This window comes from Rhinolophus hipposideros (genome assembly GCF_964194185.1).
Source record: "Rhinolophus hipposideros genome assembly, chromosome: 20".
Taxonomy (NCBI): domain Eukaryota; kingdom Metazoa; phylum Chordata; class Mammalia; order Chiroptera; family Rhinolophidae; genus Rhinolophus; species Rhinolophus hipposideros.
This window is the reverse complement of record NC_138066.1, coordinates 10472068-10592603: the sequence shown is the minus strand read 5'-3', so window position 1 is coordinate 10592603 and position 120536 is coordinate 10472068. Positions and strand designations below refer to the sequence as shown.

At 51.0% G+C, this 120536-nt stretch overlaps 13 protein-coding genes across 30 annotated transcripts; 10 read left to right on the top strand and 3 right to left on the bottom strand.

Annotated features, from left to right (window-relative positions):
* Positions 1 to 4725: 4725 nt before the first annotated feature.
* Positions 4726 to 12324, top strand: TNK1 (tyrosine kinase non receptor 1). 3 transcript variants are annotated; one of them, XM_081029716.1, is made up of 13 exons: positions 4726 to 5062; positions 6538 to 6702; positions 6848 to 6918; positions 7040 to 7231; positions 7365 to 7520; positions 7640 to 7923; positions 8175 to 8448; positions 9667 to 9761; positions 10104 to 10262; positions 10509 to 10591; positions 10955 to 11253; positions 11344 to 11439; positions 11524 to 12324. In XM_081029716.1, exons 2-13 carry the CDS (start codon positions 6540 to 6542, stop codon positions 11635 to 11637), a joined length of 1986 nt encoding a protein of 661 aa, XP_080885842.1. In that variant the 5' UTR covers positions 4726 to 5062; positions 6538 to 6539; the 3' UTR covers positions 11638 to 12324. The 3 variants fall into 3 exon arrangements, with proteins under 3 accessions (XP_080885842.1, XP_080885841.1, XP_080885843.1); XM_081029717.1 differs by having other exon boundaries at positions 5003 to 5062; positions 6491 to 6702; positions 11524 to 12318; XM_081029715.1 differs by having other exon boundaries at positions 11344 to 11780.
* On the bottom strand, positions 12274 to 17473 carry PLSCR3 (phospholipid scramblase 3). Of its 5 annotated transcripts, none has more exons than XM_081029739.1 (8): positions 17153 to 17473; positions 16592 to 16769; positions 16087 to 16322; positions 15950 to 15992; positions 15626 to 15846; positions 15205 to 15366; positions 13207 to 13368; positions 12274 to 13002 (listed from the first exon to the last, which is right to left on the bottom strand). In XM_081029739.1, exons 1-8 carry the CDS (start codon positions 17414 to 17416, stop codon positions 12946 to 12948), a joined length of 1323 nt encoding a protein of 440 aa, XP_080885865.1. In that variant the 5' UTR covers positions 17417 to 17473; the 3' UTR covers positions 12274 to 12945. The 5 variants fall into 5 exon arrangements, with proteins under 5 accessions (XP_080885865.1, XP_080885866.1, XP_080885869.1 ...); XM_081029740.1 differs by lacking the exon at positions 17153 to 17473 and adding an exon at positions 16982 to 17042 and having other exon boundaries at positions 16592 to 16773; XM_081029743.1 differs by lacking the exon at positions 17153 to 17473 and adding an exon at positions 16982 to 17042 and having other exon boundaries at positions 15689 to 15846; positions 16592 to 16773.
* Positions 17474 to 25051: 7578 nt separating this feature from the next.
* Positions 25052 to 26186, bottom strand: TMEM256 (transmembrane protein 256). Its single transcript, XM_081029767.1, has 4 exons — positions 26000 to 26186; positions 25677 to 25708; positions 25364 to 25444; positions 25052 to 25263 (listed from the first exon to the last, which is right to left on the bottom strand). Exons 1-4 carry the CDS (start codon positions 26082 to 26084, stop codon positions 25120 to 25122), a joined length of 342 nt encoding a protein of 113 aa, XP_080885893.1. The 5' UTR covers positions 26085 to 26186; the 3' UTR covers positions 25052 to 25119.
* Positions 26187 to 27408: 1222 nt separating this feature from the next.
* On the top strand, positions 27409 to 41763 carry NLGN2 (neuroligin 2). 4 transcript variants are annotated; one of them, XM_081029712.1, is made up of 8 exons: positions 27409 to 27576; positions 29978 to 30677; positions 34022 to 34072; positions 36201 to 36350; positions 36501 to 36710; positions 36818 to 37010; positions 37372 to 37968; positions 38805 to 41763. In XM_081029712.1, the coding sequence occupies exons 2-8, from the start codon at positions 30221 to 30223 to the stop codon at positions 39676 to 39678; spliced, it is 2532 nt and encodes an 843-aa protein (XP_080885838.1). In that variant the 5' UTR covers positions 27409 to 27576; positions 29978 to 30220; the 3' UTR covers positions 39679 to 41763. The 4 variants fall into 4 exon arrangements, with proteins under 4 accessions (XP_080885838.1, XP_080885837.1, XP_080885836.1 ...); XM_081029713.1 differs by lacking the exon at positions 27409 to 27576 and having other exon boundaries at positions 30206 to 30677; positions 36525 to 36710; XM_081029711.1 differs by lacking the exons at positions 27409 to 27576; positions 34022 to 34072 and having other exon boundaries at positions 30075 to 30677; positions 36525 to 36710.
* A 384-nt stretch (positions 41764 to 42147) lies between these two features.
* On the top strand, positions 42148 to 43497 carry SPEM1 (spermatid maturation 1; the record flags this gene model as incomplete). The annotated part of the gene is made up of 3 exons (XM_081030166.1): positions 42148 to 42401; positions 42499 to 42559; positions 42755 to 43497. The coding sequence occupies exons 1-3, from the start codon at positions 42258 to 42260 to the stop codon at positions 43495 to 43497; spliced, it is 948 nt and encodes a 315-aa protein (XP_080886292.1). The 5' UTR covers positions 42148 to 42257.
* A 2006-nt stretch (positions 43498 to 45503) lies between these two features.
* On the top strand, positions 45504 to 47258 carry SPEM2 (SPEM family member 2; the record flags this gene model as incomplete). The annotated part of the gene is made up of 3 exons (XM_081029753.1): positions 45504 to 45644; positions 45810 to 45867; positions 46018 to 47258. The coding sequence occupies exons 1-3, from the start codon at positions 45507 to 45509 to the stop codon at positions 47256 to 47258; spliced, it is 1437 nt and encodes a 478-aa protein (XP_080885879.1). The 5' UTR covers positions 45504 to 45506.
* A 777-nt stretch (positions 47259 to 48035) lies between these two features.
* SPEM3 (SPEM family member 3) lies at positions 48036 to 51599 on the top strand (the record flags this gene model as incomplete). Its single annotated transcript, XM_081030165.1, has 3 exons — positions 48036 to 48173; positions 48327 to 48384; positions 48490 to 51599. The coding sequence occupies 3 exons, from the start codon at positions 48036 to 48038 to the stop codon at positions 51597 to 51599; spliced, it is 3306 nt and encodes a 1101-aa protein (XP_080886291.1).
* Positions 51600 to 53164: 1565 nt separating this feature from the next.
* TMEM102 (transmembrane protein 102) lies at positions 53165 to 55780 on the top strand. Of its 4 annotated transcripts, none has more exons than XM_081029725.1 (3): positions 53165 to 53401; positions 53724 to 53953; positions 54046 to 55780. In XM_081029725.1, exons 2-3 carry the CDS (start codon positions 53740 to 53742, stop codon positions 55368 to 55370), a joined length of 1539 nt encoding a protein of 512 aa, XP_080885851.1. In that variant the 5' UTR covers positions 53165 to 53401; positions 53724 to 53739; the 3' UTR covers positions 55371 to 55780. The 4 variants fall into 4 exon arrangements, with proteins under 4 accessions (XP_080885851.1, XP_080885853.1, XP_080885852.1 ...); XM_081029727.1 differs by having other exon boundaries at positions 54217 to 55496; XM_081029726.1 differs by having other exon boundaries at positions 53168 to 53401; positions 53603 to 53953.
* A 1541-nt stretch (positions 55781 to 57321) lies between these two features.
* FGF11 (fibroblast growth factor 11) lies at positions 57322 to 62548 on the top strand. The gene is made up of 5 exons (XM_081029761.1): positions 57322 to 57620; positions 59243 to 59353; positions 59550 to 59653; positions 60224 to 60422; positions 60706 to 62548. The coding sequence occupies exons 1-5, from the start codon at positions 57428 to 57430 to the stop codon at positions 60774 to 60776; spliced, it is 678 nt and encodes a 225-aa protein (XP_080885887.1). The 5' UTR covers positions 57322 to 57427; the 3' UTR covers positions 60777 to 62548.
* A 75-nt stretch (positions 62549 to 62623) lies between these two features.
* Positions 62624 to 71964, top strand: CHRNB1 (cholinergic receptor nicotinic beta 1 subunit). Of its 2 annotated transcripts, none has more exons than XM_081029730.1 (11): positions 62624 to 62796; positions 62882 to 63021; positions 63615 to 63659; positions 64652 to 64761; positions 64857 to 64965; positions 65348 to 65495; positions 65817 to 66026; positions 68291 to 68514; positions 69019 to 69200; positions 69544 to 69691; positions 69980 to 71964. In XM_081029730.1, exons 1-11 carry the CDS (start codon positions 62742 to 62744, stop codon positions 70118 to 70120), a joined length of 1512 nt encoding a protein of 503 aa, XP_080885856.1. In that variant the 5' UTR covers positions 62624 to 62741; the 3' UTR covers positions 70121 to 71964. The 2 variants fall into 2 exon arrangements, with proteins under 2 accessions (XP_080885856.1, XP_080885855.1); XM_081029729.1 differs by having other exon boundaries at positions 64842 to 64965; positions 69980 to 71725.
* Positions 71877 to 88147, bottom strand: ZBTB4 (zinc finger and BTB domain containing 4). Of its 5 annotated transcripts, none has more exons than XM_081029708.1 (4): positions 88100 to 88147; positions 78450 to 78519; positions 76938 to 78004; positions 71877 to 76119 (listed from the first exon to the last, which is right to left on the bottom strand). In XM_081029708.1, exons 3-4 carry the CDS (start codon positions 77993 to 77995, stop codon positions 74175 to 74177), a joined length of 3003 nt encoding a protein of 1000 aa, XP_080885834.1. In that variant the 5' UTR covers positions 77996 to 78004; positions 78450 to 78519; positions 88100 to 88147; the 3' UTR covers positions 71877 to 74174. The 5 variants fall into 5 exon arrangements, with proteins under 5 accessions (XP_080885834.1, XP_080885832.1, XP_080885833.1 ...); XM_081029706.1 differs by lacking the exon at positions 88100 to 88147 and adding an exon at positions 86135 to 86280; XM_081029707.1 differs by lacking the exon at positions 88100 to 88147 and adding an exon at positions 85561 to 85609.
* SLC35G6 (solute carrier family 35 member G6) lies at positions 87874 to 89045 on the top strand (the record flags this gene model as incomplete). Its single annotated transcript, XM_081029748.1, is given in 4 exon segments — positions 87874 to 87894; positions 87898 to 88254; positions 88256 to 88449; positions 88451 to 89045. Coding segments are annotated over 4 exon segments (1029 nt in total). The 3' UTR covers positions 88908 to 89045.
* A 1512-nt stretch (positions 89046 to 90557) lies between these two features.
* POLR2A (RNA polymerase II subunit A) lies at positions 90558 to 113894 on the top strand. The gene is made up of 29 exons (XM_081029696.1): positions 90558 to 90787; positions 98564 to 98696; positions 98838 to 98974; positions 99068 to 99241; positions 99360 to 99641; positions 99981 to 100142; positions 100287 to 100507; positions 100685 to 100817; positions 101328 to 101452; positions 101538 to 101748; positions 102267 to 102476; positions 102562 to 102730; positions 102909 to 103003; positions 103162 to 103365; positions 103528 to 103750; positions 104242 to 104425; positions 104835 to 105006; positions 105100 to 105205; positions 105301 to 105506; positions 108501 to 108725; positions 108881 to 109127; positions 109468 to 109568; positions 110436 to 110540; positions 110631 to 110813; positions 111074 to 111277; positions 111463 to 111649; positions 111775 to 111888; positions 112053 to 112202; positions 112305 to 113894. Exons 1-29 carry the CDS (start codon positions 90695 to 90697, stop codon positions 113459 to 113461), a joined length of 5913 nt encoding a protein of 1970 aa, XP_080885822.1. The 5' UTR covers positions 90558 to 90694; the 3' UTR covers positions 113462 to 113894.
* Positions 113895 to 120536: the final 6642 nt, after the last annotated feature.

Below are 120536 nucleotides of genomic sequence, written 5' to 3'. Positions count from 1 at the left end.
GGATTTATGTATCCTTCCCTTGAACCGGGGCTTCATGACTGGCTAACCAATTGCATGTGGCAAAAGTGACACTGGGCCACTTTCTGGTCTCAGTTCTTAAGAAACTGTCACATTCTGCCCTCTGCCTCTTGGGGTGCTCACTTTGGAACCCAGTTACCATGCTATGAGTATCCTCAGTCTACATAAAGAGTACAAATGCAGGGGTTCAGCCAAAATCCAGCATCCACTGCTAGACGTAGGAGTGACAATACAGCCCCTAGCTGACACATCATCTCCACACTTTCAGTTTTTCCAACTAAGACCCTAGACATAGTGGAGCAGAGCGAAACCATCCCCACAATGTCCTGTTGGAATTCCATATTGTCAAAATCCTGGAACATAATAAAATGGTTTTCTTCTGCTACGAGGTATTATTACTCAACAATAGATAACTAAAACAGTGGGGCAGAAAAAGGAGCCTAGGACTTGGCACCAAAGACCGTCAACATGTGGAGTCTCTCCAGAGGGCTGCTTGAGTCTCTTCATGCCCTGGTGGCTGGCTTCCCCTAGAGTGAGTGATCTAAGAGAGGAAGGCAGAAGCCCCACTGTCTTTTATGACCTAGCTCGGAAGTCACACACCATCCTTTTCATAATATCTCACTGATTACACAGATCAGTGCTATTCATTATGAAAAGGCACTATACAACAGTGTGAATATCAGGAGGGGAGGTTCATTAGCAGCCATTTTGGAGACTGGCTACCACACACATAGTCAGCTAATTCTCCAATAGCCCCATAAGGTAGATACTCCTAATAGGCTTACCTTGAAGATGAGGAAACAGAGGCACAGAAATATGAAGTAACTTGCTCAGATTCACGGGATGGTAAGTGGTAAAGCTGGGATTCAAATTCAAGCAGTCAGGCTCCAGAGGTGAGGTGTAAACTCACCGTGTTACAAAGGCCCTCAGCTCCATTGTAAGTCTGAAGAAATATGGTAGATATGAGTGCTTCCACTTGGAAAAGCAAACCAACAGATACATACAAGGTATGGGCTCGTAACTCTGAAAACTAGCAAGGCAAATGCAAATTGAGAAAGGATGGGACCTCAGCGTCCTGGGAGATGGAGATGGGGTGATGGAACAGGAGGGTCTTACCCAAGAGTCTGGGAAGAGCCCACCATGTGGGGTCAGGGAGTACCAAATGAGGAGGGAGGCAGAAATTTGTTCACCAGGAGAATGCTTGTGGATTAGGTTTGGAAACTCCTATCCCCATCACTCCCAGAAAAGGAGCTCTTGATGTCAAAAAACTTTTGCTTCACTCTACCCAGGTTAATGACTCTGTCTCATCCATTTGTTCCACAAAAGTTACTGAGCACTTATCACACAAGCCAGGCACTAGATTGGGCATGGGGAAAACAGCAATGCCCAGGCAGAATGAAGTCCTTTTCTATCTTGAGCTTGGAGTCTAGCAGAGGAGACTGACAAGTCACTGGCCAATTCTACCAGAGCAATGAGTGCAATGATGGGAAAGCACAGGGATCTTAAAGTGGAGGGGATGAGACTGGACCAGTTAGGGATAGGCTTCTGGCACTTAGCAAGGCCAGATTGGGATAAGGGTGGGAAGACTCTTCCAAGCAGAGGGAAGGGAATAGCCATATAGCCATGCAAAGGCTCAGGAGAGAGAGAGAGAGAGAGAGAAAGAGATATATATATATATATATATATAGAGAGAGAGAGAGAGAGAGAGAGAGAGAGAGAGAAAAGAAGGAAGGAAGCTAGAACTCAGAAGTGTTTTTCTCTGTTGAGAGGTTGACATAAGTGAGGTAGAAGGAAAAGAGCCCCGAGATCTCAGAGATCAGAGCAGAAAAGGAGATGCTAAAGGGGCACTAATGTGGTTACCCAAAGGAGCAGAGAGGTTTCCGCACAGGGATGGCCCCCCTCAGCCAAACCCAAGGCAGGGGCGGGGGAGGCCACCTAGGTGCCTGCTCTGCTTATCCTCCTGGTTCTCTGCCATGTGGGAAAAGACTTGGCCCCAGAGGTGTGAATGTGCTCATCCTTCTCGGATGCAGAGCCTGCAGGGCAGGGCAGAGGTTGGAGACAGTCAGATAGAGGGGGCAGTGCCTGATCTGGCCCCCAGGTTTAAGTGTTAGCAGGAGAACCCTTCTCAGCCTGGAGGAGGTGCTCCCTGAGGGTGGTCAGGCAGGGCTCCTCCATACCCCATTTTCCCTTATGGGCCAAGGGGATGAGAGGAGCTTAACTCCAAAAGTAAGAAATGAATACGGAGAAGGGGAGGAATAAAGAGGCCTCTGATTCCCTGGGTTTTTTTTCCAAGCCAAAGACAAAGGTGGGGGCTGAGCCTCTACTTCTGGCTTCCTGCTGGAACACAGAGGACCTAGGGCAGGAGTCCAATCAATAATGCTCCATCATCAGCCTCCTCTCCAGCTCGTAGCCAAGGCCTACGCAGGGCCAGGCTGTCTCCCCTGAACCAATGGTAAGAATCTCTTCCATGAGCTCCCTTCTTTTTTCTCACTTTTTCCTACAGCAGGCTGGTTCTGTCACGCCCCTGTTTGAAGCTCTTCAGTGGTTCCCAGAGCCATTGGGTAAGGCCCAAGCTCCTGACCGGGTTCTGCAAGGTCCTATAGAATGAATTCCACCAGGGCAGGTATAGTGTCTGCTTGTTTACCAGGGTCCTCAGAACCTGGCACAGTGAAATGTTGCTGAAAGGATAAATTGAAGCCTAGTCTGGCTACTGCCAACGTCTCTGGCTGGATGTCTCTGGCTGCGTCTGCCCGTATGTGCTACACTCCCCATGTGCTCTACACTCGTGTTCAAGACCTCTGGTGCACCTAGATCTGTGAGGACACTAGACATTCAGAGGAAAATCAGATTTAACATGCTCTTCCCTGAAGAAACTTATGGAGTTATCATGGTTTTCATCAAGAAATTGGGCAACACCAAGATGAATCTCAAAAATGTGTGGAGTGAAAGAAGGTAAATGTAAATAATACACACTGTGTGTGACTCCATGCATAAGAAAGTCAAGAGCAGTCCAAATGATCTATGGGTTTTAGAAATCAGAATAGTAGTTGTCTCTGGGGAATGGGATTGTTTGTAAATGGGCACAAGGTAACTTTTGGGGATTGTACAGATGTCCTGGATCATTATGTGCATTAATAGATGTGTACATTTCTTGAACTACTTTGAGCTGTACAGTTAAATCTGTGCATGTTACTGGATGTAAGTTATACCTCAACAACACACTGTCAGTATAGAAAGAAATGTTCATATGACTATAACAATGACAAAAAAAACACAAACCCCTCAGTGTATGGATTAAAAAGCACACAACCAAGGAGAGAATTATGGAACTGGAAGATAGAACTGAAGAGATTACCTGGATTGCATCATGGAGACACAAAGAATGGAAAATATGGAAGAGAAGTTAAGACACGGAGAACAGAATGAAAAGGTCTAGCATACTTCTAATCAGAGTCCCCAATGAAGAAAACACAAAGAATGGAGGAAAAAGAATATTTGAAGAGATACTGGCTAAAAATTTTCCAAAACTGATGAAAGATGCGAACTCATAGATACAGGAAATAAAACATACTGAACAGAATAAAGAGAAAGGAATCTATATCTAGATACTTTGTAGTAGAACTACAAAACACAAAGGATGATATCCCAAAAGCATGTCACCTACAAAGACAGATCACCTACCAAGAAATGACAATTAGACTAAGCATATTTCAAAATATGCAGTGCACATATTATATGCTTACACTGTCCCAGGTACTAAGAATGCAATATGAACAAGATAGACTCAGCCCCCATCCTGCAGAGCCCATAGTATACCAGACACAACAGATGCAGAGAGAGCAATTACTGTGTGATGAACAGTCTTGGTTGGAGGGCAAAAGAACTGCCAAGAAAATCATACAGGTAGAACTGTGAGCTATTAAGATTTTCCCAGCAATGCTGGAAGATCCCATGTGTTTACCAAGGTGGGGTGGGCTTTTCTCTCCAAGGGACTCTGGGAATAGCAACGGCTATGTTCACATATACTTACTTAGGACAGAAGGAGACAGAGCAGATGTTCTAAGACTGGTGGCTTCTTCCCTAGGACCCCTGAGGGGAAGGGAGAGGGCATGCTCCTCCTCAAAGCCTTCATCAAGGTCCTGGACTGTGTCCCTACAGCCATAGGCCAAGTAGCAGCATACAGGGCCCTGCGGTCAGCAGCGGTTACACTGAGAGAGGAGGGTTATGCCAGTATAAGGCCATAAAGTGCCAGTGCTGGGGAGGGGTGCCCTGAAGCATGGAGTGCTGCCTTTGATCACCAAGATCAGGTACCAAGCTGGGATGGGGCTGAGGAGCAACGCAGAAGCTCTGATCCTCACCTCTAATACACATACCCAAGACCTCTCACATGTTCCACGCTGGGGAGCTCCCCAAAAGGTCCTGGAAGTTCAGAGCTGAAAAAGGACAATGGCTTCAGTCTTGGTCTCTGTTTAGGCTGGGGGCTGACTTTCTGCACCACCAACACCTCTCTGCCCTTGTTCCATTCCAAAGCACCCTGCAGTGCAGGCCTTCCTCCATTAGAATGTTAGGAAGCTGTCTCTCTACTACATAGGGGACAGGGACTATGTCCTGTTCAGCCTTATCTTCCCAGAGCCTGGGCAGGTTAGCTCTATCAGGTAATTATTCATTTAGGGGTGGGGTTCTGGTGAGAGGGGTGAAAAATTTGGCAGGAGGGAGTGTGGGGAACAGAACACAGTAGCGGAAGTCTGGGTAGGGGTGAAAAGTTCTTTGGAGAAGCCTGGAAAGACGGTGAGAAAGTGGAGAAAGGGTGTGGAGGAAGGCGAGCAAAGGACAGGGGAAGGGAAGTTGCTCAGGGTCTGAGGGAGGGGCCCACCAACCGCCCTCGCAGCCCTCACCTAGTCCCATTAGGGAACTGGGGGCGAGGCGCTGGCCAGCCCCGGCCAACTGCCAGGTCCCGCCCCCTGCGGCCTCGGGTCCCACCCTTCTTGGGATTTAGTCCTGGCAGTCCTGGCGTCCCTGTAGCTGCCGCTTCCGCCTTCGCCAGGTGAGGGTCCTGGGAAGCAGGGAAGCCCGGGGCTGGGGTTGGCGGACCTGGCGGAGCAGCGGTCGCTTGGGTGCGTCCGCGGTGCTGAGCCTACCCACCTCCCTTCTCCTCTCCGGCCCTTCCTTCGCCGTTCCTTCCCTTCCGCGGCCGCATTTCCTCCTGCCCCCGCTCTCTGGCTTTCCTCTTGTCATCTTGCAAGCGGTCGGGTCTCCCAGGGTCGTGGACTTTCTCCTCCCCGCCTCCTGCTCGTGCCTAATTCCTAACCCACCTCCGGGTTCCCCTCTGGGCCCAGCCTGGGGTCCTCTGTTTCCTCGAGGTTAACTAAGTGGGAGGGGCGGGGGAAGCAATACAGATGTGTGTAAGGAAGAATTTGTGCAGGCAGCCAACACCCACAGCACCTAGAGCCTTGTTTTTTAAAGGTTGGTGGAGTTAGCTTAAAGCTTAGGTTGACCGAGTGACTCAGGTGAGTAGGCAGGGCTCTGTACTGGCGCCTGAGCTCAGGTGGTTGTGGAAGGGACTGTGCACCTGGCAGCCTAGGCTTTGAAGGCAGTACCTGAACTTAGATCACAAATGCCGGATATGATTTCAAATGTTGTTGCTTTATGTGTAGAGGGGGCAATGACCTGAATGACTGGTCTGAGGGGGCAGTATGCCTGCAGAACTCAGGTATAAGTGGACACCGTACCTTATGTCTTGTGTGTTGTGTGTGTTTATGTGGACCTTGGTGTCTCAGATGTGTGGGGTGGTGTATCTCGAAGACAGTGAATTGCCGTCTCAAGTACATGTATGAGAGGCTGGTATGTGGCAGTAAACCTGGGTGTTTTATGGCAGCATACTGGAACATCTCAGATGTGAGAAGACCTGTATGTGGGTGTCTCAGGCATCTTTTGCAGCGTATCTGGAGGTCTTATTGGGTGTGTGTGTGTTTCCGTATCTGGGTGTGGGAGGCAGTGTGCCTTCACGTGTGTGCACACACGTGTATGTGTACCTGCATGGCTGAGGTGTGGTGTGGTTAGAATATCTGGGCATCTCTGGTGTGTATATGGCAGGTCAACATGTCTCCTGTGTATATAGGTATCTCAGGTGTTTATGAGTGAGTGTGCAGTGTCTGCAGTGCAGACCACAGGTCTGAAAGGTAGTGTCTCTGGGTGTCCTTGTCCTAGGGGTACAGGGGCACTGTGCCATAGTATCTCAACATACCGGTAGTTCACAGTGCTCAAATCTCAGGTGTGAGGAGGGCAGGTTTCTCAGTGGTGAGGCGGTAGAGGGTCTCAGTCTCAGGTATGAAGAGTATTCTTCCTGGGGTTTGTGTGTGTGAGTGGCAGGATACCTGACTGACTCTGATGTGTCCCTCCTTCTTTACCTGAGTGTTTCTGATGGGTTGAGGGTGGAGCTGGTGACCATGTCTCTGGTGTCTGAATGTCTCAGGTGCCTACCCTGGGAGAGTGTGCCATCCCTAGGAGTTCCTTTCCCAGATATGCTCCCAGAGGCAGGCTCCCTGTGGCTGCTGAGGCTGCTCCGGGACATCCAGCTGGCCCAGTTTTACCGACCCATCCTTGAGGAGCTGAATGTTACTCGGCCGGAGCATTTCGACTTTGTAAGACCTGAGGACCTGGACAGCATTGGCATGGGCCGGCCTGGTGAGGGATCCTTGCCCTGAGGCCCTACCTTGTCTTTCCTTCCCTAACCTGCACCCACCCACCCCCTTCCACTAGCCCTCTTCTTGCTTGTAAATCCCTTGCATCACACCCCTACTAGCCCAGCCCTTATTCTGTTTTCCCCCAGCCCAGCGCAGACTGGCTGAAGCTCTGAAGAGGCACTGTTCCAGGCACAAGCCTAAGAACTGGGTCTACAAGGTCTGTGTTTTGGGGTGGGGGTAGAGGCTTAAAGAGCCAGCTTAGGCTTGGAAGTGGGGTGGGCTGAGTGGCAGGGAGGGATATACAGGGCTCTGCACACCTGATTTCCCATCTGTTTCAGATCCTTGGGGGGTTTGCCCCTGAGCAGAAGGAGACCACACCACCCTCAGACAGCCCTCCATCCCTCCGTGAGCCAGAGGGGGGACTCAAGTGTCTGATTCCAGATGGTGCTGTGTGCAGAGGGGAGCTGCTGGGCTCTGGCTGCTTTGGTGTGGTGCACCGAGGGGTGTGGACACTGCCCAGCGGCCAGAGTGTGAGTATGGAGGGAGCCTACTTCATTCTGGGTACCTGGGTCGGCTGACCGCTCTGTTCTGCTGCCCTCTCTGCTCTGGCCCTGGCGTAGCTGTCCCCTAGGGTGCCTGATTGTGGCTCCCCCCCAACCCCAGGTCCCAGTGGCTGTCAAGTCCCTCCGGGTGGCTCCTGAAGGCCCCGTGGGCACGGAGCTGGGGGACTTCCTGCGAGAGGTGTCCGTCATGATGAACTTGGAGCACCCACACTTGCTTCGTCTGCACGGACTCGTACTGGGCCAGCCTCTGCAGATGGTGAGCAAACCCGCACTCTGGTTCCCAGGAAAGCCGTGGGGCTTAAGTGCGACAGGAGAGTGGGAGGCCAGCGTCCTGTGGGGCCAGACAACAGCTCACGCAGCGCTGTTCTCCCGCAGGTGATGGAGCTGGCGCCGCTGGGCTCCCTGCACGCGCGCCTGACAGCTCCGGCCCCAACACCCCCTCTGCCCGTGGCCTTGCTCTGCCTCTTCCTGAAGCAGTTGGCGGGGGCCATGGCGTACCTCGGGTCCCGCGGGCTAGTGCACCGGGACCTCGCTACGCGCAACCTATTGCTAGTGTCCCCGCGCATGATCAAGGTCGCCGACTTCGGGCTGGTGCGGCCACTGGGCGGTGCCCGAGGCCGCTACGTCATGGGCGGGCCCCGCCCCATCCCCTATGCCTGGTGAGGGGCGGCCGGTGGGGGTTGGTCTCGGATCCGCTGGAGGGGGCAGATCCGGAGGGCAGTACTTAGCCAAGGGGGAGTGCGGAGGGAACTGGTCTTAAGAGGGAGGCTGGGCCCAAAGGAGTCGGCCGGTCTGGAAGGGCTTGGAAAGGAGGACTTTTGAGGACGATGGGAGCACAGGGGCCACGCTCAGTGGTCGGTGGAAGCTCCGAGGGGCACAGATCCAGCCCCCTTCAGCATCACTTCCGCAGGTGTGCTCCAGAAAGCCTGCGCCAGGGGACGTTCTCTTCTGCCTCAGACGTGTGGATGTTTGGGGTGACGCTGTGGGAGATGTTCTCTAGGGGCGAGGAGCCCTGGGCGGGCGTCCCGCCATACCTCATCCTGCAGCGGCTAGAGAAGGACCAGGCCCGGCTGCCTAGGCCTCCTCTCTGCTCCAGGGCCCTCTACACCCTCGCCTTGCGCTGCTGGGCTCCCCACCCTGCTGACCGCCCTAGCTTCTCCTACCTGGAAGGGCTGCTCCAAGAGGTGGGAACCCTTGTCTCCCCAGGTATACTCAGTCCCCCTTCCCTCCATTCTCTCTCCCGGGTTCCATGCACAAGACTAACAAATACTTCTAGGCTGGGTGGGGTCTGTGACCACTCTGAACAGAACAGGTTCAGTCCATAACTTATGGCGCTAAGAACCCTGGCGAGGCAGCTTGGGGCTACATAGATGCAGGCTGAAGGGCTGGGGCTAGGGCTGGGCCAGAGAAGGGGGAGCACAAAGCAGAGAGCTGTAAGTTGCAGTGGGTGTTTTGACAGGCAGAGGAAAGGTTCAGTGTGGGAGGGGGAAGTACAAGCAACTAAGGCAGTGGAAGTGTGCAGGGGCTGCCCCAGGGAGGGATATATAAGGCATGATTAATAACCAGAGCTAACATATAGAGCACTTGGTCTGTTAAGATACTGTACTAAGTGCCTTATGTGCGTCCTTATGCATGTTCACTCATTAAATCCTCACAACAAGCTAATGAGGTCATTGTTATCCCAATTTTACAGATGGGGCGGTTAAGGCACTGACAGTTTTAAGTGACTTGCCTGAAGTCACACATAAGTGGAGGAATTGGGATCTGAACCAGTCAATCTGACTTCAGAGCTATTCCCTAAATCACTATAATCTACTGTTAAAGGAGTTTAGTCTTTACTCTGAGGGCACCTGGGAGCCATGGAAAAGTTTTGATTAGGGAAGTTACAAGCCAACTGTACATATTGTATCATTCTGGCTTGGTGCGGGAATGGATTAGGGGGATGATACTGAAGACCGGAAGACCAGGTAGGCGACAGTGGCTGTGAAGCAGAAGTGAGATGAAGAGGTCTGGATGAGGGTTGAGACAGTGGGGCTGGAGAGAATGGAAAATTTCCAGAGGTGCGTGGTAGGCAGATGTGATAGGCCTGAGTGTGGAGTAAAAGCAACATACAGGATGACGCGCCCCTTGCTCTCTCTAGGTAGAGACAGCACCCCTCCCCGTTGTTGCTTCCTCACCTCTGGGCTATGTCCAGCTTGGCATGGAATCTATGTCTGCCTCCCCCATTGGACTACACTTGGGGGACAGGGGCAGTCCCATCCTGGGCCCAAGACAGAGGACACACTTGATAAGGGTTTGATTGGTGGGTGCATAAACAGAGAAGAGTGCTTTCTTCCCTGCTCCCATGGTATTCTTCTGACTCAGGCCACAAGCCCAGCCATACTTTCTTCCTGTCTCTATAGGCCTGGCCTCCTGAGGGGCGTTGTGTGAGGGATGTCACAGAGCCAGGTGCCTTGAAAATGGAGCCTGGTGATCTCATCACTATCATCGAGAGCAGGTGAGAGCCTCATGTCTCCTACACATCCCCAGTAGGAGGACTCCCTCCCAACCTTCCTGACCCGGTCCGTTTGCTGCTTTTCCCCAGCTCCTTGAACCCTGATCCTCTGCTTCATTTCCTCCTCTCCTCACCTGCCCCTGAGAGTTCCACCATAGTCCTGGCCTCCCCACTGGAACCTCCATGGGCCCACAGAGCCCTTTTGTAGTAGAGAGAAAAAGACTTTCCTTTCTCCAGGCTGATACAGCTCCATGGCACACAGCTTGTGAGCTGAATGCAGCAGGAGGCCAGCCCCCACTCCCGTCTTGCTCACATTTCGTTCACCAGTGCCTCTTCCCACCCCAGCTCCACAACCTGGAAGGGCCAGAATGGTCGCACATTCAAAGTGGGCACCTTCCCAGCCTCCGCAGTGACACTGGAAGATTTGAGGGCCTCGCCAACCACCCGTCCCACCCACAGAGGCTCGCCTGCCAAGGGAGAACCACGCCGGGGAAGCATAGATGGGTGAGGATCTGAAAGAGTCAGGGACAGAGCTGGGCTGGGGGAACCAACTACGTTCAACAACTGTTCTGGAAGGGAAGCTTGAGGAGGGGCCAGGGTGAAGCTGGCAGGGAGGCTAGACTTGCCTTCCAGCTGGAGCTTCCACTCTGGGTCTCAGTCTGCCCCAGAGCCCCAGAGATTCTTTGGGAGGGGACACTGATATGTGGGGTGGGGCTGGGGTGGAGATTGAAATGGTTCACTCGCCAACAGGGGCAGAGCAAAGGCAAAGCTTCGGGAGCTGCCTCCAGCACGGGGTCAGAGAAGGAACGCTGTTCCCCTGCAGAGGATAAAAGGTGGGTGTGGTTGAGGGCAGGGCTCTGAGGGTCTATGAGGAGATCAAGAACAACCCTCCATTTATGCTCCTTGCTCTAACTCTATGCCTTTGCTCATGATTTCCCCACAGATGATTTCCTTGCCCCATGTCATTCTGCCTGTTGATATCCCAGCTGTACTTCCCCGTGAACATTGTCTCCCCACTGCAGACCCTGCACTCTCAGTTCTTTGGGTCCTCATTGCCTAGGCCTTGGTGTCTGTTCTGCACGCCTGTCTTATTGTCCCACAAGGACAACCTGAGAGCAGCACAGATAGAGAACAGGAAGAACACAGGGTCCAGCATCTAGGCTTCCTCTCAAGTTGTTTCTTTCTCAATCGTGCAGGCATTTCCAAGAGTCTGGAATCCATTCTATCCCTGGGCCCCCACCCCACAGGCGGTGGTTCAAGCCCCCCAGAACTTCGACATGCCAGACCTGTGCCCCAGGGACCTCCAGGCCAGCGACCCTGCCCTTCCTTTGCCTCCAGCTCTTCTCAGCCCAGCCAGTCAACCAGAGAGTGGCCTCCTGGGCCCAAAAGAGAACCCCAGCAAAATCACCCCATGGGAACGCCTGGAGCCAGCAAAGCCACCATCCCCTCCGGAGGCCTCTTGTCTGACTCTGAGTTTCAGAGGAGGGTTATGGAGGTGAGGTCTCCCTGAAGTGGCTTGGTGTCCAGAGGGGCTATAGGCTGGGAGGCTGGGGTAGGAACCTAAGTGAGGCTTTGTCCCCTGCAGGTAGAGCTAAGAGTGCACGGAGTCACCCACCAGGAGTGCCAGGTGGCACTAAGAGCCACTGGGGGAGATGTGTTTTCTGCCATACGGAACCTCAAGGTAAAGCCAGACCCTTTTCTTGGGTTCCTACCTCTCCAGCCCCTGCTCTCCGGGAGTCAGCTGCCCGCCTTTCTGCTTCCACAGGTGGACCAGCTCTTCTACTTGAGTAGCCGGTCCAGAACTGACTGCCGGCGCATCTTGGAACATTACCAGTGGGACCTCTCAGCAGCCAGTCGCTATGTCCTGACCAGGCCCTAAGCTTTGCTCCTTTGGGCATGGACACCAGCATGCACCAAGGGCCTGACCATGTGGGACCAAGCAGAACCAGAGCAAGGTCCTGACAGGCAGACTTTCCCACCTGAGGAGAGCCAGCTATTGGCAAGTACAGGAAGAGCCCAAGGTCAGGCACAGATGAGTATTTCCTCCTACTCTGCCCCTTGGCCTCTGAGGGCTCCAGCTCGCTTGGCTGGGTCATAGAAGGATATAGTCCACTCTGCCCACTTTTCCAACCAAGAGGAGGACTTGGAGGAACAGAGTTGCTATACCTCATACCCAATGGAAGCTTCTACTTCTACAGAAAATGATCAACTGGCCATACAGGAACAGACATCCTGAACTGCCATCAGCTACCACACTGGGCTTTGTGGGAGCAGCCGTCTTGGATGATGGAAGCAGCCAAATTGGATTGGGGCACATGGACCAAACTGCCTTGGCTTGGGCCGGGGCCATCGTGGGTGATGAAAGTTGCTCTCTGGGAGGCAAGGACACTTGATCCTGGCAGTATGGATTATTACACAGGCCAGCCCCCACCCAGCCCACCTGTCATATTTCCCTTTGTTTTTTCCCACACCAACTCTTTCTTCTACCCTCTTCCATTACATACATCTTCCAATGTGCAAAAAGTTACAAAGTTTATATGAATATAACATACAAAGATGCAGCCTCCTTCGTAGGGACAGGGAAGGGAGGGGCGGTTAAGTAAGGCACAGGAAGCTGCAGCAAGCACCGGCTGTGGGCAGGGCCCGAGGGGGAAAGAAAGTTGGCACTGGGGTCTAGGCCCTAGAGCTGTTGGTGGGAAAGTGGGGATCCCTCCAAGTGCCATGGTCTGAGGCTGAACTAATTGGCCAAGCTGATGCAGGGAAGGGTGGCCATATCTACCATCTTTGGTGCTGCTTACCCTTCCCCACTCCAGCTCTATTGTAAAACCCCAGAGTCCTGGATTCCAAAAGCCTCATTCAGAGCAGAGGCCCTGGAACAGGGTGGGAGGAAGTGAGTAGGGAAAGTTTGAAAGCCAATATGCCTGTGTGCTAAGGGACTGCTGGAGGCAGTGGTGCAAGGTAGCAGGGGAAGGGCTCTCATACATACCCTTTTGTGTGGCCGCAGGTGAAGGAGAACAGGGGAATAGGGAAGGGATGGGGCACCATAGCCCCTAGCCTCTCAGGCACCTGTCTGTCCCCTGCATTGTACATGGGGGAAAGGGGCTGCCTCTGAGGAGGGGCCAGGCCAGGGCAGGTGACCATCTTGAATTCTGGTTGAGGTGATAGTCTCCGCACCCTGAGGCAGTCTCTAACTGGTGATGGCAGAGGGCCCAGCACCTCCTCGCTTCTCGAAGAACATGTAGTCCTGAGGGGAGGGCACTGTCAACAGGAGATCTGGCTGGGCCAGACTGGAACTGCAACCCCCCATAAAGTCTGTCCTTAACCCTCTCCTAGCAGAAAGAACTGCAACCCCCCCCCCCCCAATAAAGTCTGTCCCTAACCCTCTCCTAACAGGAGGCCAGGAAGTGCATAAAGCCTCCAGTGAGATCAAGAGAGACAGCCAACTCACAATGAGGAATGTGGCTCCCAGCAGTACAGCCTTCACCTTCACGTCCAGATCCACTGGGAACTGCAAGCCGAAGTCATCTGCGTCTGTGAGGGTTTCTCGGAGCAGCCCTCCCCACTGCTTGCTGATGCGTCCCACACTGCGGGACTCATCAGGAGTCTTCACCTGTCAGGAGGGAGAGTGGAAGAAAGGATCCAACTAGGAGGGGTGCAACTGCTCTCGCCTGTCTCCTAACTCATGCATCACCATGCATGAACCATGCAGGCTTTACACTTACCGTGTTTCCCCGAAAATAAGACCTCGCCGGACCATCAGCTCTAATGCGTCTTTTGGAGCAAAAAATATGAGACCCGGTTTTATGTTATATAAAACCTGGTCTTATATTAAAACGAGACCGGGTCTTATCTTAATTTTTGCTCCATCAGCATTAGAGCTGATGGTCCGTCTGGGTCTTATTTTTGGGGAAACACAGTAATGAATCTTCCCAACAGCCTTGGGTTTCCATGTGACTGACATCTGGGGAAACTCAGTCACCTTAGGTCACACTGAGTATATAGCAAAAATGAGACTTAGATCTGTTGCTCTTGAAGGGCCATACACGACAGCTGAATATCAATGGTGGGAAAAATAGAAGCATGATGTCATCCAATCTCCTTAGTGTATGGCTCGTTGCTAGGTTTGTTTTGGTTACCAAAGTCCTTGTCACCCACATTTGGTGTAGCTTGTGCCCTGCACAAAGTAGCTTGGCCAAGAGGGCAAAGGAGGCTGCTAAAATCCTGGCTGTGCTCCACCAGCCAACCAGGCTCCTAGAAGACTGCCCAAAGGGGTGCCCCTTCTCTGCAAAGTAGGGATGGCCCTGTCCAGAACTGCATGGAAGCCTCAGCTAGAGGGGAGCCTTTACTGGGGGGAGAGAGCAGCAATAAGTAGCCTCTGAGGACCATGATTTCCACTGACCTCTCTGGGCCCAGCAGCAACAGGCCCTGCCAATGTAGGTGGTAATTCACAGTGATTCCCTGGTTCTTTTTCTATGCTCATTCTCTAGTAGGTAGAACTAACATGATTTCCTTCTCTGCCCTTCCCATCCCTTTCCCCCACTGTCCTACAGTTCTGGGGCATTTCCTGCAAACTAGTCTGAAGTTGGGCAGGGCCTCTCCCAGTCAGCTCTCCCAGTCCCAAAAGTACAGCCCCAAATATGGACCATTCATAATTATGTAAAAGGGAGACTAGCCCCATGAAAACCCCAAAGTCTACACATTCCCATCCAGAAGTCACCAAGTTATCTCTTTCTCGACCAGTTCCCATCACAGAACCTCCCCCCAGCTACTAAGGTGGCTCAATTTTTAAAAGTAACCTTAGGTAGGAGACCTCATCAGATATCTTGGCAAGTCTACTGGATTATACCCATTATTTCTCCCTTATCTGCACAGGTAATTATCCCTTAATAGAATTCAAAGTGACTGTCTTCTAGAAACAAAGGTGTTTCCCAGGCCTCCTTGAAATTGTCACCACTTGGGTTCTCCAGGCTCCAGTTTGGTGATAGGAATGCATGGTGAAAAAGATATCACCTGGATTCCAGGTTGGAGGGGCCATTTGGACTTCTAGGTTGGCAGGGCAAGCCACAGGATATTAACAAGTCAAGTTCGTGCTTGCTCCAAGTCCTAAACTCACAAACTCATGCACAGCAGCCATAGATCCAGCCCATGGCAGATGAAATAATCCTTCACCCTAAATCCAGCCTGGCCTTAGATTTTTACCTCCTCAGCATCATTTGCAGGTAAAAATTAGCATTGGTCCTCAAAATGAAACTCTCTTTGTCATTCTTTTATAAGGCCACGGAGCCATCCTATTTCTGAATGGAGGAACACTGGAAATGTGGTAGGGGTCACAGTGGATTTGGATTGATGAGCTCTGGGTTTTGACCTTAGTGTTCGCCATCCTGCCTCATGGAAGTTGCCATTTTGATTAATGAAGGTCCCGGGAATCTCTCCTTATTCCTGATACCTCAAAGTTGGTGTCTGTGCCACAGCCACAGGTCCAGCAGGGCCCCACCACTCGCAGGACCGTATGGCGATCAGCGTCCTGGATGGAGAACTTAGGGAGGAAAGGATGCCAGGTCTGTAGCACATGGCCAATGGTGGTGCCGGGTGGAGCTTGTACTTCCATCTGGAGTGGGAAGCAGATAGGGTCACTGCTGAGCCAAGGCACCCTGACCCAAGCTCTCACCGCCACAGCTCTATCGCCTGTCCCGGCTCACAAGACCTCCCATCCCTTTCACTAGACCACCTGTTATCCCCCTCATTAGACCTCCAGTGCCACCTGTTCACTCCCACCCTTCATGGGGGGGGCTGCTCTGCTCCATCATTGGTCCTCCCCATTATAGCCTGCCCCTTACCAGAACTTTGACCCATCCCTCCCCGCCCACCTCCTGGAGGCCACAGGGGCAGCAGCTGCAGCCACAGTGGAGGGGACGGAGCAGGCGCAGCACCTCTCGATCCCCGGGGTCCACCAGGCGGACACGCAGTGGCCGGCGGGCGCCACAGCACAGACGGGCACAGCAGTTGCTCTCCTCAGCTGCCTGACCCAAGGGCTGTCCGGCCCCAGAGCGCAGTTCATACCGGTTACTTGTCTCCCAGCCTAGGAGCACTGCCAAGGGGTGACACGCTGAGGCTCAGGTACCAGTACTTGCCCAAGAGACCACTATGTCTGCCCCCCTCACGAGGCCCAACCTATTGGTCCTTCCACTCACTTTCCACTCGCTCAGACTTCTGGTGAATCAAGATCTGATCAATCTGGAAAGAGAGTAGGGGCCACGCCCACCTCAGCTGGCCGGCTTGCAAGCTCTGGTCCCCTTCCCGTCACTCCTCCCTCTCCCTTCCCATTCACCTGCACCAGGAATTCCAGGCCAGAAGGCACCCCAGGCAGTGGCAAAAAAGGGGCAGCAGGGCCCGGGACACCGGGGCCGGGTGAGGGGAAGAGAGTGAAGCCGGGCGCAGGGGCAGGCACGTGGGCAGGCACTGGCGCCTGCCCCGGCCCAGGATGCTGCGCGGGGTCCGGGTACCCAGCGGTCACAGGGTAAGGAGGTGGGGGAGAAGGGGCGTAGCCTTTGGGGGGCAAGTAACCTGTGGAGGGACAGGGAGGTAGATTAGAAAGGGTTTCACGTCCTCATCCCTTTACCTCTTAGCCCACAGGCAACCGCGAGGCTGTGGGGAAAATGTGATGGGAAGAGATTGAGAAAGATGGGGCGGGGGAGCAGGGCGGCGGCTGCCTGGGAGGAAAGGAGGGGCCCCACCCAGCCAGTCCGAGCACATTCCCGGAGGATGCATTAGACACCCAGCTCCCAAGTCCGTGGGGGGGGATAACGGAGACCCTCGGCCTTGCTCCCACTTACCTGCCATGGGAAAGGGGCGAGGGTTCGCGGGATGTCGGTGTCCGGGAAGCTTAGTTCTAAAAGTGGAGGCAAGCTCGGAGACAGCCAGACAGACACAGAGACAGACACAAAGACGGACAGGCAAACGCGGAGAGGCAGCTGCGCCCGGCGCCGGCCCAGGGTCTCTTGGGCGGCGCCTCTGACTCGGGGAGAAACCGAAAGTGTCAGCGGGCGGGGCGAAGTACCTGGGACCCTGGATTCCCTCAGGGGCCCCAGAACCGCCCCCTCCCTTTGTTCTCCCATTTTCCGCGTAAGCGGCTGTTGGCAGACGGCAGGACAGATGGGCCCGCAGTCAGACCGACGGCCCGACCTCGAGGGAGGTCTCCTGACCCCTCTGCGACCCCCGCTCACCTGAAGCCCTTAGAATAGTTGGGGTGCCCAGCACTCTCGAAGGCTCACAAGAGCTAGTGGAGGCGGGCCCAGGATCCGGCCCCGCCCCTCTACCGTCCAGGCCCCGCCCCTCCTGGCCTGGGCAGCGCGCCTGCGCAGAAAGGATGCTGGCTCTCCCTCTTGGCCACAGACCTTGGGCTGCCGGCTCCTTAGCGTGGTCCACGTCCCCGCCTCTTCCGTTCGGCTGCAGAAGGCTTGAGAGGAAGTTCGCCCGGGGAGGGCAGCCGGCTGAGATCTAGCCCTGCGACCCCCCAGATCTGCAGGCGAAGAGTACTTAGTGTCGCTTGGTGGGTAGCGAGGGTAGCTGGTGTGGCGCAGGACCCCAGGCTCCTCTTCCCAAGGGCGGTTCGGGCCTCGCTTCCGAGGCGAGGCGGAACACCCTTCACACGCGCTCATTGGCCTGTAGGACGAGCGCCTGGCTCCCTTTCTACCTCCCTTGGGCTACCTCGCTCTTTTCTTGACGCAACAGTGACCTATACAGGTAGTACTTCCTTCAGGCGCGCCCAGCCTGGACAGGCTGCCAAATAGTGACATTAGTGAGTATGCGTGAGGTTAGGTTCAAGGGGACCAGAGGAGGCAGCCCGGTCAACAGGAAAGCGTTCCCCAAAAGGAGTCTCTTCTGAGTCCTGAGCAGAGGCCCCAGGTGTGAGGAAGTCCTCCTGCGCTTTGGGGGCTTATAGGCTGAGTGGCAAGAAATGAGTTTAGAAAGGGAGGCCAGTTCACGTTCACAGAAGGCCTATGGGAGCTAGGACTTGGCCCCAAGGGCAGCACGGAGCCCATTGGAAGATTTTAAGAGGAAGGGAGAAGGTCAAACTTGTGTTCTAGAAAAACCATTAATACCTTATGACCCAGAAATTCCACTCTTAGGTATCTATCCAGAGAAATCCAACTCTAATTTGAAAAAATTTATGCATCCCTATGTTTATTGCAGCGCTAATCACAATAGCCAAGACATGGAAACAACCAAAATGCTAATTTGTACATTACTGGATTAAGAAACTGGGGTACATTTACACAATGAAGTATTACTCGGCCATAAAGAAGAATGAAATCTTACTATTTGCAACGTATGGATGGACCTAGAGAATATTATGCAAAGTGAAATAAGTCAGACGGAGAAAGAGAAATACCATATTATCTCACTTAAATGTGGAATCTAAAGAATAGAATAAATGTACAAATTAATCAGAAATGGTCTAAGAGATAGAGAAAAAACAGCGTTGCTAGATGGGAGGGGGGTGGGGTGAGGTGAGGGCATTAAAAAGCACAAATTGGTAACCACAAGTTTGCCACGGGCATACGAAAGACAGTTTGGGGAATATAATCAATAATGTTGCAAAGATTTTGTAGGGTATCCGATGGACACTTGTCTTTTTAGGGAGACCACTTCATGGACGGTGTAGGTGCCTGACCACTGCAGTGTACACCTGAAACTGAATAATAATGTCAACTATAATATATATGTATATAGTCACAGGATGTGGAGTAGAGCATAAGGAATAGAGTCAGTGGAACTGTAAAGCTATATACAATTTCAGAAGGGAAGTAGATTGGGGGAGGGGGTTATCACTTTATAAGGGGTATAAATGTCTATTATGGGGTGGCCGGTTAGCTCAGTTGGTGCTCTTAACAAGGTTGCCTGTTCGATCCCCACGTGGACCACTATGAGCTGCGCCCTCCACAACTAGATTGAAACAACTACTTGACTTGGAGCTGGTGGGTCCTAGAAAAACCCACTTAAAGTAAATAAAAGGTTTTTTTTTAATGTCTCTATTACATTGTTTTGTACACCTGAAACTAATAAAAAAAGAAATAAAGAAAAACAATAAAAACTGCAATGTGGAAAAGAATGGTGGAGGCACCCAGGCTGGGTTGTTGGCAGTGGGCTGGGGGAGAGGATGGCTGTGGTAGTGCAGAGAGACAGAAGTGGCAGATTTTGGAGATACATAGACAATACAGAACGTTTTGAGGGGAATTACATGGCAGTGAGGAGTCTGGGATGACCCCAGGTGCCTCTCTGGTGACCAGGCAGATGGCAGTGAAACCCACCAAGGTGAACATGGGTAGAAGCTGATTTGGGGGGCTCCTTTACCCCATGTCCATGTTCCTCTGGGCTGGTCAGCTGCTCCCACAGCTTCAGTCATGATCTGCCTCAGACCAAGTGTTGACCTCTCTCCTGGTATCCCTAAGTGCCTCAGATTCTACACGGCCTAAACCATGGACCAGCCTCCACCAAAACACATATACAGAAATTCAGTTATTCAACAAAGATTTAGTGAGCACTACTGTATATCAGTATTTAAGGTGATAGGAATATATACCAGTTAAGTAAAATTCCTGATCTCCTGGAGTTTATATTCTAGTGGAGAAGAGATAGATAATGCAAATAAAATACACCAGAAGTTAGATGGTCACAAGTGCTATGAAGAATAAAAAGCACAGACAGTGGTGGGCAGGAGTTGCAATTTTAAAGAGGGTGGACTAGGAAGACATCACTAAGAAGGTGATAGTTAAGCAAATCCCTAAAGGAGGTCAAGGATTGAGCCATGCAGACTTCTAACTGAAGAGTGTTTCAAGCAGAGGGAACAAGGGCAAGGGCCTTGAGGCAGAAGTATGCCTTACTTGTTCAATGAACAAAAAGGAGGCCAGTGTGGCTGGAATAGAATGAACAAGGGGGAGGTAAGAGATGTCACAGGCCAGATCACATATGGCCTTGTAGACCATTGGATTATACTGTGAGTGATATGGGAAGTGTTGAAGGGTTTGCACAGAGAAGAGACATGATGAGAGTTACATACTGAAAGAGTGGTCCTGAACTTTCGCCACAAGTTAGAATCAGCTGGGGTGCTTTAAAAAATACCTCTGCCTGGGCCCCACTTCATAGCAACTAATTTAGAATATGTGCAGACATAAGAACTTTTTGAGAATTCCCCAGTCGATTGTAACATGCAGCTAAGGCTTAGGACTATGTGTTAGAAGGTTCTCTGTCTCTCTCTGCCTTATCCAGAGTAGACTGTAGGTAGGCAAAGGCAGAAGGAAGTTTTTGCAAAAACTAGGTAAGATTTGATAGTGGTTTGGACCAAGAGCCAGAATGGTAGGAACAGAGGTGGTGAGAAATGGTCAGATTTCAGTTATGTATTTGAGCCAACAGGACTTGATGATGGCTTGGGTATAGGATGTGAGGAAAAGAGAAGTTAAAGTTGACTCAGTATTGGCCCAGGAAACTCTTCACAGTACAGGCTCCAACCTGACTCTATTTGGTCTTTTCCTGGGGCCCACTCCATTCTGAGCTCCAGACACTCCTGTCTTCCCTCTTGATTTGTTACCAGTATGATCTTTTCCCTTTTTTCCTGGTGAACTATGTATGCTGAAAACCCAGCAGGTGGATAGAAGTCTTACCAGTCCCCAATGGCAAAACAAGCCCACCTCAGTATCTACTTGTAACACTAAACACATTGTATCAAATTGTTTTAAAGGGTCTAAGTGGTGTGATAGTGAAGTTCGAGAATTTGTTGCAATGATGTTGCTAACCTTTTTTGATATCAGAGGGATTATTCCTTATGAATTTGTACCAGCTGGATAGTTAACCAAGTTTACTATTGGAGGTGCTGAAAAGGCTGCATGAAATAGACCACCTGAATTTTTTGCCAATAATTCATGGCTCTCGCATCACGACAATGCGCCAGTTCACATGGCACTGTCTGTGAGGGAGTTTTTAGCCAGTAAACCAATAACTATATTGGAATACCCTCCCTACTCATCTGATCTGGCCCTCAATGACTTCTTTCTTTACCTGAAGATAAAGGAAATATTGAAAGGAAGACATTTTGATGACATTCAGGGCATCAAGGGTAATACGATGATAGCTCTGATGGCCATTCCAGAAAAAGAGTTCCAAAATTGCTTTGAAAGGTGGACTAGGCGCTGCGTTGGTGCATGGCTTCCCAAGGGGAGCGCTTCTATGGTGACCTAGTGATATTCAGCAGTGAGGTATGTAGCACTTTTTCTAGGATGAGTTTGTGAACTTAATTGTCTGACCTTGTATGTTCCCTGCTGAAATCTGACTTTCTTGGTATGTACAAGTAGGAAAGAACTTAGCTCTGGGAATTGGACAGAAAAGAGTTTGAATCACAGCTTATTCAGGTCCTAGCTGTATGATAAAGAACAAGTTACTGCACCTCTCTTCGCTTCACGTTCCACTAACTTGCAGGACTGTTGAGAAGACTGGATGCAATGTGCAGTAATAATCGGGACAGATTATCAAGCAGGCCTATTTATCTTGGTTCCCTGAGAGCCCAGCCCACTGGCAGGACCAAAGCTAAGGTATTAGGGATCACATTATGCCCAGGTCTCCTCCACCTGGAGGTTCCCCACATCCCAGATATTGCCTGAGATGAAGGATGGAAATGTATCAAGAGCCCTGGACTGGGAGGTAGGAGCCTGAAGATCCAGTGCTGGCTCTGCCACCGGCATTCTGGGCCACTCTGAAGGTCCCACCTGAGGCCTTATTTTACTCATCTTTAAAATGAAGAAATATTGTGATCCTCTAATACACCTCAAATCATGTCTCCTCCCTGGATATAGATGCTTCAATGGCTCAGAAGACAGTCCAACCTCTCAGCACAAGGCCCTCTACTTGCTATGCGCATCTGTCACTGCTGACCCTCTCATGAGCTTTAAGCCTGCGACGAGGAGTTCTTTGAGGTTTCAAATGCACTGGGCTCTCTCTTGTTCTCTTTCTCTCTTTAAAGCTCTTGCCTTGGTCTGGAACACGCCCCTTTCCTCATCATCTAACTCAGGGGTGTCCAAACTGCGGCCCATGGGCCAACTGCGGCCTGCAATCCATTTTTAATTGGCCCGCAGCAAATTCCAGAAATATATTTAGTTTACTTCAATAAACCAGGTGAGGCAATACGTACTTCACCTCGAGTGAGTGGCCCGGCTGTTTGTGTATTTTACCGCATATGGCCCTTGGTAAAAAAAGTTGAAAAACGTTTGGACACCCCTGAAGTCCTTCAGGTCTCCACTTAACACTCTGCTACACTGCAGCTGTTACAGGAGTCTGGAGAAGGGACTGGGCTGGGAGATAGAAATCCTGGATTTAAAAGTATGGATGGAGATCATAATTAAAGATATGGGGCTGAATGAGATTACTTAAAAATCCTCATTTAGAGAAATGGTCTGTACTTTTTGAATGCACTCCTTCAGAAAAATTAAGTATGTACCTCCAGTGTACTACAGATACACACTTTATAAAACATACAGAAAAATAGAAATTAAAAAGGATAAAATTAAAATATATATACATAAGAGTTCCAAATTTTTTTCATTAAAATTTGGAAACGATTGATTTAAACTGCATAGAGAAGCTAGCCAGTCACAGAAATAGGGAAAATCAGGAGAGCTGTGTCATAAAAGTAACGGGATGTGCTTCAGGACAGTGTGGCCAACTGTGTCAAATGCTGAGGAAAATGAGATTGAAAATCATCCATTGGATCTGGTGACCAGGTCATAGTGATGCACGAGGTTGTTCCAAGAGCGTTTACGGGGAAGAGATGGGCCAGAAGACTGACCAAAGTGGGTTACAGAGTAAACCTGAGTCCAGACCTCCCCCCCGAGCTGTGATACGTCCGTCCCTGAGCTTCCCAACTACCTGTTTGGTGCCTCCACTTAGATGTCTGCGAGACATTCCAGAAGCAACATGTCCAAAACTGACTTTCAGATCAGCCTCTCCCAAATCCACTCTTCCTTCAGTTTTTCTCATCTGAGTAACAGCACCTCCATCCAATCAAGTGTGTAAACCAGAAATCTCCCTTTCAGTCTAATCCACTAGCAAGACCTATCTGCACTATCTTTAAAATATATTCTGAATTAGACCTTTTCACTACCTCTTCCACTCTACGCCAAGTCACCACAATCATCTCACACCTGCTCCTCTTCTGTGGCCTTCTGGCTGGTCTCCCTGTTGCCATCCTTGCCTTCCTCCAATTGGTTAAACATATAAATCTTTTAAACATGAATCAGACCCTACCACTCTCAGCTTAAAAACCTCTCAATGACTTATTGTCATACTACAAACAAATTCTGAGTGCCTGTCTACAAGGCCCGTACCGACCCTCCGGAACTTCCTAATTACCCAGTCCATATTGGTCATACTGGTTTTGCTTTCACTAACTCAGCCAACTTTCTCCCGCCTCAAGGATTTTGAACTGCTCCTTTTTGGCCTGTTTTGTCAGCTATTCTTTCTGCCTAGAATATGCTTCCTCCCCACTTTGTGCAGGGTTAGCTCCAGCTTCAAATGGACCTTCTGTGCAAGGCCTTCGTATCTAAAGGGACACACCTTCCACTGCCCCACTGTTCCACTTCCTCCCTGTTCTTTTCTTTCAAGCACAGCACAACTCACAATAATGTATTTGTGTTTAGTTGTTGAAGGTCTATGTCCACTACTAGACGGAAAACTCCATGAGGGAAAGGAGGGTGTCTATCTGGTTCACAGTTGAATTTCCTTGTAATGTCTCATACATGATCAATACTTAATTAACACTGATCAATACATAGGTAATATTGCCCCTTAAATATCTTCCAGTTCTCTACATGCTGTGGGTGCTACTCCAGCCTGCCTTGCCACTTTTTCTCACTCCTTTTCTGCCTAACTCACACTGAACCCACACTGAAGACTTGCTTAGCCCCCTAGTCCTCAGCTCCCCACCTCTGTATCTTTGTTCACTGTTTCCTTCACACTACAGTTATTTTAAGGATCATCTCAAACATTGTGAAGCATTTTCTGACCCCTAATACATGGTGTTCTGCCTCTGCTTTGAACCCCCAAATATTATGTAATTACAGCAGTCCCCTCATATCCGAGAGGAATATGTTCCAAGACTCCCAGGGTATGCCTGAAACCACAGATAATACTGAACCCTATATACACTACGTTTGTTTTTTTCTCCTATACATACATATCCTTGGTGAAGTCTTCACATAGGCTCAATGCTTTCTGGCATGACAGGTTGTTGTCTATTGGAAGACGTTTTCTGTTCATTTCTGCCACCCACAAATTGAATGCCTTTTCCACCTTAACTTATCATGTACTGTGGCTGTAATTGTTGTAGTTTGAGGTGCGACAGCAAAACGAGCACAAATTTCTTCCTTCTTCGCAATTTCATGGATAGAAGTTTCGTTTTTACCCTAGATCTTAGCAACTTCAGATTATCTTTTTCTTTCATTAAGTCAAGAACTCCCACTTTCTTGCTTAAAGGAAGCACTTTATGGCTCATCTTGGCATATCCAAATTGCTAGTATCACTACTCTTGCACTTTGTTGGGACCATTATTAAATAAAATAGGAGTACTTGAACACAAGCACTGGGATACCACAACAGTCAATCTGATAACTGACTGAGATGGTTAGGTGACTAATGGGCTGATAATGCTGGACAAAGGGATGATTCATATCCTGGTGGGACAGAGTGGGACAGGGAGATTTCACCACGCTACTCAGAACAGTGCACCATTTAAATCTTATGAATTATTTTCTGGAATTTTCTATTTAGTATTTCTGGACCACAGTTGACTGTGGGTTAACTGAAACTGTGCAAAATGAAATTGTGGAAAGTAAAACCACAAATAAGGGAAGAACTACTGTAATGGCACTTCTCCTGTTCTCCCTTGCCTTAACTCTGACTTCTAGAGTACTCAACAAGTTTGTGGAATGACAGGGCTGAAAACCACTACCCTACAGTAATCTTCAAAGTCCAGTGAGCATCAGAACCATAAGATGAGCTTATCAGAATACACATTTCCAAGCCCCAAAGAGGGTTTCAGTGAAAATCTGCATTATTTCAAGCATTCTTTATGACTCTGATGTCAACCAGTTTAAGAACCTCATAACAAGTTAACTTGAAGTGAACAGAATTCCCAGACCCAAAGCTCACTGATTCAGTCTTAGGAAAGGGAGGTAGTTCAGAGGTTGACAATCCCTACCCTTCCTCCTCCAAGAGGTTAGATAAACAAAGACTCCAAAGTTATTTGCCTTTCTCTTTTAATCTCCTCCCTGCTCCACCTCTTTAAAAAGTACCCAGAAATTAAACACCAGGAAGCTCAAAAAGCCAAGGCAAGCCAGCCCAAGAGTAGAAGGCTTCCTCCCACAGGGGCCAAAGTCTGGACGCTGGGGTCTCCACTCAGAGCCTGGTAGTAAAAGCTGGTGCAGAATAAGGTGGTTCCAGTGGCTAGCAGTAACCCGGCCTGAAGAAGATACAAGGAAGAATACAAGCTGATTAGAGAAGGACAGACTGAGAAGGAGTGGGTGGGGTTTGGTCAGGGTTAGGAAAGAGGTAAAGATTACCCAGAGGGGCTTTCTGCAATGTGGCACCCCCAACAGGGCCAGGCTGTGTAAGAAGTGGTGTTTGTTGGCCTTGTCAAAAAGCTGTAAGAAAATGAGAAATGGGGGTACTTCCTAAGGGACGCAGGACCCTGGACAAAAGTTCGTCCCCCAAATGAAGTCCCAGCTTGCCTCTCCCTCAGGCACCCAACCTCAGGCTTGCAGCCCCTGCTGCTGCAAAGATCCGCGCTCCGCCTGTCCCCTACTTCCCTCAGGGACCCCAGACTTTGTGCGCTCATAGACCAGGAAGTCGGGGAGCTCCAGCGCACTACTTCACCTCTTTCCCGTAGGCATCCGGAAACCTGGCGCCTGTGGAAAGGAGAGGAAAAGGTTACCAGTCCTAACGCCCCAACTCCCGAGAGGACCCAGGTGGACACTGGAGAGAGAAAGGCCGTTCCCAGAAGGCTTCTTTGACTAGTGGAAGCACGCATGGGCAATTCTGGGAACCAACTGGACCGGGCTGACAGACTTTAAAAGGGTTAGTGCTTCACGGACTGTCTGGTCGATGGGAGCCCGAGCACTTCCCATAGACTCCGCCCCTGCACCAGACCCCAAAGGTCGCCCCAAGCACAAGCCCAGCTCCATCCCCAGCCCACTGACCGTGGGCTCCGTAGGAGGCCAAGCCTAAGGCCCCGGCTCCAGACAAAGCACCCAAGCGGCGGAAAGCAGCCCCTGCCCCGGCCATGGCACTGGATGGTCACGCGCCGGGCGAACACCGCCCAGGCCACCCAAGAGGCCAGCCAATCCTGAGCTCCCATGCAAATAAGGTGCACAGGTGCCCAATGCGGGCGGTGTTCATTTTAGCGTCACCCAAGTACTTGAGCCTTTGTAAAACCTCTGTTGAGTGGCGAAGACGTCTGGCGGGCGGAGAAACCAGAACCAATTAGGAGCGGAGGAGCGGAGCAGTGGGGGCGGGGTCGGTGGGGCGGTACTAAAGGATTTGCGTCACGGATTGGCCCACTTTCCAAGTAGATCGTCTCTTCTAACATCCCCCCTCCCACCTCCGGCCAATTTCCAAAGATCCCTGTCCCTACGCAAAGTTCCGCCCCTTTCCCCACAGGCTCCTCCTTTTCAGCTTTAAATCAGACCCACTCTCAAAAAGAGGCGGCCCCACAGATACCCAAGCCCCACCCATCGTCATTAAACCCCGCCCGCTGTCCCTATGGCTCCCCCTCCAGCTCCGAAGGCCCCGCCTTCTTCTTGTGATGCCCCGCCCCCTACAGTTCACCACCCCCCCCTTCTCCCCTCCACCTACAGCGAGAGACCCGAGGGTGGGAGATCTGGGGGGCGATTTCTCCACCCTGCCCCAGTCCACTCCTCCATCCGTGGGTCTGTCCACTCCCGCCCTCTTCCACCGTCTCCAATCCCCCCACATTCTGGAGAGCGGGCGGGCAAGCGGGTGCGAGCGAGGGGTGTGCGCCTCTCTCTCTCTCTGCAGGGGGCGGGGGAGGCGGCCGCGCGGTGACGCGCGGGGCTGCTGCGGCTGCTCCGCCAGCGGATCATCACTCTCGGGCTGGGATGGACGCGGGGCGGGAGGGCCCTGACGCGCGGAGCCAGGAGTACGGGCCTTCAGTCTGATGAGCGTCCCCTGAAGCTTACCCCTTACCCCTGCTTTCCCTCCTAGGAGCCGTGCCGGCTCCCGCCCTCCTCTGACTTCCCGGACCTCCCACTCCTGCCCGCCCTCGGGATCGACTAGATCCCTCCCCCTCCCCGAGGATTCCGGCTGGATCCCTGCCCCTGCACCGCGGATCCTGCGCTCCCAGGCTCCGGGCTCCTGGGGATTGCCGTGGACTCCTCCTCCCGTACCCGATCTTTTAGGATCCTCCGCTTGTATCGCCTTCTGGTCCCTCGAAGCCGGCCCAGGGAGCCAGTGGACCCCCAATCCAGTCCTGTCCCGTTACCCCCTCCTGGCTCCGCCGTCCCCACTGCGGGGTTCCCTGTTCTCGGGTTCCTCCTGACCCCATCCCCTACCTCTCCTATCCCCGGGGATCGACTAGATCCCGGCCCCGCCCCCTGGGGCTGGGGCGATCCCCCTCCCCCGCCAGGCGAGGCGCTGCGGGCGGGGGCTGGGCCTGCGGGACCGCGGGGGCTCAGAGGCCGCCGCCCCCTTCCCGAAGCCCGTCCGCCCCCTACTCGGAGCCCTGGATGGAGGCACCACGGCCCCAGGGCTGAGCCAGGTAGGAGCTAAGCTGGGCCGGGTGGAGGGGACTGCGTGGCGGTCCACTGGGGTCTCCCACTCCCCACCTCTTTCCCTGCGCCTGGTTTCCCCCACCCTGCTCTGTGTCTGCGTGTCTCCGCCTAGGGATGCTCTCGCCGTGTCTCTGTGTCTCGGTCTCTTTGTCTCTGCCTCTCTCCAGCCCATGAATGATCCTTTGAATGGGTCCACAGACCCCGTGTGTTCCCATCTCCCCCTCCCCCTCCTTCTCCCCTTCCCGGCCAAGCCATTTTCCCCACTGCAGGAAGAGGGGGGGCCTGCGGCCTGAGCCCCCGTCCCTCAACTCTCCCCGGCTGGGGGAGTCAGGCCTGGGCAGGAATGGAGAGAGCAAGGAATGGATAGGGAGGAGGGGAGAGCAAGATGTGGTAGACAGAGATGGAGAGAGCAGGGGAGAGAAAATGGGGGAGACAGAGATAGGGAAAGAGGAAAGAGGAGAGGGAGAAAGAGAAAGAGAGGAGGCTTGAGGGAGAAATTTGGGGAAGGGATTTGAAGGAGAAAGATGAGAAACACTAAGGAGGGAGACATAGAAGAGAGATGAAAAAAAGACTGAGGGCGAGAGACTGAAGGCAAGAGCTGGAGCAGGCTGGAAGAGGTTAGGAAAGACGCTCTGAAGGAGCACTATGGAAAGAAGGGAGATGGGGGGGGGGACAGTGGGAAGGAAGAAGAGAAGCTGGCAGGGAGAAAGCCAGGGGCCCAAAGTACCTTAAGGGAGGGGGATGACAGAATGTTAGTGGGAGGGGGAGGGGTGGTAAGGCCATGGAAGCAGAGAGCCCAGCCTGGCATGGACAGAGGAGATCCTGAGAGAGTCAACCCAAGCCCCCTCTAGGTGATGGGGCTACAGGAGCTTAAGAGGACCTGAAAGGGGGGAGGGCATGACTGGGTGTGTGTGGTGAGGATTCCTGTGTCCTCATCTCTGGAATAAATTGACACCTGCAGAGAGCCACCCGCGGGCTGGCGCCTGGCTCTGAAAACCCCGAGTCAGCAAACAGCTCTGGCGGCTGGGGTGGGGGGGGATGCTGAAATGACCTGGGTGTCTGCCCCTTCAGTCCAATCTCTTCCCTTGTCCTGTCCCTGCTACCCTGAGCACCAGGCATCAGAAGAGCAACTATGAGGGGCTGGCAAGGGGAAGGGGAGGTAAATAGCTGGGATGGGATGAGAAGAAAACCAAGGTTTGCCCCCAGGACATGGGTCAAAATGCTATGCATGGAAGAAGAGGTGTCTGTGTTCCAAAACTGTACAAGACTGTGGGAGAGGGGCAGTCAGTGTGTGCATCTGATGCCCTCCAAACCCGCCTCAGCACCCCTTCTCCCCAGCCAGAGGCCTGGTCACTAGGACTAGGTTCTGATTGGCCAACAAGGGGCAAGAGGCGGGTCTTTCAGGGTTCTCTTTGCCCCCAATCTCCTGCTCCTTTAAACATATGTACTTCTTCATCTATACTAAGGTTGGGAGAAATTCTAGCATTCTGACTCTTGCCTCTGCCCTCATGCCCTGAATGGACCCCATAATCAAGCCAGCCCCTTCCCCTCTTCCTCCAGAACCCCTCTCCAGGGTTAAAGCTGCAGCCCGTTGCCGAGGTAACATTGCGGGGCAGCATCCTGTCGCCCAGCAACCAGCTACAAGATCACGAATCTGTCCCCGGATTTGCCCCCCAGCATCCCCTCCCTACTCTAGCCCCTGACTCAAGGCACTTTAACTTCTGGGGAAAGAAATGGAGAGAGCCTGGAGGGAAGGGGTACCTGTGCTGCACAAATCCTTAGGGAATGAATGGGATATTGAAGGGAGGAGGAGGTGCTGGGTTTGTGCAGTCCCAAGAAAGGCCTGAGTCTGGCCTGGTGTGGGGGTTCAATGCCATGAAATTACAGCTCAGGAGTAATTAACACGTATAAACAAACCCTTCACTTCCTGCTAATTAATGACTTGGTATTTTTATTTTCTCTTCCTTGTCTATCTCATCCCTCCCAGGGAGGTGGGAACTAGGACTCCTGAGTCCCTGAGGAGAACCTGCCTGGGAGGGATAAAGCTGCTGGAAGGGGTGGGCTGGGCCTGGGGAGCTGGCCGTTCTTCTTCTCTGGCTGTGTTCTGGACTTTTACCACATCTTGACCCCATCCCCAGCCTCAGACTTTTCTATCTGGGTCCCTGCTGACAAAGGGGGTGGCTGGGGTGGGGGAAGGTGCCAGGGGGCCTGAGGGTGGAAGAATGGGGGCAACTGGTCTGAATTCCAAGTCACTAACTACTTGTCTCTTCTGTTTCCCCATTCCTTTCTGTCTGCCCCATCCAATTTCCCTTCCCTTCTTCCACCTCTCTTCTGTATTTTTCTGTCTGTCCGTCTGTATCTTGCATACCCTGTCCTTCTTCTCCGCAGGTCCAGCCTGCCTTCACCTTCTCCCACCTCCATCCCCTTCCCCACCCCTTGCCCCCTCCATGGAGAGGAACAGACCCCTTCTCTGTCCAGTCTAACCCAGGTCCCTCCCCAACCCCCTCCTCCCTCCTTTCCCCACCCCCTCCTCCCTCCTGGGGCGAGGGGGGCCTCCCTCCCTCTCCCCCCCTTCTCTCTCTCTCCGAGGGGGGGGGTCCCGGGGAGGGAGGGGGGGTACCCCCGATCAGCATGTGGCTCCTGGTGCTGTGTCTGGTGGGGCTGGTGGGGGCTCAACGGGGGGGAGGGGGTCCAGGCGGCGGCGCCCCCGGCAGCCTGGGCCTGGGCCTGGGCAGCCTCGGGGAGGAACGCTTCCCAGTGGTGAACACGGCCTACGGGCGAGTGCGCGGTGTGCGGCGCGAGCTCAACAACGAGATCCTGGGCCCCGTCGTGCAGTTCTTGGGCGTGCCCTACGCCACGCCACCCCTGGGCGCCCGCCGCTTCCAGCCACCCGAGGCCCCTGCCTCGTGGCCCGGCGTGCGCAACGCCACCACCCTGCCGCCCGCCTGCCCGCAGAATCTGCACGGGGCACTGCCCGCCATCATGCTGCCTGTGTGGTTCACCGACAACTTGGAGGCAGCCGCCACTTATGTGCAGAACCAGAGCGAAGACTGCCTGTACCTCAACCTCTACGTGCCCACTGAGGACGGTAAGGGCGTGGGCACCAGACTGGGCACCCCGTGGACACAGCCCACAAACGTACATGCAAACTTTCAGGTACTGGCATAGTCCAGGCTGAGAGCTAGGCTTTGTGGAGACAGTGAGCAGACAGTATGTCCCTGCCCGCTCTACATGCCATCTGGGAATGGTGCGGGTGCCTACCAGGCAGTCCCAGGAACAAGCCCCACAGACAGCCATCCCAGCAGTTCTTTGTGCCCACAGAGAGGTCAGCAGACACTAGGCTAGACTTACCCACCCTGTCCCCACAGAGGCACAGAGTGACTACTGAGGGTGATCGGGTGATGGAGACATCATCACCTGCCTAGGCACCCCTCCAGCTGTGCCCCACATCCCACCCCCAGGCCTGGACTTGTCTCTGGCAGAATTTAGAAACATCTGTACCTGATAGACAGAATAGACTCCTACTTTCCCCTAGGCCAGCACTGCAGACTTCCATCTATCACATCACCTCCAGAGCCCCTTGCCTGAGCTAAGTGCCTCTTCTCCAGGATGCTATGTTCACTGACGCCTACACAACCCTGAAGGATCAGGGAAATTCCTTGCCAAGGGCCCCTCCATTCACAGCACAGCCCACCCACCCATCTGAACACCTTCCCTGGGGCTCTACCACTGGCGTCTTATCAATGAACTCGCAGTTCACTACAACCCTGCTCATAACCCCCAGCACACTCCCCCTGGACAGTTCTCCACCTGCTAACCTGCAGCATATTAAGATTAACCAGAGTATCTTTCAGAGTACCTTCTAGTTGTCTACAACAGAGGTCATCAGCAGGACACCAGCCACCCCAACAGACCATCTTCACAGCCCCCACTTTATCCTTCTATCACCCCATGTCACTATTCCAAAACACCCCGACACGTCCACAGAAACGATCCACTCCTACCACACCCGCACAGGACATTTTCCAACAACGTTACACATTACACACAGGCCTGGTACCCAGGAACCCCTCTATGTACATCCTATACACCCAACACCCCTACATCATGTACTCAAGTCTCTCAACAGATCAGGAATCTCAACTAATCAACATTCAGGTCATGTACCCAACCAACCTACAAACTGGCAATGTATGTGTTCCAACACCCCACACATCACAGTTCCCAACACCCTCACACAGCATACACCTCAACACTTCTCTAAAAAGTGTGTACCCCATCACCCACACCTGTGGCACCCCATGTCCCTGGGTATAGTTCATGTGCCCTAGTAACACCCATAGGTAGAGAGACCTTACCCCAAACCCTGCACCCTGGACGATGTACTCCACCAGGCCACTCACACCACAGTCCCTGTACCCAAAGTTCTCTCATGCCAATCACAGAACACTTTATGCACCTCGTACCCACCCATGTCCTTGCCAATACCTCCCTTATGGATTATCCACCATATATTGCTCATACCAGCCATGTTTCCTAACATCCTAACTACCCCTCCCCATGCCTTAGAGCAACCCATACACACAACACACGGAAGTATCATCCACTCCAATCCTACCCACATTCCAAGCATCCTGATAGACCATTTACCCCAACACCCTCTGCATAAGCACTATCCACTCCACATTCCCCTGTCCCCTTGTGGACCACTTATCCCACCCAGCAGCCTCCCTCCTGTGAATTCTTTACCCCATTGCCTCCACAACAGACTGTCCATCTCAACATTGTCCATTCGTGGACTCTCTACCCCCCACATCTTCATACAGGCTGTCCAACCCAATGTCCCCCTTAGTGGGCTATCTCAACACCTCCGCATGTAAAACATCCACCCAGCACTTCCCACCAATGGACTATTTACCCCAACACCTCCACATACATTGTCCACCCCGCCCCCACACCACCCGTGCCCACACTTTCTATATTTTTAACCATCACTTACTGCAGACCTGCTTGGGGCGTGACACATTCAGGTGATCTCACTGAATCTTCACACCAGCTCTGGGAGGAGGAGGTTGACTCAGGCACACACACACACACACACACACACACACACACACACACACACACACTTAATATTCTCATGAGCATGCATGCCCTGCTGACTTCATCCCCATCCCTATCCTGTCACAGAGAAGAACAAGTCCTGATCCTAATGGGTCCCCATGGGGCCGTAATTACCAGTTGGCAGAAACTTTCAAGTGGTTGGCTTGGGCCTTGCTGACCCATCCTTCCCCCTGATGTTGAGGAGAAACCAGTCAGCCTGGGGGAACCCCAGGCTTCTGGGTTCCAGCTCTTCCCTGACTAGTCCCCCAATCTGAAAAAAACCTGAAGCCAAACTCTGGGCCCAGTCTGAGACTTTTCCTTGATTGACCGTGGGCACACTTTGTGTCAGGCTGGTTCAGGGCACTGTGATTCCTGTTCCCTATTTGTGAATTGAACCCCCAATTGGGGAGGGGGACTTTTTGGCATTAGAACAGGGATTGGTGAGGGGCTGGTGCCCCTGGTGGGAAATTTACCATTTGGAGGGAGGAGAGCAGCCTGGGTAAGGGATGAGGTTGGGGGGTGCAGAGGGAAGAGGTGGAGTGGAGGGCAAGACCTGATGACCCCTTTCCCTGCTTCGCCCCACATTGGGGAGATGGGGTGAGAAGCCAGGCCTGTGAGTGTGGATGGAAGAGAAATGCTGGCAGCTGGGAAGCTGGGTAGGTGGGCAGGCAGCCTGAGCTGACCTACCCATAGCCCTCAGTGGAGAGCTGAGGACTTCCAGGGGCTGTGAGATTTGGGAGCAGGCTGCCCCCACCCCCAACCCCAACCTACCCTCTGCCCTCCAGATTGGTCCAGAGGGAAGCAGAATCATTTCTGCTGCAGCCCCTTCTCTCTACAGCTTGGAAGAACAGGGAGGTGCTTGGCTGGCCCTGTAGAGGGCCTGTGTGAGTGGTGGCCCCAGGTGGCACAGCTGGCCTTGGTCTCCCAGCTCCCTTGCGAGATTCCCCTTCCCTCCCACCCTCCCTCTAACACCTTTCATTTCCAGCAATTAGCCAATACATCGACAAGCCAAATCCTTTCCAGCAGAGTCAATATGTCTTAAGACAGGCCTCAGCCCACTCAGCCACCCCACCCCCCCAAAACCAGCCTTTTCTTTGGGGCATGACTTTTTCCGGGGAGGGGAACAAAATTGGGTTGTAGAAACGTTTTTCTCTTTTCTTGGTTTCTTTTTCTTGCAAACAAATTTTGCTTTTTTTGGCTTATTTTTTCTGCCCCCCACCCTCCCCTTTTCTGCTTTCTCTCCTCCCCTCCCCATCCACCACCTCCCCCAACCCCCATCTTTCCCCACAAAATTGTCCTTTTTTCTCTGTTTTGTGTTCCCGGTCTTAGGTCCGCTCACAAAAAAACGTGACGAGGCGACGCTCAATCCGCCAGACACAGGTAGATTTAAAAATCCCGCTGCTGCATGTGGTTGCTGATAAGAGGACATTCACGTTCACGGCCCTGCCCCTAACTAAATACCCCCACAGCCCTCAAGGCCCTCAGTCGTTCTCCCAACTAAAAATGAAAAAGAAAAGAAAAGAAAAATTTGTAATAATTGGAAAAAAGAATTATGAAAACTTCAAATGAAATTTGAACAATGTTGGACCCACTAGAAAACCTGCAAGAAAAGCTAAACATGGCGAAAATAAAGTGAAAAAAGAAATTGGAATGTCAGGAAAAAAAAAACAACCAAAGAATTGGATAAAATGTTTAGAGTTTGACAGAAATTTGGACTGTTTCGAAACTTGAGAAATGTAACATTTGAAAAAACTATTTTAATTTGGAGCAAAACAACATTTGAAAAAAATAAGCTGGCAAATTGATGACACAATTGAAACATCAGAAACTTGCTACAATTTCCAAAAGCCTGTCAGATGCAGAAAACGAAAACATTTGAAGCAAATTAAAGAATTTGGAAATTTTTGAAAACCGGGCCCAATATCTTGAAGTTTCACCACAAAATTTTGAAAAAAAAAAATGCAAAGAACTTTTTTCTTTTTTTCTTTTTTTCCAAAAACGGATCTTTTTTTTTCTCTTTTTTTGTTTTTCTTTTTTTCTTTTCTTGTTGAATCTGCCCCGAGAGCTTCTTGCTTTTTGGTTGTTGTTTTTTTCTTTCTTTCTTCTTTCTTGATCCTGTTTTTTGTTGTCGGTTTTGAATTCTTGTTGCCCAAGCCCCCCTTCCTGCTCCTTCCCTTTCTGACTCCCCTCCCCCCACACTGGGAGTGGAGGTGTTGGGTGGGGAGGAGGGGGGGAACTGAGGACTTTTAGGACAGGACCTTGGAGGGAAGGAGACTCCAGCCTGAACTGCTGGAAGGCCACTGGAAGTTCAGGAACAAAGGGAAGAACAGGATTTGGGGAAGACACAGAGGGGGAACTGTCTACCTAGGAGCTCCAGGCCAAAGTCAGGTGAAGGGAAGTGGCAGAGGCGGTCCTCAGAGACTAGAGGCAGGAAGCTGTCTGTGGGGGGTGGACAGGGTGTCTTAGTGACCTTTTGGTTGACCTTCTGGCTGGAAGAAAGTTTCTAGCAGGTTGAGGGAGGTGGACAGAGGTGCTAGGGACCAGCTGTGGAGGCCCAGGCCTGGTTCTCGTTTGCTGAATCCTCAGGCTAGTCAGAGATTGCAGGTGTTAAGAAAGAGAGGGGCCTGTGGGCCAAGGGTGACCCCAGTCCTGGTGGTATGGTGAATCATGGAGGGGCTGCAGGGCAGGGTACTCACTATAGCCTTGGGGCCTGTGGCAAGCCCTCTCAGACTCCACCCTCTTCTGGAATTAGTCACCCTCTGTCCAGTCTGGAGTGCCTACTACATGTGGCAGTGATTATGGGATCCTTTTGGGACATGACAAGAGAAGGGTCTGGGGTAGAACCCAGGGCTCAGATCAGTTTGAGGGGTCTGAGAGCTACACCTTGGCTTCATTAAGCAGGATCTTTCCTACCTTGCCTCCTTCTGCCACAGTAATTAGGCTGGGGGTTGCCATGGCGACAGGGGAGGTGACCTAGAAAGGAATTAGGGCGGGGAGGAGACCAAGCCCCTAGGGACCCTAAGGCCTGTCACCCTCTCACCCACAGACCAGGCTACCACATGGAGCTGAGGTCCAAGGTCTAAGTCTGAGGAAAGACCAGGATCATCCCAGTATCTTTAGCTCTAGTTCCAGCCTTGGGAGCTTGCTCTTCATAGGACCAGGAAGGAGATTGGCTATGTGTGTGTGGGGATGGGGTTCCCTGCATCCAGCAGATGCCCCCAGGAGGGCTACCCCAACCCCTGCCTCTGTTAGGCTTCTTGGAAGGTCTGCCTGGCATTTGGAGAAGTGCTGTAGGGCAGACTGGCAGGAGGTAGGGAGGGACCTGACAGGGCTAGCTGGGGAGGGAGGGAGGGGAATCCGGTCTTGCCCCCCAGGGACGGGATTAACATGTCCCCTGAGCTCTGGGCTGGTCTTCAGCAGGCCTTGGAGCTGGGTGGTGCTGCCTCTGGTCTCACTGTGTCCTTGTTCCCCAACCCCTGGCCCACCCACCCATCCCCTCCCCACGCAGATATCCGGGACTCTGGGAAGAAGCCTGTGATGCTGTTTCTGCATGGCGGCTCCTACATGGAGGGCACCGGGAACATGTTCGATGGCTCTGTCCTGGCCGCCTACGGCAACGTCATTGTAGCCACACTCAACTACCGGCTTGGGGTGCTCGGTGAGGGGGGACAGCCAATCCTAGGGGCCGGAGTCTGGGAGAGGGGCCTGGTGGGAGAGGCTCCTTTAAGCCCAGCAGCTGCAGAGTGGCTTCTGGGCTGAACTGAGCTGCCCAAGTAGGAGACAAGGGCACTGTAACACCCACAGGTAGCCCCCTTTCTTCCTCTACCTCCAGGTTTTCTCAGCACCGGAGACCAGGCTGCAAAAGGCAACTATGGACTCCTGGACCAGATCCAGGCCCTGCGCTGGCTCAGTGAAAACATTGCCCACTTTGGGGGTGACCCCGAGCGCATCACCATCTTTGGGTCCGGGGCAGGGGCCTCCTGTGTCAACCTTCTGATCCTCTCCCACCATTCAGAAGGTACCAGTAACCTCTTCAGCCTGCTCATCCCATACCCCTGAACCTACCAGGTACCCCTTCTCTTTTGGGCTGATACTGCCCAGCCTGAAACCTACCTGTCACACCAGGGCTATTCCAGAAGGCCATCGCCCAGAGTGGCACTGCCATTTCCAGCTGGTCTGTCAACTACCAGCCGCTCAAGTACACGCGACTGCTGGCAGCTAAGGTGGGCTGTGACCGGGAGGACAGTGCTGAAGCTGTGGAGTGTCTACGCCGGAAGCCTTCCCGGGAGCTAGTGGACCAGGATGTGCAGCCTGCCCGGTATGGTTATGGGGGTGGGAGAGGATTGGGTCCAGGTCTTCACTCTTTGCTGATTCCAAGGAGGTTGAGGGTTAGAGGTGCCAAAAGGCATTTTGTTTGGCAAGGAAAGTTGGACTTCAGGCCCCTCTATTGTCCATGCCTGCTCTCAGAAACCTTCCCTAAGTGGAGGTGTCCAAACAGAGCAAGTATGCACAAGGTGCCAGGAAGTGCTTCAGGGACTCCCAACACATCAAGTGCCCTGAAAGACTCATAGATGAGATTTTAACTAGGAAGAAGGGTCTTTTGGGCAGAGGGCTCAGCAGGTGATGAACTGAGAGGAAGCCAGTGAGCAGGTGATGAGACCTTAACCCCTTCTTCCTAGCTACCACATCGCCTTTGGGCCCGTGGTGGACGGTGATGTCGTCCCCGATGACCCTGAGATCCTCATGCAGCAAGGAGAATTCCTCAATTACGACATGCTCATTGGTGTCAACCAAGGAGAGGGCCTCAAGTTTGTGGAGGACTCAGCAGAGAGCGAGGATGGCGTGTCTGCCAGCGCCTTCGACTTCACAGTCTCCAACTTTGTGGACAACCTGTATGGCTACCCAGAGGGCAAGGATGTGCTGAGGGAGACCATCAAGTTTATGTACACAGACTGGGCCGACCGGGACAATGGCGAGATGCGGCGTAAGACCTTGCTGGCGCTCTTTACTGACCACCAGTGGGTGGCACCAGCCGTGGCCACCGCCAAGCTGCACGCCGATTACCAGTCCCCTGTCTACTTTTACACCTTCTACCACCACTGCCAGGCTGAGGGCCGGCCCGAGTGGGCAGATGCAGCACACGGGGATGAGCTCCCCTATGTCTTTGGTGTGCCCATGGTGGGTGCCACCGACCTCTTCCCCTGCAACTTCTCTAAGAATGACGTCATGCTCAGCGCCGTGGTCATGACCTACTGGACCAACTTCGCCAAGACTGGGTGAGGGCCAGAGGGGCTGGGTGGGGCACCCTGCAGGTCAAGACACACACATCTTCCATCCTCAGATCCTTTTTTTTCCTCTCACAAGGCCATCATCCCTCCACTAAAGCACTCTTGCCTCCTTGACACAGACACCTGCCGGATCGCTTCTCTGTGCCAGGCACTGAGTTGCATGTTAGAGATTCAGCAGTTAGACAGAGAAGTGCCTGTCCTTTCTGGGGGTGGGCTCATTTGGTGGCTTTGGCTCCATGTCTGTCTCTCCCTTCCCTCCCTTGCCTACCCACCCTCTCTCTTCTCCCAGTGCTCTGCCCTCTGTCTGACTGCTCCCATCTGTGTTTGAGCATGTGTAAGGGTTTGTGTCTGTCTGTCTCTTTATTGCCATTTCTATGTCTCTCTCTTGAAATCCATTCATATCTCTCCTTTTCCCTTTGTTCTCTTTGATCTGTTTGCTTGTTTGCTTGCTAATTTCAGCCTGGCTGTCTCTCGTGTGTCTTTTCTCCCTATTTCTATATGTTTCTATCTCACTCAGTCTCAGCCTTTGCCTCTCACTGGCTATCTCTTTGTCTGTCTCTGCCTGTCTCTGTCCCTCTGTCCTCATCTCTGGCTGTCTCTGGAAGTCTGTTTTCATCCCTCTTTGTATCTCTGTCCCTGTCTCTGGCAGTTTCTCTGTCTCTTCATATACATTTCTGCCTCTCTGCCTCTTTTTCTCTGACTTTCCTTCTGTCTCCTTGGCTCTCTGCATCTCTGTCTGTCTCCTTCCCCTTTCTCACCCACGCTCCCACACTTGTTGGAGCCTCACCCTCACTCCTCCTTTCCCTGCCCTCCTATGCCCACAGCGACCCCAACCAGCCGGTGCCACAGGACACCAAGTTCATCCACACCAAGCCCAACCGCTTCGAGGAGGTGGTGTGGAGCAAGTTCAACAGCAAGGAGAAGCAGTACCTGCACATTGGCTTGAAGCCACGCGTGCGTGACAACTACCGCGCCAACAAGGTGGCTTTCTGGCTGGAGCTTGTGCCCCATCTGCACAACCTGCACACAGAGGTCTTCACTACCACCACACGCCTGCCACCCTACGCCACACGCTGGCCACCTCGCCCACCCCCTGGCGCCCCTGGAACACGCCGGCCCCCGCCACCTGCCACCCTGCCACCGGAACCCGAACCTGAGCCAGGCCCCCGGGCCTATGACCGCTTCCCCGGGGACTCCCGGGACTATTCCACAGAGCTGAGCGTCACTGTGGCTGTGGGCGCCTCCCTCCTCTTCCTCAACATCCTTGCCTTTGCCGCTCTCTACTACAAGCGGGACCGGCGGCAGGAGCTGCGGTGCAGGAGGCTCAGCCCGCCAGGGGGCTCAGGCTCCGGTGTGCCTGGTGGGGGCCCCCTGCTCCCAGCCACCAGCCGAGAGCTGCCACCAGAAGAAGAGCTGGTGTCACTGCAGCTGAAGCGAGGTGGTGGTGTCGGGGCGGACCCTGCTGAGGCCCTGCGCCCTGCCTGCCCACCCGACTACACCCTGGCCCTGCGCCGGGCACCGGACGATGTGCCTCTCTTGGCCCCCGGGGCCCTGACCCTGCTGCCCAGTGGCCTGGGGCCACCACCGCCCCCACCACCCCCCTCCCTCCATCCCTTTGGGCCCTTCCCCGCTCCTCCCCCCACTGCTACCAGCCACAACAACACGCTACCCCACCCCCACTCCACTACCCGGGTATAGGGAGCGGCTTTGGGGGGACTCTCCAGCCCTCCCGCCCACAGGAAGTGCCACTCGGAAGGCAGGGAGGAGGACTTGGCAACAGGCTTTTCTCCTGTGGAGTTGTCACATGTGGAGAAGCATTAGGTGGAAATGGGTTTCCTCACAGGGATGCGTGTTTTTCCCATGCAGAGAGGCCCATTCTCTTCTCTGGACCTGGGCCTTTGAACAACTGTGGGGCATTTTGTCCCCTCCATTGGGACACCAGTCTTCGGTGTTTGGAAGCGTGGAAGGATTTTCCCACGCAGAGGTGTGCTTTCTCACAAGGGGGTGTGTTTTCCCATGTGCAGGGTGAGGTGTTTTTTTTGCCGCCCTGGACACATGTTGGCCCCCTCAAAGAATTTCTGCGGGGATTTGTATCCCAGAGTCATGTTCCCTCATGCCTTCTCCCATCTCCTCCCTCCCCCCTACCCCATGGAGACCCTGGAAATGGTGTGTTCACATATCGTGACCCTTGGCCACCAGATAACCCAGGGTGGTACCTGGGAAGTATTGAGGAAATCACAGCCTCCCGCCCCCCATCCCACTGCCCCGTTTGCCCCAGCAAAGCATGTTTAGCACCCCTGACACAGGTCAGGTGAAGCACGTTCTCCTGTGGAAGGCCTCGCCTTCCACAAATGGCAGACACAGAATCCCTGCCAAGGAGACGGGGGAGATCCATGCATCCCTGTGCTGCCGGGGCACTTGTTTTCCCGTGGGTTCAGGATACATTTCTCAGAGTGGAAACATGTTCTTGCATGTGGATGTGTGTTTTCCCATGCAGATTGCCCCTTTCTCTCCAGCACTTCTCTGCATCCCCCAGGCCTCAGGCCCAGCACCTAATTTCTCCCCACACAGCGGGTGGGAAGAGACTTCAAACTGACAGAAGCTGAGGAGGATGTATAAACCCTGAGGGAAGAGCTCTGCTCCTCCCTCCCCCAGAGATGCTGAGTTGGGGGTCAGAGGTGTGGGACCTGCCACCCATAGAGGCCATGCATGTTTGACCAAAGCCCTCACTGGGGTCTGAGGACAGCCTTTCCCTCAGTCCTCAGACCATTGCTCATCCGTGCCAAACTGGGTAGGTGGGTTTACAGGGTGAAGACCCCCAAAATGTGCCAGTCCTGGGCCAGAACAGGTAAATGTGGAGGCAGGTAGGCTACAGGGGAGAGGGAGGTGGCAGCTAAAGGCGTTCTACCTATGTGTCTCTTCTATCTTCACCATGTCTCACCCTTCCCTCTGTCTTAGTTTCCCTATCCCCCATTTCTGTCTCCCTCTTTGAAGCCATCCCATGTCTCAGTGTCAGACCAGTTTCTCCCCTCAACTGCCTGCTCCCTTTGTTTGACCTGTCCCCTCTTCCCTCAACCACCAAAGCTTAAGGAAAGGAGTGGTGGAAGGGAAGAGAGAAGGGGAGAAAGGGGCAGGTTGAGGAGAGAATAAGGTCAGATATGCTGAGGAGCAGATGGAGGGGGCAGTGGGGGATGGGGCTTGGGTAAACACCAGCAGGAAAAAATTGAAAGGACATGTAAGGTGACTGCTGAAAGGGGACCCGAGGAGAAAGAATTTGAGTCTATGGGTAAAAGAACCATGTCAGGAAGGGTTTTAAGGGACACCAGTGGAAGATAATCCTTATCTGCTGGCATTTTGTGGGTTGTTAGTGCCAAATTTGAGTAGGGGGTGGGGTGCTGTCTTCCATTGACACCCAGATCCAGAATCCCTGGTCTTGGCTCCCCAGAACTTTGCCTTTTGACTGTCCCTTCTCCCACCTCCACCCATGGAAACTTCATTCTTTTCCCACCCCTTCCCCTGCCTGATCTAGTTCCTTTCCAAACAGCCATGCCCTCTAAATGCTAGGGACCTGGGCTCTGAACCCTGTAGACAGATGCCCCCCAAATTGGGGCATGGGAGAAGGGCTGGGGGGCCCCATGATTCAGCCACGGACTCCAATGCCCAGCCCTTCTCCCCAGAACAATTCCCTGACAATCCCACGTCCCCATCCTTCGCGGCTCTGTACACATTTTTAAACCTGGCAAAAGATGAAGAGAATATTGTAAATATAAAAGTTTAACTGTTGATTGTGCCTGTTGTGATGTTAGGAGGTGGGGCAGGGGCTCTGAAGAAACAAGCCTTGGGGAAGTGACTGCTGGTGAAGGAGGAGGGGGTCCGCACCCAAAACTCTTTCCAGTGAATAGAGGTCCTAGAGAAAGGAAGAATGGGTGCTGGGTAAGGTTGCCATGATAATGGGGCTTTTTAGGAAGTTAAGATCAGGACCCATACCTGTGTAGAGCATAGAGCCTGGTGTAGGAAAGGATCAAAGGGGCTGATGGATGCAGACACCAGACAGACCCGAGGGCCTAGGGGCTGATCCAGGTGGCTGGCTACAGGAGAAGCATGCAAGGTGAAGGTCTGGGCCCAGGACTCTCCCTCTTGGCACATTGTGAGGGAGAGCCCCAGCGTCATTGTGACCCGCTTACCCCTAGGAGCCTTTGGGAGAGGCAGGCAGGCTGGTGGGTACTGTGGCACAGTGGGCTGGGGGCCTAAGGGCCCCGGTGGCCCTAGGGACCCCCATGGCCATGGTTGAGTGGCCACGGTCTAGGTGGGCCTCGTATCATAGCCCCAACACCAACAACTGCCAGGACCTGGGCAACTCCATCCTGTTGTTGCTGGGCCTCATCATCTGCATTAACATTGGCATCAATATGGTGACGCTGGTCAGGGCAGGCCTGGGTGGGAGGGTGCTGGCAGGATGGCTGGGGGGGCAGGCCTGGTATCGAGGGCTGGCCTGGGGTCACTGTGTCCTTCCTCCAGCTCTGGCACAAACTCCGTGGCTTTTTACACCGCATGTTCTGCTGTTTTGTCTATGAGAAAGGTAAGTGGAGCCTGCGCGTTGGGACATAGGAAGAGCAGATACCAGCGTTCTAGCCCTAACCCTAAACTGGCCCTGTCCCCTTTGGATCTCCCTTCTCTCCCCCTAGCTCTCCAGCTTCTCTCCCCGCACCCTGACTCTCCATCCCCTGTAGGAGCCAGTCTCCTCCCCAGCTTCTCACCTCTCCTTGATCCACAGAAGCTTCTAAGTCATCCTCACCTGGGAGGAAGACGCAGCCCCGGAAGCAGAACTCCCCTGCAGTCCACCTTCGATGCACCATGGACCCTGTGAAAATGACTGTGACCCCCCCACCCACTCGCCGTCATCGTCACCGCCATCGACGCTCATCAGCACACCGTGCCCACTACCCAGTAGCGTGGGCCCCTGACGCTGATGACAAGGGGAGGCTCCCTCATCAGCACCCAGCAAACTGCTCCCACAACTGGGATCACTCCACAGACTGGGAAGGCTTTCAATCCAACCAGGGCTTCTGGGCTCCCTGGGCCCAGGATGCTGTTGTGCCACCTCCCCAGACCATCCGCTTCCAGCAGACCAGAGAGGGAAGGCCCCTCAGAAGAGAAATGCTGTCAGAGCTGGGCCTAGAGGCTTATGTGTACCCTGTGAACCCTCCGCCCCCTAGCCCACAGGTCCTGAGCCACAAGAACAGTGGAGGGGGCATGGGGGCTGAAGGAGAGCAGCAGCAGTGCTCACCAGCTCCCCCAGCTCTGCCGCTCTTCCGGGGCCCAGCAAACGTCCCAGATATCCCCCGGCGTCGCTCCTCAGGCCGCATAGTGTACGATGCCCGTGATGTGAGGCGGCGGCTCCGGGAGCTGACCCAGGAGGTGGAGGCCCTGTCCCACTGTTACCCCGTGGTCTCGGGATCCAACACTGCTCAGGGGGCAGGCAGGAACTGGGTATACCGTCCCCTGACAGAGAGGTGACTGGGAGAATAAAAGAAAAAGAGAGGAGGTGGTTTGTGGTAGTGTGTGTGTGGGGGGGTGCCACACAGCACCCAGAAGCCCTGGTTGCCCAGGGAATGATCTCCCTGGCAACAGAGAGCCAGGGAGAGAGAGCCCTGAGGGTCCTCATCAACCTCTTAGCCTCACCCTCACTATCAACCCTGTCTTCAGCCCATTCCCAGGCCCTTCTAGGTTCCAGGGTTCCCATCAGCCTCTACCCTGTTTCCTTTAGTGCCCAGAGAAGCCCCCCCCTCCGCCACCAAACCTGTCCCAGATCAGTAGGCAGACCTGCACTAGAGGGGATACCCTCATCCCCATGGCTCTAGCCCCTCAGAGATCTGATTCCTGCCAGAACCCAGGTTTAGCCTGCAGCTACAGGTGAAGTGTTGGGGGGACCACTGAGAGTGAAGCTAGCTAGGTGCTGACAGTTTCCCAGTCAGAACCTGAAGTTCCTGTACACTAGCAGGTTTGGAGCAGAGGACGAAATATTAGGGACACTCCCTCAATGATCTCAAGGGCTGCCTCATCATAACATCACAGCCCTTTGTGACTTCACTCCTCTGATTCATACCTCTATGTCACAAATGAGAAGACTCGGGCTCAGAGGCCAAGTGACTTATTCACGGTCACATGGACACCAAAGATCAATTTCGCAGCTTTAGATGCTCCATCCCTTTGCTTCCACAGGTAGATTCCCATTGCCACTGAGTCAGCCTGGTCCATCAGCCTCCCATCTTCCTCAATTTGCCATGTAAACTCATCAGAATATTCTATCCACTGGAGAGCAGGGAAACCCAGGCCCTACCCTTACTCCTCGACAGTTGGGATCACACACAAGTAATCACACACATAACTAGAAAATAAAAGGCCATGAGAGTGCACCCAGGCTGAAGGAGCTGGACCTCACCTTCATACCAGATGGGTTCCTGAAATGTGAGCAGATAGGGCTTTTATTAAATGCTTCTCTGTTCATTTTCGTTTAGATAACATCATTGTTCTTTTGAAGCCGATTCCATTCAGTGAGTATGTATTGAACACCTACTATGTATTTGGAGCCTTGATGGGAAATGCCCCTTGGCTGTTCCTCTATTTCTGCTGAGTTGTTCATTATGCAAACAAATGACTTGTCCCCAGAGTACCCCTTTCACAAGAACCCAATAATGAACCTGATTTAAATAGAAGATTCCTATTGTCGTATCAACATCACATCTATTTTGTACTTTTTGAATTTCATGTAGTTTTCATGTAGTTTTTCAACTTGGAGGCATGACTCAGTGGGAGGGGAGTTGGTTAAGGAGAGAAACCACGGTTAGGAGTGCTCCCTGCCAGAGGCAGCAACCCCAGCAAGGTGGAAGTCAGTCTAACTCTGAAGCAAAGGCGCTATTGGGCTCAGTGACCACCAACACCTAGCGCTGAAATCCCTGACCAGGAAGTGGATAGGGTAGGTGCTAGAAGTGTTACGACAGGGAAATGGACAGGACAGGAAGGGAATGGTACAGCGAAGCATCTCAGAGAGGACTCTTGCTGTTACCCATCCTTCTAGTCACCCTAGATGCTAGCCCCAAGTAGGCATAGATGGGGAGTACCAACAGGCTACATAAGCTACCACAATGTCTCAAAAGAACAATGAAATAAAGGAAATCTTTTATTCATGAGTCAATCCCTATGAAGACTGTCTTACTACTGTAGCTACCATATATACAAACCAGGGATCAGGTGTCCAGTTAAGCAAGCTCTCATAGAGACAAAGGGACAGGCTGAACTCGGGGATATCTGGAGACTGGGCCAAGGGCAGAGATGGCCTAATAAAGGGCCAATTGAATGGATAAAAGAGCTGCCACCTCTGCTCTGTGACTCCTGCCAATGTGCTTCATTATGACCCGGCTCCTTCACCAGTTGGCAGGTGTCCTCAGGTTCTGGCATGAGTGCAGTGTGGGTCGGGGCCGGTGGGGGGGGCGGGGAGGCCCAGGTGGCCCTAGGACCCCCCCACCATGGAAAACCAGCTCTGGTATAACACCCTGGGGTGCTGCAATCAATACCAAGGAAGTCCTCAGAATGCTGAGGACTTCCTACTCCTGCTACTGGGCCTCATCATTCTTACCAACATTGGGATCAATGTGGCAACTGTGGTCAGTGATGGCTGTGGACCATCCCTAAGGGTGAAGAGGGCTTAGGGCGGGAGCCAGTTGCAGCCTGCACTTTCACCTGCAAGAGCAGTCTTGGCTGGGAGGGGCATGGGGATTGAGGGTGGAGAGCCTGGCCTTCACTCCCACCCCACTCCACTCCACCTCCAGATGTGGCATGGGCTCCGGAATGCCTTAGACAAGATGATCAATTGGATTAATCAGAAAAGTAAGTATGGCAGCTAGAGAGGTAGGGGACGCCCCCCACCCCCATCCCCACCCTGCTACCATCACAGCCCCAGAAACCCAGGCCCCAGCATTCCCAACCCTAAACTCTTCTGACAATTGCCCTGACCTCATGGATTCTTGCCTCCCCCAGAGGAAATCCTGCAGACTTGTGAAAGTTCCCCCAAAGATGTCAGGGCCCAAGATGTCCACATTCACTGCACCCTGGACCCTGTAGAAGTGAAGATGGCCCCACCCACTTGCTGCTACTCTTCCTCCCACCACCATCTTCGCAACCGCCATCGCCCCTGCAGCCACCAGAAGAGTCGGAAGAACCACAGACAATTCCCCAAAAACTGCTTACCCTTCCATAGCCCACATCACACCCACAAGATGTCACGGCCGCGGCCAATGCCCTCTTATGATCAGGAGGACCTGCACTCCTTCCTGAAGGAAGAGGATTATGACCTGTCTTTCCCACATCCCAAGTGCCCACGGGGGCGCTGGGGAAGGTTCTATCAACGAAAGGGGCTGCCCTCCAACATGAGGCTGTGGGGCCGACAGGGTGGGATCCTGGCCAGCCTGCCACCACCCTCTCTCTATCTTTCACCGGAGCTGCGCTGCATGCCCAAGCGTGTGGAAGCCAAATCAGAACTGAGGCTGCAGTCCTATGGGCCCCACTGCTCACAATCCCGCACCTGGGGCAATATGGAGGCTGAGCAGTGGACTTCGTCTCCACCGCCACCCCACCGGCTGCCCCCTAACCCGTCCTGGGTCCCTGGGGGGCAAAGCTCTTATCCCTCAGGGGGCCAGCTACTGTATGACTCCTGCGATCAGCAGCGGCGTGGTCTGGAAGGCTCTGAGCTTCCATCTGCCCTGGTACCCCGGGGTTCCCGGCCCGAGGCCCAGGAGCACTACTCCCCCCAGTCCCACCGACGGAGCCTCCCCAGCCAGGCTTATAGCCTGCCCAACCGCAGCCCCCACCCATCCACAGGACACTTGAATTACACTTCCCGAGATGCCCGTGAGGTACGGCGCCACATGGCCGAATGGTCTGAGGCACTGCCCATTCGGCACCCTCTGACCACATCTACCTCCCTCACCGTGTTGGGTGGGGCCTCATACCAACAGGCCCTGGCTCCCAGCTCAGCCTTACTCCCCCACTCCTCCCAGCCCCTGCCCGAAGTCCAGGCTACTGAACCCCACACACCCTCACCCACCTTCATGCCACTCAGCCGGAGCCCGGGGGGCAATGCCAACTACCAGGTATACGACAGTCTGGAGCTGAAGCGGCAGGTGCAGGAGAACAGAGCACGGGCCAACTCACTGCCACCACCTTCCATCTCAACCTCGAGGCCCTCGCTGCACAGGAGCCGGACTGGGAAACTTAACTGACCAGAGGCAAATGTGGGTGGTGGGGCAGGGCATGGGGAGAGGAATAAAGAGCAACAGAGTCCAAGAAACACTGTGGTTGTCTGTGGGTGGGAAGTGCGACTGCTTCTGCCAGACTGAGTCCCTGCCCTTGGCTTCATTAAATGAGAAGCCAGTGTCCCCTTGGTGTGTTGCTTCCCTTAGTTTAGTGGCTATAGTCCTGCCTGCAGGCCCCTCCTGGTCCTTCTCCAAGGCACTATGTAGATCTTGCAGCTGCAGACTCCAAACCACTGGTCTCTGGGCACCTTTTCTGTGTGAGGTTCTCCCTGTCCCCAAAGGGACCTCAGAGGCTCAAACCCACACAAGAAGCTGAGGTTAGATTCTACACCCGGAGGTTCCACATCTGGGCAGATTCAGGCCCACAACCCAGCGAAGGGCATGAACAAGGCCAAGGCTCTGGATTCCAGGCCTTTCCCAGGGCTCTGAGGCCATGGTCTTCCCAGTCTCAGAAATGGTCAAGAGGCTGGGATACATGAGTGTTTGAATGAATGAGTCAGCAGGCAATAGGTAAGAGGGGAGGTGCGCTGACTTCTGGACCCTGTTAGACTATCCAGGCTCGGGTTACTTGAACCCAGTTACTAGGGAATGCAACCTTGGGCCTTCCTTTTCCTCTTCCTCCCTCATTGTGACCCTCTACCCCAGACCCATTATGACCCATTCTCCCCCTCCCCCACAGAAGAGTTTGGCTCCTAGTGAGTATGTGGGGGTCAGGGGGCTCAGGTAGCCCTGGGATCCCCGGTCATGGGTGAGCAAGCCCACCACGGAGCTCCAGTGTGCTCTGGCACCAACCCCAGGAAGTGCCAGGACCTAGGAGACTCAATTCTTCTGATTCTGGGCACCTTCATCTTGTTCAACGTGGGGATCAATGTGGTGACTCTGGTCAGGGCGGGGTCTGAGCAGCAGGGTTGGGGGAGCCCTGGAGTTTGAGGTGGGAGGGGATAAGGTGGGAGGGCTGCTGGGATTTGTCCAGACAAAGGTTGGACTTCAGGGTTCACCCTACTTCTGGACTCTCCCCTCCCATGCTTCCCTCAGCTCTGGAGGAATCTGAAGAGCTCTTTACGGATTCTTTTCCATCATTTTTTCCCCAAAGGTGAGTGGGCCCCAGCATGGACTCAAGGGGATATGGGCCTGCCCCCTTTCTTCTACCTGACCCCTCAGTAACCCAGGCTTTGTCCCATCCCATCTTTCCTTGCAGACAAGCAACCCAGCTGTATAGGCAGCCATCCCATGTGTATGCGCTGCTCTGTGGATCCCAAGAACCTGTGCTCAAAAGTCTCTCCTCGCTTCCATCGTCGCCCAAGCTTCCTGCTCAGGCACCCTAACCACCTTGACTCTTGGATACCAGACACGAATGATGAGAGGGCTTCTAGGTGCTGTTGGATGCCACCTCAGTGTGGACATGCTGAGGGTCCCGTGGAGACTTCATGGGGACTGTGGAAGGAGGGAATGATGGGAACTGGAGAGACCCCTCAGGTTACAGCCTCAAAGGCCCAAGTCACCTTTCTCTCCAGGCAAGAGACATCTTCCCATTTCCCCAGGATGAACAAGTTGGATATGGTTCCGCTCCACGTGCTCCAAGGGAACAAGACTAAGACCCCAGTCTATGACTCAGACCAGACCCGGACTCACTCCCCAACCTGCTCCCCTGAGCACATCTCCACCCAGGCACAGATCCATTCCACAGTCCTCACCCCTGACCACACCCCCATTGAAGTCCATGGCCCTGAGCACACCACAGCTGATACCCTGGCCCAGACCCCAGCCCAGGCCCCCTCGCATACCTTAGACCACTCCCAGAGGGACACCCAAGCCAGCAACCTGGCCTGTGCTCATCTAACCTATACCCATGCCCACACCTTGGTCCCTCCCCCAACTTCTGCCCCAACCCCTCCCCTAACTTCTGCCCCTGCTACTACTCCTGCCCCAGCCTCTACACCAGCCCCTGCTCCAATCTCTTCTCCAACCCCTGCGCCAGCACTGGCCATGGCCCTGACTAGGACACCAGTTCCTGCTCCTATCTCTACCCCTACCCCTACCCACATCTTAACTCCTATGCCCTCTAACCTGACTGCCTTCAGCCAAGGCCTTTCCACTGGCCATGTAGTCTATGATGCCCGCAGAGTAAAGCAGAATTTATTCCATATGTACCCCACCCAGAATGCTGAGTATTCCAGAAAGGACTTGGGTACCCTCTCTAGGCCCCAAGAAGGACAAGGCCTCGTGAGCTCTGGTACAGCTGAACAAACACCAAAGCAACTTAGTGGGGACACTGTGAAGCCCTCCACAGGATCCATACTGGGTCACCTGGAGTTGGGGAATATGGAATGGAAGATCTCAAATGATGCCAAAGACAAGTTCTTACAGCCCAAGACCTTTCCTTACTGCAGCTTCCATCCATGCAGTTCTGAGAGGAGAAACACAGATGCCCAGGCTCCAGTCTACCCCAAATTCCTACTCTACTCCAAGGATGATTCACTTTCTCAACGTTGCTTTCATTCTCCAACTGGCGCCCAGAGCTCACTGTGCACCACTCCTCCACCATGCACTTTTTCTCTGCCTCTTGCTTCTCCCAGACCTTTTGTTTGTCATCAACCCACCAACTACCAGAAGCCCTCCACCTCAATACAAACCCCAACCTCCAAGTCAACTTTCCAGTTCCCCACCCCTCCCCAGTTCCCCACCATTTCCCAACCCCCAATCCAACCCCAATCCCCTGAACTTCATGAGAGTATAGGCCTTACTCAAGACTCTGGCCTCCAAAGGACGCCAGGCCCTTTAAAAGACTCTAGAATTTCCAAGAACCCAGGCCTTACCCAAGATCCAGGCCTCCACAAGAACCCAGAACTTGCACAAGATCCAGGCCCGCACAAGCTCCCAGGCCTTACCCAACACTCTTATCTCTGCAAGGGTCCAGGGCCTTCCCAAGACTCTGGCCTTCCCAAGAATCCAATCATTACCCAAGATTCTGGCTCCCAAAAGAGCCTTGGTTCTCCTCAAGATGCAGGTATTTTTAGGAGCCCATGTCTCATCCAACCCTCTGGCCTCCATAAGAACACACCATTTCCCCAAACTTCTGATATTCAGAGGAGCTCAGGCTATACACAAGACTCTGGAGTCTATAGGAATCCAAAAGGAAACCAAGAGACTGTACTCCACAAAAGTCAAGGGCTTTCCCAAACAACTGGCCTCCGTAACAGCCCAGGCCCTTCTCAAGATTCTGGAGGTTACAAGAGTAGAGGTAATGCCCAAGATCTGGGAGTCTCTAGGAGTCTAGGCCTTACCCAACATTCTGGCCTGCAGAATAGTTCCTTCCTTGCCCAAGACTCTGGAGTCAACAAGACCTCAGGCCTTACACAGGAATCTGGTCTCCACAAGACCCCAGGCCTTGCCCAAACCTCTAGCCTCCATAAGTGCTCAGACTTTAGCCAAGACTCAGGAGATTACAGGAATCCAGGCCTGACTCAAGATTCTGACCTCCATAAGAACCCAGGCCCTATCCAAGCCAATGAAGTAAAAAAGAGATGTGGCTTTACCCAAGATGTTAGAATTTACAGAAGCCCAGAACCTACCCAAGGCCCTATCTTCGACAAGTACCCAGGAATTAATCAAGATCCTGGTCCCCATAAGGGCCCAGCCCTTATCCAAGACTCTGGCCTCCCCAAGACTCATGGCCTTACCAAGGGATCAGGCCTCCACAAGGACTCATGCCTCATTCCAAATCCTGACTTCCACAAGAACCCAGGCCTTGCTCTAGGTATTGACTCTGTCCAAGTCTTGGGCCCATCTCAGACCCCGAAGTCAACACTGCCCCTGATGAAGTCATTTGTATCTGAGGAAGCTTCTCAGAAGGAGGACGCAGAGCAGCATGGACCATGGACTTCAGTCCCACTCAGTCAGAACTCCTGCCCTTCCAAGGCCCAGGTGATCTACAATGACCCACAAACCTTCTCAGAAGTACCTGTACTAATTGAGCTACAACCATCCTCTCGGCGAGCAGGCAGCCAAGACTGGGTGCACCGCTCTGTGGATACAGTTCCTCCAGTCTGCCAGAATTATCGCCAGATGTCTATGTTTCCGAAAATCAACTGGAAGACCCCCTGTCTTGGGCCAGGTACCAGGATAGGGCATGTAGTTCTTGATGCCCGCCATAGACAGTTTGGATTGGGCAGGGACAAGTGTGAAGCTCTATCTCCCAGGCGCCTTCGCCAAGAGGCACCCAACAACTCAGGGGAGACCACCGAGTGGGGATATGAGTGTGTGATGAGGCCCTCAGAAAAAGAGGGGACAAAGGTACATCAGGAATAAAGAAGCAAGAGAAATGTTCTGTGGTTGTTTGAGGACATCCATCCCAGCCCCATTCCTGACGCTGGCCAACCACAGGGTCTGATGAGAATTGGAACTATACTTTCCCCGCTTCTCCTCCAGAGCTGCAGAGTTAAACCCATTATCCCCAAGGGCTTAGAGCTGAGTTTTCCAATACAGTAGCCTCTAGCCAAACATGGCTATTAGAATGTAAATTAATTAAAATTAAAAATTCTGTTCCTCCGTCTCATCTACACTTCAAGTGCTCAATAGTCATGGGTGGTTAGTAGCTACTATACTGGATGGCACAGATTTAGAACATTTTAATCATTACAGAAAATCCTATTGGACAGCAATGCTTTAGAGTTTAGAGGAACTTTCCTTTCCCTTGTCACCCATACCCAGCATGTTAAAAATTCCCAGAGCCCAGAGTACTTAGTTCTTTTTAGGGTGGCTCGTAGGCCACCCTCTGGGGAGGAGGTAAGATGTAGGGATGTGTGATGCCCGATTACTCCAGACTCTGAGAGAGCCCTGTCTTCAGTTTTCCTGATCCGATCTCTTGGGTCACAACCAAATGTATGGAAACCTGTCCCTTCCCCCCCAAGTTCTGGGATGTGATTTAGGACTCTGAGTTGCTGAGGGAGAAGAGCTCTCTTTGTCAGTGACTAGGACCTCCTGAGATCTGGGCTGCCCAAATTGAGCTCTGGATTCTGAGATCTCCCTCCTTTACAAGACTCTAATTTTTCTAGGTGTCTTTGCTTAATTCTCTTGACCATGGACTTAGGCCTATCTCACTCTGGAGATAGTCCCTGGGGAAAAGGAAATGTAAGAAGTCCTGGTCTAGCAATGGATTGGTCTGATCTGTGAGCCTGTCCCTGGTTTCCTATCTTTATGTCCTATTATTCTGGCTCCTTGTGTCATCCTGGACTTAAACTGTGTCCCTGATAGCACTGGTTCCCGAAAACAATTTCCTTCCCCTGACTATTTCCCTTTGTCCTGTCCCAGCTCAGCTGGGAGTTTCCTCTGGACTTGATTTTCAGTTTTAATAACTCTTCTGTGCATGCACAGGAACTGTGAGATTCCAAAATGTTTTCCCTGCCACCACGCATGTGTGTCTGAGTTAGGCATTACTAATATGTCCTTTCCCTGAGTTATATGTCCTTTGTGTGTTCTTGCCTAACACTATCACCACGGATTCCAAGGGGAAATCACCCAGCTGTAGAGCCCCTTTCTAACACCTCTCTGGCCCAGCTGACCTTGGACAAGTCATGTACAACCTTTCTAGGCTGCAGTCTCATCTCCAAAATGAAGTTATAATTGCATGGACGGATCCTCCTAGATCTAAATGACCAGGGCTTCTCTACTCACACATGGCATGTAGAGGCCCCTATTTCTCCCCAGGCCCTCGGGTATGTCCCCCATTATTGTTTGCTATTCAGATCCATCCTATTACCCCTCTGCTCCAATCCCAAGCAATGTTTACATGGGCCTGACCAGAAACTACAACTTCAATCAGGCACTACTTCAGCGGAACAGGAAAGGATGTGTGGGAGGGGCCTCAACTCCCTGGTAGCGCAAAAGACAAATTCCAACTGCCAGGATAGCGTGAGATCTCACCCGAGCGAAAGTAGTGATGACGGAGGCGGGGCCGGCCCGGAACCACCCGGACAATCTTTAGAAAAGGGCGTGGCCTGCGGGGAGCCGGAAGAGGTTACCTGTTGAATCATTCTATCCATTCTCTTCCCAACCCTTGAAGCTACCCCTCAGAGAGAAGCCGCAGACCTTAAGCCTCTTCCAAAAAAGAGGTAAGGGGAGGTAGACAAAAGGCAGTGGAGGAGACTGGCTATTGTATTCTGTAGAAGGAGCACAACGGCTACTTTTTACCTGCTGAGTCAGATGAACCTGTCCATGGGGGCGGAGACCAGCTTATGAGAAAGGGCAAGGACGGTCCAGGAGGTATTTATTTGTTGGTTTTCAAGACTAAATTTAGAGCTCTCTGTCTGCAGACCCATTAGCGGATTTGTCTGGGGTACTTTCGGCATCGGGAAGAGAAAAGAACCGAGGCGACTTTTCGGCAGCAAAGGAAAGGCCCGTCAAGGCCTCCCCCTTCCGTGTTTTCCCTAACAGAAAACGATAGAGCCACATGGCTTCCGCAGTCTGGGGAAGTGCCCCTTGGTGGGGCCCGCCGCCACCAGCCCCAGCCCGCCCGCTCACGGATATCGACTTCTGCTCTGGGGCGCAGCTGCAGGAACTAACCCAGCTTATCCAGGAGCTGGGTGTGCAGGAGAGCTGGAGTGACGGGCCCAACCCAGGACCAGACCTCCTTCGGGCCAAGAACTTTGTTTTCTCTTTGCTTGGTAAGTAACCCTCCCTGCCTTCAGAAACTCTCAGCTCTCAGCCCCGCCCTGGCTTTGGGTCATTGCCTTCGTGATCCCTTCTCTTCCCGTAGGTCTTGTTCACCGCCGGGACCCCCGCTTTCCTCCCCAAGCAGAGCTCTTGCTGCTTCGCGGCGGGATTCGCGAGGGCTCCCTGGATCTGGGACCTGCACCCCTAGGTCCCTACGCTAGGGGACCTCACTACGACGCCGGCTTCACACTCTTGGTGCCCGTGTTTTCTGTAGACTGCACTGGGCAGGAGCTGCAACTGGACATGGACTCCTGTTACGCCTGGCTCTGCCTCCCAGAGCTGATGCACGGAATCTCTGTCCGAGAGGCTTGGCAGGATTGCCTAGGACCACCAGTCCCAGGAGGACGTGATTCCATCCACCGAACGGAAAGCGAAGAAAGCCCCAAGGACCAGCAAAGCTCCGTGCACCCGCCACACAGTTACGTCACTGAGCCTGAGCCTCTTGTGTCTTCTTTGGAAAAGTCACCTAGTAACGGTTCGGGGCCTGAGTCGCCTCTGCAAGACGTAACCGATCGTGGCTTCCCCGCACCGCTGAAAAAAATTAATGGTGACGTCACCAAAGCAGTGGTGGATAGTCCAGTCCCACAGACGTCGGAGGCTCTGGAGGCGTGGCCCACATTGTGCCCCGCCAAGGTGGCTGCGTGGTTCTTTGCTGTGCTGGCCGAGGTCGCGGAGTCCCTGTACCCGGTCCCGGGTGCCCCGCGCTTGGTCCACGCAGCCCGCCACGCGGGGTTCACCACCATTCTCCTGGCTACGCCAGGGCCTCCACGCCACCTCCTACTTTTCGACCTGATCCCCGTGGTGTCTGTGGCTGGCTGGCCGGATAGGGCTCGGAGTCACTCGTGGGCCGGCCCGCTGGCCTCCGAGCCCTCCTCCTTCTACCTGGTGCCCAGCGGCCGCATAGATCGGCGGGGCGCTTCTGGCTGGCAGCTGTGCTTCGCCCGCCAGGAGCTGGCGCTCAAGGCGCGCATACCCGCTCCGCTACTGCAAGCGCACGCAGCTGCCCAGGCGCTGCTGCGCCCGCTGGTGGCGGGGACCCGGGCCGCGGCGCCCTACCTCCTGCGGACGTTGCTCTACTGGGCTTGCGAGCGACTGCCTGCCCTCTATCTGGCGCGGCCCGAGAATGCGGGCGCCTGCTGTCTCGGGCTGCTGGATGAGCTGAGCCGTGTGCTGGAGGCTGGGACGCTGCCCCACTATTTTCTGAGCGGCCAAAAGCTCTGTGCGGGGGACGGTCCAGCAGCAGCGCTGCTCTTAGCGTTGGCTCGGCTTCGTGGGGACCCTGTCCGGGCCTTGTGCGCCGCGGTGGAGGAGGCTAAGGCCGCACGCAAGGGGGGCGGCTTGGCTGGCGTGGGAGGTGGGGCCCATTAAAGACTAGTCCTACCAGGGTGGAAAGTGCTTCTGTTAGCTAGCAGAATGTGGAGCGGACTGCGCGCCCCTGGCTTGGGAGACTAAGAATCCTGGACCCAAAGGTACCCTTCTAGAAGGCCTCCTGGCCCGTCATCCTACCCTTCTCCCGCCTCAACCCTGTTACAGGTCATCCTATTCTGGCTTCTCCACTCTCCAAATCTGTGACCAGTATCCCTCGCATCCTGGTGCAGCCTTTGGCAACAATTTTCCTCCCATTCTTACGTGTTTTTTTTCAGGAATCAATAGGGATGGACGAGGGCGTATATTTACTGACAAAACATGGAAAGGAGACATATGGAGACCAGAGACAGACCAATTAGGCTCACACAAAAGCAGAAATATTAAAGAGGCTGGGTTTCACCCCAGGCTAGATCTCGGGTCCCCCACTCTAATCACTTCAGTTATTTCCCCCACTGTCTTCATTTAGTTCTGTCCTCCATCCCAGGCAGTAGGGTCCCTTTTACCCCTCTTGGGGTGTCTGCCATTCCATCTATCTTAAGCCTAGCTCCCCCCCCATCCAGGATTTCACTCAGTGGTCACCACCTTGTCCCTTCTCTGAACCCCGAGACGTGCGGCTTTGCCTCGGTTCCGCCTGCCTCTATGACTGTCCCCACTCCCTGCCTCCAAGGAACCCCGGGGTTCTGCTCGCCCATCTTCACCCCCCTCTTTCCCTGCGTCTCCGCCCCCTGCCCCGCCTCCCGGCCTGCTCTCCAAAAAGGGGGAGTTGCGGTAGTCGCCGCCGCCTCAGCTTCCCACAATCGCTGCCGCTGCCGCCGCCGTGCTTGATCCAGCAACCAGGCCCATTGCTCTGACTTTGCCGGACCAGGGCTCTCTGCGAGACACCCTCACTCTTCTTTTGGGGTCCGGGGCGCCGAGCCGGGCGTGGGGGGAAGCTCCGTTTGCGGGGGACAGGGAAGGAGGAGCCTGGAACCGGAGCCAGCGCCACCCGTTGCCGGATCAACAAGACAGGACAGATTGAGGGGTGTCGGCAAGAGAGAGGGGTGCTATAGGCAGTCGCCCGGAGGATGAGGAAGCCCTGTCGCAGAGAGCTCTGATACGCTCTGACTTGTAGGGGGCCTATTCACATTTGAAGATTGGTGACAACGTGGGTGCACTCTTTTCTTAAGGGCCTTGTTAGATTGGAGGGCGTGGGATCTAAACAGTACCAGCTGTCCCTGAGGAAATTAAGGGACAGCCAGAAAAACACCTGGATGCTCCTTATTTGGAGGTGACAGAGGGCCCTCCAGACAACCACCTGGTGTATCCACTAGGAAGGCTGGGTTTGGAGGTGACTTCAAAAGGAGTAGAGGGTAACAAGGTGAGGAAAGAGACTCAGCAGCTGGAACCCTGTGCCACTAGAAATAGGGATGACTTGGTGAAAAAATGTATTGTCCAGAGACAGTCTGGGAACCCCCTTCTCACTGAGTGGAGACAGCCTGGATATTCTGAGACACAATTTTGGGGGTATTAGAGTGAAAAAACGTGGGAGACCCTCTTCACTTAGAGGGTGGCAAAGACACCAAGACTGGGTTCTTCCCTGACATTGTCAAGGCCCCGGTGGGAGTGGGTGGTGAGCTAATACCCTCAAAGCTAAGGACCCACCCTCTTTAGATTACAGGAGTGCATACAGGAGCCCCAAAAGAGGCTGGAAAGGTGCCTGGGGATATTGGAACCATATTTTGGAAATTTTGGGGGTCTTGGCTTTGGGATAGGGGAAGTGGGGACAGAAAGAACGGGAAAGAACGGGAAGGCAGAGCTTTCTGTAGGGAGTGAAAGTCGAGGGTGGGATTGACTGAGAGGTACATAGGCTGTTGGTTCCAGTGGAGCTAGCAAGGGGGCCCAAGGGTGGAGGCTGGCGGCTGGGAGTGGGGGTGGTCTGAGGCTTGTCCTCAGATCCTGTGGGTGGGGCGCTGTCTTGGGAAAGCGTCAAGACCATGCCGTGGTGAGCGGGCTTCTCTGGGGGAGCACAGTGTGCTCCGAGCGCCTGCCGGTTTGGGGGTGTCTCCTCCCGGGGCGCCATGGCGGCGCTGGCCAGCAGCCTGATCCGACAGAAGCGGGAGGTCCGCGAGCCTGGGGGCAGCCGGCCCGTGTCCGCGCAGCGGCGCGTGTGTCCCCGAGGCACCAAGTCCCTTTGCCAGAAACAGCTCCTTATCCTGCTATCCAAGGTGCGACTGTGTGGGGGACGGCCCGCGCGGCCGGACCGCGGCCTGGGTGAGTGGCTGGGGCGGGGTCTCCGGGACTGGGGTCTCCGCCTGGGAGGTTGAGGTGAGGGGCTCTGAAGAGTGGGGCCCGACTCAAGGGGGCTCCCGGAAAGTGAAAGGAGATGGGCCAGGGCAACAAAGTCTCTGCCAGTCTATGCCTCAGTTTCCCTTACGTTTTGCCCATAACCTCGAGTCTCCTTGATTTCGAATGCAAAGGGAAGGCTTGAGGGCTAAGTCTGGGGCCCCAAGCCTCGCAGCTCCGGTTCGCGCCCCCCACCCACCACAGGGTCCCCACCCCCATCGTCCTTTGCCTACGTGCGGGCTCTCGCGATTCTTTCGATCCCGAGCCGAGGGGCCTGGGGGTTCCGGACGCTTGGGTCACCCCGAGGGTTTCTGCGGCTACGGCAGCTCCGACCCCGCCCCGGTTCTCCCGCTCCTCCACGCCTTGACTCGGTTACTCCTAGCGGAGCTTGCCTGGCTCTGCGCCAACCCCCCCAGCTCTCCCGCGGGTGTCCTTGCAGCTACCTCTCCAGCCCGCCCCTCTTGTGCGCCCTCCTCCCGTGACCTGAGCTTCAAGTGGGGAGCTCGGCACCCCCTCCGTTACCCTCCACGCGACTCCGAAATCAGGTCCCACGAGCTCAGGGGACCCTCTGCTGCGAGGAACTCAGACAGTGCAAGGCTGGTGGGAGACCTGCACTGAGACTGGGGGGTCGTACCACCTACAACGGGGTACAGGGAAGTCGGCCGAGAGCAAGCCACCGGGAAGGGGAGTTGTGAAGGTTTGCGTGTAGTCCCCGTCCAGGTACGACAGGCAGAGAGTCCCTCTGGCCCAGCTCCCAACTTCCCTAGCGGTAGCCCCCTTGCGCCCTCCGCCCCCCGCAGCGGGCCTGCCACAGTGGTATGGCCCACAGCCCACCCTTTGAGTGGAACCGGGCCCCCACGTGACTCAGCCTGCCCGCCATCTCCCCCGCCCCTCCCCCCATTTCCTTGATTTGGTACCGAATGTCCCCCACCCCAGGAGGTTACCTGCCAGAAGGGGAGAGGCTGAACCTCAGGAAGGGCTGGGCCCCCGAGCCAGCAGACTGACAGACAGACTGACAGATGGGTCAGTGTCAGACAGGCCGGCGCTGGGCCAAGGCGAGGCCCGCGCCAAGCGAGCCGCAGCCGCAGCAGCAGGTGCTGAGTCAGCGTCAGGCCCAGTCCTACCCCCACTCTTGAGGGGACGCCCCTACCCTCTGGTCACCTTGCTGCCCCCCACATTCACAAACACACTGCCCTTTCAGCAGCCCTGCCTGTTCTCCCTCTGTCCTCTGCCTTTTCATGTATCCTCTTCCTCTTCCCCTTCTCTCCCCTCCCCCACTTCTGGTTGAGCTGTAGAGTAGGAATTAATCCATTTAAATAAATTTAAATAAATTAGAAAGCTGGTGGTTAGAGGAAGCAGAAGGGACCCACACCCCAGTTTCCTCAGGAGTCAAAAAGAGGTGAGAGAATTTGCTTGGAAGGTCAGAGAGGTGGGGCCCAGGGACTCTATTCCTTCCCTCCACTCTCTTTCCTCTGATCCCACCAAGTGTAGGACTGTTTCTGGGAACAGAGATGTCATTTTCAAAGATTAATCTCTCTCTCTCTCTCCAGAGCCTCAGCTCAAAGGCATCGTCACAAAACTGTTCTGCCGCCAGGGTTTCTACCTCCAGGCGAATCCCGATGGGAGCATTCAGGGCACCCCAGAGGACACCAACTCTTTCAGTGAGAGGGGAAGCCAGCAGCTGGGTGGGAAGGGGGAGAGTGGGGTTAGATGACAATCCTATTCTTGCTTCAGGTTCTGTTATTTTCAGTCTGGCTTTTTGACTTCCAAGGGAGGAAGTGGAGCTGGGATCGGGGGAGCTCAGATGGGTGTTCAAGGCCTAGGGTACTGATACTCACTCCCTCTCTCCACCCCCAGCCCACTTCAATCTGATCCCCGTGGGGCTCCGTGTGGTCACCATCCAGAGTGCCAAGCTGGGTCACTACATGGCCATGAATGCTGAGGGGCTGCTCTACAGCTCGGTGAGATAATGAGGCAGACTGGCCTCGGCTTTGGGGACTGCCCAGCTACAACTTTCTCAACAACAGATATTTTGCAGCTCAGGACTCCTCCTCTAGCTCTTGCTGTTGTCCTGTCATTACAGCCCACTCCAGAGCACCTCCTCTAGCATCCCTCTAATCCTTACTCTTCACACAGCCTTCCAGACGCCCCCAGGCTCTTTGAATGTCCAACTCTTTTCATCCTTTTAGGGTTCCCATTTCTCATCCTACCTCCTCCAGAGTTGTTATTGCTCACTTCCCTAGAGTCATTTAGGATAGGGGAAGATGGTGAGAGGTTGGGAATAGAATGGAGAGAAGGTATCTTCTTACTCTAGGACCCCCAAATGTCTGGTTCCTAACTCCCAGGGGCCTACAAGACTCTTCCTTTTCCGCCTTTTCTCCCAATTCCTGCATGGACTCAGAAGTTGGCCCTCCAGCCTGAAATGTATGGATTATGTCCTGGCTTGTTCTTCTCAGGGCTCCCTTCTGTCCAGTGATATGTCTATTTGTTTCTCTCTCTGTGTTTGCCTTTCTGGGTCTTTGTCTCCTCAGCCACATTTCACAGCTGAGTGTCGCTTTAAGGAGTGCGTCTTTGAGAATTACTATGTCCTGTATGCCTCTGCACTCTACCGTCAGCGCCGTTCTGGCCGGGCCTGGTACCTAGGCTTGGACAAGGAGGGCCGAGTCATGAAAGGAAATAGAGTCAAGAAGACCAAGGCAGCCGCCCACTTTGTGCCCAAGCTTCTGGAGGGTGAGTATAGACTGAAGAAAATGGGGGCCACGTGGGAGGGTACTGATCTTGACATAGACAGTTAGTGACACACAGCTCAGGGGCTACAAGTGTAAAGAGTACACCTGTTATGAGAGGTCAAGCCAGGAAGGTTTTGGCCTTTGGGGGTTTGGGGAGCTCTCCTACTGTGGGTTGGGGTTCCCAGAGGATGAGTGTAGAGAAGGGAGCCCTTTCAGTGCTCTGATTCTCCCTAGGTCTCTCTCTACCTAACTCTCCTTCCTGCTCCTCTCTTTCCCCTTCACAGTGGCCATGTACCGGGAGCCTTCTCTCCACAGTGTCCCTGAGACCTCCCCTTCCAGTCCCCCTGCCCCCTGAAATGTAGAGTTTGGACTGGAGGCTCCTGCACTTGCATTGAGCCAGCTACCGCCACAGCCTGTCTCCCAGCCCTGCTCCTGGCCCTGCTCTCACCCCAGCTGCCATACTCATGCACTGAGCAGCCAGGTCTCACCAGGTGCTCTATCCTGAGGGACGCTAGGAACTGCTAAGACCCTTAGATCCTCGGACTCAGGAGGGAGGTCAAAGAGGTGGATGTTTGAAAATGGTCCTGGCTGATCACTTCTTTCCTTCTACACTCACACACCTCCAAAGTCTTTTCCTGAGGTGGCTCTGGGGGGTTCCCAAACTGACAGAAGCAGGACACAAATACTCCCCACCTTAGGGTCAACCAGTTCCTAGAGCCCTATGCCTTTTTCATTGCCACTGAGCCATAGATTTATAGGTCCACTGGAGCTCAGGATTAGTTTCCTTCTTTCCTTACTCCACCTTCTGCCTTGTTCTAGACAGGTTCTGGAACACCAGGCACCCCAGCCAGGGCCTTTTCTGCACTAAGGCTCTGTGCTGGAATGCAGGCATGCTGCCAGGCCCTGTTCTGGATCCATCAGGCTTCTTTGACCCAGATGGACCCCTGGTTTCCAAGTAGAGAAAGGCTGGATTTGAGCCCTGTCTAGCTCTTGGCCTTGGCCTGAACTGGGACCAGTCTCTGATCACCACATACTAACTTTTTTATCCCAGAGACACCCAATTCTAGAGCATGGTGTTCTAGACACATATGGAGCCATACTTCCTTCTGAATCTCAGCTCTAGGACATACAAGCAGACCACGACTGTCAGATCCTCCCTCCAGGGAAGGAACTGGGCCCTGTATAGCCATATTATTGCTCTAGAGTAAATTCTAGACCCATTCTCCCACTTTCTCTAGTGATACCTATTAAGGATGTGCTCTGGAAAGGACCCAGCTATGATTCATAAAGAACTAAGTTCTGGATGAATCAAGAACTACTTGTTTTTCTCAGATAATTTTCTAAAAATCTTATTCTTTCTATAGAATGCTAACCTTATTTTTACATGTAGTTTCTAGCTCCTGCAACTCAGCTGGGGTCCTGCCAGTGACACAGTCTGAAGAAGGGCACAGGAGTTTTAGAAGGAATCCTTGGCTCATAATGGGGAAGCTGGGATGGGGAAGCGACCAAAAGAATGGCATGATTGGACCTGTGCTTGGGTTGGGGGGACGTGAACACTTAGCTACCTCAGCAGGAATTCCTTTCAGGTCCCCTTTAAAGCTGAGGTCTTTAGGGTAATGAGTCTAGAATAAAAAGGACAAATGGAACATAGCCTTGACCCCCTCACCCCCAGTGAGGAGACCCCAATTCAGCAATAAATCCCACTGCTCTCCCCTAGGTCAGGCCAAGGAGGGTGAGGGCCTCTTGGGCTCCAGACCTCATACACCTCCCAGAGCTTCTAACAGAATAGAACTTGCTTTTCTTTAAATCTTATAACCTCAGCTGGGTTTTAGGTACCCAAAAAGGACCTGATTAGATTTTTCTGAACAATGTGGAGAGCTAGGAGCAGGCCTAGGAAAGATCGGACCTGGGTAGGGTAGACTGAGGAGGCCCTAAAGGAAGGGGCTAGGGCTCAGAGGCAGGTCATTTTTCCTCAGGCTTTTTCTACTTCTGGCTGGTTGCAAGAGGGTTTGATGCTCCCCTCACCCGCACAGACCCCGCTCAGTCTCCACCCATCTCCTGGCTCTGCTCCCAGGAGACCCAGTTTCCACTCCATGCATTCTCAATTAAAGAAGATTTATACAACTGATATGTTGTCTGTCATCTGTGGGTGGCGGGCATTGGCAGTTGCTTGGGGCGGGACCAAATCCCAGGGGCGGGGCGGTGGGCTGGCGGCTGCCCCCAACAACAGGTGCACATTCTTGGGCGCCTCGTCACTTCCCCTGCACTGGCTGTCCCGGCGGCTTACCGAGAGAACACACTTGAGCGACGCGGCGGGTCTATGATCCCAGGGGTGCTGCTGTTGCTGGGGGCGCTGGGGGCGTCGCTCACCCCGGGTAAGTCTGGGCCTCACAGGGACAGTGACAAGGCTAGAGGTCGTGGCGGGGCACCCTGGCTTCACTTAGTGCTCTCCTCCTCCAGGCGCCCGCGGCTCGGAGGCGGAAGGCCGGCTCCGCAAGAAACTTTTCTCGGGCTATGATAGCTCGGTGAGGCCGGCGCGGAACGTGGGAGACCGCGTCGGGGTCAGCATTGGTCTCAGCCTGGCGCAACTCATCAGCCTGGTGAGGGCGCACGCGGGGCCCTGAGGTCAGGCTCGCTGGCGGGCTGGGGGGCGTGGCTTTAGATAGGGCAGGACAGATGGAAGGCCGGGGCAGGACCAGTCTGAGAGATAGACCGGCCGTTAGCAGAGATTGGATCGAAATCAGACCAATGGACAAGCTGTGGGCGTGGTTGCTGGACAGGCCTGGGGTAGAGCTGGGGAGGGTGATGGACGGGCCTGTGGACGCAAATTGAAGTGGAGCTGGGGCTGATGGACTGACTGTAGTGGGGGCCTTGGGGCGGGGTCACGGGCTGGGGCGGAGCTTGGTGCTGGACAGCGTCAGTCAACAACAGCGGGCGGAGATAAAGGGTTGGGTGAATTACAATCTGTGGGTGGGGCCCAGGACTCTGCCAGGCAGACCGCCTGGGATGGGACTGGTAGAGGAATTGGCTGGCACCATAGACCGCAGGAAGTTTCTGAGATAAAGGCGGGGCTTGGGCACAAGAGAATGGGACTCAGAAAAAGAGGGTAATTTTCAGGGAGAGTTTGACCCACCGGTCGACCTCATTTCTCTCCACTTACATCACCCCTACTTTTTAAACTTTTCCCTTCTAGAACGAGAAGGATGAGGAGATGAGCACAAAGGTGTACTTAGACCTGGTACGGAGACCCCACGGGATGGGAAATGGCGTCCCATTGCCTTTACAATTTCCTGTAATGTCTGGCCCAGTAAATATTTTTTTTTTTTGCATCACAATCTCAAAAACACGTTTATAACTGAAAGAGAAGCTTCAAGAAACAGTACCTATCTCTACTCCGGGAGTTGCACTTCATGCATCTTCATGCATTTTTCTTTTATTTATTTATTTTTAATTTTGCAATTACAGTTGACAATATTATTTTATATTAGTTTCAAGTATACAGCATAGTGGGTAGACATTTATATGATTTACGAAGTAACCTCCCTGTAAGTCTAGTACACACCTGGCATCATACATAGGTATTACACTATTATTGACTATAGTCTTTATGCTGTATTTTGCATCCCCAGGACTATTTTGTAACTATCAATTTATACTGCTTATTTCCTTCACCTTTTCCACCCAGCCCCCCAACTCCCCTCACATCTGGCAACCACCAGTTTGTTGTCTGTATCTATGAGTTTGTTTCAGGTGTGTTCATGTATATTGTTTTTAGATTCCACATATAAGTGAAAGAAATCATGGCATTTGTCTTACTTGTTTCACTTGGCATAATACCCTCTATCAATGTCCATCTATGTTGGCACAGCACTTCATGCATTTTTCATTCTAATATGTAAAGCACTGGTTTGGAGCCACTAATTTGATTCCGGACCCACTACAGGGTTGGAAACAGCAGTTTGAAAATCAACACTGTTTTAGAAGCTAGCTAGCGCAACATCCTCATTATTACAGACTAAAAAATTGCGGCCTGTTGCGAGGGAAGGGGAAATTAGCGGATGGGGTCCGAGTGAGTGCAGGTGAAGCCGGAATCAGAAGCCCTGGCCTCCAGAACCACAGCCCATGCCTGAACTGCTCCCCACCTTGCACTGGCTGCCCGCTTTCTTGGGACATTCCAAGTCTTCTCCCAGCCTCCAGCCCCAGACAGCCCCTCAGCCTCTGCTTCCCTAGGAGTGGACTGACTACAGGCTGAGCTGGAATCCCGCGGAGCACGAGGGAATCGATTCACTCCGTATTACGGCTGGATCCGTGTGGCTACCAGACGTGGTGCTGCAAAATAAGTAGGATCCTCCCAAGACTTGGAGGTGGGAGGGGCGTCGTGGGCGGGGCACCGGGGCGGGGCCTGATCCCAGGTGAGAAGATTCCTTCCCTACAGCAATGACGGAAATTTTGACGTCGCTCTGGACATTAACGTCGTGGTATCCTCTGACGGCTCCGTGCGCTGGCAGCCCCCGGGCATTTATCGCAGCAGCTGTAGCATCCAGGTCTCTGCCGGGGAAGCTCCAGGCGCTCTTAGAATCCCTTCTCCTCAGACATCCTGACTCCTATCCCTCCTCTATTATCCTCATGACCCTCACATCTCCCTTGTCCTCCTGATTTTCTTTTGAGTTTCATCTTCTCTGTTCACTTTCATTGACTTCCAGTGTTCCTCACTGACTCCCCTCCATTGCCCATGACCTCTCCTAATAACCTTCCAATACCTCTGTGATCCCCCACTTCCCTGTGACCTCTCCTGGTGGTCCCCATCTCCCTGGTGCCCCATATCCTCTAACCCCTATCTGCCCTGTGACCTCTACAATGACCTCCCCAACTCCCCCAGACCTGATCTCTTCTCTGTCAGCTCTAGTGACTCCTCCTTTCATCCAGGTCACCTACTTCCCCTTTGACTGGCAGAACTGCACCATGGTGTTCAGTTCCTATACCTATGACAGCTCAGAGGTCAGCCTGCAGACTGGCTTGGGTCCTGATGGGCAGGAGCGTCAGGAAGTGCACATTCATGAAGGGACCTTCATTGGTGAGTGGGCATGGCTCCCATGTCCATGGGCTTTATGATTTCTAGTTTCTAACAGGCTGATAAATATACTCCATTAGCGATACTCAATACAACTCTGTAGTGGCAGCAAGATAGGTATGACTATCTACATTTATTTCACACATGTGGAAATTGAGACTTATTGAAGTTTATTAGAGATAGGCTGCCCAGCTCAGTGTCCATAGCTAGACCCTTATCTCATCAGCCTCCTCTGATCTAGAATGTGGCAGAGCAAGCCATATCCAGCACCGATAAGGATAGGTCTCACATCTGTGTCCCTTCTGTTCTTACCCCTCCCCAAAGAGAATGGCCAATGGGAAATTATCCACAAACCTTCTCGGCTAATCCAGCCTCCCATGGACCCAAGGGGAAGGGGAGAAGGACAGCGTGAAGAAGTCATCTTCTACCTCATCATTCGCCGGAAGCCTCTCTTCTACCTGGTCAATGTCATTGCTCCATGTATCCTCATTACTCTCCTGGCCATCTTCGTCTTCTACCTGCCACCAGATGCAGGTAAGGGGGGAAGGGGCCCCAGCCCTCCTTACAAATAGCTCAGCTTCTTCCTCTTCACCCTTAATCCAGGTAAGTTTTTCCTGACAAGTCAAGACATCATGGATTGTGCTTCAGCAATTTCACTCAGGTTTTCTCTTCAACCTCTGGTTGGATCCAGATTTTCCCTCCAACCCCAGGCTCTGCCTCTCCTCTGCTGCCCACTTCTTTCCCTCTGAAATAATAGCCAACATTTCTCCAGGAGGCAGCATAATATAGTAACAGAGTAACCTTGGGGAAATTCCTTAAATCTCTATTGTGTCTCAGTTTCCTAATCTGGAAATGGGGACAATTATAGTTCTTACTGAATAGGATTATTTTGAGGATCAACTGAGTTAATAGAGCTATGCCTGGTAACCCAGTAAGTTCTATGTAAGAGTTGGCACTGTCTGCTATATTTGAGTGGTTGCTGTAATACAATTAACAAGTCACATAGATTAACTAAATTCTAATCTTTATAATAACTGTGAAATAAGTACTGATTTGTCTTCCTATTTTACAGAGCAGGATAAAGGGGTTGAGAGAGTTTAAGTCATTTGCCTGACATTACATAGTTAGAGAGAGGCAGAGTTGCTATTCCAACCCTGGTTAGTGCCAGTCTGATTCAGAGACTGATATCCTTAATTCTGGTATTCAGAGAGATGCTTTCCATCTCCCTGAAATCAAGTCTGTTTTCTATCCAGGGAAGGAGTGTGATGCAGCTGTAGAACATACTTCCAAATGTAACTTTTATTTCTTCCTGGAGCAAGGCAAATCTCAGAACCAAATATTATAGGACGAAAGTAGAGCCCCTATCTGCCCTGTTATTTATCCGCTGATCCCTATCTTCCCTGTGACCTCCACAATGACCTCCCCAATTCCCCCAGGCCAGACCAGTTCTCTCGCATGAAGGAGAGCTTAAAAGTTATTTATTTCAATACTTTCCATGAAGTTTGCAGTGCCTGTTGTATGCCACAGGAATAACCAGCCGCCTAGCATATCCTTATATACTTTGTTTCAGTTTTAGATATTTTAAATTGCTATGTAGTTCCTGTAAATACTACAGGGGTTGGTCCATTAGTTCATGTAACAATACTTGCTGAGCATCAATAATGTTCAAGGCACTGGGAACACATCAGTGAATAAAAGAGACAAAAATCCCTAGTTTTGTGAAGTTTACATTCTAGTGTAGGAGACAGTCAATAAACATAATAAATAAATCCATTAGATAGTATGTTAGAAGAGGACAAGTTGTAAGGAGGAAAATAAGGTAGGAAAAGGGGTTGGGGAGGATGAGAATAGGGATAGGTGTTGCAATAGAAAAACGGGATGATCAGTGTATACTTCATTGAAAGGGGAATATTTAATCAATATTTGAACACAGACTTGAAGGAGGTGAGAGAATGACCCTGGCATATATCTGGGGGAAGAAAGTACCAGGAGGGGAAAAAAAGAAAAGAAAGAAAATACCAGGAGGTATTAACAGTGAATGCAAAGGTCCTGAGGTGGGATTGTGCCTTACATATTCAGGAAATAGCCAATGTAACTGAATGAAGGGAGCAAGAGAGAAAACAGTAGGAGATGAAGTCAGAAGTCTACAAAGAAGGCTTTGTAGACCATAATAAGGACTCTGGCTTTTATGCTGAAGGAAATGGGAAGCCACTGGTTTTAAGAAGAGGAGTGACAGGAATTGATTCACATTTTAACAGGATCAATCTGACTGCTCTGTTGAAAACAGGGTGGGTAAGGCAAAGAATGAAGCAAAGAAGAGGCCTTTATAATAACTCAGACCTGAAGTAATGATGGTTTGTACCAGTGGTAGTGGTAGATGTGATAAGTCATCAGTTTCAGGATATATTTTGACGGTAGAGCCAATAGGGTTTGCTATGAATTGGATATGGGATGAGAGAGAGAGGAGAGTGAGAATGATTCAAAGGATTTGGCCGGAGCCACAGGAAAGACGGAGCTGTTATTTTTGAAATAAGAGGAGTTGGTGGTGAGGGAATTAGGTTTTAGACATGTTAAGTTTTAGATGTCTATTGGACATTCAAGTGGAGAAGTTAGGTAGGCAGGTGGATATAAGCCTGGAGTTTAGGGGAATAAGTCCAGGCTAGAGATAAAAATGTAGGAGTCATTTGCATGCAGCTGACCCTTCCAAAAGCCTGTCCTTGAGTGGGCTGGCCCAATTATGCCATGGAGTTGCCTTCTGGCAAAATCTAATCTTTCTGCCTTCTCTTCTGCCCCCCAAGGAGAGAAGATGGGGCTCTCAATCTTTGCCCTGCTGACCCTTACTGTGTTCCTGCTGCTGCTGGCAGACAAAGTGCCCGAGACCTCCCTGTCTGTCCCCATCATTGTCAAGTATCTCATGTTTACCATGGTCCTCGTCACCTTCTCAGTCATCCTTAGCGTCGTAGTCCTCAACCTGCACCACCGCTCACCCCACACGCACCAAATGCCCCTTTGGGTCCGCCAGGTAAGACAATTTCCTCTTCCAGCCTGTGTTAACTCTCAATCTTAATATTTGGTTTTTTTGGTCCAGGTGTTACTCCTTCCTCCCACCACCTCAACTTTCCCTTTCATAGACCTGAGGGAGAACTACAACTCCTCATAGAGCGATGGAATGCCAAGGCCTGTTCGGTGTTGAAATGTTGCACAATTAATTGTACCCTCCCATCGTTACTATTTCATAGATCCCACACTCTCTTCATCAGTACTGCTCATTCTGGGTCCCAGAGAAACATTCTCAGGGTTAGGTACTATCAGGGTAGGAGCCCTTAGAACTTTCCTTTCCAGTCAGGATGCCTCTCAACCTACTTAAGAGCTCTGAAGTCTGTGTAGTTGCATTTCCTTGTCTGTGTATCTTTGTGGGACATATGCACATATGCTCAGTAATGGGTATATGGGTTGGGAGTGATTGGCTGCTTCCTTTTTGGTCTAAAAGCATGAGAGCCCCCTCCAACACGCCTCTTCTTTGCAGATCTTCATCCACAAACTCCCTCTCTACTTGGGTCTGAAGAGGCCCAAACCCGAGAGAGACCAGATGCCGGAGCCACTTCCTGTAGCCCTCAGGGATTCTCGGGGAAGTGGCTGGGGTTGGGGAATAGACGAATATTTCATCCGGAAGCCACCGAGTGATTTTCTCTTCCCCAAACCTAACAGGTAGTACCTACTGCCCGTCGCTCACATATAAGGAGAGGGACAACTACAGTTCCCAGAAGACTCTGTGGAGGCAGGCAGCCTAAGCTCCCAAAAGATGCTGTGGTTGAGCATCATGGGATTTATAGTATCCCTTCTCCTGCCCACTTTGTGGAAAGGTGGGAACTAAAACATAGAGGGATGGGAGGAATTGCATAAGGCTGGAGAGGCCAAGGCTGGCAAGGAGAGCCTGAAAGGCCCTCTCAGATTTTGAAAAGAGACAGGGTGTTGAGGCGGGGCCTAAGAGCCCTGGCGGCGGCTGTGTCTTTCCGCCCAGGGTGTGAGCAAACGGTCCCGCCTCTATCAGGTTTCAGCCTGAACTATCTGCCCCGGATCTGCGGCGATTTATCGATGGTCCAAACCGGGCTGTGGGCCTGCCTCCCGAGCTACGGGAGGTCGTATCCTCGATTAGTTACATCGCTCGACAGCTGCAGGAACAGGAGGACCACGACGCAGTAAGTCCAGTGAGTGTGGAGCAAGGCAGGGCCGTGGTGGCCTTGGCTCCACCCGCAAACCTGGGCTCCGCCCCTAGTGCTCGGTTTTATTTTTGGTTGGAAGTTTGCCTCATTTAGTCCCGCCCCCTGCTTTCCGACTGGTTCTTTGCTCCTACCTACCGACCTCAGTTTCGCTCTCCTGTTTCTTATCTCAAGAGCTGGGGTAGGACTAGGGCGGGGTACAGGATCTTGGGGACCACCTTCCCTGGGGTCTGGAGCTCAGGAACAGTTTCCTCTGCCTACCCTCAGTTGAAGGAAGACTGGCAATTTGTGGCCATGGTAGTGGACCGCCTCTTCCTGTGGACCTTCATCATCTTCACGAGCGTCGGGACCCTAGTCATCTTCCTGGACGCTACTTACCACTTGCCCCCTGCCGACCCCTTTCCTTGAGGATGGAGGGCCCAGAGGCCAGCTGAATTGAGAGTTCAGCTGTACTCTCAAGCCCTATTCCTTTCTGCCCCTTAATTGCTTCACTGGGAATCCAGTGAAGAGAGCGCGGAAGTAGAACTTGGCAGACAGAGGTCTTGGGCCCACCAGAAATGCACTATAAGCTTATTTACTCTTTGACTTCTTAAAGAAGCTCCTTTGGATATCAACATCTAGGTTCCAGTATAATGGAACAAAGAACAAGAACTAGACTGTAAGCTTAATGAGGGCAGGAACTGTGTCCTGTTCACTGTAATATCCCCAGCACCTAGCACATATCCTAATATGCCAGGTACTTAATATTTGTTGAATAAATAGGGAAAATTTTTTCTGTAAGGAAATATACCAATTAATAGTACTTACATTTGCATGTTAGGACTAGTAGTCATTTTAACTTTGTTTTTACCTTTCTGTAATTTATTATGTTTTGAAATAAGTGTTATCTTTAGGACAAAAAAGGTTATTTCTAAAAGGGTGCATTTGTAATAGGGAAAAAAAGTGCACTTTAAAAATTTCCATTCAAGTTCCAGCTTTCGTGCTCAAACTTTGGACAAGCTACTAAACTACTGTGTCTCAGTATCCACATTTGTACAACAATAATAATATCTTAATAAATAATAATAATAATAGTATCTTCCCCCTAGTCTGAGGATCATATGAGAAGATGGGAACAGGAGGACTGTATAATATATATCAGAGGTTGCAAACTGGTGTGTTTTGTTTGGCCCATGATGTTGGCATAATTTTAAATTTGAATTAGTTCGTTACTTTTAAAAATTGGATATTCCACAAAAAAATTTGGATTTCTGACTTCTCTTGAAAAATGTAAAAAACTAGTTACCACCAGGCCTGGTTCCCCTGTTTGCAGCAACTTGCTAGAGCTGATTAGTGGCTGCCCATTCTGGTCAATTCCTCAAAGCTCCCAACCACTGACCAGCTTTACTCATTCTACTTGCCCATGCCTCTGTAACATTAGACAGAATACAGGGAAGGGGAGGGACAACAAGGAGTTGAAGCCAGTGGGAGGATAGGAGTAGAAAAGCTTGTCATGTCTCTTATGGGATTCACACATCTTGTATCTCAGTTTCTTTTCAATTTGGAGAAAGGGTTGTACCTGATTTAAGGCAGGGCCTTTCTGGGACATGAAGATTTTGTGCCCAGTAGCCTGTGTGAACTGGACTAAGTTTAATGTTGCTGCCTGGAGGTCAGACCAAAGTCAGCTTACACCTAGTGGCTGCCGCAATTATAGTAAACTACCTAGGGTCAGCAAGCCCTCACACCTACTCAATTGCTGGAAGTTGTTGTCCTAAGAGGGTGAATAGGGCTACAACTCCCAGGGATCCCTGTGGGACAAGGTCAGCATGTCCCTTATAACCAGACCCACCAGCCACGCAAATAATTGCACCTGGCATCCCACTGTGGAGCACAGTTCATTTGTCTTGTTGGTTTATTGGCCTAGAGAGTTGGACACACACACAAATGCGGAGATAAATATTGGTCAGTTTCTCTAAATCTGGGTCCTCACTACGTATAGAGCTAGAGTCTGTAGAATTCTAAATCGTACGTGCTGTGGCACAGAACCAGTGGCCTTCCCACTCCACCCTTCTTCCCAGGGAACATGGGGAAAGAGGGCACAAACGTCTGACAAGACTTGATCATTTTCAAAAGATGAAATTGCAAAATCCCAAATTTCCAACATCTGAAATTCACAATATTCAAGTTCCCCAGCTCAGATACATCTTTTAATTTCCTTTTTGCCACAATCTCATTTGTTTCCCAGAACTACCAAATTCTGGAAACTATTTTCCTAAATCATATTTAAAAAAAAAAAAAGAAAAAAGTCTACAATCTCAGTTCTCCCAAAATGTCCATGGTTTTGGAATTTTGACCTGTTCTGAAATTCAAATTCCCCGGTCCATCTTCAATCCCTTCCATCTCCTATGCTTTTTTGCCTCAGAGGAGTGCAGGTTAAGGATATAGGGGGACTTTCATCCCATCTGCCCCCTGCCTCCAAGGCCTTCCTCAGTCTCTTGTGGTTCCGCTGTGTGTGTATATATAATTTGTGTGTAGATATATATATATGTATATATATATATATGCTTTATTATGTATTTTTCGCAGTTTTTCTAAAGTGCCAGAAACAAAATTTGTGGGAACTTTTTAGTGATTTTTTTTGCATTTTTCCCTGTTAAAATTTTTTTTTTCTCCCATAAAAATTGGAACTTGGTACATTCAGTAGGAAAACTCTTCACTCGGACTATGGCCAAGACCAAGAAAAGTGCAAAGAGACAGAGGAGGAGTGAAGGAACAACACTCCTCCGTGGTTAACATTCAGGGAGCCTGTTTAAAACCTCCCCCACTTATATATGTTGGGAGGGTAAGAGAAGGCAGGAAGATGCTCCTGTCTCTCCCCCCAAACTCACCTCCCTCCAAAAGCCATGATCTTGCCCTTTCAGTATCTGTTGAGAGGGCAGCCATCTTGGCCCCAGAAAACAGTAGCTGGGAAAAAGGCTGACGTTTGATGACAGCAACTTTTCCCCTTTTTAAAACTGCACTCCTCCTCTAATTCCCATTTACCAAATTTGCTCCCCCAAACTGGCTCTCCCTTTGGAGCTGCTTTTTTTTGGGGTGGTTGGGGGGTCTGATGGGAAATGTTCATCCAATCACAGAGTGGGGAGGCCCAGTTATCAGAGAATTAGGAGCAAACATTTAACTCCCCACTGGAAGGAAACATAGGGACCCCTGACCAGGGTTAACTAGTGCAAATTAGGGATTAGGGACTATTTAAGGTCCCTGCACCCCATCCCTAGGCTGGGATCTTTGGGTGTGGGGAACTGAGTCAAAGATGGGGTATAAGGTGCTATTTTGGAGGGAAAGTTGGTGGGGATACCCCAAAGCCCACCAAGGGAGTAGGATGGTTCCCCAAAAACCATCTGGAGTGATTAGTAAGGAAAGTGACACTGGGGAAGATGGGGTAAAGGTAAGGATGGGAGGTCATGTGCAAATCTTGGGCTTACCCACCCATCCAAACCCCATCATTTTTCTGGCTATTTGGTCTAGTCTGGGAGAAACCATCAGGAAAAAAAAAAAAAAACAGGGAGAAAATATATTCCTTTTCCCATCCCATATGGAGCTCCTACCTCCTAGCCCCCAAATCTGGTTTAGCCCAGAAGAGGCCATATGTAGATGCAGAAAGAGGTGTGATCTACTCACCTCTTTTGCCTTGGAAGAATCTGGAGCTCACTGGATTTGGGAATCAGGATAGGGCCTAGATTGGTGCTGCCCTGGGCTGGGGAAATGCTCAGCCATGGAACAGATGGGTAGCCCTCCCCTCAACACCTCCTTGATCTGGATTGGGAGAGCCCCTCTCCAGAGTCTAGGAGTATGAGGAGCAATATGGAAGATCCAAAGGTATGGAAGCCAAAGAAGGCATGGCATCTTAATGTGAAGGAAACAGGGACACAGAAATCCACGCTTGGAAGAATAGAATCCAAAGCCAAGCTCCCAGGAAGGTGGGTGTCAGGTATCACAATGGCCTGGTCCAGGCCCTGGGCTGCTAAGAATGGAATGTGCTAGGAAGCATCTGGGCAAGGGCTTAGAGAAAGTTTCAGAATGAGGGGGAATCACTAGGTGAGAGAGATGGTTTCCCCCTAGGTTTACAAATCAGGGGGAGGTGGGTTAGACATTCAGAGCTGGTGGGGGCCATGAGTAGAGATTCATATAAGTATATTGCTCAGTTGCCCCAAGGGCTGGAGAAGGGACGGGAACTGGCCCTGCCCCTCGTGGAGGCCATTCCCTGGAGGAGAACTGAGAGGGGAACCATCAGAGATCCCTTCCCAGAATATGGGAAAACTACAATCTCACACAAAACATCCTGACTCCTGAGCTCCAGGGGCCCCTAAGTCCCTGCACAGAAGTGTGAAGGGGTTCCCAAGGGGCAGGGAAACCAGGGAGCTGGTAGTGGTGGGGGGTTCAGGGAGGGTGGCATCTGGTGAAAGGGGAGATCTGGGCCCAGAGCTCACCCCACATCTCCCTTCTGGGTTCCCTCAACCCCTGCTCGTTCTCCTTCTCCCTTAGGGGGGACTGGTGGAGGAAGAGTTGGGGGTGGTGGAGTTGGGGGTGTAGGGGCTGCCGCTTGAGGATTGACTGCGTAGCCAAAGACCCCTGGTAGGAAGGGAAGGGCCCCCCCACTCTTCTCATCTGGTAGGACCATGTTAAGAGCAACTGGGAGAGCAGCCAAGTTGCTGAAGTTGTAAGGGTAGGCAGCAAGGAGCTGGGGACCATAGACAAGAGGGTAGGGCTCAGGGTAGAAGGTGACTTTGGCAGCCCCCATCCCTTCCATCCGGTCACCCTCCCCAGCCCCCACTGGCCCCTCACTTCCAGGTTTTCCCCTGCCACTGCCAGGTTCCCGGCCACTCCCAATCAAAGCCAGTGGAAATTCCTGCACAGGCTGGTATGCATAGGTGCCCCCTCCTGCCACCACTGGGGGCTCCTCACCCCCTGAGATGACAGGGTCCTGGAGTGAGGCGGTCTCAGAAGCTTCCTCAGCAGCAGCACTCCCGCCACCTGCCTCCCCGCTGGATGAGGAGACTTGCATCTCTTGAGGGGCCTCCTCCTTGACATCCCTGGGTCTTGTGCCAATGCTGCCCTTGGAGTAGGCAATGACAGGTGTGGGTGTGCCCCCAGGCCGCTCAGCAGCATGCCTCTGCCCATGGCGGCTCAGGGCAGCTGCTGTCTTGCACACCTTGGCACAATGAGGGCAGGTGAAACGGGTGGAAGGCCTCCGTCCAGCCCGGGAGCTGTGGGAGCCCCCACTGTGGGCCTCCTGGTGCTTTTGCAGCTTCCTCAGGGTGGGGAATGTCTGGGCACAGTCCCCGCAGCGATGCCTCCGCTCACCACGGGCACGTCCTGCAGGGCCCTCAGCCGCTGGGGTCTCCTCCCAGCTCCTCCGTTCCAGCTTCTGTCTCCAGCGAGGTGGCCTGCGGCCTCTGGGCACCCCGCTGGCCCCGCTGCTGCCTGAGCCTGCGGCTCCAGCCTTGCGCTTGGGCTTGTAGGAGTAGTAGGGCCTCCAGAGCTGGTCCTCCCCACCAGCCTTCGATTCCTCTTCCTCCTCGTCCTCCTCGTCCTCGTCCTCCTCCTCCTCGTCCTCCTCACTCTCTTCCACCTCCTCGCCACTCAGCTCCCCAGGGCGAAGGTCAGTTTCTGAGATACGGCGCTTCACAATGGCCTCCTCACCGATTCGCACAGTGATCTGACACAGTGGAGGTGGTGCCTGTAACTGAGAGGGGCCTCTACTAGGCCCTGCAGGAAGACCCCCACCCCCACCAATCCCACCAGCTGGCTTGGCTGTGTAGGTCAGAGTCCTTCCAGCCCGAGGGTTGCGGCCTTTGGCCTCCTCTGTGGCCGTGGCAGGCCCTGCAGCCGTTGCTGGGCTGCCTGTTGTGGCTGGGCTTGTTGGTGTGGCTGCAGGCTCTGGGGGAGGAGGTGGGTACTCACGTTTCTTGGGGGGTCTCGGGGGGGCAGTATAAGTGATAACTGAGGCGGCTTGGGCACCCCCTGTGCTGGCCAGCCCACCCCCCGCTCCACCATTGCTACTGCCCCCATGAACAATGACAGAGGGAGCTGGGTGGGCAAAAGTGATGACAGAAGGTGAAGGGCCAGGCTCTGGGGCAGGTGGGGGTCCAGGGGGTGGGCTAGGCGGCAATGCTGCAGGGGCTGGTGTGTTGAGGCTTGGAGAAAGGGGGGCCTCGGGGGCTCCCTGGCTGTAGGTCTTGTAGGGCCGCTTGGCTGCCCGCATGGGGAGCAGGCGGTACAGCTTGAGGGTATTGAGCTTGGGCTTATAGCCTCCATTGGGTGTCTTCTCACTGGCTAGGAGGCCCGGGCTAATGCCATGGAAGGCTCGCTGGTGGGTCTTCAGGTTATAGTAAGTGACAAAGGTCTCCCAGCAGAAGATGCACTGGTACCTGGGCCAGGACAGAGGAAACAGGGCAGGGACAGAGCCAGTTGAGTGAGGGGCCCTGAAGTCATGGCCTCAGTTTCCCATACCCTCTACTGCCCTCTACTCAGACCTAGAATTCCCCCAGCCATTCGCTCACCCTCCTTTCATGCTACTTATCCTACCTGTCAGCCTCAGGAGGGACACCAGTCCTAGCTCAATGTCCCCCACCCAGCTGTGAGAACCTGGGCCTCAGCTGTTCCATCTGTGAACTGGGAATAATCACACACATTGCCTAACTCACAACGCCTTCTTCTGAAGCTCAAATAACAGAATGGGGAAATATCTTATGAACAGGGACACATTATGGAAATACATATTATTACTACTGGTGGGGCATGCTTGCACTTCCCTGGGCCAGAACAGAGGGAACAGGGCAGGGACAGAGCCAGATGAGTGAGGGGCCCTGAAGTCAGGGCCTCAGCTTCCCATATCCTCTACTGCCCTCCACTCAGACCTAGAATTCTCCCAGCCATTCGCTCACCCTCCTTTCCTGTGAGGGGAACTTTCTCCTTCCTCCTCAGCCTTTTCCATAGCACCAAATCAGGGCATGGTACCTAGAGATGCTAATAAGCATCAGCAGAAGGAACTGGGGCTGGAGGGAGGTAGATGAGTGAGTGATGGCAAGCAGATGAGCAGGGGCCAGTGGTGAACAGATATCTGAAGATGACTTCCTAAGCCCCACACTCTGCCCACTCCTTCCCTTGTCTATGTGGTCCCTGAGTGCTGATTCTTGAACCAACGGCCTCCACCTACCCCTAATCCCCAGCCCCCCAGGCCACTCACCTGCGCTCCCCAGTGTGCCACACCTCGTGCTTGGTACGGTACTCAGCCAGGGCGAACACTTTCTCGCAGTAGCGGCAGGGGTACTTCCTCCGCCAGGAGTGTACATTGCTGTGCCGCTTCAGGCTGGACAGGGTCACGTAGGAACGCTCACAGGCCGCGCACACATACAGCACATGGCCGCCCACCACCTTCACTACATGCTCAGGGCCACCTCGAAAGCCCACTGCCGGGGTCAGGGCTGAGGCGTCCACTCCTGCAGGGCCACTGGGTCCAGAGCCCCCGGCTCCCAGCCCTGCAGACCCCCGAGTGCTGGCCCCCCTACGGCACTGTGCCTCGTGGGTCTGTAGCCTCTTGGGATGGATGAAGCTTTTCCCGCATCGGGGACAGGGGATGGGCTGCCGGGACAAGGTGGGCTGCGAGTCAGGGGCCTGGGCCTCAGCCCTGTCACTCTCCCACTCCCCGGCTGGCCTAGGCTCAGGCCCATAACTGTCCTCTTCAGGCTGCGAGGTGGCCATGGGGGCTGAGGTAGGAGGTACCCAGGCATCACCTCCCTCCCCCAGGCCCTGCAGGCGGGAGATGCCCAGACGCCGCCCCAGAGCTCCGATCTCTGCCACAGCTGCCCCGTCCCCTCCACCGCCAGGTAGTGCAAGCCGGGCACTGTAGATGAAGTTGAGGACATCAGAGAAGGCAGCTGCTGGGACCCCTGGCAGCTCCAGGACCCGAGGTGGGGATGAAGTGGGGGGTGAGGCTGGAGGGGGAGAAGAGGAAGAAGAGGAGGAGGAGGAGGAAGAGGAGGAAGAAGAGGAGGCAGCTGTGGTGGTGGCAGGGTTGGGGGCTGAGCCCCCAGTAATTGGTGGGAGGGGCAGTGGGGCTGAAGCCAGCAGGGCCTCTCTGAAGAAGGGACTAGAAGCAGCCAGGACGCTGCGGTGAGCAGGGAACTTGGTGTCTCCGGCTATGAGGGTGACGTCACAGAAGAGGCCACGGAGCCGCTGCTCATTGAGCTGGCGCAGGACGGCGGGGGCATGGGACGGGTCCATCACCTCTGCTGGGGGGGGCATGGTGCCAGCCTAGACAGAGGAGAAGAGGCCAGGGGAGGATCTCAGAGGCTGGGCAGAGGGCAGGGGCCTCTAAAATCAGAGAGGTGAGCTGAGAGGGGATTGGAGTTTATTGGTCAGAAATAGTGGAAGGCTGACTAACTTTTGGTCATAGACGTCAGGGGTTAAACTTAGTCACCCGTGTCTGGCCAGCATCCAACACCAGTATGTCAAACATCTGGGACTAGAAGATGCCAGTGATACCTCAGGTTGATGAGGGTCAAGGGGTCAAAATCTCCAAAGTCACAGACTAGAGAATTAAGCAATGGATACCCCTCTCCCACTGGGAGGCGGAGGAAGCCCCACAACCGCTGATGACTATTTCAGAGAACTCCCCAGCCTAGACAAAATGGCTGCCCTTGCTGGCCTGCTGCCTCGGGTCCAGTTTTTCCTAGCTGCAGACCTCTCACCGTCTCACCTGAGAGCACAGCCAACATGGAGCGGAATGGGGGTGGCTCAGTGAGTCCCTTCTGCTGGACCTCTTCCCTCTGTGAAGAAACAGAAACTATGTCCTCAGTAAGGGAACTGGGAAAGAAGGGACCCCCGTGAGGTGGGAAGTGGTGCAGCTCTCAGGTCAAGGAGGACGCTTGGGCTGCTCTGCAGACCATGACCAGCCCAGGAGCCTCTGTCAGGTTATTTGCTTAGGCACATCCAATTAAACCTAGGAGGTCACACAGATTATTGCAAAAGCCTTGTTCTGCTGGACCCAGAAGTACAGGAACAAGATAATTTGCATATTCCCAACTGGCTTCAAAGCATACAGCAGCTAAATTCAGTCCCATAGGTCCAGGGAAGCCTGTTGGATCACTCTCAAGTCCCTTTGGCCCAATCTTGGGGTTCAAAGTGAATCAAAGATTTACATTTTGTCTTTTATTACAATAGTCTCATTTACATTTCAAAATAGATTTGCTTGAGCTTTTTTATTGGGCCAAGCTTCTAGATATTCAAAGTAGGAGAGAATCTTCTCTCACAGGTGCCTGCCCCATAAATCTTAGAGGGGATTTCCGGCCCAGGTGCCAGGAGATCACCAAAGACCACGATTCATACACATGTGCCAGCTTGCTCCAGTCTTTGGAGGGCACTGGAAAGGCCACCATAGTGGGAGTGAGGAAGCTTGGCTCCCACTTCTTACTCTGAGAACTGGTGGCTTTAGGACTTCCACTTAAAGAGGGGGCGGAGAACACAACTCCTACCTCACCTCTTTCTGGGAGGCTCATCCAAAAGGAATAGCAGGCAATCCAAATGCCAGCTGGGGCAGTCACAGCACAGAAGGCACCTCACAGCTGCTCTCCCCTGTGGGCATAGCCAGGGCTTTGGAGTTCCATTTTTCAGTTGAAGATCTGAGTTCCAGAGCCATAGTGACTCAGCCAAAGTCGCACAGAGCTGATAACAGGTGGGGCTTGTCCACAGAACAAGGCCTGCTGACCTGAGAGCAGAGCTCTTGGCCCCTCGTCCACCCTCCACAAAGCCTGGGAGCGCTCTCCTTCCCAATGCCCTGGGTCACACATGTCCTCTGAGATGTTTTGCATCAAGAGCTCCTCATACAATTCCCACCCCCCAAAAAACCTTCTTTTCCCGTTTAGTACTGCTACTATCTGGACTAAACGACCTTGCCTCCACAGTCCATTTCATGTTCCAAAAAGACTGCTCTGACTCCTCTCCTGGAGAAAAAGGAGGAAGGTGATAAGCAGAGGTGATATGCAGAAGTTCAACAGCCCTGGCAGCCAGGCACACAGTCAGTGCTACTCTGTCAGTTGCTGGATTGCAGATAGGTCTGGTTGTAGAGTGAGGAAAGAGAGCAAGGCCTCCCACTCCCTTTCATGACAGCCACTGGCCCACTGGGACCCCCAAGAGTCAGTGCTTTACTTGCATTATCTCATTTGCTTCTTTCCTCTTCACTACCCTAAAAGGCAGCAGTTAGCTTCCCTGTTTTAAAGTGATAGACCAAGGCTCAGAGGAGCTACCGTAGGTAGCTCACCCAAGGATATATGACCAATTATTAGTAGAGCTGGAATCTGATCCCAGGAAGTTGGCTCCAAAGCCTGTGTTTTTGACTATACCACATCAGGGTGAAGGGCATGTTTACAGCTGTGACATTGTGGTATAATAGGAATATGTAATTGATCTTGGTCTCTACAATGGACACAGAGCTCCTAACTCTTGAAATTTCCTAAGTGATAAAGGATTAGGAGCATCTTTTGTTCTAATAGTTGGTCTTTGACCCTGGTTCCTGACACCGACCTCCTAAATCCCTTGGAATTTCGTGGGTGATGGGAGCATCTTTTGTTCTAATGAGGTGACCCTGGGTGGCTCCTGGCGGGGGGGGGGGGGGGGGGGACTGCTCACCAGAAAGACCAAGCCAAGATGAGAAGCTTGGAACTTTCAGCCCCACCCCACCCTCAACCTCTAGGGAGAGGGCCTAGAGACTGAGTTAATAATCGATCATGCCTATGTGATGAAGCCTCCATAAAAATCCCTAAACTATGGGGAGGATAGAGCTTCCAGGCTGGCAAACATCCACATGCCGAGAGGGTGGAGCACCCCAACTCTGTGGAAACAGAAGCTCCTGTACTCAGGACCCTTCTAGACCGTATATACCTCTTCATTGGCTATTCATCTGTATTATATATTTTACTAAATAATAAATCAGTAAACGTGTTTCCCTCAGTTTGATGAGACATTCTAGCAAATTAATGACTCTGAGGAAGGGGTTATGGGACACCCCAATTTATAGCTGGTCAGTTGGTCAGAAGTAAAGGAGGCTTGGACTTGCAACTGGCACCTGAAGTGGAGGCACTCTTGTGGGACTGAGCCCTTAACCTGTGGAATCTGACACTATCTCCAGGTAGTGTCAGAGTTGAATTGTAGGACACCCAGCTAGTGGCAGAGAATTGGTCAGTGTGGGAAAAACCCACACATTTGGTGTCAGAAGTATTGTGAGTAGAATATATAGAAAAACAGTTGTGTTTTTCTTTCAACAACACCCACGAGGGCCCCCACTAGTCCTTTGAGAAAATTAGAAGCAAGGTTCCTTCCTCCAGGAGGCAGCAGTCCTGAACAAGGTGAGCAACAACAAAGGTTCGATTCCAGCCCCCATGCACCCCCGTGGCCAGGCCTGCCCACCTGCACAACGATACAGGCGTAGTGCTTGCTGAGGCATGGCTGTCAAGATACTTGGACAAGGCCTTCTGAGCCTTCTTAGAATAGAACCAGAAAAGTCCAAAGCTGGCCTAGTCCTTAGAGATTACCTAGAATCATCATCATCATGGCATTTGTAGCTGCCATTTATGAAATACTTATTATGTGCCAAGTACAGAGCTAGACATTTTATTTGCATCTTCTCATTTCAACATTCGAAAAGGACCACAGTGAGGCAGGGGTTATAATCAACCCCACTGTACAGATGAGGAAACTGGGGCTTTAAATACTCCAAACTCCTCTCTTTCAGGTATAGAAAACATAGTAGCAGGGTGATATGCCCATCGTCTCATTGCTAGCCAAGTCAAGTTATGGCTCAGGTCTCTGGAGTTCAATTGCCCCACCTCTGGCCACTGACCTACAAGGACTTATGGGGAGGTGGAGAAGATACTAGCTATGTGACCCTGGGAAAGTTACTTAACCTCTCTTTATCTGTTTCCGTTGTCTATGAGGTGGAGATAATGAAAAGCTCTCACTTCATAGGGTTGTTGTGAAGAATTAGTGAGCTAATAACTGGTAGTACTTAGAAGAGTGCCTGGCACACAGTAAATGCTGGCTCTTGTTATCATCTTGGAACTCAGTCCCGGAAAATGGTGGGGGGGAAGTGGTGAAGAAAAAGGCAGAAATCAGGCGTCATGGTAGGTTTGGTTGGCTCTGTGGTTTTCAGTTTTTTATTTATCTTTATAGTTTCTCTGCTCTTGACTGGCTGTGTGATCTTAGAGGTGTGACTGAGGCGGAGATCTGAGCACTGCCACCAGATATACTGCACCTCTTGCTGTTCCCTCTGCCTGGAATGTTCTTTCTTCAGAGAGCCTCATGTATTTTTGCCCCACCTTTTTTAAACCTAGACTCAAAAGTCACCTTCCCCTGGAGGTCTTCCCTAGCCACCCCATTTCCCCAAACTTCCTATCCCTTTCCCCTACTTTATTTCTCTCCTTGGCACTTAGTAAAACATATTGTACATTAATTTCCAGAATGTAACCTCCAAGGAAGGGAAAGATTTTTATCTGCTTTGTTCACTGCTATCCCCAGTGCTTAGAACAGCCTGGTACATAATGAGAGATTTGAAAAAAAACAGTAGTGAATGCATGAACCTGCCTTCTTCAAAATCTGCCTGGAGTCTGTCCACCTTCAGGAAGGAAGACATTCTCAGTGTCAGACTGAGATGACCGGGAGTTAGGATGATGAGTGTAACTTGATCACTTCTGGGGCACTCACACTTTGCCTGATATACTTCCAGGGCTTTACATACATACATTGCCTCATGTAATGATTTCCTCCAAAAGACCACCCAAAGTCAGTATTTATATTATCCCAATTTTACCGATGAAACTGATGCTCACAAAGGGATAGATATACCCTTCTTAAGGTCACACAGCTCGTGAGCAGCAGAGTCAAAATTCAAATCCAGGCCTGTTCGAAACCCAGATGCTGAGTCTTTCCCTCTGCTATACTGCCGGATCCTGCCTTGAAGGGAGGGGCCTATGGCCAGGCAGCGGGGTCTCACGTGCTAAGGGCTAACTGTGTTATGTCTGACTCCGCCCTTTCCCTCGCTCCCCACATCTAGCAGTCACTAAGTCTGGTTGAATCTGCAGCCCAGCTTGGGAATGGTTCTGGAAGCCTTCCCTTCAACCCATCTCTGGCCCCCAGACTAGCTCAGGGCCTTGTTAACACTCGCATGGTCCAAGGCCATGGCCTCTCAGCTATTCCCCTGCCCCTAGGCTTACCTTTTATCATCCAGCCTTCTACTCACTAAAGGTCAATGTCCCCAGTGCAGCTCAGGTGGCATCACTTCTAAGCTCGGAACCCTTTACTGGTCCCCACTCATTTCAGAATGAAGTTCAAATTCCTCAGCCAGGCATTCAAGGGTCTAGTTCCAATCTTCCTTTCTAATCTTGCCTTGTGTTTGTCTCCCTTCAAGCACCCAGTGTGCTCTCCAACCTCAACACATCCCGCACCTCCATGCCTTTGCCTATGCTGGTCCGGCTGCCAGAAATGCAACTTTCCCCAACCTCTTCCCCAAAGCTGTCCAAAGTGTTAAGATCAAACTCAAAATGCCAGCTTCTTCTTGGCCCTCCCTAACTCACAGAACAAGGACAATCTCTCCTTCGCCAGGCTCATCAACATTTTGTACCTCTATGGCCAGCACCCAGCAGCAGATTTTAGCTCACTCCCTAGGCTAGGACTCCCTGAGTCACTATCTAAGCACACTGAAATGGATTCGTGCAGGTGCTAAGTTACACAAAAATTGGGGAGAAGTATGTGCACAGAGAAGCCCATGGAAAGCTTCAGAAGGGCAGCAGAGGACAGCATAGAAGAGCACAGGATCTGGAACCTGACTGCCAGCTTTACCTCTTACTAGCTAAGTGGCTTTGGGCAAATTACTTCTCTGGGCCTCAGCTATCTCATCTGAAAAAGAGAGGTAATTAGAATATGTACTTCCATGGGGCATAATAAAGACTAAATGAGCAATCATATGTAAAAGCACTGAGAACAGTGCCTGGTACGCAGTAAGTGCTAAATAAATGTTTCTTGCTATTGTTATTAGCCAAGCCCCGACGAGAAGCTCAGTGCTGACAGCGGGCTGACAGTACCTGGCATAGGCATGGTCCCCAAACCGTAGTTACTTTCCAGGTACATTTCCCATGTGCTACTTACTTACAAGATAGGCAGGACAGGCACTTAGCCCCATTTTACAGATAAGGAACTGAGGCTCACTCAAGGACAGTGCCAGTGAGGAAGCGGCAAAACCAGACCCCTCAGTTCTCATCGAGGCCTCCTTCCCCTCCCCTAGGCCGTCATGCACTTGTTGTGCAGCCTCTCACAGCGGCCAGCAACTCTCCCATGCAGGAGGCCCCAGCGATAGTGACTTTCCTGCCCCCCCCCCATGCATATCCACCCTCCCAGCCAGGCTGGGCGCAATATACAGTGGTGTACACATTTGGAACACACACACCATCCACCTTCTACACACCACACACAACTACAGAAGGGCCTAGACCCCAAAGGTGAGGAAAACCTGTTCTGAGGAATCTGCCTAGTGAGCACATTCTGTTCCCAGACCCTTCCACAGTCCCAGGAGCAGCCCAGTGTGCGTCACAGAAGAGATGGAAAAGCAGAGATACCCACAAGGGGGGCAGAGAGAGGGTGAAGCAGGAGGAGGAGGCTGAAAACTTAGTGTTTCTTTTTTCCATTTCAGTGACAAGAGTCACACCCGGCCTTTACGTAAACATGACCAAGGAGCCACTCTGTCCAAGCTCAGTTTCCTTGCAGCCGCCAGGCCTCTCCTCCCGGTGACCCTGACATGCTGGGCAGGCTGGTGAGGGGCAACAACACAGACCCCGCACAAAGACTAGCTGGGCCACCCTGAGGACACCCAAGCCTCCCGCCTGCTGCCCTTGCTCAGCCCCATATTTATCTCCCTGCCTTCTTCCTAACATAGCCCCACAGCAGCCCCACACGGCCACTTAAACACACAGAAGGCAGGCACGCACACACAGCTTGCGGCTGATCTCTCAAGGCTGAGGCCCACATGCCCTTGTCACGCCACTTCCCTCCCCACAAATGTTTTCTGACCAGCTCGCCTCCCAGCCCAACAGCACAGACAGGCTCCCACAAACAACAGGCTCCCACAAACAACGTCACAAAAGAATCCCTTAGAGAATGTTGTACACATAGTCCCTTCCCCTTGCTCGGCTGCCCACGATCCCGTAAACAACCTGCACTTCCCCCCAGATCCCCTCACACCAGTGTCAGCTGCCCCACAAGTACCTGAGACACACCGTAGGGTTTCTCACTTCCCACATGATAGGCGGTACCTGAGTTCTAGACATGTGCCCCCAGACCCATGCAACTCACTCATCATACAGACCATGAACCCATCCAGCGGGCCATCCTTGCCAAGACTAGACCACAACTCAGCAGGGCCACAGCAATGGGACCTAAATGTGACACCTTCCAACTCAAAGGTACACAACCGCCCCCTCCAAATAGGCACATGCACCCTGCACTCTGGTGCAGTCCACAGCACTTACACCAAGCCAACTATGCAGAAAACAACAGTTCATAAATAGTTCATATGTGCAGCACAAGACATACGTGCAAGAAAATACATGCTGGTGTAAAACCCCACATCTAACAAACTCTGCAGGTATTGTATCATGCTTCAAATATGGGCCTGTCATCCAAAGCCACAAGGACCACATCTTATAATTCTGCCCCACAATACTGGACACCCCACCATCAGGCTTTCTGTCCCCATGGCCCAGGGAGGGCCTGCCCAGACCCCTGGCTGCCAGACCAGCAAACAGTGGTGCCCAGGAGAGGTTTACCTTGCCCCCACAACACAGCAGAAGACACACAATCTCCAGGACTCACAGCCACAACTCTGACCCAACGGCGCAGCGGCTCTGGGGCCCCTGCTAGCCCCGCGCACCCCGCACACCCTAACTCTGGGGCGCACGGCGGCCCACCCCTCCCCCTCTCTGCCTGGCTCCTACGCCATCGCCCTCCCAGCAGCTTGCAGCGCCCGCCAGGGCTCACACCAGCCCCACCCCACCCCCAACCTGCCCCACAAGGGGAGGGGGACATTAGGCTGCAGAATTAACCCTTCAAATGCGGAGGGCGGCCCCTTCAACCGCCCTCTGCGAGCGCTCCCCCCCACAGCCGCCGCTGGGTGGGACGCTGTACCAGGGCCCCCTTAGTCGCCCCCCAGCGCCGTGCGCGCCTGGGGGCGGGGCCAGGCTCAGCCCCCGACCCCTTAGCCCCTAGGTCAACCCCCAAGGGGAGCGGTAGGTCACTGGGCGCCGGGCGCGGCTCCGGCCCCCGCGGCGCCGGGCAGCGGGGAGGGGGCCCGGCTGTTGGCTCCGGTCCGCCCTGGCCCTGCCCGGTTCGCCCGGGGCCCACCTGACTGCGATGGCGCCGCGTCCGCCAGGCCCGGTTCATCACCGTGGCCACCCCCGGCCGCTCCGGTTTCACCCGCCTCCAGCTCCGGCTCCGGCTCCGGCTCCGGCTCCGGCCTCGGCCCCCCCAGCGCCCGGCCCCGGCCCGGCCCCGCCGCTGCCGCCGCTGACATCATCGGCTCCCCCCGCCCCGGTCCTACCCCCACCCCCACCCCCACCCCCGGAAACAGTCCCCCCCCACCCCCAGCGCCGCCGCCGCGGAGAGGAGGCCGGCGTAGCGCAGCCGACACCGACACAAGGCTCCGGCGTCGGGCTTGGGGCTAGCGCGCCTGAAGGCCTCCGCCCGGACCGATCCCGGGCGGGAACGGCACCGTGCTGGGCCGCAGGACGGGTGGGCACCGAGCGGGGCACGGGCCGGGCTGCAGCACCCTCTCAGAATCGCACGACCACCCTACTCCCTAAGATGGGACAACCCCTACCCCCCTGCCCTTCACTCAGCGGTGCACACCGCCTTGAGCACGCACACCCTCTCAGGGTGCAGACCCACAACATGGCAGGCTCACAATCAAGTCCCGTGGGACCCGCAGAGCCAGGCTCAGCACATTAACAGGGCCAGCCCTGGACACACACATACACACACACCCTCCCCAGAACTGCACGGGACCCCCACCAGGCCGCGGGCCAAGAAGGCCCCAGCCCTACAGAATAGGCACACATAAATGACTACCAGTGCAGATGAACACGCAGCTTGGTATTTTGTCCCCACCGGAGGAAATATCCACATCTATATACTTGTCCATAAATGCAGAGGCCTTGGTGTGGGCCTCCTGGGACAGCACCAACAAAACACCAGGTGGAAGCATACACAGAAGAAACACATTCCTGAAACTCCAGAGGGACAGTCCCAGAGACTCCTCCCTGGTGTTCAAAAATTCAAAACTCTGGAGACAGAAGAGCCAGCCCTCAGAGTTTCTTTTGGAAAAACCTTTCTGAAACACAGCGAGATAATTTAAAACCAAAGAAATCTCATCAGAGCTAGCTGTAAAGAGAAAAACACAATCAGATAAACTGTGGAGTCAGGGAGACATAGATATAAAGCAAGCAGAGTTGGACAGTGTGAAAATAGGCCCACCCCCACCTCAGGAAGGTTCCAGTGAAGAATCCCACCCACCCCCATCTCAGGAAGGTTCCAGCGAAGAATCCCACCCCCACTCCAATCAGGTCACAATGGCTGGAGCTCTGAAGAGCCCAGGTCCCCTGAGCCAGGAGGAGAGGAAGAAGTCCAAGGAAAGATGGTGAGTGTGGGGACCACGGGGCATAGCCACCCTCCCTGTAACTCCTGTCTGCTCCCTTTCCCCTCCTCCCCTGAAACTTCCCAGCTGTCCTGAAGTTACCCACAAGTGAAATTCACAATAGTGTACCCAGGTGTCCCTGGAACCTGTGATATCACATAAACACATTGCATCTGAGGCTACCTCCCCTTCCTCAAACCAACAGAGCATCCCTGGGTCCTCTTTTTCTCCTCCCAGGAACAACTTGCCCAGAGAAACATGATGCTCCAGGAATGCTCACTCCCTGCTTCCTGCTCAAGGCACACATTGTACTACCTCGTCCATCTTTCAAGGCCTTTCTAGCTCCAAGAGTTCCTCAGCAAGACAGCCTGCCCCTCTACTGTCCTACAGGGTCCTAGACCCCAGCCTGGCATTTGCCCTGTCCCAGGTCCCCTGGGCTATGGCTGCCCTAATGCCCAAGTTCCTTTCTCCCTAACAGGCTGGCAGTCACCCCTACTTCAACCTGCCCGACTTCACGCAGCCATCACCACCCTCCACTCCGCCCAGCCTCCTCTCGCACCAGCGCTGCCAGCCCTCCAATGCCACCAAGGGTCTGCTTATGGCCCTGCTGGGTCTGAGCCTGCCGGCTGGCTTTATGGGCCCCTTCTCCTGTATGGCTTACCAGACTTCCCACTTACCCTCACTGGAGCTGCTCATCTGTCGATGCCTCTTCCACCTTCCCATTGCCCTACTACTTAAACTGCGCAGTGACCCACTGTTGGGACCTCCCGATGTCCAGGGCCGGACCTGCCTGCACGCCCTGCTCAACGTCCTCAGCATTGGATGCGCCTATAAGTGCTGTTCAGGTGGTGCCCGCTGGCAACGCTGCCACCATCCGGAAAGGTTCTTCCACTATCTCCTCTGCTCTCCTTGCCCTCTGCCTTGAGAGTCAGGGTCTCAGCAGCTATGACTGGTGTGGCCTATCGGGCAGCACCCTGGGACTAATCATCATTGTGGGACCTGGACTAGGGACACTGCAGGAGGGGACCAGGCCTCTACACCGCCATGGTCTATGTACTTGCTTTCCTAGGTGGCCTAGCACTATTGCTGGGGCTTCTGGTATATCGCTCCCTGAACTCCTCCTGCCTACCTACAGTGGCCTTCCTGTTTGGCTTGGTGGGGCTGGTGGGCTCCGTACCAGGCCTCTTTCTGCTGCAGACCCCGGTGCTGCCCAATGATCCTCTGAGTTGGAGCTGTGTGGGAGCAGTGGGGATCCTCGCCCTGGTCTCCTTTGCGTGTGTGAGCTATGCGGTCACCAAGGCTCACCCTGCTCTGGTGTGCGCTGTCCGGCACTCTGAGGTGGTGGTGGCCCTGATGCTGCAGTATTATGTGCTCTATGAGACTGTGGCACCTTCTGACATCATGGGGGCAGGGGTAGTGTTGGGCAGCGTTGCCATCATCACCGCCCAGAACCTCAGCTGTGAGAGGGAAGGGCAGGTGGAGTGAGATCATCTTGAGAGGCTGAGGGTTGGGGAGGGGGATGGGGTAAACAGGAGAGAATGGAATACAAACATGGGAGAACAAGAGACTGGAAAAGAACTGGTGTGGGAGAGGATCAGCCTTTGGAGTCAAGGGTAACTTGGGGATTTGGTGGAGAGGGACTGCCTAGAAGACCAAGAGATGTGGAGTCCTGGCTGGGGTTTGGGGATGAGGCCATAACTAAGGGGTAAGGTCTGAGGACCAGATGCGAGGGGCTGAAGCAAGCAGGCCATGAGCCATGGGAGGATTTCCCCCTCTGCATCACAGAGAAGAGCATTGGGGCTGGAGTGTTTGGGGCTTTCAGGCAAACAGAGCAAGCAGCTGCACTGGGGGAAGGGAATCTGCCTTTTTTTCCTTGAGGGAAGTTTCCCTTCCTGGTGGTTGTGTCTACCGGCCCCAACTTGGGGTGCTGAGGTGACACTGACATCAAACAAGGATCACTCTGAATGTATCTGTGCAGTTGGTGTAATCTCTGCTTTGGAAAGATAGTGGAAGTCCTACCCCCATCCCTCATATTGGAGAATACCTTGGGATCCACCCCTCCATCTTATTTCTGAAATATTCTAGAAGGGGGAGGATTTTCTAACGTTCAGATGCCTTGACCCTGAATACTCCAGGGCCCGCCCCATGGCTAATCTGCTTTTCCTGGATTGTCGTGGTCCCGTGATCTTTCTCCCGGACAGCGGCCAGCAGCCAGCCTCCTTCCGGAGCAGGCCTCTGAGCTGAGGTCTCTTCGAACGGCTCAGGCCGGAGATCCAGGACCGGAGTTCCGTAGAGAGCTCCATTAGAGGCCAGGAGATGCCCAACCGGCGCGGGAGGCCGCTCGACAAACACCAGCTACTTCTGGACAAGCACTAGGCTTCGCCATCTTGATCTGTTCATGCATATTCAGCGCGATTACTGCATATTCATGACTAAGGACGGCCCTAGCACTCCCCCCTCTGGGAACCCACTTGGGAGGACCCGACCGGCCCCTCCTCCTCATTACCGATTCGCAGAACAGACCATTTGCCAGCGAGGGGGGGAAGGATATTAATGACTTTTACTGAAGATGAAAACACACTCCACATTAGAATAAAAGTGGCCTGTATTTACCCTCGATCCTTCAAATCTTAAACCTCAGTGAGGGAGGGAGCAGCGAGGGGAGGTTGCGGGATAGAAGTTCCCCTCCCCCGTCATTTCAAAAGGTCGCTCAAATCAGGGAGTCGAGGAGGGAGGAGCAACAAATTCGAGCGTGCGCCCCGTGCAGGCCGGCGCAGGCGGCCCCGTAGCGCAAGGGAGGGCGGGAAAGGAAGGGGCGGAGATGCAGGGGCGAATCTATAAAGGGCGTCATTCGGCCAGTTCGCTCCTTAGAAGCGCCGAGAGCGCGGCCGGGACGGTTGGAGAAGAAGGTGGCTCCCGGAAGGGGGAGAGACAAACTGCCGTAACCTCTGCCGTTCAGGAGCCTGGTTACTTATTTATTCGTTACCCTTTTTCTTCTCCCTCCCCCAACCTTTTCCTTCCCCCTCCTCTTTTTTTTTTTCCTTTTTGAGAGACGAAAAATCGCCGGAAAGAGGGAGGAAAACTCCTTTCGTTCCTTTTTATTTCCCCCCCCCCTTTCTTCCCTCCCCCACCTTTCCCTCCTCCGGCTTTTTCCTCCCAACCTAGGGAGGTCCTTCCCGGTGGCCGCCCCGACGGGGTCTGAGCACTTAGGCGGAGGCGGCGCAGGCTTTTTGTAGTGAGGTTTGCGCCTGCGCAGCGCGACTACCTCCGCGATGCATGGGGGTGGCCCCCCCTCCGGAGACAGCGCATGCCCGCTGCGCACCATCAAAAGAGTGCAGTTCGGAGTCCTCAGTCCGGATGAACTGGTAAGCGGCTCTGCGCTCGCACTCCTCCCGCCTGCGCGGCGGGCGGGGCTTGAAAGTAGCTGTGGAAACTTGGCGCTTCTCACTGCCTCGGGTGACAGGCTCGGGGGATGGGTTAGCGTCAAGGCTGTGCGGGTCCAGCCTCACGGCCTCCCAGAGATAAATCTTGTTAGGGTGTGAGCAAGCTGAGCGCTGTGTCCGGGATAGGAGATTGGGTTCAGGAGATGCTGGTGGATGAGAAGAAGGGAGAAGAAGGGTGACTGGCTCTACGCCGCAGAGATACCGTCGTTGAACGAGATTAGGAGAATCCTACGGGGCCTATGCACATTTGGTTAAGAAGCCGAGCCCCAGATTTTCCCCCTCCGCCTTCTACAAATATTAATTGAGCACCTGCTCTGTGATAGACCCAACAAACGCTGGGGTTGCAGAGCTGAACAAGACGGACAAGGACCCTGCTTTTTAGAGTGCTTTCTGTGGGAAGGGGAAAGGGCACGAAACACGTACGAATAAATGAACGAACAAGATAATTCAGTTAATGGCAAGTGCCTTGAATAAAGGGAAACAATGTAATGCAATGCGATGGAGCCTCACTGAGGTGAGGCTACTTTAGATGGGGTGTTGTCAGGCTCTGGGAAGGCCTATCTGAAGAGATGACGTTACCTGAATGATTAGAAACCACCAGTCATCTAGGCCTAAGACAAGAGCTTGTCACGCAGAAGAAACAGCAAGTGCAAAGGGCATGAGGAAGGAATGAAGTTGGTGTGTCTTAGGGGCTGAAAGAAGGCCAGTGGCTGGGGTTTAGTGGGTGAGAAGGAGAGTGTTATCAAAATGGGCTGGAGTAGAATGAGGTGGGGCAGGCCAGGTGGGATATTGTAAATCACGGTAAGGAATCTGGATTTAATTTTTTTGTTTTTAATAGGAAGCTATTGGAGAATTATAAACAGGAGAGTGACATCATTTTTTGTTAAAGAACAACTGCTTTGCTTGCCCTGTGAAGAGCTGATTGGGGTGGAGGTCTAAGCATGGAAGCAGGAGGAGAGACCAGGGTGGAAGATAGTTCTAGGGGAAAGCTGTTGGTGACTTGGACTCCCTTTTGGGGCAAACTGTAGAGAGTGGAGTTGAATGGCTATGTTTGTGGATGGAGACAATTTTGCTGGAGGAGAAAGCTCAGCTGTGAAATTTGTGTCTGGAGTTAGAACCTTTGGAACTCACACCATACCACAGAATAAATTCCAGATGGAGTTAAGATTTAAATCTAAAAAACAAAACTAGAACACTCAAAATATATAGAAGGCTTTTGGGGGCTGATACCAGGGGCAGAAACCCTTAATAGTAATAAATTACAGGTAGATCTTACTGAATACCTGTTATATGATAGGCACTGAGTTAAGTATTTTACACGTAAGGAAAAACAAGTCAGATTTCACTACATAAAAATAAGAGCCACTTCTGTTTATCAGAGACATCATAGGTAGCTAAAAAACAGATTGGGAATATTTGCAATGTGACACAAAATTAGACTTCTTAATGTACAAAGAACACTTAAAAATCAGTAAGGAAAGCACACATCTATTTACTAGACAAATGGGTGGAAGATATGAATAGGCAGTTCACAGTAGTACACATGGCCAATAAAAATATTCAGCTTACTAATAAAAACATACAAATTAAAATATTTTTCCCTGCTGGCAAAAATATAGGGAAATAGGCATGCTTATACGTTGTTAGTAGAAGGATAAATTGACATAACCTTTTTGGAGGATAGTCTGACAATTTTATGAGTAGTTTATTATGCATATTCCTTGGTGCAGCACTACCACTCATAAAAATTTATCCTCAAATAAAAAACTGTAATTTCTCCCCTTCAACATGACCCTCCCCCACTCTTGCCTAGTTCAGCAAGCAAACAATGACTGCACCACACCATTCATCCAGTTGCTCAGGCCAAAAGCCTAAAAATCATCTTTGATTCTTCTCTATATCACAACCTCCACTCAGTCCATATGCCAGTCTGTCAGTTTTGCCTTTCAAAATGTCTGGAATCCAGCTATTTATGAATATCTCTATGTGGACCACCACGGTCCATCCCACCATCATCTTTCCCATTGTACTATAGTAGTCCTAGCCCCAGTTGTTTCTCCTACAGTTTGCAGAGGAGCCAGAGAGATCTTTTCATCTTCTCTTTCCTTCATGGTATCCTCTCCCAAGGGTCCAAACCTATTAGGTCCTATGACCTATTAGGTCCTGTATAATCTGCTTGTCTCTCCATCTCATTATCAGTCTCCTCTTTGCTCTTCTTTAACCACAATGATCTCCTGTTTTTTTAACACTACAATCTTATTCCTGCCTCATGGACTTCATTATTCACTGTTCCTGGTGTCCAGAACAACATTGCCCAGACTTCCATGAGCCTGTTCCTTTAGGTCAGTGTGTTTTCTGCGCAGATGTCATATTTGGAGCTCTTCCTTGACCACCCTATTGAAATGGCATTCCCCTGCGTTCTCTAACCCTTAGACTTTATTTGTCTCCATAGCCTATCACTACCTGAGAGGATTAGTTTTTCTGTTTCCTGCTCCCTCAATAGAATGTAAATTTCATGAGGGATTTTTTATTCACTCTTCCTTCCTTCAATATCTCAAGTAGTGCTTGGCACACAATAGGCATATAATTAAAAAGTTTGTTGAATAAATGAGTGAATGAAATAATTGGACAGGTACACAAAGGTACATATAGAAGGATTTTTTTATTGCAACATTGTTTGAAAATGACATTGTTTGAAATTATAAATTGCCTAAACATTTACTAATAGGAATTCTATGGAATGATTCAGGGTCTATTCTTACAATAAAAGAAGGCTTTCCCAATAGGTTAAATCCCCTGTTCCCAAATTGCTGAGACACTGCAGCAAACTCCCAGGAGCCCAGTGAGAGATTTTAAGAGAAGCACAGAAGCAGCTGTGTTTGTTTGATGCCCTGGAAACTACTAGTTCCAGGTAGTTCCTTTTCAACATTAGATGGCGCCAAATCCCTTCCAATGACGTCATATATTTGTGAAGCTTGGTTTTTAGCAGTTGCTAAATATTGGGCAAAAACCAGTGTAGAGAAGAAATAAGGGTGGTGCTTATCTGATTCCAAGATTTGAGAAGTTTTGCAGTGCCCAGCAGGTGTCATAATTAATTGTGGTTATTTGGGAAATAAATAACAATGTTTTTATTTTAATATATTAAAATATTTTTCTCAATTTCTATGTATTATTTTTCCAAATGGCTATTAAGTTGGTAGGACATAAATACTAAGTTGTCTGGATCTAGGTACTTAATAAGTGAATCTCTTGCGGCCTGGGGAGTGCTATGAAAGTTACTGAGACATAAAGTGCACTGAACTGATCAAGTTTAGGAATCCGAATAAATGAAAGTTACTGAACAGAATGCCAAGTGAGGCCCTGTTCATGCAGCAATGGGAACAGATTTGCACTTTTAAGAAAGTATGGAAGGCTGTTCACAAAACTTGACCGGGATCATTACTTGCAGTTTGTATAGTGCTTCTCCTATGTTTTGAGGGAATAGCAGTTCCACTTTGGGGAGGAGGATGGATTGGTGGCCTCTGGTAGATCAGATAGTATTTAAGGGCAGAATGTATTCCAGAAGTCTTGGGATGGGGTGTATCAAGGTACTTACTGAGGGCTCTGAGAATTGGCTGCAACGTAGGGAGCTATTGTCCTTACTGTTAAAAGAAGTGTTTGAATGTTGCCTAGTGAATAAGGAAACAAGGAAGTTTTGTGCTGGGGCTTTATGCAAAATGTATACAAAGTCAAGGAAAATGGCATTTGATTGCATTTGAAGGAGTTGATCCCTATTCATTAAAAGCAACCGTCTTCCATAGAAAGCATAACTTAATTTATATCCTACCTTATTCCAAAAAGGATTTACCGTATTTTGCTGTGTATAATGTGCACTTTTGGCCCAAATTTGTGCGGGAAAAATAAGGATGGGCATTATACATGGGTAGTACTAATTCCATATCTATATAAGTGTTTTTAATTATTTTATTTATGCTTATGAGTTAAAAGTGTAACTCTAGAAATCAATAACTATATCCATATGCAAAATAATATCCTGGAATAGGATAATTGGTTTTATTGAACTTACGACTGCAAGAACTTGCAGCGACTTAGAGTTCTTGGCCTTTTATGATGTGTAAATATCATAAATTTGTTACTGGTAGGTAAAATGTCTTGTATCTGTTCTTGTGTTTTGTAATTATTTGTTACATAAAATTTCTTGTACCATAATATGTTAAAAAATAAATGCTAAAATTCCTTTATAATACAAAAACCAAATACCTAAATGTAAACAAATAAAAATTTGAATTAAAAAATTAAAACGAAAGACTTTTTCCCTGAAAGTTTGTGCATTATACACGGCAAAATACAGTAAAACCATGATAGGCTCTTTTAGGTAGTGTGGGTTACATTGGTGAATCAGAAGATTATCCGTGTCTTCAAATTATTTATAATCTAGTGAGGGATTTTTTATAATGCAACAAATATTTACTGAGCCCCTACCATTGTGCTGGTTACTGTGCTAGGCACTGAGCATATAAAGATAAATGAAACATGACCCTTGCGCTCAAGGATTACAGTCCAGACAAATGTGTAAACAAGTAATTAAAGTTGGGATGTGGTAAGGTTATGAAGAGTTAGAGAAGACTTTGCAAAGAGGTGACATTGGAATTAAGTCTGAAGGAGTGAAAAGAAGTTTATTTTTATTGCTCAAAAGGAATTTTGAGAAATCTATTGCATTTGGAGCATAAATGTGGGGATGTGGTACCAAGAAAAGCTGTAAAAGTGGGTTGAAGCCAAGGTGTAAAGACCTTATGTATTTTGCTAAAGGCAGAGGAAAGAGAATGAGTCTTTACTGAGAATCTATAGCAAACCTTTTGTTCTGCAACCTCAGGGGCACCTGGGATCGGCCACCTCCTCAGGAGTCTAATCTTCCTCATGTGAGTAGTGAGAACTAGGGTTTCCAGGCGGGAATTCCCTCCCATTCTCAGGAATTGTTTTCGCTTTCCCGTTCCCGAATCCCAAGATATAAACTGTTTTCAGTTTTCCGCGATGAATCGTTTCCACAAAGTGATGGCCGATAACTACCAACCACCTCGATTCAAGGAGCCGATTTTCCTGATTTCCTGACCAACTTTTCTTGGGATTCGGGAATGAAAAAGCGAAAAGAATCCCCGAGAACGGGTGGGAATTCACGCCCGGAAACCCTAGCTATAAATAGGAAAAATGTCTAAGAGATACATTGTGAGTAATACGTTTATTTCCCATTGCAGGTATTACTGGGTTTAAGGAGCTGATCCCCCTCACCCCCCCCACCCCCGATTTCCTGACCAACTTTTCTCGGGATTCTGGAACAGGAAAGCAAAAATAATAATAATAATAAATAAATCCTGAGAATGGGTGGGAATTCCAGCCTGGAAATCCTAGCAGTGAGAACCAGTGTTTTGATGAAGGGCTACGGGCTAAAGTAGTTTGTATATAATCCAAAATGACAATTCATGAATTTATGGTAGAGGGGTAATCCAGAGCATTCCAGGATAGCCCCTTGCCCAGTCTCAATGCCTAGAAACAGAATTAGTCCTTAGAGCAGAAGGAGGTGCAAAGTTTTGAGTGGGGATTTCCCTTCGGCCTCTCTCTCTAGTGACTTCTGGCACCCCGATTCAGGCCTGCTTCCACTTTTTTGTGTTTTCATTCCAGGTGAGCAAACTCCCTCATGTTTCTCATAGACACAGTGCAGTTGATAAGAGTTCTAGTTTTGTGAATGTAGTCACCCACCATACGTAGCTCCCTAAAATTTCATCAGGTCATCTGAGCATCGTGGGTGCTCAGAACCTCTTCAGCCTCGCATCTGTAGACCATTTTGGTTTCTACCCAGCAGTGGCCAATCAGATCCGTTATGAGGGGATTACTGGTTTGACTGGCAGGGAACAGCCTTCTCTCTTTTTATCAAGTTCTTTGAGGGTACTTTTCTGCAGGAGAGGGTCCTAAGCAGTTTAGTCCAGTTTAACAAACATTAATTGGGAGCCATGGGATCCAAGATTATAGATAAATGCTACCTGCCCAAGAGATGCTTATGATTTATGGGGAATACAGACCCCAATAGATAATTTCATTGCATATGAGATGTGTAGTGATAAAGGAGGGGTGCCCATCTGTCTTGGGAGGCTGTGGAAAGGCTTTCTGGAAGAAGCAATGCCTGAGCTGAGTCTTTAAATAGCATTTTGTCTTGTGGGGAAAGGTGTTCCAAGCAGAGATAATAGCACGTGCAAAGACCCAGGAGTGTGCAGCATACACGCTGGGTGATAGGGGGACCACGGGGACCTCTCTTACTGATGTGGAGAAAGAAAGGAAGGCGAAAACTGTATAAAACCGTTTTTGTAAGTGGCGTTTAGACTTCATTCTGAGGGCAAGAAGGTATAAAGATTAGATTTCCATTTTAGAGGGAGCACCCCAAATGTGATGTGAATGGATTGGCGAGAGGCTGGTGACGGACTTATGTAGACCCGAAAGGAAAAGCCTGACCCAGGGCAGTGATAGCAGGCCTGGAGGAGAGGGGCAAGAGTCACGAAATATTTAGGAGGTCAGAACTACCAGTACTTGGTGAATGCCTAGAGAATTACATCCTGGGTTTAAGCAGGCTAATTAATCCTTAACAATTACACAGTTCATGAGTGATAGAGCCGGAAGTCTAAGCCAGGAGTCTCTGACCGCAGCCCATACTCTTTCTACTGTTTTCTGGCTGAGGGTAAATAGGGGTACGTATTGGTTTCAGACTTGAGTGCCATCATCTTAGATGGAGACTAAAGGAAAAAGAGAGATGTTTGTGGAGAAGGTAGTTTGTTTTTAGACATGTTGCATTTGATTTATCAGCGGGGTATCTGCAGGGGTACAGCAAATAGTTTCATATGTGAATCCGAAGTCCGGAAGAAAAGTGAGGCCTGGAAGTAAAGATTTGGGTATCATCAGTAGGCAGTGAAAATCATGAGATAGCATATAGGGTGTGATGAGAAGTGTGGATGAGCTAAAACCTTGGGGAGTAGCAGTGTTTCAGAAGCAGACCAAGGCAGAGGAGCTTGGGAAGGAAACTAAGAAGCGGCAGCCAGAGAGGTAGGAAGAGGGTGAGTGTCAAGGAAGCGGCCCATGTGTGGTGTCTCACGGGCCAACAAGCCAGGACTGAGACAGGCCTGTTGGGTGGGGCGGAGTAAAGCTCACTGGCCTATCAGAAGTTGGCAGGGCATGTCTGGGGGCGGGGCGCCTGTGCTGTCACAGCAGGAAGAGAGGTTCCTGCCAGGGACTCAGATTCTGGGGAAGAAACAAGACACTGATTTTTTATTTTCCTTGATTCAGCTTGTATAGCTTTTTGCGGTTAAATCCCGTGAGTATTAGTGACCTAGAATTCAACCTAGAGGGGATATCTGGGGCTCGAGTTCTTGAGGTAGCAACTTGGATGGAGCCTGGGGCCAAACACGGGCTGGCCTGAGCATCCCCCTCCCCACTCAGTGCCTGGGACAGGTTTTTGACTTGTGATGTTCAACTTTGGCATTTCCAGAGGTATACACACATTGAACCCCCCCACACACACACACACACAATTCCCCTCACCCCAGGCTAAACCTGGTTAGTCTTCTGTACGTAGTTTGTGGTTCTTTGAGGCCTTAGTATACGATAGTTGGAAGCTAGGAATCCTATTTAGTTGTTATTGGCCTCTTTTCCCCACAGAAACGAATGTCTGTGACAGAGGGGGGTATCAAGTACCCCGAGACAACTGAGGGAGGCCGCCCCAAGCTTGGGGGTCTTATGGATCCAAGGCAGGGGGTGATAGAGCGGACTGGCCGCTGCCAGACATGTGCAGGTGAGTGCTGGGGGGTTGGCGTGGAATTGGGAAGGGCTGGAGGGAGAGCGGCTTGGTTGGGTCCTTAGAGAATAGCGGCCTGGAGTGGGGACACCTGGAGGTGAGAGCTGGGAGGAAAGTGTCAGGTGTGTGTTCCCACAGGAAACATGACGGAATGTCCTGGCCACTTTGGCCACATCGAGCTGGCCAAACCTGTGTTTCATGTGGGCTTCCTGGTGAAGACAATGAAAGTTTTGCGCTGTGTCTGCTTCTTCTGCTCCAAATTACTTGTGGACTCTGTAAGTGGGGGATGGACTCTGGCCTGGGGGAGGGGTTATTTGGTGGGGGGCAGAGGAGCAGGCCCAACTGACCCTGCTCTGCTCTGTCCCCAGAACAACCCAAAGATCAAGGACATTTTGGCTAAGTCCAAGGGGCAGCCCAAGAAGCGGCTCACACACGTCTATGACCTCTGCAAGGGCAAAAACATCTGTGAGGGCGGGGAGGAGATGGACAACAAGTTTGGCGTGGAGCAGCCTGAGGGTGATGAGGATTTGACCAAAGAAAAGGTAGCTGGGGCTGGCAGAGACTGTTGGGAGGGAGGGTCAGGAGGTGGTCCTAGAGGCTGGCATGGTGTGGGAGGGTGGCCCAATTTCTGGGCGCTGATGGCCTCTCTCTCCTTGGAAGGGCCATGGTGGCTGTGGGCGGTACCAGCCCAGGATCCGCCGCTCAGGCCTGGAGCTGTATGCAGAATGGAAGCATGTTAATGAGGACTCTCAGGAGAAGAAGATCCTGCTGAGTCCTGAGCGAGTCCATGAGATCTTCAAACGCATCTCCGATGAGGAGTGTTTTGTGCTGGGCATGGAGCCACGCTATGCCCGGCCTGAGTGGATGATTGTCACAGTGCTGCCTGTGCCTCCCCTGTCTGTGCGGCCTGCTGTTGTGATGCAGGGCTCTGCCCGTAACCAGGTCAGCGGCTTGTGGACTCTGCCTCTCGGCTGCATGGCTGGGTGTCTGAGGGCAGGGCGCCCTGGGGGTGTGGGGTGGAGGTGGGCAGGAGCCAGTGTGGAGTGGAATGTGCATGCGTGATGGACAGATCGTCTGGGTCTGAAAATACCCTGCTACTTGCTGGCTGTGTAGCCTTTAGCAAGGCCCCTAAGGTATTTCCTGAAGGTGCTTCTGTATCTGAAACGAGAGACTGCCATACCTCCCAGGGTGGTGGTAGGATGAGGGAGGTGCTGTGTGTTGGCACATGCGTGCTGAGTGCGCAGTGGTAGCTGGACTGAGCATGCTGACTTCCTACCTCAGGATGACCTGACTCACAAACTGGCTGACATCGTGAAGATCAACAATCAGCTTCGGCGCAATGAGCAGAATGGCGCGGCGGCCCATGTCATTGCAGAGGACGTGAAGCTCCTCCAGTTCCATGTGGCCACCATGGTGGACAATGAGCTGCCTGGCTTGCCTCGTGTGAGTCAGCCCATTCCCCATACCCTGTGCCTGAGCGGAAGAGGGATTGGGGCCAGGGTGGGGGGCTGCCATGAGGCCTCTGAGCTCTGGAGGAGGGGCCGATGCTGACCGCTGGGGTGCCCCCTACCCTGTGTTTCTTCACAGGCCATGCAGAAGTCTGGGCGTCCCCTCAAGTCCCTGAAGCAGCGGTTGAAGGGCAAGGAAGGCCGTGTGCGAGGGAACCTGATGGGCAAGCGAGTGGACTTCTCCGCTCGCACTGTCATCACCCCCGATCCCAACCTCTCCATTGACCAGGTTGGCGTGCCTCGCTCCATTGCTGCCAACATGACCTTTGCGGAGATTGTCACCCCCTTCAACATTGACAGGTGTGCTTCAGTTCAGAAGCCCTGCCTGGAGTGGTGGGGAGACAGGAGGGGAGCGGGCTCAGTGAGCTGGAGGGAGCACTGAAATTTAGAAACTAGGCCACTTGGGGCTCTGGGAAAAGGGTACTGATAAGGGCTTTCTGGGAAGTGTGTTGCTCATTGCACCTCGTTCCTTCCTAGACTTCAGGAACTAGTGCGCAGGGGGAATAGCCAGTACCCAGGGGCCAAGTACATCATTCGAGATAATGGTGATCGCATTGACCTGCGTTTCCACCCCAAGCCCAGTGACCTTCACCTGCAGACTGGCTATAAGGTACGTAACAGGCAGGGCCTTTCTTACCTGAGCAGAAAGCTGTCCGGAATGGAGGCTGGCTGGACTGGGCCGGCTGAGGCTGTCCTGTTCATTAGGATCGAGGCTTGTTGACTCTCTTTAAAAGACTACTGCTGTCCGAGGCTAGCTTGTAGCTGCCAGCCACTGGCATTCTGTGTGGGGCTCATATAAATTCAAGGGCAACATGAGGGACATATATGGCAGGGAAGAGGGATCCAGGGAGGAAAGAGCAGAAGACTTTCATGTTCTGAGTCTCTCTTCATTTTCTTCCCTGACTGAATTCCCTGAGGTTGGTGGGTACTGTTCTTAGTCATGTCTGGTAACCTGGTGTCTAGCCCAGGGCCTGACCCAAAGAGAATGGTTACTAAGTGTTTCAAGTGAAATCACACCACAATATCATCCATTACCATCTACAAAGCTTTTTAGGTCCACTCTCACTTCATTCTTAGCCTACCCCCTTCACTGAGACTTCTCCGCACTTCACCTCCCCAGGTGGAACGGCACATGTGCGATGGGGACATTGTTATCTTCAACCGGCAGCCAACTTTGCACAAAATGTCCATGATGGGGCATCGGGTTCGCATCCTCCCGTGGTCTACTTTTCGCTTGAACCTTAGGTCAGTCCCCTGGCTGGGGCTGGGTTGCTCCCTGAACTTGCATTGCAGGCATCTCCTCAATTCCAACTTCTCTCTTTCATTGCAGTGTGACAACTCCATACAATGCCGACTTTGATGGGGATGAGATGAACTTGCACCTGCCGCAGTCTTTGGAGACGCGGGCAGAGATCCAAGAACTAGCCATGGTGCCACGCATGATTGTCACCCCCCAGAGCAATCGCCCTGTCATGGGCATCGTGCAGGACACGCTCACCGCAGTGCGCAAATTCACGAAGAGAGACGTCTTCCTGGAGCGGGTGTGTGGTCCTGGACAGGAAACCTGGCTTGGGCAGGCGGAGGGGCCCCAGGGCAGTGAGAAGAGGAAGAGATGTGACTTTTGTCCTGACTTTCTCCATGTGAAACTGCTTTTCCCGGGAGGCAGAAGGAAAGGGGGTTGGTTAAGAAAGATCAAGAGGCCAAAAACGTCTATGGCTTTAGCTCCCTATTTAATTCCATAAAATGTCATGTAATTTCAGGTATTGTCTGGTAAGTAAAGGTGAAGGGAAAAGTAAATTACCTTGTTAAAGGTCTATTTATTTTTTTTCTTTTTACTTTGACTTATTTCCTAATTATTAAAAATAATTTGTACTTATTGTTTTAAAAATGTCTCATTATGACAAATTTTTTGATTAAAAATTTGGAAAACATTTTTCTTGGCTTCTCTTTGTTTCCAAAATCTGGCTTTCACTCTTGGGCAGGGTGGCCTCCCGTGACATTCCCTAGAGGCAAGATCTGCAGTTCTGAGTTCCCGTCTTTCTTGCTCTTTATCTCACAGGGTGAAGTGATGAACCTCCTAATGTTCCTGTCCACGTGGGATGGGAAGGTTCCACAGCCAGCCATCCTGAAGCCCCGGCCCCTGTGGACAGGCAAACAGATCTTTTCCCTCATCATACCAGGTCATATCAACTGTATCCGCACCCACAGCACCCATCCCGACGATGAGGACAGTGGCCCTTACAAGCACATCTCTCCTGGGGACACCAAGGTAGGGTCTGGCTTCTGGATGTGTAGGGTAAGGATTTGGACACGGGGGTCTCAGCAGGGGCCTTGAGTGAGTGCTTTGTCCACAGGTGGTAGTGGAGAACGGGGAGCTGATCATGGGCATCCTGTGTAAGAAGTCTTTGGGCACGTCGGCTGGCTCCCTGGTCCACATCTCTTACCTAGAGATGGGTCACGACATCACTCGCCTCTTCTACTCCAACATTCAGACTGTCATTAACAACTGGCTCCTCATCGAGGGTAAGTATAAGGACTCTACTAAGCCCTCCATGAATCCTCTCTCCCACTGCTTACTGTTCTTCCACTTCCACCCCTTTCTCTTTCCTCCTTGGATTTGGTGTCCCTCCTTCTACTCTCTTGACTATGATTCCATCCCATGTTTCTCGGGAGTCCAAAGATGTTGCTGATGTCTCTCTAGGTCATACCATTGGCATTGGGGACTCCATTGCTGATTCTAAGACTTACCAGGACATTCAGAACACTATTAAGAAGGCCAAACAGGATGTAATAGAGGTGAGAGGGAAGACTGGGCAAAGACAGAATAAGAACGTCTTGTGGACTTTGAGCTTAATTAACATTAACCAGTAAAGGGGGTGTCAGGATTAGAGAGAAGGGGAAGAGAACAGGGATTGATGTTTCACTGAGAACTGCACCTTCTCCTCTGCACCCAGGTCATTGAGAAAGCTCATAACAACGAGCTGGAGCCCACCCCAGGGAACACTCTTCGGCAGACGTTTGAGAACCAAGTGAACCGCATTCTCAACGATGCTCGAGACAAGACGGGCTCCTCTGCTCAGAAATCCCTGTCTGAATACAACAACTTTAAGTCTATGGTTGTGTCTGGAGCTAAAGGTTCCAAAATTAACATCTCCCAGGTGGGGAGCCTTGTCTTTCCAAATATGGGGCCACTGAAGGTTGGGAGGAGGAGAGTAGGTATGTGTTGCTGGGTTTGGGGGAGGCCGTTGAGGAGGAAAACTGGACACCCATATTCTCAGGGCAAAGGGAGTTACACGCACTCTGCCTTTTCTGTTTCCCAGGTCATTGCTGTCGTCGGGCAGCAGAACGTGGAGGGCAAGCGGATTCCATTTGGATTCAAGCACCGGACTCTGCCTCACTTCATCAAGGATGACTATGGGCCTGAGAGCCGTGGCTTTGTGGAGAACTCCTACCTGGCCGGCCTCACACCCACCGAGTTCTTTTTCCATGCCATGGGGGGTCGTGAGGGGCTCATCGACACAGCCGTCAAGACTGCTGAAACTGGTGAGGCCTTCAGATCCAGGGTCCTTTCATGGGCTGGTACTAGGGAGTACCACAGGCAGAGAGGCCCCTGGGGGTGGGGATTGGGGGTTCTCAGGCTAAAGTCATCTCTTCCCAGAGATGGAATTTTGACCTTTATGGAAAGCATAGAGACTACAGCTCAACAGTTAGAAAAATACCCTTGTTCTGAATGCTGTACAGTATGCCAGGATGAGGGATAGAGCCTCTGGAGCCCTGGGTGCCTGCTCCTGACTTGTCGCATAGGGGCTGGTTCCTAGGGGACTCTGCTGGGCCTGGTTCCATCTGGTGGTGGATATGGCTTTTCAATGAGAAGCCTCGGGGAGGAGGGGTTACTAACTAGTTGGCTCTTCTGATGATCAGGTGAGTTAAGAATCCGGAGTGGCCAGCAAGGCTCATCCTGAGATAGGGAGGGCTCTTTGGGCTTTGTCATCCTCTTCTTGCCTTGGGTCCCATAATTGATTACCTCTCCCCAGGGTATATCCAGCGGCGGCTGATCAAGTCCATGGAGTCGGTGATGGTGAAGTATGATGCGACCGTGCGGAACTCCATCAACCAGGTGGTACAGCTGCGCTACGGCGAGGACGGCCTGGCAGGCGAGAGTGTTGAGTTCCAGAACCTGGCTACCCTTAAGCCTTCCAACAAGGCTTTTGAGAAAAAGTGAGGAGGCAGCAGGTGGTGGTTTTCGCCCCTGGGGTCATGGCCACGTTGTTGGATTCCCCTACCCACCTAAAGAGATCACGGGGAATGTGTCCTGCAGTGGACCTCACCTTGTACAGCCCTTTCCCCACCCCTCTGATAGCAGCTGCGCTATGGGAGAGGGTGGGTGGAGAGCAGAGTTGAGACCCATCACCACTTTGTCCCTGGTAACAGTACAAAGGTGCTGGCATTGGCTCAGGTGCTGCTGACAGTCCTTGGGCCTGGATCTTATATTTCCCTACCCAGGATTCTTGTCTCCAAAGAGAGACATCCTGCGGGATATGCACGTTTGGGAGCGTCACAGTGCTCTTTGTGGGAATCAGGCACCAGGGCCCACCTGCCCCTTGACTCCACCTGCTGCCTTCCACAGGTTCCGCTTTGATTATACCAATGAGAGGGCCCTGCGGCGCACTCTGCAGGAGGATCTGGTGAAGGATGTGCTGAGCAATGCGCACATTCAGAACGAGCTGGAGAGAGAATTTGAGCGGATGCGTGAGGATCGGGAGGTGCTCAGGGTCATCTTCCCAACTGGCGACAGCAAGGTGCGTGCGGACAGGAAGGGCTAGGCTGGCCAAGTGCTGCCCCTGCGTGGCTGTACGCGACTCGTGATCTTTCCTCCCTTCCTCCTGCCTCAGGTGGTCCTCCCCTGTAACCTGCTGCGCATGATCTGGAATGCTCAGAAGATCTTCCACATAAACCCTCGCCTTCCCTCCGACCTGCACCCCATCAAGGTGGTAGAGGGTGAGTACCTGCTTTGGGGCCTCCATGCCAGGATGGGGATCAGGAATCTGTTGGGCTGTGGTCTACAATCTCTTCACTCCTCATTTGGCCCCCAGGAGTCAAGGAATTGAGCAAGAAGCTGGTGATTGTGAATGGGGATGACCCACTGAGCCGGCAGGCTCAGGAAAATGCCACACTGCTCTTCAACATCCATCTTCGATCCACACTGTGCTCCCGCCGCATGGCAGAGGAGTTTCGGCTGAGTGGAGAGGCCTTCGACTGGCTGCTGGGAGAGATCGAGTCCAAGTTCAACCAAGCCATTGTGAGTGTTGTACTCGTCATCTCAGCCTTGTTTTTCTTCTTTAACCTGTTGACTTCTCTCACTTTCGCCCACAAATGTCTAATAATTTCTCTCGTTTACCAAGAGACTGCTGTGTACCAAGTCCTGTATTTGGGGCTTTATACCTTTATTCCTTCACAATCTTAAGATGATCCTAGGAGGGGAAGGGTTGTTAGTCCCATGTTGCAGAGATTAAAAAAAACAACCTTGGAGAGCTGATGTGACTGTATTATATGATGGCCATACAGGAAATAAGTGGCGTGGTTGGGATATGAAATGGGAGTATCGGTCTGTGTTTTTTTTAAATGCTTGCTGTGTGCAGAATTTAAAGTTAGATGGAGGTAGGGAATTGGAGTAAGCAGGAAAGAGATTTACAGGTATTGGAATATACCATTACTGTCCTTAATGATTTTACAGGGTTATGGAAGGAGAGAAGCATTTAATTATAGGCATGCTTCTGAATCCATTTGATCTAAATCCAGTTTTATAAATAATTAAAGTGCGTTAGAGAATATTGCTAGACATGGTTGAAAGATAATAAAGACTTACAGCAACGGAAAGACATTTCGTGTTCATGGATTAGAAAACTTAATATTGTTAAATGGCAATAATCCAGAAAGTGATCTACAGATTCAATACAATCACTGTCAGATTCCAGCTGCCATTTTGCTAAAATTTATAAGCTGATCCTAAATTCATATGGAAATGCAAGGGACCTGTAATAAGCAAAACAGTTTTGAAAAAGAACAAACTTCGAGGACTCACACCTCTGATTACAGAACTTACTAGACCTGCAGTTATCAAGACAGTGTGCTGCTGATATAAAGATACATGTATAGATTAATGGAAGAGAATTGAGAGTCTAGAAATAGACCCTCACGTTTATGGTCACTTAATTAATTAATTAATTAATTAATTTTTTAAAAAGATTTTATTGGGGAAGGGGAACAGGACTTCATTGGGGAACAGTGTGTACTTCCAGGACTTTTTTCCAAGTCAAGTTGTTGTCCTTTCAATCTTAGTTGTGGAGGGCGCAGCTCAGCTCCAGGTCCAGTTGCCGTTGCTAGTTGCAGGGGGCGCAGTCCACCATCCCTTGTGGGAGTCGAACCGGCAACCTTGTGGTTAAGAGCCCATGCTCCAACCAACTGAGCCATCCGGGAGGCAGCTCAGCTCAAAGTACCATGTTCAATCTTAGTTGCAGGGGGCACTGCCCACCATCCCTTGCGGGATTTGAGGGGTTGCACTGGCAACCTGGTGGTTGAGAGCCCACTGGCCCATGTGGGAATCGAACCGGCAGCCTTCGGAGTTAGGAGCACGGAGCTCCAACCGCCTGAGCCACCGGGCCGGCCCAATTTTTTAAATTTTTATTGAGGAATATTGGGGAATAGCGTGTTTTTCCAGGACTCATCAGCTCCAAGTCAAGTCATTGTTTTCAATCTAGCTGTGGAGGGCATAGCTCACTGGCCTATGTGGGAATTGAACTAGCGACCTTAGTGTTATGAGCACTGCGCTCTAACCCACTGAGCCAACCAGCCACCCCTTTGGTCACTTAATTTTTGACAATGGTGCTAAGTCAATTAAATGGAAAAAGAATAGTCTTTTCAACAAATAGTGATGGGATAATTGTATGTTCACATGCCAAAGAATGAAGTCAAATCCCTACCTCACAACATACATAAAACATTTTCTCAAATATATTAAAAACATAAATATAAAAGCTAAAACTATAAAACTCTAGAAGAAAACAGTGGGGTAAATCTTCATGACCTTGAATTAGGCAATGAATGGATTCTTAGGTATGCCACCAAACGCATGAGCAGTAGCAACAACAAAAATATAAATTGGACTTCATCAATATTAAAACCTTTTGTGATTTAGAGGACACATCAGGAAAGTAAAAAGATAACACACAAAATGGGAAGAAATACTGCAAATCATAGATCTAAAAAGGGCTATGCAAAAGAACTATTAGATGTCAGCAGTGACAAGAAAAAATATCCAAGAATTTGAATAGATGTTTTCTCCAAAGGAGATATGTAAATGACCAGTAAACACATGAAAAGATGGTGTGCACCATTAGCCACCAAGGAAATGCAAATCACAACCAAAGTGGGATACCACTTCATGCCCACTAGAATGGCTGAAATACAAAATAGGTGTTGGCAAGGATGTGGAGAAATTGGGATTCTCGTATACTACTGGTGGGAATGGTACATCTGTTTTGGAAAACAGTCTGGCAGTTCCTGAAAAGTTTGAACATACAGTTACCATATGACCCACCAGTTCCATTCCTAGGAATTTCCAAGAGAATTGAAAGCATATGTCCACACACATACAGAAATCTGTACACAAATATTTATAGTAGCATTGTTCATGATAGCCAAAGCACTGGAAACAGCCCAAATATTCACCCATTAATGATTGGATACACAAAACTGGTATATCCATGCGAGAGAAGATTATCCCGTGATAAAAAAAAAAAAAAAGGCATCAAGCCGTAAAAAGACAGTGACAAACCTTAAATACATGTTACTAAGTGAAAACAGCCAGTCTGAAAAGGCTACATACTACCACATGATTCCAATTAAAAGGTTAAATTTTATGGTATGTGATTATATCTCAATTAAAATAATGCATTGGGGAGCTTCCCATTTAGAAGACTATTACCAAATGAATATTTACCCTGCTACTTCCACATACTTTTAGAAATTTGGGTTTTAGATGGTATAGTTCCTTTTTGTGAGTATGCGGCACATCAGGTGCAAAATGGTGTGTAGATTGAAGCACTGTTTGAGGAAGGGGATGATCAAATAAGACTGATTTTTATTTTATTTTTTAAGTCTCTGCCTTTTCCAAATGCCTCTGTCCCGTGTCCTTTAAGAGCAGAGGATAGTCCCAGCCCTGACTGCATCTTGCTGTCATTCACCAGAAAGGTGGGGCTTGCTTTTTGTGGTGCTAAGTTTTCTTACTCTGTAGGCCCATCCTGGGGAAATGGTGGGAGCTCTGGCTGCACAGTCCCTTGGAGAACCTGCAACCCAGATGACCTTGAACACCTTCCACTATGCTGGTGTGTCTGCCAAGAACGTGACACTGGGTGTGCCCCGACTTAAGGAGCTCATCAACATTTCCAAGAAGCCAAAGACCCCCTCACTTACTGTCTTCCTGCTGGGCCAGTCTGCTCGAGATGCTGAGAGAGCCAAGGTAGGGCTTGGGGGATGGGCTTCCCGGCAGGAGGAAAAGGAAGGGAACTCTTCCTTGAATAAAATGTTTTGAGATTCCCTCTACAGGAGGGCTTGAAGAGGCCTTTGGGGCTACCCAAATGCAAACATCTGTGTCATGCACCCTTTTTCCCCCAGGATATTCTGTGCCGCCTGGAACATACAACATTGAGGAAGGTGACTGCCAACACAGCCATCTACTATGACCCCAACCCCCAGAGCACAGTGGTGGCAGAGGATCAGGAATGGGTGAATGTCTACTACGAGATGCCTGACTTTGATGTGGCCCGAATCTCCCCCTGGCTTTTGCGGGTGGAGCTAGACCGGAAGCACATGACTGATAGGAAGCTCACCATGGAACAGATTGCTGAAAAGATCAATGCTGGTAAGGCCGTGAGGGCTGGCCTGGCTCAGGAGTTTTGCCTGGGATCCCCGTCGGTCATGTCACTGCACTCCAGTCCCCAACAAACCACTCACCCTCACCGCCTTCCATGCACTTGTTCTGCTCCCCCAAGGATCTCTTCTCCAGTTCCCCTCTGCACCCCCTTTTCCTTCTCTGTGTTTCCCATTCCTCTTTCTAGAAGGGTTCTATGAGAAGGGGAGGGGGGAGCCAAAAGAGCACCCTGTAAGGAGAGAGCTGCAGATGCACAGTGACCGGGAAGCAAGGCCTGTCGGAAGCAAGTTCTCCAGGTGTGATCTTTCTCATGGCTCCTTGTCCCCACCAGGTTTTGGAGACGACTTGAATTGCATCTTTAATGATGATAATGCAGAGAAGCTGGTGCTCCGTATCCGCATCATGAACAGCGATGAAAACAAGATGCAAGAGGTAATGGGACCCCTGAGGAACTTGATACATCAAACATAGGAAGCCATTAAGTCTTGTTCATGATCAAAGAAGTTCAGATGAAAGCAACACTGAGGTGGCAGTCACATCACCTGATAAAAGGATGGCTAATAGTGGTTAACGATGATTTTCAAAACTTGCAACAGCAAAAATCGTTGCAATCTGAAGTAGCAGTCATAGCGACAAAGCAGGCAGCACTGGAGTGGGGGCATCCTCATGGCTCTGTCATTGGCTCGCTCCTCCCCTGAGACTCTTCGCATGTGAGGGCGGTGGGTCGAGTTGGGGGTAGTTTGGACAATAGGAGTCGCTATGTTGTATGGAAGGTGGTGTGATAGCGGTTATAACAAGACCCAAGAAAATGTTTGACCAGTGACTTCACTCCTAGGCATGGCTTCTAAAGAAATGGTTTATCACGTGGGGTGGGTGTCTGGTGCTTTAATAATAAAAACTTAGAACTTAACTATTGAACTGTTAGGATGGAAAAGAACATTTTGATATGTCTTGATGGAATACAATATACCTTCATTCAATGTGATCATTTGTCCAGGCTGCAGCAGCCCGGGCAAATAGCGCCAGAACAAGGGCGGAGAGCGCTGTGTGTGTTGCTACAGCCCTGAGCGCATGCACGCACATGTGGAAATTGTATTAGTAGTTTGGGGTATGAATGTCTTTCCTTAGGTTTCTTTTAATATGTGCATAAAAACACAATAAAAAGTAATCTCAGTGGAACCAAGGAGGGCAGAGTCTGGGGCCTGACTTGACTCTTACATCCCTGAGAAGGTGTGGTTTAGGCTGAACCTGGGTAGAGACCTGAGGATTCCAGGAATGGTGACTTTGCTGTTATTGCAGGAAGAAGAGGTGGTGGACAAGATGGATGACGACGTTTTCCTGCGCTGCATCGAGTCCAACATGCTGACAGATATGACCCTGCAGGGAATCGAGCAGATCAGCAAGGTTAACCATTCCCTTCCCTGTAGCCCTTCCCCTCCCGTTCTCCCTCCCACCGCCACGCCCCCATCCTGAGCTCACTGTGTCCCCCTCCAGGTGTACATGCACTTGCCGCAGACAGACAACAAGAAGAAGATCATTATCACAGAAGATGGGGAATTCAAGGCCCTGCAGGAGTGGATTCTGGAGACGGACGGTGTGAGCTTAATGCGGGTGCTGAGTGAGAAGGATGTGGACCCTGTGCGCACCACGTCCAATGACATTGTGGAGATCTTCACGGTGAGCACCCTAGAGCCCCACTGCCCAGCTCTCTGTCCTGGACCTCTGGTTCGAGGCCCCCTGCCTGCGTCTCCTGGCAACAGTTGCATTCTTTGCTCTCCACTCACGGGATATCTTTGGTCAGATTTTTTTATGTCTGAATCCACTTTTGAGTCTGGGCTTCACTGACTCCTGACTGTCCCTCTGTGGGTCTGGGCGGCGTTAGGAGCCTGAAGCAGAGCTATTCTGTCTTGACCTTTCACCCTCAAACTCCATGCCAGGTGCTGGGTATTGAAGCTGTGCGGAAGGCCCTGGAGCGGGAGCTTTACCATGTCATCTCTTTTGATGGTTCCTACGTCAATTACCGGCACTTGGCTCTCCTGTGTGATACCATGACTTGTCGCGGCCACTTGATGGCCATCACGCGACATGGAGTCAACCGCCAGGATACAGGACCTCTCATGAAATGCTCCTTTGAGGAAACGGTAATGACAACTTCTAAACAGGGTGGAAGGAGAGAGAAAGGAAGGAGGGAGTGCTGTGGGAAGAATGGTGTCCACCAAAGTGACTCCCTCTGTTGGCGGGGTGGGCTGTAATGATGGAACAGCCCTGGAGTGTTATGTGTGGGGTCTAATGAGGCCTGCCTCGTCACCCTCTTCCGGTTGTTCAGGTGGATGTGCTAATGGAAGCAGCTGCACATGGAGAGAGCGACCCCATGAAGGGGGTGTCTGAGAATATCATGCTGGGCCAGCTAGCTCCAGCTGGCACTGGCTGTTTTGACCTCCTTCTTGATGCAGAGAAGTGCAAGTATGGCATGGAGATACCCACCAATATTCCCGGCCTGGGGGCTGCTGGACGTGAGTATGAGGGCCTCAGTTGCGTGGCACCTGGCTGGGTCTTCCAAAGGGAGGCAGGCCATGGCTGGGAGGGTGGCCAGTCTCTCAGAGCTGTTCTTCATAAGTCACTGTGTGTCTTTCTGCAGCCACTGGCATGTTCTTCGGCTCAGCACCCAGTCCCATGGGAGGAATTTCTCCAGCCATGACACCCTGGAACCAGGGTGCAACCCCAGCCTACGGTGCCTGGTCCCCCAGTGTTGGTGAGTGACCTAGCCCAGGAAGAGAGTCCTTTTGGTGGTTCAGAGGATGGATGAGCTGGGCTTGCAAGAGTCACCATGTTGGAACACTTCAGAGGCCATGATGTTCTGGGGAAGGTGTTGGGCTCTAGCTCTGGTTTTAACTTAATGTTTGTCTCACTTTGCAGGGAGTGGAATGACCCCGGGGGCTGCTGGCTTCTCTCCCAGTGCTGCTTCAGATGCCAGTGGCTTCAGCCCTGGTTACTCCCCTGCCTGGTCTCCCACGCCGGGCTCCCCAGGCTCACCAGGCCCCTCGAGCCCATACATCCCATCACCAGGTAAGTTGTCCCTTTCTGTCATGGCCAAGTTCATTTCCTCCCAGTCTTTCCTTCTGGGCTAGTCTCTTCATCACTTAAATCTTTTTGGCTTCTTTCCCACAGGTGGTGCCATGTCTCCGAGCTATTCACCAACATCGCCTGCCTATGAGCCCCGCTCCCCTGGGGGCTACACACCCCAGAGTCCTTCTTACTCCCCCACTTCACCCTCCTACTCTCCTACCTCCCCATCCTATTCTCCAACCAGTCCCAACTATAGTCCCACATCACCCAGCTACTCACCAACTTCTCCCAGCTACTCTCCAACCTCTCCCAGCTATTCCCCGACCTCCCCCAGTTATTCACCCACCTCCCCCAGCTATTCTCCCACTTCCCCAAGCTACTCGCCCACATCACCCAGCTACTCACCAACCTCTCCCAGCTACTCGCCAACGTCTCCCAGCTACTCACCAACGTCTCCCAGTTACTCACCAACATCACCCAGCTATTCTCCCACTTCTCCCAGCTACTCACCAACATCTCCGAGCTATTCTCCAACATCACCAAGCTACTCACCAACTTCCCCAAGTTACTCCCCAACTAGCCCTAACTATTCTCCAACCAGTCCCAATTACACCCCAACGTCACCCAGCTATAGCCCAACATCACCCAGCTACTCACCTACCAGTCCCAATTACACACCAACAAGTCCTAACTACAGCCCAACCTCTCCCAGCTACTCTCCGACTTCTCCCAGCTACTCTCCGACCTCACCAAGTTACTCCCCTTCAAGCCCACGGTACACACCACAGTCCCCAACCTATACCCCGAGCTCTCCCAGCTACAGCCCCAGCTCTCCCAGTTACAGCCCTACCTCACCAAAGTACACCCCAACCAGCCCTTCCTACAGTCCCAGCTCACCAGAGTACACCCCAACCTCTCCCAAGTATTCACCTACCAGCCCGAAATATTCACCCACCTCTCCCAAGTACTCTCCTACTAGCCCCACCTATTCGCCCACCACCCCGAAATACTCGCCAACATCTCCTACTTATTCACCCACCTCTCCTGTGTATACCCCAACCTCACCCAAGTACTCACCCACTAGCCCCACTTACTCACCCACCTCCCCCAAGTACTCACCCACCAGCCCTACCTACTCGCCCACCTCCCCCAAAGGCTCTACCTACTCGCCCACTTCCCCTGGCTACTCACCCACCAGCCCCACCTATAGCCTCACCAGCCCGGCCATCAGCCCGGATGACAGTGATGAGGAGAACTGAGGGTGAGCAGGGCGCAGCAGCTGGCTAGGGCAAAGGGCAGCCTGCTCGTGCCCTGCAGTCCTCTCACCTCCGTTGTGGGGGCCAGGTCCCCTGCCTGGCTCCCTTGTACATAGCTTCTTGTGACAAAGTTCCCCAGTGAAGTTCTGGACTCATTTCCAGTGGGCCTTTTTGTTTTGTTCTCCACTTGTGCCGTCTCAGAATCCACTCACCTGGCTGTGATGTCCTTCCTACCCCACCGACCCCAGGCCTGTTCCCAAATTAAAGATCCCTCCTTGGCTGTGGTTTGATTGGGGGTAAAGGGTATTTTAAATTCTTAGGGGTAGTTCCTGCTCTGGGTCTTTACATATGATCTTCAAGAAGAACAAAGCTAAAGCTGCCTTTTGTCTGTTATTTTATTTTTTGAAGTTTAAATAAAGTTTACTAATTTTGACCAAAAGCGTGTACATTGAGTGCTTAATTGCAAGGCAAGAATACCCAGGCCCCTGCCTGCTTCCTGCCTGGGGTGCTGTGCCTTTTGGTGTGTTTTAGCTACTTCCTGCAAAGGGAGGAGAGGCAGGAAAAAGAACAGGTGGTGCATTCACCCATTGAACAAGCACCTACTATGTGCCATGCATTGTTCTTTCCTGGGTTTGTGGTCAAACAAATATAGCCCATTTCCTGCACTAAGTCAACATTGAACATAACAGTTTGTTAACCTATTTTACTGATTACCATAATATGTAATTTGGAAAAGTAAAGGGAGATGACAGAAGCAGAAAAGTTATCACCCTTAACACCACCACCAGGAGGCAGGTTTTCTTTTGGTATTTTTCCTACCTGTTTCTCAAGTCACTTCTAACCAGTTTTTTTGTCGTTGAACCAACAATGAGAAGATTATGGATACTGTAATATGTTTTCAAGCTGAAGTTAAAGGACTTGGGGATAATGTGCTCTTTTTAGTCGGCCATTTTATAATTTCATTAGCACATTCTTAATGTGTATGTCAACTTTCTATGTCTTCTGCAAGTTATTTCTGGTTTACTTTAGATATTTTTAATTCATTTTTTTAAACTGAAATATTTCAAGTAAAATAATATGGCCAAGATCTATTAATGTATCACCAAGATTATAGCTAATAGATGATACCATTTTTCTATATTCAGATCTTGGTTTAGAAAGAAATGACTTGTTTTTATAAAAAGGATATATATTATAAAAGACCTCCAAACACTATAGAAAGAAAGAAAATAACAAATCTCCCCAAATCACATCACCAAGAAACTGGTGTTGGCAGTTAGTGCACATAATTCCAGATGTCTTTCATTATTGAATGACAGAAATTTGGAAATTATTTAATAAGAGTGGGATTATTTACATACTGTATTGAGTTTGGGCTGCTATAACAATACCACAGACTGACTTATAAACAAATATTTCTCACAGCTCTGGGAGCTGGGAAATCCAAGATCAAAGTTATTGGCAGATTTTGGTGCTTGGTGAAGGTTCACAGACAGCCATCTTTTCACTGGCCCTTTTCTCACTGTTCTCAGCACAAGGGGCAAGAGAGTGCTCGGGGGGTTATTTTATAGGCCATTAATTCCATGCATAAGGGCTCTGCCCCAAATGACCTAAGTATTTCCTGAAGCCCTGTGTTCAAATACCATCACACTGGCGATTAAATTTTAACAAGAATTTTTGGAAGACAACCATTCAGTCTGTAGCACACACTACTTAATTAATAAATTCACCAATTTTTAAGAAGAAAAAAGTTAAGTGAAACTGATGACTTTGCTGGATGTCCTATCATTGATATTTCTTCATAAGAAACATTCCTAAAAGGTCTCTCTAACAAAAAAATACAGTATGAAACCTGAGAAACAGTTAAACTAATGTTAGGCTATCTTTAAAATCATTGCAAGTTTAGATAGTATGGATTGATTTCCTACAGTACTCTCGTGTTCCTCTTTGTGTGTGTGTAAGTTTCACGTGCTTTAAAATAATGAAATGCCTGTATACTCTCACACAGTTTAAGAAATTGAATCTTGGTGTCCCTTATATGCTCCTGCTATAGCATGGCCTTCTCTCTTCCACAGAGGTAACCACTATCTTGAATGTCTTGTTAGTTGTTCTTTTGTTTTCCTTAATAGACTACTATGCATACATCCTTAAGAATGTTACTTAATATTTTTGAACTTCATGTAAATGAAATCACATCATCCTTTGTGACATTCTTCTTTTGGTCAACATTAAGTTTTAGAGATTCATCTATATTGAGGTTTCTAGATTATCCATTAATTTTTACTATAGAAAAGACTATCACATTGTTTAAATATATAATGTATCCATGCTACTGTTGATGGATATTTATTATTACAACATTGCCACCATGAGAATTCCTGTACCTGTCTGATGTGCACACATGCATGAGTTTCTCTAGGGTATAGCCTGGAAATAGAATTGTGAACTGGATCATTGGATGTGTGCTAGCTAATAAACTGTTCCAAAATGATTCTACCAGTTTACAATCCCACCAGCAGAGGAGACTTCCTGTGCTCCACAATCTCTTCCAACGATATTGCCCAAATTCTTTTTTTTGCCTTTCTATTTGGTGCAAAATAGTATTTTATTTCGCTTTTAATTTGCAATTCCTGTGTTACCAAGGAGGCTGAACATATGAGCCAACTGTTTTCTATGAAATGCATGTTTGACTTTTTCCATTTTTTCCCCTTTGGTTGTCTTTTGTGATTGATTTGTAGGAGATATTTATACATTTTGAATACTAATCTTTCGTTAATTATCTATGTTGCAAATAACCTTCCAGTTTAATGGCTTGGCATTTAACTCTATGTGGTATCTTGAGGGTTTTGTTTGTTGGTTTGTTTTTTGAATTTTTATAAGAGTTTATTTGAGCCAAACTGAAGATATGCAGGGAAGCAAGACCTTAAATGCTCAGGTTCTTAACATTGTAGCTAAATTTACCAATTTTTACAATGATTTGTATTTTTTGTATGATGTTTAAAAAACCCATCCTTATTCTATGAAATATTCTCCTATATTGTCTTCCAAAAGTTGTATAGTTTGGCCTTTTACCTTCAGGCCTTTAATCCACTTAAATTGATTTTTATTTGATGGGAAGAAGGGATCCAATTTCATTGTTTTCCATGTAGATAACTAATTGTCCCAGCATAATTTATGAAATGGATCATCTTGTTCAACCTATCTGACTATCTTCTCTGTCTAAATTGTTTTCATATGTACTTAGTCTGTTTCTGGGTTTTTTATTCTGTTCCTTTGGTCTATTTGCTCTTTCTCTGCCACATTATTTTTAATTGCTATACGTGTTATATTTTAAATACAGAGGGTGCCCCCAAAATGTATACACATTTTAAGAAAGGAAAAAACTATTAAAATTGTAATAATATATATCGATAACAAAAGATGAATACAAGTCACATTTGACTTCTGCAATTACAAGAGCTGCTCAAAGTGGTTACCATCAGCGTCTAGACACTTCTGATTACAGCAAACTACTGCTTGAGCAACATTGACCAAAGTGGCCACTTGTATACATATTTTTGGCACCTCTGGTATATGGTAAAGTAACTCCCTCTCACCTTGTTTTTTTTTTTTTTTACAATCTTGGCTAATTTTGGCCCTTTGTTCTTCCATAAAATATTTAGAGGTAGCCCATAAAAGTAAACCAGCAAGGATTTTTGTTAAAGTTCCATTAAATCTATAGCTCGGTGTGGGAAGAACCTCCCTACGTTGAGTTTTACTATCCTAAAACATGGTATATATCTCCATTTATTTAGTTTTTCTTTTATATCCTTAATAAAATTGTACAGTTTTTCTTCATAGAATTTACACTTTTCTAGATTTGTTCCTAGATTCTTTATATATTTTTTATTTTTATATATCATTATTTAGCATCTTGATGTACAGAAATGAAATCACTTTGTATATTGATTTTATATCCAGCAAAATCTGTAATCTCAATCTTAATTTGTGTTTATTTTGTACAATCATATCACATACATATAATGCCAAGTTTGTTTCTTCCTTTCCAATTACTAAAACTTATTTCCTGTGTTACTATACTCTGAAGAATTTGAGTAAGCTTTGACTAGGAAAATAACTCATCTTTGTCTACTCTTGATTTTAAAAAGCAATGCTTTCATTGTTTCACAATGAAGTATGATATGTGCTATAGTTGTCTTGTTTGTTTTTTAAATTTTTATCAAGTTAAGGAAGTACCCTTCTATATCTAGTTTGCTAAAAGATCTTATTATAAATGAATATTAAATTTTATGAAACATGTTTTCTCCAAGGGTCTGCTAGCCTCAAATGTATTTAGGATTATTCCCTCATTTTCTGGTTTTTTTTTTCAGGGTATAGGATTACTTATTTGCCAGATGCTAGATATTTTCTTTGTGAGAAGATATATGTACTGATTCAATTGCCTTAATAGGACTAATCATGTTTTCTATTTCTTCTTGACTTAGCTTTAGTAAATTGTATTTTCATATAAATTTATTTTCAAATAAAGTTATTCATCATACTTTATTGTTATTACCTGTTTAATTTCTTCTGTTTCTGGAGTTATGTCACCATTTTGTGTCCTGTATTGCTCATTTGTTCTCTGTTTATCTAGACATCTTGCCATAGGGTTGGCACTTTTTACTTTTAAATGAATTTTTGGCTTTATTGATTCTATTACATGTTTGAATTCTAATTAATTTCTGTTCTTATATTATTTCCTGCCTTTCTACTTTTTCAGTTTTATTCTGCTATTCTTTTAATGGTTTCATTAGCTTTTTTGCTGTAAACAGTTAAACTGTATTTTTTTAAATTAAGAGGAAAACAATAGTCTTTTATATTTACCTAGGTATTTAGCGTTTCCTATGCTCTCCTTCCTGAAAGTCTGCTTTTCTCTCTGGTATCATATCTCTTCGGCCTAAAGAAATTTCTTACAGAGCAGCGCTGCTGGTGACAAATGATCACAGTTTTCTTTTATCTGAAAATATCTGTTTCCACCTTCATTTCTAGAGGATATCTTCACTACATATAAGATTCTGATATGACAGGTTTATTTTTCCTTTTAGCACTTTCAAGATGTTCCACTATCCCCGGCCTTCATAGATAAAATTGAAAAAATTATTTCCTCGTGTTATTTTTCTCTGGATGCTTTCAATACATTTTTTTAAATCTTTGCTTTTCAACAGTTTGACTTTGGTGTGCCTACATGTATTTTTCTTATCCTGTTTGAGTTTTCTTGAGATTTTTGATTTTGTGAATTTATGTCTTTTACCTTATTTGGGAAGTTTTTAGACATTATTCTTTTAAATATTTTTTTCTGCCATATTCTTTCCTCTTCTGGTAGTCAGTGACATGCATGTTAGACTTTTTTATTTCTTCCCACATGTTTCTGAGGCTCTCACTCATTTTTTCAATTTTTTTCTTCTTTCTCTTCTTTAGATAATTTCTATTTATCTATCTTCAAATTTACTGAATTTCTTCTGTCATCTACAGTCTGCTATTAAGCCTATTCAGTGAACTTTTCATATCAGATGCTACATTTTTCAGTTCTAGACTTTTCATTGGTGTATACACTTAATTTTCATTATTTTTGATAGCTATGTTCTATAAAGTCATTGAGAACACTGAATTAGTGAATACTGAACGTAGGAGAAGTACAGGTTTAGGTTCCTACAAGCTTTGGGTCACATTTTCATCAACTGATCAAGATATAACCTTGTTTTATGTGTGTTTCTATTTAAAGACACCTTATTTAATATATATTGTTGATTCATTATTATTGAACTCTTTGTCAAAAGTACTGTAAGTCATGCTTTAATGAAGCTTATGTAACACACATATTTTCTCCATCACTGCCTTCTTACACTTAGGAACACCAGACACCACTTCAGTACTACATTTGGGAACCATTTTAAACAGCAACATAACCCACAAAAAACAAAATAAGTGAAAAAAAAGTGTCACTAAATATACCTTGAAAAGGACACTTGTTTACGGTGTGAGAGCTGAAACAAGAAGGTAGAGTGTTGCCTTGCTCAACATCAGCTGTGAATGTGTATGTTGGGTCTGTATGTCATGCAAATGACCGTGAAAGCATGAGTATTGATTTTGGTCTTACAAATTAATTTTGGTAAGTAAGCAAATTTGAAAATACGGAATCAGTAAACAAGGATGAACTATGTGTGTCTGTTTATCTTTCTTTTGTTCTTTCTCACTCTTGAAATTTCTTCACTTTTAACTCATTATAAGAGTATATTGTCAAATATATGGTGATGGAAGGAGAACTGACTCTGGGTGGTGAACACACAATGGGATTTATAGATGATGTAATACAGAATTGTACACCTGAAATCTATGTAATTTCACTAACAATTGTCACCCCAATATATTAAGACAAACAAACAAACAAAAAGACTCAGCAAGTAGAAGGCAAAAAAAAAAAAAGAGTATATTGGCGCCAGGCCGGTGGCTCAGGTGGTGTTTGGAGCGCCGTGCTCGGGAGGTTGCTGGTTCCATTCCCACATGGGCCAGTGAGCTACGCCCTCTACAGCTAAGATTGTGAACAACAGCTCTCCCTGGAGCTGGGCTGCCATGAGCAGCCAGAGGTTGGCATAGGCTGCCATGAGCTGCCTTGGGCTGCTGAGTGCTGCTGGGGGCTACCTTGACATGAATTGCTGTGAGCTGCTTGGGACTGCTGAGACTGCCTCAGCTGGGGGGAGCGCAAGGTTTATAATACCGTGGTCTAGAGAGCTGTGTCCTACACAACGAGACTGAGAAACAATGACTTGAACCAGAGCTGGGGGGGAGGTGGAAGAAAGGGGAAAAGAGTATATTTATTTGCCTCATCAAGCATAGTTACAATAGCTGTTTTAAGCCATTGTACAATAATTCCAATCTTTATGTTAAGATTGGTCTCTGTTGATTTTCCTTTTCCCTTTTGAATCAGTCACATTTTTCTGATTATTTGTATATAATTTGGATTGTATTTGGACATTGTCAATGTTATGTTATGGTGGCTCTGGATTCTACAATATTACTCCAAAGACTGCGTGCTTTTGTT

What these genes read in the sequence shown, in the direction of transcription:
- TNK1 (XM_081029715.1), top strand. Translation starts at nt 6,540, where the DNA reads ATGCTCCCAGAGGCAGGCTCCCTGTGGCTGCTGAGGCTGCTCCGGGAC. An exon ending in CGCCCCATCCCCTATGCCTG is followed by an intron (nt 7,924 to 8,174) that starts GTGAGGGGCGGC and finishes TCACTTCCGCAG; the next exon opens with GTGTGCTCCAGAAAGCCTGC. An exon ending in TTCAGAGGAGGGTTATGGAG is followed by an intron (nt 11,254 to 11,343) that starts GTGAGGTCTCCC and finishes TGTCCCCTGCAG; the next exon opens with GTAGAGCTAAGAGTGCACGG.
- PLSCR3 (XM_081029739.1), bottom strand. Translation starts at nt 17,416, where the DNA reads ATGAGCGCGTGTGAAGGGTGTTCCGCCTCGCCTCGGAAGCGAGGCCCG. An exon ending in GCCTGGAATTCCTGGTGCAG is followed by an intron (nt 15,993 to 16,086) that starts GTGAATGGGAAG and finishes CTCTCTTTCCAG; the next exon opens with ATTGATCAGATCTTGATTCA. An exon ending in GCCCCTGTGGCCTCCAGGAG is followed by an intron (nt 15,367 to 15,625) that starts GTGGGCGGGGAG and finishes TTCCCACTCCAG; the next exon opens with ATGGAAGTACAAGCTCCACC.
- TMEM256 (XM_081029767.1), bottom strand. Translation starts at nt 26,084, where the DNA reads ATGGCCGGGGCAGGGGCTGCTTTCCGCCGCTTGGGTGCTTTGTCTGGA. An exon ending in GGCCTCCTACGGAGCCCACG is followed by an intron (nt 25,709 to 25,999) that starts GTCAGTGGGCTG and finishes TCCTTTCCACAG; the next exon opens with GCGCCAGGTTTCCGGATGCC. An exon ending in CGGATGCCTACGGGAAAGAG is followed by an intron (nt 25,445 to 25,676) that starts GTGAAGTAGTGC and finishes ATTTTCTTACAG; the next exon opens with CTTTTTGACAAGGCCAACAA.
- NLGN2 (XM_081029712.1), top strand. Translation starts at nt 30,221, where the DNA reads ATGTGGCTCCTGGTGCTGTGTCTGGTGGGGCTGGTGGGGGCTCAACGG. An exon ending in GCTCAATCCGCCAGACACAG is followed by an intron (nt 34,073 to 36,200) that starts GTAGATTTAAAA and finishes CTCCCCACGCAG; the next exon opens with ATATCCGGGACTCTGGGAAG. An exon ending in CCTCTCCCACCATTCAGAAG is followed by an intron (nt 36,711 to 36,817) that starts GTACCAGTAACC and finishes CTGTCACACCAG; the next exon opens with GGCTATTCCAGAAGGCCATC.
- TMEM102 (XM_081029725.1), top strand. Translation starts at nt 53,740, where the DNA reads ATGGCTTCCGCAGTCTGGGGAAGTGCCCCTTGGTGGGGCCCGCCGCCA. An exon ending in CTTTGTTTTCTCTTTGCTTG is followed by an intron (nt 53,954 to 54,045) that starts GTAAGTAACCCT and finishes CTCTTCCCGTAG; the next exon opens with GTCTTGTTCACCGCCGGGAC.
- FGF11 (XM_081029761.1), top strand. Translation starts at nt 57,428, where the DNA reads ATGGCGGCGCTGGCCAGCAGCCTGATCCGACAGAAGCGGGAGGTCCGC. An exon ending in GCGGCCGGACCGCGGCCTGG is followed by an intron (nt 57,621 to 59,242) that starts GTGAGTGGCTGG and finishes CTCTCTCTCCAG; the next exon opens with AGCCTCAGCTCAAAGGCATC. An exon ending in TGTGCCCAAGCTTCTGGAGG is followed by an intron (nt 60,423 to 60,705) that starts GTGAGTATAGAC and finishes TCCCCTTCACAG; the next exon opens with TGGCCATGTACCGGGAGCCT.
- CHRNB1 (XM_081029729.1), top strand. Translation starts at nt 62,742, where the DNA reads ATGATCCCAGGGGTGCTGCTGTTGCTGGGGGCGCTGGGGGCGTCGCTC. An exon ending in GACGTGGTGCTGCAAAATAA is followed by an intron (nt 64,762 to 64,841) that starts GTAGGATCCTCC and finishes CCAGGTGAGAAG; the next exon opens with ATTCCTTCCCTACAGCAATG. An exon ending in CTCTTCCCCAAACCTAACAG is followed by an intron (nt 69,201 to 69,543) that starts GTAGTACCTACT and finishes CGCCTCTATCAG; the next exon opens with GTTTCAGCCTGAACTATCTG.
- ZBTB4 (XM_081029708.1), bottom strand. Translation starts at nt 77,995, where the DNA reads ATGCCCCCCCCAGCAGAGGTGATGGACCCGTCCCATGCCCCCGCCGTC. An exon ending in TGGCACACTGGGGAGCGCAG is followed by an intron (nt 76,120 to 76,937) that starts GTGAGTGGCCTG and finishes GTCCTGGCCCAG; the next exon opens with GTACCAGTGCATCTTCTGCT.
- POLR2A (XM_081029696.1), top strand. Translation starts at nt 90,695, where the DNA reads ATGCATGGGGGTGGCCCCCCCTCCGGAGACAGCGCATGCCCGCTGCGC. An exon ending in CCAAACAGGATGTAATAGAG is followed by an intron (nt 103,004 to 103,161) that starts GTGAGAGGGAAG and finishes CTCTGCACCCAG; the next exon opens with GTCATTGAGAAAGCTCATAA. An exon ending in CCAAGTTCAACCAAGCCATT is followed by an intron (nt 105,507 to 108,500) that starts GTGAGTGTTGTA and finishes CTTACTCTGTAG; the next exon opens with GCCCATCCTGGGGAAATGGT.